This window comes from Phascolarctos cinereus, unplaced genomic scaffold (assembly GCF_003287225.1).
Source record: "Phascolarctos cinereus isolate Bilbo 61053 unplaced genomic scaffold, phaCin_HiC Scaffold_4;HRSCAF=312, whole genome shotgun sequence".
Lineage (NCBI taxonomy): Eukaryota > Metazoa > Chordata > Mammalia > Diprotodontia > Phascolarctidae > Phascolarctos > Phascolarctos cinereus.
In genome coordinates, this window is record NW_027555847.1 from 665,375,700 (window position 1) to 665,518,211 (window position 142,512).

The 142,512-nt window shown below is 43.3% G+C and overlaps 4 protein-coding genes across 17 annotated transcripts; 2 read left to right on the top strand and 2 right to left on the bottom strand.

Moving 5' to 3' along the window:
- Positions 1 to 1,876: 1,876 nt before the first annotated feature.
- On the top strand, positions 1,877 to 87,710 carry SH3GL1 (SH3 domain containing GRB2 like 1, endophilin A2). 3 transcript variants are annotated; one of them, XM_020971316.2, is made up of 10 exons: positions 1,877 to 2,075; positions 69,945 to 70,013; positions 70,116 to 70,188; positions 71,130 to 71,273; positions 74,684 to 74,817; positions 75,366 to 75,524; positions 76,644 to 76,747; positions 81,346 to 81,470; positions 81,837 to 81,896; positions 84,544 to 87,710. In XM_020971316.2, exons 1-10 carry the CDS (start codon positions 2,031 to 2,033, stop codon positions 84,738 to 84,740), a joined length of 1,110 nt encoding a protein of 369 aa, XP_020826975.1. In that variant the 5' UTR covers positions 1,877 to 2,030; the 3' UTR covers positions 84,741 to 87,710. The 3 variants fall into 3 exon arrangements, with proteins under 3 accessions (XP_020826975.1, XP_020826976.1, XP_020826977.1); XM_020971317.2 differs by having other exon boundaries at positions 81,840 to 81,896; XM_020971318.2 differs by lacking the exon at positions 81,837 to 81,896.
- Positions 87,711 to 90,556: 2,846 nt separating this feature from the next.
- On the bottom strand, positions 90,557 to 100,662 carry MPND (MPN domain containing). The gene is given in 14 exon segments (XM_078154003.1): positions 90,557 to 91,102; positions 92,225 to 92,317; positions 92,557 to 92,646; positions 94,285 to 94,355; positions 94,593 to 94,761; positions 95,417 to 95,493; positions 95,602 to 95,674; positions 96,386 to 96,482; positions 96,683 to 96,767; positions 97,246 to 97,417; positions 99,091 to 99,324; positions 99,704 to 99,854; positions 99,856 to 99,973; positions 100,402 to 100,662. Coding segments are annotated over 14 exon segments (1,524 nt in total). The 5' UTR covers positions 100,409 to 100,662; the 3' UTR covers positions 90,557 to 91,015.
- On the top strand, positions 99,643 to 113,764 carry STAP2 (signal transducing adaptor family member 2). Of its 11 annotated transcripts, none has more exons than XM_078154007.1 (15): positions 105,479 to 105,561; positions 106,239 to 106,336; positions 107,112 to 107,183; positions 107,635 to 107,717; positions 107,784 to 107,853; positions 108,320 to 108,420; positions 109,346 to 109,480; positions 109,701 to 109,770; positions 110,134 to 110,236; positions 110,451 to 110,525; positions 112,274 to 112,417; positions 112,540 to 112,572; positions 113,108 to 113,200; positions 113,310 to 113,393; positions 113,496 to 113,764. In XM_078154007.1, exons 2-15 carry the CDS (start codon positions 106,307 to 106,309, stop codon positions 113,552 to 113,554), a joined length of 1,152 nt encoding a protein of 383 aa, XP_078010133.1. In that variant the 5' UTR covers positions 105,479 to 105,561; positions 106,239 to 106,306; the 3' UTR covers positions 113,555 to 113,764. The 11 variants fall into 11 exon arrangements, with proteins under 11 accessions (XP_078010134.1, XP_020826935.1, XP_020826933.1 ...); XM_078154005.1 differs by having other exon boundaries at positions 105,480 to 105,561; positions 106,239 to 106,351; positions 107,592 to 107,717; positions 107,797 to 107,853; XM_078154006.1 differs by having other exon boundaries at positions 105,480 to 105,561; positions 106,239 to 106,351.
- A 625-nt stretch (positions 113,765 to 114,389) lies between these two features.
- Positions 114,390 to 134,874, bottom strand: FSD1 (fibronectin type III and SPRY domain containing 1). Of its 2 annotated transcripts, XM_020971283.2 has the most exons (14): positions 134,694 to 134,873; positions 133,894 to 133,989; positions 133,286 to 133,417; positions 130,022 to 130,123; positions 127,374 to 127,396; positions 126,802 to 126,923; positions 126,429 to 126,633; positions 125,194 to 125,198; positions 123,632 to 123,730; positions 122,212 to 122,371; positions 116,036 to 116,115; positions 115,475 to 115,726; positions 115,221 to 115,309; positions 114,390 to 114,895 (listed from the first exon to the last, which is right to left on the bottom strand). In XM_020971283.2, exons 1-14 carry the CDS (start codon positions 134,706 to 134,708, stop codon positions 114,785 to 114,787), a joined length of 1,491 nt encoding a protein of 496 aa, XP_020826942.1. In that variant the 5' UTR covers positions 134,709 to 134,873; the 3' UTR covers positions 114,390 to 114,784. The 2 variants fall into 2 exon arrangements, with proteins under 2 accessions (XP_020826942.1, XP_078010136.1); XM_078154010.1 differs by lacking the exon at positions 115,221 to 115,309 and having other exon boundaries at positions 134,694 to 134,874.
- Positions 134,875 to 142,512: the final 7,638 nt, after the last annotated feature.

The following is a 142,512-nucleotide window of genomic DNA, read 5'->3' on the forward strand; positions in this document are numbered from 1 at the left end:
ATATTTTTTAAAAGATAAGAATAATAATTTTTTTGACTGGACCTATGATTTCATTGGTGTGTGAAACTTCCTCCAATATAGATCAGAAACTGTTGCTCTGCATCAGTAACTACAGCTTATAGTCTTAGAGAATTGGCTGGAGCACTGAGAGGATAAGTGATTTGTCCAGTGTAACATCCAGCTAGTATGTGATGGAACCAGGGCTTGAATTCAGGTCTTCCTGACTCTGAGGCCATGCTGCTTCTTTTAGTAATAATGACCTTCCATTTACATAGTATGATAGGGTTTGTAAAATCAAATTCAACATGATGTGACTATGACATGGCACCCACAAAAGTTTATGTGATCTTAGAAACATATGTGACCATGGGATGAATGATGCCCAGAATGAGAAAGGTGATTGTTTCACGGCACCTTGCCCTGATCAGATATGGTATCTGTGGTATCCATTTCAGCTTGGAGATCTGTCTTTTAAGAATGACATTATGGGGCAGTTAGGTGACTCAGTGGATAGAGCACCGGCCCTGAAGTCAGGAGGACCACAGTTCAAATTTGGCCTTGGACCAAACACTTGACACTTACTAGCTGTGTGACCCCGGGCAAGTCACTTAACCCCAATTGCCTTTAAAAAACAAAAAGAATGACATCAACACATTGAAAACAGTTCAGAGGAGGATGCCTGGATGGTAAAGGGACTGAGAACTGTGACATTCGAGGACTAGCTGAAAGAAGTGGGATGTTTAATCTGGAGAGAACTTTTGAGGGGAGCATGATAACTGAAGGGTTGTCAGAAGGGGAGAAGGGTCAGACTTATTCTGTTTGACCCTAGCTGGTAGAACTGGAAGCAAAACTAGAAGCAATTGTGTGGAAGATTCAGAGGCAAGATATTAGCCACCATGTGAGGAGTGAAATCTTAACCTGGAGAGCCAAAAGTAAAATGCCTCCTTATTTAGTGCATTCGCCGTTACTGGAGGTCTTCAAGCACTGGAAGTATGGAGTCTCTTGCACAGGTAGAGGTTGAACTAGAGTGTCAGAGTGGATGAAGTGCTAGATGGGGACTTTGGAAGATCTGAGTTCAAATCTTGTCTCTGACATTTGCCAGCTGTGTGGCTATGAGCAAGTTGTTTAACCTCTCTGGGCCTCAGTTCTTTGGCCTGTAAAAAATGGGGCTCACCTACTCTCCAGGGTTGTAAGTGAGGTTCAAATAAGGTAAGGTCTGTCAAGCACTTTGAAAACTAATTTAAAGTGCTATATTGGTGTTGTTAGCTGTTGGTTATTAGATGATTTCTGAAGTCCCTTTCGACCCTGAGATCTTGTGATGCTGTGATGAAACCTGACCCCATTCCAGCTCACTACAAAATTTAACTCTTTTGGTTTATAAACTGCAGTTACTTAATGGACTTGGGGATGTGCTGGGGGGGGTGGGGAGAAGGGAGAAGGAGGGGGTTTTGTAACGCTTTACCTGCAGGGGGCACTGTCAGATCAAGGCTCCCCTCTAGGCCACCTTCTCCATTTTCTATGGTGGTGTCGGGTGTCTGTCGGACTCCCCCCTCCCTACACCTAGCCCCATCCCCTCCCTCCCTGGGCTCGGTGCTGCCTACGCCCACACCCGCCAGCAGGGGGAGCGCGCGGGCTTCGAGGTTCCGACACACTTCTTGCTCTTGGGAGTTGAAAATTCCTCCCCCCCCGCGCGAGGTGGGGAGAGCTAAGCAGAGGGAAGAGGAAGAGGAAGAAGGGAGGGGGAGAGGGAAAGGGAGGGGAGGAGGAGTCAGGGGCGCGAGCAGGGGCCGGGACCGGAAGTGTGCGGTTGCCATGTAATATCCTGAGAGCAAGCGCGAGCCAGCGGGAGAGCGAGCGGGCGGGCGGGCGCTGAGGCGGTGCCGAGGACGGGCAGAGGCGGTTGAGGCGGGGGCAGCGGCGGGCGGGCCCGGCCGGTGTCAGCGTTAGGAACTGTCTGGCTGCCAGTCTGTTTGTCTGTCTGTCGCTAGCTGGGTCGGGGCCGGCCGGGAGGTCTGGCTGCGGGAGGCGGCATGTCGGTGGCCGGGCTCAAGAAGCAGTTCTACAAGGCGAGCCAGGTGAGCGGCGTGGGGGGCGGAGGGACCACCGACCGACCGACGGACCGGCTGATGCTCGCACGCTCCAGGCGGGGCCCGCCGTCCCTGTCCCTCGCCCCTGGAGCGGGGAGCCGGCCCGCAGGGGTGGGGAGGGGGGCCGGAGTCACTAGTCTGGAGAGGCCCCCGCCCCCCAGGATGGATGGAGCCCCTGGGGGTGGGAGTGGGAGTGGGACTGACGTCGCCCCAGAGGTTGTGCAGAGAGGCCGGCCCTGGCCCCCACCCCAGGAGGATGGATGGAGCTCCAGGGGGAGGGGGAGGGGGAGGGTGACATCACTCCAGATGTTGTGGGGGAGGCCACCTCTGTTGCCTGCCGTAGGAAGATGAGTAGACTCTTCTGGGGGAAGTGACACTGGTACAGAGATTGTCCAGAAAGGCCAGTCCTGTCCTGAGATCGTAGAATCAGGATGGGTAGAGCCTGTGGTAAGAGGTAATTTTCGTCTAGAGGCTGCTCAGGGAGGCCTGCGCTGGCTATATCCTTAGAGGATGGATGGAGCTCCCGGGGGGAAGTGACATTAGTCTACAAGTTGTCTCTGGAGGCCAGCACTATTGGGAACACGGGTAAAACCTCTGGAATAAAATGAAATTGGGTCATAGATTGTCCAGGGAGGCTCTTGAGAGGGTGGATAGAACACATGAGGAGAAGTGACATTGATCTAGAGATTGTCCAGAGAGGCCAGCACTATTCTTTCCCTTGGGAGGATGGATAGAGTCTATGCAATAGAGAAAAATGGGCCAGTGACTACCCATTGGCACATAGACATTGCCCACTGCCCCAGAAGGATTAGGAGAGCCTCTTGAAGGAGAGAAATGAGGTCTAATAGGTTATTCAGATATATTGGCACATGGTCATCTTCCCTGGAAGGTTGGGTAGAACTTGTGGGGGAAAGAGAAATCAATTCAGAGGTTGTTCTGGGATGTGAGTCATAGGCACTGCCTCTTGCTTTGGGAGGATGGAGGAAGTCTGTGGGGGCACAGTGGCCAAGAAGCATCTATCTGTTCAAGAAGGGATAGGTAGGCTTATGCTTATTCTTTACATGGCAGGAGTATCCTGAAATGCCAGCAAGAGGTATGGGGATACTCCTTTCTTTTACAGAAGGAATAGCCAGCATAGGTTTTGGGAGAAGGGACATAATAACTCTCTGAGTTAAGGTTTCTACTTAAGGTGCCTCTTCCACGGATACCCTTTGGGTCTCTCAGGTTAGCAGACAAGACATTTTATTTTAAAGAGTCTACATTCACAATTCCGGCCTTGAGAGAATTCCAACTGCATTGTTTAGAATCCAGTATCCATAGACCTTATTTGGTGTACTTTGAAGCATTGCCCTGAAAATTTACTTAGTTTATGTATAAATTTGTCTCTTCTATTATTTTTGAAGCCTACTACTATATTTCCTTGATAACTTGTTTGTGTTATTTGTATGTTTTTCTCATTCTAACCATTAACATCTTCTTATCCCCCTCCACACTACCAGAGGAGATGGAACTATTTCCCAGGAGAGGCTCCTTCCTGTGTACTTTTGAAGCAGAATTTTGAACTTGGAGACTTATTTCAATATTTTTAAATTGGAAAAAAGAGATGCTGAGTGAATTTGGAAGAGTTTAAAATTGCATATTAAAAAACAAAACACCAAAAACTGGGTTGGTGAACTAAGGCTTTGATTTACTTAAAAGTTGGTTTTGCTGCTAACCAACTCAAGCAAATTTCCACACTAATTTATCTATTCAAACCTTTCAGGTTATGTTAAAAATGTATTTAAGCTTTGGTGTGTTTGCCCCTACTGGAGAGTTTACAAGGAGTTTCAGCTTTCTGTAATGTAAACTGTCTTTCTCCTGGAATGCCATTACAGGCTAAAGGAGCGAAACTTCTTTAGAGCTACTCTGAGACGAAGAAGAGTACTATGGAGAGGAAAAGCAGTAAAATAACTAGCCATCTGTCTGATCACCATCCATTTTACTCCCCTCTGTTCTGCGTAACACCTACCCACCCTTTTTGCTCCCCTTACCATCTGTCTGACCTCTTTTATTTGTAGCACCTCTAGAATTGAAAGGAGGTCTTTATTTGTGCATTTTGAGGGCAAGGGGGAACAGAGCGTCCTGCACTGGTGAGATACTAAAATGTAGTTTTGATACTGAGTGCAGGTATAGGTATGTGTTTTTATGAAGTTATTCCCGGGCCTAAATAGCAAGTCTAAGTGACTTGCTGATAATTCTTGTGGTTTTTTACCACAACGGAGATTTGAGTTAGTACCTAAGGCTCCAACGGGTGATCAGTGGGAATGCAGTGCCCACCATTATTGCTTGAAAGGAGGGAACGAATGTTCAAAGTAGAAGATTTGTTCAGTCTGAAAAAGGAGAAGTGACTCTTGCTGTGACCTTTGCCTTTGAAACTTCTTGTATATTCGTTAGGCTCTGTTTTGGGTTCCCGGCAGTCGGGAAGGAATCCTTAGGGGAGGGCTGAGGAGAAAACAGGGAGGTACTACAAGGTACAGAGGGATATTTTATACCTAACCTATTAGATGTCAGAAATGGTATGAGATAGGTCTTCTAAAATACCAGTCTTGTTCCAAGAGTGGAGCACTTTGCTAATGCTCATTACTGTGGCCTTACTCAAATTTTGTTTGTGTTTTAAACCCAGTTTTGGGATAAAGTTTTGATATTCTATTGAAATATTGGGTTTTATAAATAAGAAACCATCTGACATCATAAAACAGACTTTAGGCATCAGAACATTTATCCTTTTTGCCGTAGTACCAGTGGAATGTTAGGGCTGATGCTTTAGAAATACGAAATGATACAAAAGACCAGGAGCACAGCCTAGAGCTGGGGTCCTTAACTTTTTCTGTGTCGCAGACTCATTTGTAAACTTGTAAACTTTTCTCAGAATAATGTTTTTAAATGTATAAAATAACATACATAGGATTACAAGGGAAACCAATTCTATTAAAATATTTATAAAAATATTTTACAAACAAAGTCACAGACTCCTAGGCCTAGAAAGGAAGTCTGCTTGTAGGTACTTAACAGCATGTCAGTAGAGGGTTGTCGTGTCTTTTAGTATGGACCCTCTTCCTTTAAAGAAGCTGGCATTGGAAGTTGGAAAGGATTTTGCAACTGAGATACTTATGTAGAATGGAATTAATTCAGGGTTAATGTTGTATGTGTGTGCTGTGCAGGAAGCTATGATGCCTGGATTCTGATAAACTAGCAAGTTTACTGACAGTTGTAATATAAGTACTTGTCCTAGCAGTAACTTTAGGTTTAGATGTTCCTGTTGGGAACTGAGTAACTACTGAATGATCAGGAACTGATAGTTCATTAAGTATTTTGCAATTAATTGCAATATGCCTTAATTAGCCAGTAGGTTTGTATTTTAGGCACCTATTATATTCTTACTATTGCAAAGTTCCCTAAGGAGTGCAAAAGCAAGATTAAGACAGTCCGTACACACCAGAAGCTTAGAGAGTCTAATTGAATCACTGAGCCACTCTAGTGCCTCTTTGACCTATTAGTAAAAAAAAAAAAAAGGTTGAACTTAACCTTCTTCACAAAACTATAAATGGATATGACACTTGGTAAATATGAAATACTTTGCAATTTATTGTTATAATTAAGGACTTTTGTGTTGTGATCTTAGACCTCAAATGTTGCTTTGTAAATAAGGTAAAAGTTGAAAGTTCATTTCTAAGAACCTATATATTTAGTAAAGACTTCAGGTTGCACTGTCTTATCTAATCACTGTTCTTAGCTCTGGTTACTTTTTTTTTTAACCCTAAAGATACCAAAGCACTTTTATTATAAAGGCTCATAGCTTCCTTTGATTGCTATGCCATGGCAGCTCTTTTTTCCGTTTGAGAAATAGAGTTACAAAATGTTTTTGAGGGACCTGTATACCTCTGGCATAATCCGTGAATTAGCCACTTTGTCTTCCAAACTGCAATTTATGTTTTCTTCTCCTAACAGAAAAAACTATGTACATTCAACCTTAAAATTGCTTCTTCAATTTGACTGTTCAGGCTTTGTATGGTTTATAATAGAGACATGAGGATACAATGTGCCCTAAGTCTCATCTTGGCCCTTCTCTTACTCCGGCTCATGCCAACATTTTGAAACTGATCTAATCTGGAGAAACTTCATTTTAATTCAAGGCTTTTAGCCAACTTGCATGATATGATTTAAGAAATGAACTGCACATTTTGGCATTGCAGGGTAGTCGGGGGAGTGGGGAGATGGTGGTAAAATTGTCTCCTGGTATTTCTTATTTTCAAGATGAGTGTAATTGTTTCTTTGCTTTAGTAGTGTTTTATTGTAAATAATCAAGGGCTTCGAAACAATCTGGTACTGGCTAAGAAATAGAGTAGTGGATCAGTGGAGTAGATTAGGTTCACATTACATTAAATGACCATAGTAATCTAGTATATGATAAACCCAAAGATCCAAATTTTGGGGACAAAAACTCATTATTTGACAAAAACTGCTTTGAAAACTAGAAAGCAGTATGGCAGAAACTAGGTATAGATCAACATCTCACACCATATACTAAGATAAGATCAAAATGGCACGTGATTTACATATACCATAAGCAAATTAAGAGAGCATGGAATAGTTTGTCTGTCAGATTTATGGAGAAGGGAAGAATTTAGGACCAAAGAAGATATAGGGAACATTACAAAATGTAAAATAGAGAATTTTGAGTATATAAAATTAAAGTTTTTGTAAAAGCAAAACCAGTGTAACCAATATTATAAGGAAAGTAGAAAACTGGGGGAAAATTTTTGCAACCGGTATCTCTGATAAAGGCGTGTATCTCAAATATATAGAGAACAGAGTCAAATTTGTAAAAATACAAGTCATTCCCCAATTGATAAATGATCAAATAATATGAACAGGCAGTTTTCAGACAAAGAAATCAAAGCTATCTATGGTCATATGAAAAAATGCCCTAAATCACTGTTGATCAGAAAAAAGCAAATTAAAACAACTCTGAGATACCACCTCATACCTATCAGAGTGGCTAATATGACAAAAAAGGAAAATGTTAAATGTTGGAGGGGATGTTGGAAAACTGAGACACTAATGCGTTGTTGATGGAGTTGTGAACTGATGGAACCATTCTGGAGAGCATTTTGGAGCTATGCCCAAAGGGCTGTAAAACTGTATACTAGTTGATCCAGCAGTACTGCTGCTAGATCTGTATACCAAAGACATTCAAAAAATAGGAGGAAAGGACCTATTTGTACAAAAATGTTTATAGCAGTTCTTTTTGTGGTGGCTGAGAATTGGAAATCAGAGGATGCCCATCGATTGGGGAATGGCTAAAGAAGCTCTGGTTTATGATTGTAATGGAATATTGTTGTGCTGTAAGAAATGACAAGCAGGATGATTTCAGAAAAACCTGGAAAGACTTACATGGACTGATGCAGTGAAGTGAACAGAACCCGGAGAACGTTGTACACAGTAACTGCAGTTTTGTTTGATGAAGAACTGCGAATTACTTAGCTATTCTCAGCAATAACAATGATCCAGGACAATCCCAAAGGACTAATGATGAAGCATACTATCTGCCCCCAGAGAAATAACGATACTGATTGAATACATACTGAAGCATGCTATTTTTCACTTTCTTTCATTTTTTGTTCTCTATTATTCAAATCTTGTACAAATGACTAATATGGAAATATTTTACATAATTGCACGTGTATAACCTATATCTGATTGCTTACCCTGTCAGGGAGGGGTGAGGGGAAGAGAGGGAGGGATAGAATTTGGAACTCAAAACTTTAAATAAAAATGTTAAAAAAAAATTTTTTTAAATAGTAAAGCCTGAAAAAAACCCCCGCAAGGGCTTAAAAAAAAAATAAAAGGCTTCAGGCCTTTTTATTTGAGGTCAGGAGTCCAGCAGGCCCGTTGAGACTGTCCCCCACCCTCCTCCACCCCAAACATCCACATACTCTAAAGATTATTTAATGTTCACTAGTAAAATACTTGGGCCTGTACTTTTCATTATTTTGCAGAGTTGTCCCTGAAATTGGGTGGGGGAATGTGTCAAACTCTGTCTGCAGCTGGTTCCTTTCTATCTCGGGGGCCCTTCCTATTCATGAATTTGGCAAACACTTTTCCTGAGCTTTGCAATTTGGTCACATTTTTGCTCCTTTCCTGTTGAGCTGGGAATCAGTGTTTGAAGAACTTTGGCTTCCAGGAGGAGTTCTTGATCTTCCTTTTCTGTTCTACTCCTGGGAGGGCTAGCTTGCTTCCTGGACCTTTGTCCATGACAAAGTGGCTCCAATTCTAGCAGAAAAATATAGGTAAAATTTGGGTAAAATTTCCTGGAAATAAACTTATTTACTTAACATGATTCCACTTCAAGCTTTGGAGGAAGTGCCACATTCATTTCAAGTATTTAACATTTACAAGTTGCATTGCATTGTAATAAGTGTTTGGAGTGATACAAAAGAAATGTTACACAATTTCTGCTCTCAAGGAACTCAGTCTTTTTAGGGAGACAAATTCACCCATGAAATAGCAGTATAAGATGATAAGTGCCATATGAGGGATACAGAATATTAATACTGTGGAAGTTTTAAAGAGGTAAAGAGTACTTTGGGCTAGAATTATTAAAATCTCTTATTTGAGACAGGGAGCCTAAAGTAGAGAGTACTTTTATTTGTGTTGTATCTTTCCCATTAAAATATAAACTTTCTGAATAAGGATTGTTTTATCCTTTGAATTTATATCCCCAGTGCTTAGCACAATGCCTGGGATTAATAATGTTGTGCCTCTGGCACTTAACTTGGCTTTGTGACCCTGGTGCAAATCACTTAACCTTTTGGTGCTCAGGGCAATGTTGTAGGTACCAGCCTGCCTTGGTAGAGGGAGTCTCCTTTTCTACGAATTCCCTATGCAAATGAAACCATGGGCCCATTCCCTACCATTAGAGATCTTTAAGCAAAGGCTGTATATCTCCTTGGCAAGTGTGTTATACTAGGGACTGTTTTTTGAGGACTGGGTTGGATTGAACGCTGCTGAGGACCTCTCGTGTTCTGTAGTGCTGTGGAGGCTTCACAGAGGATGTGGGATTTGACTTGGATCTTTTCATGACCAAGAAGAGGCAAGTTTGTTGAAATCTGGAGGGGTACCATATCTGTGACATAGACACAGGGGAGGCCGCTATGCGCCAGGGGAAAAAAAGTTTGACTTGGAAAGTTCTGGATTCAGGTTCTTGCTCTGCTGCTTAACTGATTTTTGGAAAGTCATTTAACCCCTCTTAGCCTTAATTTTTCCATCTTTGCATTTCTACAGACCTCAGGGTTGTTGTGTAGAAAAAATTATTTGAGAATTAACATGGAATACTTTGTAAACACTGAAGCAATTCAGTTGTGATATTGAAAAATATATAACTTCTGGGTAATTAGTCATTTTATTAATAATGCTATCATTTTTAATAAAAGGGTAGTGACCACTCTTGAATGCCAAAGACCCCTCATGATGGTAGGCTCAATTTATATGCCCTTGGAAGAGTTGGTGTTCCTTGATTGGTTAACAAGTAATGAGAGAATGAATATTACAAAGAGAGGCAGACCTACTCCAATGAGGGGCTGAGACATCATGTCAACATTGGACAAAGAGACTATCTCTACACCTAGACCCCCCACCCCTTTTGGCAATCCAGTCAAATAATTTATCCCCACCCAAACCTGAATAGAACACAATGGGCTTCCCAACTTTAGATTAAATTCCTTATAAGGTTGGTTGGGGTCTGACCAAGATTTCAGAGAGTTAATTCAGTCTCATTATCAGTTATGCCCTTTAAGAGACTGAACTTTGAAATGAGGACTTTAGAAAAAGGGGAGAACTCTGGATCTCCCCAAATCATTGGTTATTAATAATCATTTCTCACAATTAAGCATTTGTTAATGTATATTACATGCATAACACTTGACTAGATGCTGGGACTATAATGATAAAAAAAGAAACCTCTGGCCTCTAGGAATTTCCATTCTACTTTGGGGAAAGGGACACAACATATATACAGATAAGGAAATACAAAATATACGTGAAGGAACACAAAAGTTCTTTCAAGAGGGAGTCAATACCAGCAACGGTTAAGGGAGAAGTTTAATGGAGTAGATAGCCTTTGGCCTGTTCTTTGAAGGACATCAGGATTCTGAGAGGCAGAGGTGAGGAGGACACGCATCCAGATATGGGGGAGAGCCTGTGCAAAGGCAGGGAGGTAGGAAGTGGCCTCCATATACAGGGAACAGCTAACAGGTCAGGTAGACTGAAATGGAGAGCATGTCAAAGGGAATGATAGTTGTAGAGCTGCAAGGGTAGGTGGGAAAGTATATTGTGGAACGCTCTAAGTGCCAGGTTGAGAATTTTCTATTTACTTTTAGAAGAAATAGGGCTGCCTATTGCCTCTAGAATCAAATATGAACTCCTCTGTTTGGCTTTCAAAGCCCTTTAAAACCTAACCCCAACTTGTAGTTTTATCATATATTATTCCCCTTTCTGCACTCTGTGGTCTAGGCAGACTAGCCTTCTTGCTCTTCCTCTTGTTCACAATTCTTGGAATGTTCTTTCTTTTTACCTATGCATAGTATAATTCCTTGTTTCCATCAAAACTCAGCTCAAGTGCTGCCTTCTACATTAAGCCTTATCTGATCTCCCAGCTACTAGTACCTTCTCCCCCCTCCCCCTATTACCTAGTATTTATTTTGTAGCTATGCATATATGTGTGTCTTTTCCCTCCCTATAGAATGTAAGCTCCCCAAGGGCAGGGACTGTTTCAATTTTGTCCATGCATCACTCACTAGTGCTTTGCACAGTTCCTGTAGGAACTTAATATTAAGTTCATAGGGACTTAGTAAATGCTCATTGATGGATATGGTCAGATCTGTGTTTTAAGAATTTCATTTGGCAACTGTGTGGAGGGAGGAAATCCTGGAAGCAGTGAGATCATTTAGGGGGTTATTGCAACAGTCTGGACAACCTGGTGATGAGGGGCCTTTGAACTAGAATAGAGATTATTGCAGTGGGTATAAGGATGTAGAGTGAACAAAACTTGGAATGTGATTCAATCTAGTGGGAGAGATAGAGGGAAGAGTCAAGCATGACTTGTTTGTGAACCTTGATGACTAGAAGGATGGGAGTGCTCTTTATGTTAGGTACTATTTAGGTTGAGGTTTAGAGTTAGAGAGCTGGTTCAGGTGTGAAAGAATTCACTTAGACCTTCTCTGTAGCCATTGGTGATGTTGGAGTGCTACCTGAAATGATGAGAAATAGATGTGCAGGTCCTAGTGTCCTGAAAGAATTGGACAGTCTCCAAGTTAAAGAAAGGCAGTTATTGAGGTGATGTACCCAAACAGGCCTGCTTCGAGGGAGGCAGAGCTCCAGTGGACTCTACTCCACGTGGGAGGCAGAGCACAGGCCACAGGCCCTGCGTCCCGCAGGAGGCAAAGGCCATCACAGGTCGGTCAAAGTATGGTTTAAATACAATTTTATGGAATTGGGGGAAGAGGACAAGAGAATGGGAGGAGTGAGCTTGGCTCCAAAATGCCTGGGATATCATGACTGGAGGTGATAAGCAAAGGGCACAGAAAAGGGGAGGGGAAGAATTATTCTGGAATTGCGGGTGCTTTGTGAAAGCACACAGGTAAGTCCACTGTGGGGCATTCAATGCATGGTCTTCTTTGATCACTTATCTGGCAGGTCACATCCTGCATCTTATCTCCTTGCTTTCTCCACCTGCCCAAGCACTCTTTTCTACCTCATTGTTATTATGAAAGTGGGAAGGAAAAGGTGGATGACAGACCCTGCAAGAGGAAGTGGTGGGATCCTTCCACTGAAGGAATGGTGGAAAAAATAGAAATTGGAACCCTAGTAGCAAAGAGACTCTGGACTTTTCTCTGTTATGCCTTAGCTCTTCATCCTGAAACCTTACTCTAGCTCTAGAGTTCACATATTCTAAATACAGTCGGCCACTTCAGCCTTACCCTCTGATTTGATGGCTTCTCTAAGAACTTCCATGTAAGAGGAGTTCCCAAGGGCAGCCACATCTTTTCTAGGCTGCATTTTAGACTAACTACTTCCCCCAACCCCTCAGTCCCTTCAGCCTGCTTTTAGAATGTAAGGTCCTTAAGGGCAGTCTGTCTTTCTATTTGTGTATATTCTCAGTGTTTAGCAAAGTGTTTGGCATTTAGTAAGCATTTAAAAAAGTGCTAGTTGGTTGAGAGTCTATGCCTTGGAGTCTCTATGTCTCTCTATTACCATGAAGGTCAAACTTCTTGACCTCAGGACCCCTTTACACTTAAAAATTATTATAGTCCCCCCAAAGAGCTTTTGCTTATGTGGATTATGTCAGTATTTAGCATATTTGAAATTAAAATGTGTTATTAAGAAAAATTTTGACCTTGTAAATTCTCAGAAAGGGTCTCTGGGACTCCCATTATCACTGGACCACACCTTGAGAACTGCTGCTGTAGGAGAACACAAGGAAAAGGGCACTATCTCTTTGCATAGGATAATTGAGACAGTTTGGCGCATTCCCTATGTATGGTGACTTATTGATATGTAGATACCTAGATGTAGGTACCACCCACCATGATGCTGCAATTGTACCAAATTATGTTTCAGTGTACTCATTACAAATGGCCTGTGTAAAATACCATGTAAACTAGACCTGTCACTGATCTACTTAGTTCTGGAACAGCCAATGACTGGGCTGTTGTAGTGGATTGGGACTTAGAATACTGGGACAGGATCATGGATCTAGGAAATTTCATGTATTGCCAGTGGTCTTGGAATCTATTTTCCTCTTTTCTTGTGTGGGTATGATTGTAACTCCTTGAGATTTCCTTTCATAGGTTTCAGAACTCAAGGAATTTGTCCTGTATGTTTGTCTTAGGAGGGTCACAAGTGGGGGAATAGGGATACCAGTGGCAGGGACTTGTTTTGTTTCATCTGTCTGTGGATTGTTGTCTTCACAGATTACGGAGAAAACAGCTTGTGATGTGAAATCACATCAGGCTCTGCTAACAAGGACATGATTAAGTGTCTGGTTGAAACTTTCCGTTTTCAGTGGTGTACAAACTTTTTTTTTTCTTTGCTGATGGAACAATAGTTTTTAAGGTCTTGAGCATATAGAATATTTAAGTTGGCAGCACTACAGGAAAGGCAGAAGGCCTATGTATATGCATTTTTCCTTCAATTAAAAGCAAGCATTTTTGGTGGAGTTGTTTTTTTTTTTAATTCAAGATCTGTTGTGTTTTGAGGTTAGTACATATATGTAAGAGGTGAGTTTTATTTGTGAATATGTATGGTACCATCCTATGTATTCTGGGGATGTAAAATTTATATTGTACAAGATTGTTCCTACTTTCTTTTATCTATAACTGGCTGTTACTATAAGAGGCAGTATTAATCTGTTCATTGGGGTTAAGTGACTTGCCCACACAGCTGGTAAATGTCAAAGTGTTTGATCTGAGTTCGGATTTGAACTCAGGTCCTCCTGACTTCAGGGCTGGCACTCCATCCGCTGTGCCACCTAGCTGCCCCAGAAATACATTTTTTTTTTTTGGTGAGGCAGTTGGAGTTAAGTGACTTGTCCAGGGTCACATAGCTAGGGAGTATCGTGTGTCTGAGGCCAGATTTGAACTCAGCTCCTCCTGACTCCAGGGCCAGTGCTCTATCCACTCTGATAAGATGGGATAGCTTTGAAAAATCGGGATTCTTTGAATCAGAAAGGAAAGTGAAGAAGATAAACTGGAGACTGCTCATCTTGGCATTCAAGGCTCCATACAGTTTGGTATCAACTCACTTTTTTCATTCTTATCTTTTTAGTGCTCACCACCTTGGCCACTAACTTGATCTCTACACTATCCCCCAAACAGATCAGTTTATTCCTGCCTTCATACTCTGCTTCCCCTAGTAGAATTTAAGTTCTTGGAGGACAGAGATTATCTTGGTCTTGTCTTTATGTTTTTTGTGCCTTGTGCAATACTTGGCAGGTAGTAGGAACTTAATAAAAATATTGGTTGAATTGACATGCCTGGACCACTTTCCTTAAACTCCTCCCTCTACCTGCCTTTCCTTCAAGGCTCTGCATAAATTCCCACCTCTTCCCTAGGGAATCTATCCCTAGACACTTTGGCCAGAAGCAACTTTCTGCTCCTGGGGACTCTCCTAGCCCAGTGATGTCAAACTCAAAGTAGAAGTGTGGGCCTTTAAACCATAAAGGATCCTTCTGGGCCACATATTGAAATAGTTTTAAAATGCAATGTTATTTATTTTTTAATTATTTTGACACCTATTTCCCAGTCGTGTTTTAATCTGGTCTCAGCAATACTCAGGAGTGTAGGCCAGTGGGGCCTCCTGTTTGACACCTTTGCTCTAGCTGATAACACTCACTGTTTGTACATTTCTGTGACATTTATTTTCTGCAGAGTTATTTGTGTATGCCTCCTTTCTCCATCTAGATTATAAGTTCTTGGAAGGCTGGCACTGTGTTTTCTGCTTTTTTTTCTGTGTGCCTAAAACCAAATAGGCACTCAGCTCTTTGCCTGAATAATAAAAAGGAATGAGTAATGCATCTTTCTATTTAGTATTTTAAGACAGAAGTGGCCAGCTCATTTGGCTGCATATGGGGCAATGTTGTTGGCTTTCCAAAGGGGATATAGCCAAAGGCCTAGTCATCTTTGAGAAGGGGAGCTTGTGGCAAAATATTCTTAAGGCAATACAGTTCACAAGACATTTTGAGATCTGGATCTGGAATAGGGCCTGCTGGCTTAAAAGTTAATTTTTTTTGTATAAGCATAAAAATGTTTTCTTTTGGCTTCTAATATTCCTTTTACAATATTAGGAGCTGCCTACAGAAAATGCAAGACCCTTAGTCGTTACTTTACTTGGAACCTTAAGGAGATGATTCTTGACTTAGGACACAGACTTTAGCTGAAACAAACAGTGGAGTAGTCAGTGCCAGCCAGGCCCTGGTGGTACAGAGACATAAAACAGTTCCTGCTCTAAAGGAGTTTACATTCTTTTTCTTTCGTGGAGCTCTTTTGTCCTTTTTTTCCTTTTTTCTTCCCAGAAAGTCATTCCCAGTTTCAGTACCCTAGTTTCTGTCACATAGACACATTGGGGAAAGAGTCTTTTAGATAAAGGTAGATTCAGTAACAGATGTGACTCTTACTCTTCTGGGATTATTTTGGAGAATTTACATCTGTATAAGCCTCATTTTGACCAGTAATTTCCATTTATTCTACCAGCAAACATTATTTACCTTTTGAACTGTGTTAGACTTAACAAGTGTGTTTCTTCATCTTTATTTTCCTTTAAGCCTGAAGAGGAAGTAAGATAAGCAATAACAGTACCTACCTCAAGGTTGTTGTTAGGATAAAATTGCAAAGTGCTTTGCAAGCCTTAAAAGTGTTATAGAAATGCTAACTAGGAATAAAAAGGTAAGATACTAAGGCCTTGGATAATCATAGTATCATAGTTAAAGTAGGATGCAACCTGAGAGGTTGTTTAGCTCAAAACGCCTCATTTTAAAGATGCAGGAAACTGACTCCCAAAGAGAGGTTAAGTGACTTGCTCATGGTAATTCACCCAGCAAGTAAATAGCAGAGCAGGGGTTTGAAAATAGGGCCTTTGGCTTTCCAATCCAGCATTTTTTCCCCCACACCACTACTGCTACAGCTGGATTTGTACTTCATCCTTTCCCCTCCAGCAGAATAGAGGAGCAGACTACAGGCCTGGGCTGGCTCTGTGTTACACATAGTTGTGAATGCTCTTCATCACAGGGCTGGGTGAATACAATATTTTTCCCTTGTTAGTCCACAGACTGGTTAATAGAGGACTGTTTTTTTTAAATAACTAATTCCATGAGAGCAGTGTAATATTTGGGTTCCTTGAGAGCCAGAGGAGTCCTGCACCTTCTATTCTCTGACACCACTCCTTCCTCAAAGGTTCAGTCTCACGCCAGTGACCAAGTGTGTGCATCTATTAACTTGACAGCAGCAGCTCATCAAAGTGCTGATTGTTTGAGAGACAAATGAGCCCTGGTCCTTCCAGTCCAGCCGTTGTGGCTCAGAGAAGATAGAATTTCTCCTCCTCCCTGATTCTAACCTGACCCTCTTACTGCAACCTTTCCTCCTCAGTTCTGGCCTGAGATTTTTGTTCATGGCCTCTCCTTTCAGCCTTAGATTTTTTGAGCTTACGTTTCCCTTGACATTCAAATGCCATTTTCCTTCACTTTGGTAAATATAGCATGAGTTAGTGTCTTGCCTTGTTGCTCTTTCTCTGGTCATTTTCAGTCTTCAAGTCAGCTTAATGTCAGTGTACATCCTTTGATTTGCTGAAGGAAACCAAGTGAGGGTGCATTATGCATAAACCTTCATGGCCTAGTACCTGGGCCTCAGGAAAAGAGCTGAAGAAAAGGCAGGTATAGCTTGTGATCGTGATGATGATGATGATGATGATGAAAGATAATGATAATAATGTGATAGCTGATAGTTTCTGTTTCTGTAGTGGATAGAGAACTACCTTTGAAGTCAGAAAGACTTGGGTTCAAGACCTATCTCTGTTACCTGGTGGGCAAGCCATGGGTCCTTTCTGGGCCCTAGGCAACATACCTGCATTGGTAGAGGGAGTTTCCTCACCTGAGACTTAACCGATGAAATCACAGGTGCCATTTCTGGCCTTAACCCTTTAAAATTTACCAGGTGCCTTCTTCACAGCAACTCTTCACAACAGTATGAGTATTAACTCCATTTTACAAATGAGGAAACTAAGGCTCAGTTGAAATGACCAGCCCAGAGTCAAACAGCTACTATTTGTTAGAACTAGGACTTGAATCCCCAGGTCTTCTGACTTCAAAGATAGTTTATTTCTTTAGTGAAGCAGTAGGTGTTTACTGGAAAGGTGGACCTGGAAATTTAAAGGAATGCTATTTGTAAGTTCTTTGGAGAGTGAAGCACCATCTTCCAGTTTATCTGTTTTGCAAATTCGTATTCTCAGTTACACAGTAAACATTTGTTGATTTGTCTTATAATGGGTTTTCATAAAACAAAGAGTACCCATACATGATAAAACTTAAAGACCAGTTGGATATTTTCTTTCAATTGTTTATTTCTGTCTCATTTTTATTTCACCCTTCAAAAGACTTAAGCATATTTTTTCCAGAATCTTTGGGAAATTTCTAATCATTATTCCCATTTTTCTAGGCAAGATTGATTACCAGTCAAGCATTCTATCAGTCAGATCAAATTTCTTTTGATGAGAATTAATACTTAACTCTGAAAAAAGGCCTTTAACACAGGCATTAGCAAGTCCCTTTTTGTACACTTAAACTCCTTCTAATATAGGAAACCTTAAAAGTAGTTAATCTAGTATTCCTGGTCTTCACTGTTAGTTGTGTAGCATTCCAGCCCAGACTTCTCCTGCCCCTAGCTCTCTGGTGCCCCCACCTTCTCTCTTCCTCAGTACCATTTCTAACTCTTCTCCCACCTCTGGCCATTTATTTGCTCATGGAATTTCTAGAGATGGAAGGAAATTTGTAAATCATCTTGTTTAATTCCCCTCCCTCATTTGACAGAAAAACTGAGACTCTGCTCTTTCCGGGACAAGCAATGACCTTCCCTCCTCCCTTTTACAGTGGAGATAGCAGGTTTAGCTAGAGACACAAACTGCAAGGTGTTAGAGAAAGATTAGCTCTTACACTAGGGAAAAAATCCTCAATTAATAAAAAGAAAGTAGAGCATTAAAAAGTAAGAGGCTTTGGACGGCTGTCTTATGAGAAAGTCAGAATCTTTGCTGGAAGGGATCTCAGGTCAGTTAGTCCAAAGTCTACCCAACTAGCAGTTTTTTCTAAAGAAAATATCCTTGTTTGTTTTTTGTTTTTCACAAATGGAGAAGATCGCCTTCTGTAGGGTAACAGGGATCACTGACTTAAAGTTAGAGGCCATCTAGTCCAACCCCTTCATTTTACAAATGAGGAAACTGAGGCCCAGAGAGTCAGTCAATTAGCATTTCTTAAACACCTGGGCTAAACTACTGAGAGGTAAAGTAATTGGCCCAGGGACACAGCAATAGTAATTCAGAACTGGCATTTGAATCTCTGACCTGTAGTCCCTCTCAACAGCCCCATGATACTTCTCTGTAATAACATTAAAAATTATTTTATCAGGGGGCAGCTAGGTTGTGCAGTGGATAGAGCACCAGCCCTGAAGTCAGGAGGACCAGAGTTCAAATCCAGCCTCAGACCAAACACTTGACACTTACTAGCTGTGTGACCCTGGGCAAGTCACTTAACCCCAATTGCCTAAAAATAAAAAAAAGAATTAAAACAAATTATTTTATCACCTTTTTTCTCAAAAGTTTAAACCACTTTTTATATATTGTCTTATTTCTGAAAATCCATGCTAGTTAGAAGTAGGGGGGAAACAATGTTATCAACCCTTTTACTGGTAGGGAAACATAAACCGAGAGAGGTTTAGTGACTCCTCAGGGGTCACAGAGCAATTCATTGGCTGACCTAAAAGCTAGAATCCAATTTTTGATATAGTGAGTTATTCAGAATTCAGTAAAAATGTATTAAGTACCTACTATGTGGAAAACAGAATTTTTTAGGTAAAAGGAACCCATAGTAAATTGTTACCATGTTGTAGAATGGTGGTTGAGTAAGTGCTGTTGACTGACCTCAGATCAGCTAGCCTCATGCCTAATAGAAATTTCATTTGCTCCTAGCGTTATTTATTTTAAACTATTCCTGAAAGATTCCTACTTTGGCCCTGTTCAGACTGTCGATCAGAGATTATTTTGTAGCATTTGGTGGTATGTTGAAATGGAAACCCTTTGGTTATCTTAGTCTTACACAAGGAAAATGGTCTTCTAACTCTCAAAAGGGAGACCAGATTTAATGACAAGTTGACATTTTGAAGGGTGTTCATTCATTCATTCCATCCATATTTTTTTAGCACCTACTATGAGCACAGCAGTGTGTTTGGTACCGTGGAGATTACAGTCTAACTTGTCTCAGAGCTCTTATGGTCATAAGTAAGGGCTGCAAATTAACTTGTGGGAATATCTTATACTTCCCTTGGCCCAAATCTCCACTTAAAAACCTATACAAGTAAATTCTATTGGTCAGCATGGTGCTTCCTCACTTTAAAGTAAAAGTAGAAGCCCAAATCAGGTGGGGGCTCCTTGTTTGCATGTAGCTTAGTACTGCTCTTAACTGCTGTGTGCTACCCTCTCATAGTCAATTTACCAGTACAGCTTTAGAGCTCAAGGACTTGCTGCTCCAGTTACCATTTCTTTTATCACCTCATTAGAAATGAGCCCTATCACACTCGGTACAGAGGCCCACTGGGAGCTGTCTTGTAGTAAGTATCTCTTCCAAGAGTGACACATCCCTGTGCTCTAGATCTCCCTTTAGTCTTTCTTATTTTCTCTGACCTATCTAGGGTAACTTGAGCCCTGTCATTCTAATACAAAGGACCATTTTTTGAGCACCTACTGTGTGCTAGTCTTTGTGAGACAGGGTAACAGAGAGAGCTCTGGAGTTGGAATCAGGAAAGACTGGGGTTTGAATCCAACCTCTGCTCCCTACTTGCTCTGTGACTCTGAACTTGTGACTCAGGTGCTCTCAGCTTCTGTTTCCTCTTCTGTAAAATGAGGATAATAATTGTACTTCCTCACAGTGTTGCTGGGAGGTTCAGATGAGGTAATGTATGTAAAGTGCTTGTCACTATGTAAATGTTATTGTGAAGGACATAGGAGATGTATTCCCTAAGGAATGTTGTAATGGAGAGTGGGAGGTTACTAATTCACCCCAGCATACTACATGTACGTACTACATGTATGCTTCATGCAGAGTAAACTCTCATGATGAAACAAAGATCTTCTGACAGCCACAATAGGATATGTGGAAAAGTATAATATTTGATATGTACTTATGGAAAGATAACTAATAGCATAATAGATGAAAAACTCTAATTTATACATAAAGCTCCATATACATACCGGTGACTACTACAATGTTATTATTCTAGAGGCAGTGTGGTATAATGGATAGAATAACCTGGTAGTAGGGAAGAGTTGGGTTCAAGTTTCACCTCTGATACCTACTGACTGTGTGATCCTGGGCAAGTCACTTAACTTTTTTTTTTGAGTTATCAACAATCACTTCCATAAGGTTTTGAGTTTTAAATTTTTTCCCCCTCCCTCCCCACCTCCCTTCCCAAGACAGCGTGAAATCTGATATAGGCTATCCATATGCATTTCTATTAAACATATTTTCACATTAGTCATGTTGTAAGGAAGAATTGGAACCAATAGGAAAAACCACAAGAACAAAACAGAAGAAAAAAAAGCAAATAGTGTGCTTTGATCTACATTCCAACTCCACAGTTCTTTCTTTGGATGTGGGTAGCATTTTCCATCATGAGACTTTTGAGGGGTTTTTTTTTTTAGGCAGTTGGGGTTAAGTGACTTGCCCAAGGTCACACAGCTAGTAAGTGTCAAGTGTTTGGTCTGAGGCCAGATTTGAACTCAGGTCCTCCTGACTTCAGGGCCGGTGCTATCCACTGCACCACCTAGCTGCCCCCATCATGAGACTTTTGGAGATGTCTTAGATCATTGCATTGCTGAGAAGGAAGTCACTTAACTTTTTAGGGCACCAGGCAAATTTCAGAGACTTAAGTTACAGAGAAGGTACCAGTCTACACTAGTAAAAGAAGTTGCTCACCAGAAGCTCCCTACACAGGTGAAGGGAAAACCCAAACTAATGATGACATCCTAAGGCTTTTGTGATTAATTGCCACCAGTGATACAGATTCTAGTCTGGTGAGTTCCTAGGAAAGAGTAGATCACTGTAGATGTGAGTGATCAAGAAAGCACCTTTGTAGGAAGTGGGACTTGAGAGGTGAGTGGTAGGTAGGACTTGGAAAAGAGATTATAAATCCCTGTAGTAGACTGAGTTTCCTGGACTTGGAGGTAGGAAGAATTGGGTTCAGATCCTTTCCTGAGTGTAGCTTTGTAACCATAGGCAAGTTGCCTTAACTTGTCTGGGCCTCATTTTCTTCATCTGTAAAATGAGTTTAATAACATTTGTGATGTCCACTTTGCAGAGTTGTTATGCAGCTCAGATGAGATAACATAGATAAGGTATGTTGTGAATTATAAAGCACTATATAAATAGTTGTTTTCAAGGACAAGAATTGTGTATTATCAGGTCCCTTAAGGAAGAGACTTAGGCTCATAGGATCATTTGAATCCAGTGCCCCAGTTTCAAAAATGAGGAAGCAGAAGCCCAAGGCAATGGAATCGATTTGCCCAGTCACAGAGCAAGTTAGCAGCAGAACTTAAGACTTGAAGCATTTCCCCTGAACCCCTCCCCACTAATGCTTCTGTCCTATGACACAGGGCCTCACCAGGTCAATTAGGGAATATTTGTTGAATGACAAATTAATGAGTTCCAGTTAAGCAGACCAGTGTGAGCAAAGGTGTAGAAAGGAGCAGGTGTGAGTGTGGTATGTTGGGCATCAGTAAAAAGGTGACTGCCTGGGGTGAAGATCATTGATGGTAGCTCACAAGTAGAGGCCTCTGTTTAGGAAGGGTAGATATCTTACAGAATCTTCTCCTACAGAAATATTTTCATGACTGTTTTGTTGCCATTTGCATTGCAGACCTCCTAAACATGCTCATATATGTTTGACAGCATGTTAATATGCATGATATACCTGGAAAAGCAGGAAAGCCACAGTGGACATCAGTAAGGGATTGAGGTTTAAAAATGGCTTCTGCCTAAAGAAGAGGAAGGTTCTTTTTCTTCAGTTTTTGGCTGTCGTTTTGGAATCCAGAAGCCTTGAGAGTATCAGAAAAGCCTAGAGGAAAGTTGACAGTCTTCCCAGAATGAACCCCTACTAAACTAGGTTAGAATATGTTTCCTAGACATACAAGCTGTTTAATGACAGTTGTAAGTATGCAATGTTCATATCTTTATTTTTTTTCTTTAAACACATAATAGAACAAAGATCTTCCAACAGCCACAATAGGATATCTTGTTTCTTTGTAGAAGTACCTCATTTTAGAATGCAAAATTACAAGTTTGGGGAAAAAAAAGAATTTAATTCATTTCAATTCAGTAAACATTAAGAACCTTGTACATGACACTGCTAGACCCTGAAGATCATAAAGAATACAAACTTCTGTCCCCAAGGAGTTTCGAATCTGGCAGGACACTCATTATTAAATGCCTACTGTATGCTAAATACTGTTGTTAATAAAAATAGCTGTGGCAGTAAGTCATGCTCCCAAGGAGCTTACAATCTCATAGGGTTGAAAGACAAGCACAGAAGTAGCTGTGGGGGCAGTTAGGTGGTGCCGTGGATAGAACTCTGTTCTTGGAGTCAGGAGGATCGGAATTCAAAATCTGTCTTCAGGTGCTTGACCTTTACTAGTTGTGTGACCCTGAGCAAGTCACTTACCCCCAATTGCCTCACTAAAAAAAAAAAAAAAAGAAAAGAAAAGAAAATAGCTTTGGTACAAGGGAGAGTGGGGACCAAAAATTGGTCAGGCAAAAGTCTAGGAGAAATTAAACGAGAGACCACGTTATAGAAATAAGATACCTTATAACTGCAAAGTGTTAGAAAATAATTAAATGTATAGTAAAGATTAAACAGTGTATGGAGAATTGGATGGAAGGAGGGGTCTCTAAGGTGTCACAGAATATGTGGCACTGGTGCTGAACCTTGGAGGAAGGACTAGGAGGCTTAATACATAACTAATGGCTCAGTGGAGAGAGCATTGAGCCTGGAGTCAGGAAGACCTGAATTCAAATTCATCCTCAGACATTTAGTAGCTGTGTGACCTTGAGCTGCCTCCTATGACCCCATAACTGCCTCAGTTTCCTCAACTAGAAAATAGGGATAGCAACCTACTTCCCAGGGTTGTTGTGAGGGTTAAATGAAATAATATTTCTCAAACTGCTTAGCCCAGTGCCTGGCACATAATAGGTGCTATCTAAATGCTTATTCTCTCCCATACCTAATAGGTGGAAATAGCTGAGAAGGGAGGTGTGGGGGACAATGTGCAGAAAGGGAGGATAAGGTCAGGAAATCAGTGAGTTATCTAGTTTGGCTGGAATATTTGAAGGGGAATATCATTGAATAGTTTGTAATCAATCAACAAGTATTTATTAAGCATCTATTAAATGCTAGGCTTACAAAAAATGCTAGGGGGTACAAAGATAAATCAAATAGTTCCTGCCCTGAAGGAGCTTACATTTTTCTGTGATAACCAACTTATAGATGTATATAAATGTAAATATAAGCTGTTTTCTGGGTGGATGGGAGGCACTGACACCTGGGAGGGAGCAGGAAATGCCTGTTATCGGAGGTAGTACTTTCCTAAGCTTTGAAGAAATTTAGGCATTCTGAGAAGTGGAGGTGAGGCTTGGAGATGAGAGATGGAATGTTGTGTGTGAGGAACTGACACACAGTTCCTTAATAAATATTTGTTGATTGATCGAGGAAGTGCAAGAGGGCCAGTTTGACTAGACTGAAGAGTACATGAAGAAGGGGTGTGTCTTATAATAAGGCTGGAAGATGAAGAAATATAAATGCCAAAAAGAGTAGTTTGTTATTTGATTCTAGAAGTAATAGGCAGCCATTAGAATTTATTGAAAAGGGGAGTGACGGTTAGATTTATGCTTCCAGAATACCACTTTGGCAGGTGTGGAGGATGGATTGGAGAGGGGAGAGACTGGAGATAGGGAAGACCAATTAGGGTTATTGAAATGATCTAGACAAGAGTTAATGAGGGCTTGAGCTAGGGTGGTATCTTTGTGATTTGAGAGATGGCAGAGAATGGAATAGATGTAGAGGTAGAATTAAGAAGACCTGACAATTTGTTGGATATATGGGATGAGAGAGGATAAAGAATTGAAGATGACCCCAAGATTGCAAACCTGAGTGGTTGGAAAGCTTGTGGTGCCCTTAATAGAAATAGGGAAGTCTAGAAAAGGGGTGGTTTTGGAGGAAAAGATAGTTTTATTTTGATCATGTTGAGCTGGAAAAATGTCTAGTAGGCAGATAGTTGGTGATGCAGGAGAGAGAATAGGGCTGGGATATATGGATGGATCTGGGAGGCATCTGCTTGGCAGCATTATCTGATTTGAGCCTCACAACAACCATATCGGGTAGATACCATAGAGGTCTTATTACCCCCATTTCACAGATTAGGAAACTGAAACTCAGGTTAATCACAGATAGGTTGTTGAGGGTCTTGATTGACAGAGTAAGGTGTTTGTATTTTATTTGATGATGGATAACCATTGAATGGTTTAGGGTAGGGGAGACCCAGTCAGGTCCTTGCACTGAGAAGATTATTTTGGCAGAGTTGGAAAGGATAGGTTGGAGAAGGGGGAAAATATAGAGAGGGAGATCAATTAGGAATTTATTAAAATAGACTCTTCTGGAAGGGATAATGATTTTTAACTGCAGTAGCGTAAATGGAAAAGAGGGATAATTGTGCAGGCTTTTTTGATAGGGCTTAGAAATTAATTAGATATGGAGAGGCAGCTTGACATAGTGGATAAAGATACACCTAAGAAGCCAGGAAGATTTGGGTTCTGACCGTCTGACCACACTTAATGATGGTGGGACCCTGGACATGTGACCTAATCTCCCAGTGCTCTAGGCAACTTTTTTTTTTTAATTTTTAAAATTTTTTAATTTTTTGGCTAGGCAGTGGGGTTAAGTGACTTGCCCAGGGTTGCACAGCTAGTAAGTGTTAATGTGTCTGAGGTCGCATTTGAACTCAAGTCCTGAATCCAGGGCTGGTAGCTCTATCCACTTCGCCACCTAGCTGCCCCTCTAGTCAACTTTTTAAAGATATGAACTGCAGGAAAAGTTCTGCCTTGCATTAATATAAGAGAGTTCCCTATACTGATGAAATCACAGGTCCTGGGTCCCTATTCCTATTCTGTAGAGAATGAGGGGTGAAATTTTGAGCAGATGGTGTGGAGAGTGTGATGGAGAGCTAGAAGGGATTTTAGAGGTCATCTAGTCTAATCCTCTAATTTTACAGATGGAGCAACTGAAGAAGTGGCAGCTCCTTGAAAAGCATCTATGACAGCATAGTTCCATTAGATATTGTAAATGTCCAGATGAATTGGATCACAGTTTGGAGAAGATGAGTATAGAACCAGGAGTATAGATCAGGAGATAAGGGCAAAATTCTTTTTGGGGAGAAAGAGAAAGCTAACTAGACAGAGGTGGTCCACAGAGTGCTGTCCATTACTGCTATAGATAATAATAGCTAACATTGATGTAGTATTTTATAATTTAGCAAGCATTTTCTTTTTTCTCCTTTATTTAAAAACGAAATTGAATTGAACAAATGACAAAAAGAACAATTCCATATACAAAGTAGAATAGAAAATGAATCTATTCTATTCAGCCTGAATTTTTAAAAGCATATAATATATAAAGAACCCTTTTATGCAAATGAGCTTAGTCAAAGAAAATGGTCATGTCCACAAAAAGTATATTTTCTTCTGCACTGTGAGTCCATCAGCTTTTTGTTAGGAGATAGGTGAAGTATGTCTTAGGAGATGTGGTTGGCCTTTGCTCAGTGTTCGGAGTTGTTTTTCTTTACAGTGTTCTTATTATAGAAATTGTGCTATTCTTGTAATGGTTTCTTTTGTCATTTTTTTATAGCATGATAATTAATTAATTCATATTCCGTAATTTAGTCAACCATTCCCTGCTTGACAGGCAGCTCTTTACTACCGTATCTTTTCTGAATTTTTCTTTTTATTCTCTCTCTTCAGGATCAGGGAGATTGTTTTGTTTGTGACTATTCCCTCTCTGGTATTTGATATCTCTTCCGTACCCCTCTTTCTTCATGTTCGTGTACTTTTATTCTCATGCAGCCCAGTTATGAGAAATACTAAATTCCACATCCTTCTTCCTTCGCTAGTGTATTCCGTTTGCCCTTGATCTTAGAATCCTCAAAAGAGAATCGATTTACCCCCAAGAGTTCTATTTTTCTTATTTAACTTTCTCAATACCCTTTGAAAACATTAAGTTTCTGAAGGGACACTTGTTTCTTCTCCCTTAATTAATGAGTTAGCACTTTATCATCTTATAGCTCCTTCCAGTTTGTCAAATGATGTCACCTTTTAGGTTTCTCTAGACCCTTGTGTTTATATTTCAGGACTGGTCTCTGGTCTTTTCATCAGGAATGCTTGAAAGTTCTTTGTTCTTTTAAACGTTCATTTTTTTCCCCTGTAGAATTATACTGAGCTTTTCAGGGTAAGTTATTGGTTTTCAGTCTATATCCTTTGTCTTTTGGAATGTTGTATTCCAAGATCTTCTCCCTTTTGGGTCTTATGTAGTCCTAACTGTGGACCTTTGGTACTTGTATTCTTTGTTTCTGGCGGGCTCAAAGAGTTTTCCTTGTTGAGGATGTTCTGAATTTTTACTATGATAATCCTAAGACTTTTATAGTTTCTTTTCAGGAGGTCATTAGTGGATTTTTTCTGTTTTTATTTTGCCCACTAGTTTTAATGGATCTAATAAGTTTTTATTTATGTTTCTTGAAATATAGGGTCCACATTTTATTAAAATCATGGTTTTCAGAGAAGCCAGTGATTCCTAAATTATTTCTTCTTGACCTGTTTTCCAGGTCAGTTGTTTTTGATAATCAGCTATCTTATATTTTCTTTTATTTTTTCAGTCTTAATTTTATTTTAATATTTCGTGCTATCTTATGGTGTCACTGATTTCTGTTTGGCCTATTCCTGTTTTCAGGGACTCTTACTATTTTAAACTATTTATTTTCCTTCCATTTCTTTTCTATAGATCATTTATTTCATTTTTTATCTCTTGCTTCAATGATAGAACACTGGCTTTAGAGTCAGGAAGACTGGGTTTGAATCCTGCCTTCCTATTTTCCTGACCCTGGGTAAGTCACTTACTCTCTCAGCATTAATTTACTTATCTAAAAAATGGGAATAATAATAGCACCAAAATTACAGGGTTATCATGAGGACCAAATGAGGTAATATTTGTAACTCATTTAACAAACTTTAAAGGGCCATAGCGCTTATCATTATTTCTGGGTGGCAGTCATGTCCCTGTGGGAAATCCGTTTTTTCCCTTTGAGCCTTTGCAGTTGTTAGGGAGTTACTCTCCCCTTGCAGGTTAGATTTTGAGGTATCTTTGGATCTATTATAATTTTTATATAGTAGTCTGTATCATCTTGTGTTCATTCATCTCCCTAGCCTTAGTTCCTGAATTGTGGCTTTGTGCCTGGGCCGAGCTCTGCCTCCTACTGCACTTTTGGGCAAGATGGTTGGCCTTGCTTGATCTTGACCAGAGTTCCTCTACTTTCCCCCATTTCTGCAGGTTAGGTGCCTCTAGATCTTTGAGTTCAGAGCACTGATTCTTCAGGGCCTTCTGTTGTATCAGGGCAGGGTGCTAGGCGCTAACCTGTGTGCCAGGGCTGTGGTCTTAGCGCTCCTGTGAGTTCAGGCATACCTCACTGAAGCCATTCCCAGTAGATTGGTTTTTTGACCACCCTGGAGCTTCTCAAGGGAGCCTTTTATTCTTGCTGCCCTGGGATACATAGCCTCACACTGGCCACTCTGTTTTGGTTGGATTGGGAGGCTTCTTCCTTCTTTGCCTATTCTGATGCTGGCTTTGCTGGCATGGACCTCTTTCCTATAACCAGTGGGTTTTTGGCTGATTTTATGCAGTTTCGAAGTGGAAGAAGTTGCTTGAATTTTTTAATTGGTATTTCGTCTAGTGCTATTTTTTTTTTGACTGGAGGTGGGGTATGGGAGTTGGGTTGCCTCTTTTCAGGCAACCATCTTGGCCAGAACTCCATTTTGGTAGTGAGCCTTTTCACATATACTATTTCATTGAAGTCTTACAAATCACTATGCAACAGAAATAGCATGGATATTATTATTCCCCTTATAAAGTTGGAGAAACTGAGACTTATAGAGGTGGAGTAACTTGCCCATGACCAGCCCTGCTGACAATTGTAGTTGTTCTTTGCTGAAAATAAAAGGCCTTTGCAAAATAATTAGACAGGGTAGTCAGTGCTACAAGCAGTAGTCCCTTTAATTTGACGTATTGAAGGGAAGGTCATGTGGCATATATAATTGGAGACACTTGAGGGAGTGGGCAGCAGGAACAACAAGGGCAGGGTAGGACGGCAGCCCAGTGAACCTCTTATCACGGCGGCCAGAACTGACTTCAAAAGCAGGGTAGCCCATCATCTTTCTTACTCTGAAACTAAATTGATACCTTTAAATTAGAGTAACCCACTGGCTACCCCTCCAGTCTCTCCCTCATCTCTCTCTCTCTCTCTCTCTCTCTCTCTCTCTCTCTCTCTCTCTCTCTCTCACATGTACGTACACACACACACATACACGCACATGTACATGAAGGCTAATAGTTTCAAAGTAGGGCTGAGAAGGGAGGGGAAAGAGATACAACCAATATGTTAGGCATGGTGGACGCAGCAGTTTTCAGGCCGTCCTACAAAGTAGGAGTCCACGGTGGTCTAGGATTTGAGTGTATGCCTCAGGGCAAATCAGACAGTTCCAGGGTTAGAGCAGCTAGCCCTGAGATTGTGGCCACTTCTAGATCCAAGCTGTTCAGATTGTTTTTAAGAAGGGGGAAGAGACCCATTCACTCAGGTCCAAACCCTGAGGTAACAAGCAGAGAGACATCAGTTAGCTAGGAAATTAGAAGTTTCTAGCCTGGAAATTTCCAGCCATAGAAGTTCCAGATATGGGAGGGGGATAGTTCTAGAAAGAGGGCAGGGCAGGAGTAAGGGAGTGCCAGAAAGGAGGGAGGAGGGGATGTATTGAGGGAGTAGACAGTGTGTTGGACAGAAAGAAAATAGGCGAGGAAAAAAACAGGTTTTTCCAGACTGCAACAGTGACAGCCAGGACCTGAAGCCATGGCTCTCACCTCTAAGCCCAGTGCATTTTCTGTTACATACACAACATATCACTTCAAAAGCATGGGCAATATTTGATTATAAATCAGTTCTAGAAAGAGAAATATGTTCATCTGATGTTGATGCCCTGAGAAAGCTAGGACTAGGTTCCATCAGATGCAGAATAGGCAAGAGTAATGAGCAGAAGTGAACTGTGGTTAAGTGATAGAAATAGGAAAGCAGGAGAGGAAATGAAAAGTTCTTCAGTGTAACAAGAGGATATCCTGTCCCCATTGCCTTCCTCTGTTCAGACTCCCAGCCAGACAGGTGACAAGAGATTCACAAGTTGGCAAGGTGGTCTTTGGATACTTGCCAGCCCCCTATCATTTCCTCGTCCAGAGCACAAGAGCCAAGATGCTTTCTTGCTGTGTGGTTAGTGCCAGCATATTTGAGAAGTGCCCATATATGATGCCAAGGGGCAGAGCGTAGAGCAAGAAGACCTTGGGAATCTCATTTATAATGGTCAGCTGGGTATAGAGGTATAAATATTCCAATGATTTTTAGCCTGGGAAGAGGCTAAATCATTGAGTGCAAAATGATCCCTTCCTCCTGGGGGAAAAAAAAGGAAGAAGAAGAAAAGACCAAGGATAGGACACAATGGATAAAGAAGGCTAATTTTCTACCCTTAAAAGAGGCCACATGGTGAAGATATTGAGATTTAACACTTAGAAGTAATTTTACTGAAGGGCAAAAATTTTCTACCTTGTATGTTCTATTGCATGCTGGCACTCAACCTGTTTTTTTCTAGTCTTATTCTGAATCACTTCACTTCATACACCATTTGTTTTATTCACATGGCCTTCTTACTATTCCTCATACATGACACTCCATCTTCCATTTCTGTGTCTTTGCACTGGTGCTATGCCATGCCTGGAATGCACCCCCTGTTCACCTCCACCTAGTTTCCTTCAAAGTTCAGCTCAATTCCAAGCTTACATAAAGGCTTTCCTTATCTCTTTCCCCCTACCAGCCTCCCCCCCCCATCAGTGACTTATCTATTTTGCGTATATTTATGCAGTCCCGTGACACTGACTTCCTTGCTGTTCCCTCACAAGACCCTCCCAGCTGTCTAGAGCTGTTTCCCAGGCCTAGAACTCTTTCTCCTCTCATTTCTGCTACCTTAAAATCTCAGCTAAAGTTCCACCTTCTGCAAGAAACCTTCCTTTCCTGCAAGAAAGCCTTCCTTCTGAGATTATCTCCAATTTATCTTCTAGATATCTTGTTTGTACATAATTGTTTGCATGTTGTCGCCCCATTAGACTGGCTTCTTGAGAGCAGGGACAGCTTTTTGTTGTTGTTTTACATTGTCTTTGTATCCTCAGTGCTTAAACACAGCACCTGGCACACAGTAGGTGCTTAATACATGCTTATTGATTTGATGCCCATGTTGTTTCTTCCAAAGAATATAAAGCTCCTAGAAAGCCCAGACTGTATCATTTTCCCAAAATAATAAAGTGCAATCATATTAAAATATTTTAAAAATATTATGATAACATTTCTAGTGAAAACTAAATGTTTAATATTTATCTCGTGACTTAATTTCTCCCTTGGTTTGTATTATATGATCATAAGATAAATTGGTACAGTTGTATATATGTCATATATGTAATGCTTAAACATGTATTAGGGGTGCTAAAAGTTTGTTATTGATAAGGGTGTGCAATCAAAAAATTTTAGAGACAACTATCTTAATAACTATACCATAATCTTCCTTATGGAAAGAACTGGTTAAGACACTACTCTACAAAAAATCTACCTTGCCAGATTTGTCTTATATTACTCCTGTGCTCTTAGGTGGCACAGTGGATAGAGCGCTGAGCCGGAAGTCAGGAAGGGTCATCTTCCTGAGTTCAAATCCAACCTCAGACATTTGCTAGCTATGTGACCCTGGACAAGTCACTTAACCTTGTTTGCTTCAGTTCTCTGATTTCTAAAATGAGCAGGAGAAGAAAATGGCAAACCTCTCTAGGATCTTTGCAAAGAAAACTCCAAATAGGGTCATGAAGAGTTGGACACAACTGAAATGACTGAACAACCACAAAATAAATACTGCTAATGACAATATACCATTTTATGTTTCTATAGAGCTAAACAATTTTCAAAATACTTTTGTATAAATTATCTCATTTGATGCTTGTAACAGTCCTGCAAGGTCAACTAGATAGGTATACCTATTTTATAGGTAGGAAAGCGACTTGCCTCAAATCACATAGTTCTTAATTAAAAAGTGGCAAAGCTAGAACTAGAAACTGCGTCTTTCTGATTCCTTTCTGAAATGTCTACTTTGTGACGTTTCTTATTGTTAGTAATTTTCAATTTTTATATAGCTTTCCTGCTAACCTATAAACTCCTGGAGGGCAAGGAATTTGTAGTATGATTCTTCATAGCTCCGCTGTACCTAGTAGAGCTTGCCCTTAATAAATAAATAATGAATGAATGAATGTGATTATCTGCATCTTCTTAAAGGATGAGCAGAAATAGCCATTCTAGGGGTTGGGAGCAGCTGAAATTAAAGCTCAGAGGGAGGAAAACTCAATACTAGAACTGCATGATGGAAGGCTTAGAAGGAGCATTGCTTCTGAAATCTGTGGTTTTATTATCTTAGATAAGTGTTCCAGAACATTTAACAAAACGAGAAAGATCAACCATTTGGAAAGTTTAGAAGGCTGAGCCATGTGTGACACTACTGTATAGTAGGAGTCACGAGCATCCTGCATGTGTAATGAGGAGTTCCAAGCCCATGTGGTGGTATTCTCCAGCAATGATTAATACCACCACTTAGGGTAGAGTTGTCAGGAGTGTAGAAGCTAATGACATGTTACCTTTGTTCCCATTCCAGTCTATGCCTCCTCCCTAGTTATTACCTGCCCAGTTGCATTTTTATTAACCACATCAGAGGAATCTGGTCCTGATTACAATGTACCATGTTTTTCAGCTGTTGGTGGTGAGTCAGCCTAACAAAGTATATTTTCATAGGCATCATGTGATAGATAAGGGATGGTAAGATTTGGAGAAAAGGCACATTTCCAAGCTAGTGTTCCCCAGTTTCCCCCTTGAAGTTGTTTTGTAGAAGTAGCTCTTCTCCCCATCTTCTCTTCTGCGCCAACTTCTGCTGACTTCCACCTTCTCATCTCCAGACATCTCAAACTGGATGTCAGTCCCCCCACCACCTTCCTTATTACTTTGTGTATGTGTGTGTGTGTGTGTGTGTGTGTGTGTGTGTGTGTGTGTGGCAATTGGGGTTAAGTGACTTGCCCAGACTCATACAGCCAGTAAGTGTTATATGTCTGAGGCCAAATTTGAACTAGGTCCTCTTTCATATGTGTGTGTGTGTATATTTTTTTTGTGTGTGTGTGAGGCAATTTGGGGTTAAGTGACTTGCCCAGAGTCACATAGCTAGTGAGTTTTTATGTGTCTGAGGCCGGATTTGGACTCATGTCCTCATGACTTCAGGGCTGGTGCTCTATCCTCTGCACCATCTAGCTGCCTGTCAGGTACTCTTAACTCCAAGTCTGGAGCTCTGTGCACTGTGCCACCTACGTGCCCCTTTCCCTATTACTTTTGAGGGTAACTTCATCTTCCTAGTCCCCCAGGCTCACAACCTAGGTGTCATCTTTAACTCTTCTCTCTCACTCCATATCCAATTGTTTGCCAAGGCCTGTTGATTTCACCTTTACAATATCTCTTGAATATGCCTCCTTCTCTCTTGTGATACTGCTGCCACTCTGCTTCAGGCCCTCATTATCTCACCCTTCAGCTACTGCTGGTGGGTCTGCCTCCTCAAGTCTCTCCCCACTCCAATCTATTCTTTATTCAGCCACCAAAGTGACTTTCCTAAAGTGCAAGTCTGACTATGTCATTCCCCTACTCAATAAACTCCACTGGTTCCCTGTTGCTTTCAGGAGCAAATACAAAATGCTCTGTTTAGCATTCAAAGCCCTTCATAACCTATCCCCCTCCTACCTTTCTAGTGTTCTTTCACCTTATTCCTCCACCATGTACTCTTAATTTTTGGTGCTTTCCCTTTCTTAAATATTTCCTACTTATCCTGTATATAGCTTGTTTGTGTATATTTGTTTGCTTCTTGTCTCCCCAGATTGTGATCACCTTGAGGGCAGGGACTGTCTTTTGCCTCTTTATGTCCTCTGTTCTTAGCGCAGTGCCTGGCACATAGTAGGAACTTAATAAACATTTATTGACTGATTGACTCTTCTTATCTGTAGAACCATTGCTTTCATAGAGAATTCTTATTGACAAGAAACCATCAAACTGCAGAAGCAGAGAAGAAATGGCTTCTCTTAGATTGATTTTCATTTAATAATTTTGTTTTGGCTGAGTTTCCAGGGATCCACATTTCTTTGTTAGAGAAATTAATAATAATAAAACTTTCTGACATTTGCATAACCCATTGCCCAGAATTTCACCTGGGTTTACATGAATATTGAGGCTTCACGACCTGCCACTGCCATTGTATCTGGTTTGTCTGTCTCCCGGCTTGGCCCAGTAACTCCTTGTCTTTGGGTCTTTAGAGCCATGTGTTTTCTTCTCATGGTGCCTTGTGGATCCTTGGAGTGAACATACAAGTTTCTCTCCAGGAGTCTGCATGTGTGCTGCTAGTTTTTCTCTACCTATCTCAACTCTACTCTTCTAATTGCCTCTTTTAAAAGTATAGTCCAAAGATTTAGCTCAAGTTCTCTGAAATGGAATTGGTCATCCTTGATGTGGTATCCTTAAATGAAGGGAGTTCAGAATTCTTCTGGGAATATCATCAACCCCAGAACAGATTTTCAAATGAGGTGTGGATGGAGATGTTTACACCTTTGATAGGGAGACAGCTTCCTCCCCACTCCAACAACACTCAACAAATATTTCTTAAATTCCTGCTATATTCAAAGTGCCATGTGGATACACATAGGTCTTGCCCTCAAAAATCTTGCTGTCTGTCAAAGGAGGTGAAATGTACGATGTATCACTATTCGATGGTGTAGAAGGCAATAGATGTCCTAAGAGAGGGACAAAGTACAATAGAGATCCAAAGGAAGGAAAAGTCTGTTGTTGTTGAAGGGAATTAGGAGGGGGAAAAGACTATGGAAGAGGCAGAATTTGAGCTGAGACTAGTCAGTCAACAAACATTTAAATGCCTGCTGTGCCAGGCACTGAGCTAAGCTCTGGGGATAGAAAAAAAGGCAAAAAACAAAACCAGTCTCTGCTCTCAAGGAACTCACAGTCTAATGGAGGAGACAAGATGTAAACAAAAATATATACAGGATAAATTGGAGCAAATCTTAGAAGGAAAGCATTAACATTCAGGGGGATTTGGGAAAGGTTTTTTGCAGAAGATAGAATTTTAGCTAAGACCTGAATGAAGCTAGGAAAACCAGGAGGAAGAAATAAGTAGGGAGAAAATTCCAAGTACAGGGGACAGCCAGGGAAAATGCCTAGAGTTGGGAGGAGTGTTGTATGAGAACAGCAAAGAGAGGCCAGTGTTACTGGATCTCAGAGTACGTGGAAGGGAATAAGGTATAAGATTAGAAATATGGGGGAAAGCCAGGTTATAAGGGATTCTAAAAGTTAAACAGGAGATTTTATGTTGATCCTAGACGTAATAGTGTGCCACTGGAGTTGATTGTGTGACTTGCTCAGACCTATGTTTTAGGAAAATCACTTTGACAGCTAATTGGAGAATGGACTGGAGTGAGGAGAGACTTGAGGCAGGGAGACCAGCTAGCAGACTGTTGTAATAGTCTAGAGATGAAGTAATGAGGACTTGGCACCAGGGTGGTGACGGTGTCAGAGGAGAGAAGGGGCTGGAGTGTACAAGAGATGACGGGAAGGTAGAATAGATATGACTTTACAACAAATTAGAAGTGGTGAGGTTGGAAGAAGTGAAGAGTCAAGGACTCTTGCAGCGTAGGTTGCAAAGTTAGAAGGATGGGTAGGATTTTAAAGTGCTTTACATATATTAATTTAATTCTCACAACTTCCTCTTTAGTTGAGTATAAAAATAGTATCTCTAGTCTACAGATGAAGAAAAGGTTAAGTGACTTGTTGAGGGTTACAGAGTTACTGTCAGAGGTGGGATTCAGACGCAGCTCTTTCTTGACTCCAAGTCCAGTGCTCTTCCTATATGAGATAAAGGCATGCAGACTGCAAAACATACTTGGTGTGTTCAAGGAACAGGGCGTATCAAAGGAGAGGAACTGCTGGCCCTGTGAACATGTGAAGAACTTGACAAAATCTTCCAAACTAAGTCAAGCCATACTTTGGTGTTTTCTGACTTAATTATGAAAGGGGGCACAAAGAAGGGTGATGAAAACTGTGTTAGAAAATATGGTTTGAGATGAAGAAATGAGAGACCAAAGCCTTATAAACTGCTAAGAAACCTTTACAGCCATATACTACGGATACTTTTTTCAAGAAGAGAATAAAAAGGCACTAATCAGCAGGGAGGAAATATCGGCTTCAGACATTGCTATTTCACAATCAGATGTCTGTGTGCAGTAAGATCATTGTCTGGAACAAAGGGCTAAATAGGAAAAAAAGTACAAAAATAAGAATACAGTATATGCAGTTATTACATTTCTATTCAGATTTGTTCAAATAAGCTGCTGATATTCTGAAAAAGGGGAAGAAATGAACCATATTACACCTATGATATTACCATTTGCTAGAAAAGTTTAAACTACACAAAATAATTATTACGGTGAGGCTACCCAAAGCCTAGAAACCATGTTCAAAGTAGCCAGCAAATAGCTAATTTCTTTCCTGTTATGTGGAGAGGCATAGGAGTCCAAAAAAGGTCATTTTAGATTACAAGCTCAAGTACAAGTGTTTATAAGCCAAAGTAGAAGAGGCTTCGGAAAGCTCCAAGCAGTGTCATCTCACAAGACAGCAAAAGGCAGCTGATAGAATGGGGTTATAGAGAGCTTGGTGTAAGATCCAATAGTGCCACATCATAGCAAGATTAAACCAAAAGGAAGACAGCAAGTACGTATGAAAAGGAACGGTTCTTTTAGCATGCTTTTGGGGATTTCTTCTCATCAATAATAGTGAGACCACCACTTTGTACTCTACCACCACTGTACCTTATCTAGCACAAGAAGTGGGCATGGCACTTAGTATGAAATCAGGAAGAGTGGCTGAACTCAACCAAATGGAAATCGAGGAAGTCTATGCTGGAGGGGGCACAGTTTCAAAAGCACTTCAGGATCAGTTTTCAAGCTATTTCAAAGAGGAAATTCCAAAGGATATAAAAAAAAAAGGTAGTGTTTTCACTAAAATAAGGCAACCAGAAATACATTAGAAACTACTGACCTATGTTTGTTTTCTTTGGGTGATTGGAATGGTGATTGCCCTTAATAGGAAAGTTAGGAAAAGGGGTAGATTCAGAGGGAAAGATACACAGAGTTTGAGATACTATGGGACATTTAGGTAGGGATGACCTGAAGGCCATTGTTGATAAAAGGACTGGAGCTCAGAAGCAAGAACGAAGGCTGGATATGTAAATTTGGGAATCATCTATGTAGAAATAATAAAATCCATGGGAGATGATGAGAGCATAGAGAGAAAACAAGAGAAAGCAGACATAAGACAGGGTTGTCTGGGATATATATACCTATGCATATGGGACATGGGAGAGAATATAGATGATAACCCAGCAAAGTAGGCTCGGTAGCAGTCAGATAGGAAGAAAATAGAAGGGGTAGTGTCATGGAGGAGAGGGTATCCAGACATCAGAGAAGGTAGTCAATAATATCAAATTATCAGGGGCAGCTAGCTGGCTCAGTGGATAGAGTACCGACCCTGAAGTCAGGAGGACTTGAGTTCAAATCTGGCCTCAGACCAAATACTTGACACTTACTAGCTGTGTGACCTCGGACAAGTCACTTAACCCCAATTGCCTAAAAAAACAAAAACAACAACAACAAAAAATATCAAATATTGCAGAGAAGTTGGAAGGGGTAAGGACTAAGAGAGTGTTGGAGGAAGGGGGGCTTAATTAATAGTTATTTAATAACAGAAAAGTCAGCAATGATTAAGCTTTAGAGAAGACCATTGGATTTAATGCGATAACTAGTTGGAGAGACCTGATTCAGTCTAGTGGTAGTGTCAGAACTGGATTTCAGGGGGTTTGAGGAATGAGGTTAAGAAGTGAGTGGGAGGTGGGGAAGTAGATACAACTAATGTTGGCTTTTTCTAGGAGTTTGGCTGTGAAAACCAAGAGAGAAGAAGATAGATTGAGAGAATGGAAGGTCAAATAAAGGGTTTTTTAAAGAATGTGGAATAGATTTAGGCATGTTTGTAAGCAGTAAGGAAAAAGATAGTGTTTACAGAGGGATCAAAAATTAGAGAGATGGTAATTGAAAAAGCAAACTCTCAGACAAGATGGCATAAGATGAAGGGCACAAATAGAGGGCTTGGCCTTGCCAAGAAAGAAAGACCATCTTTTTCTTGGAGATTTGAGCAAACGTGGTGGGGATGGAAGATGATGTTGAGGCATTTTGAGAGGTAGAATTGAGGGGAAGAGGATGCTTATAATGGATGGCCTTTATTGCAGCGAATTACATATATATATATATCTATACACACACACACATATACATATATATGTGTATATATATATATGTGTGTGTATATATGTATCTATAATATCTATATATCTATATACATATCTATATATATCATGTAAAGGCCTTTTGTTTAGAGAGAGAAGTGGGAAATATGAGACTTGAAAGAGGGTTTATGACAGACATTGATTTTTGATAGTGTTGGAGGATAGTTTAAGATCAGATACTGTAAATTTGTAGTGGATTTTCTCCAATGGTGTTTAGCAGCATGTAAGTGGGAGTGGAGAATGTGCATGGTGAGGGGAATCAAGAATTTGTGTTTAGAAAGGGATGAGTAGCTTTAGAACAAGGGGACAAGAGAATTGAGGGTAGAGGACACCCAAAGCATTAAAGTTTTAAATGAAAGAAAGTGAAGATAAGAAAGGGGTTATGGACTGAAGTTTATGGTGAAGATGAAGACTAGATTTAGCACAGGCGTGGCACAGGGAGAGATGGAAGGGGTTTAAAATTCCAAAGTTTGGATTGTGGAGGGTAGAACACTTGTGGGTCATGCTGAAATCAAGAGTTTTATAATCTCTGTGTGAAAATCATCTTTGATTCTTCTTCCATCATTTACAGTATCCAATCATTTGGCAAGTCTTACTGATTCTACTTTTACAACAGCTCTTGTAACTTTCCCTGTCTCTCCACTTACATGACCACCACCCTAGTTCATCAGTCCTCACCAACCTCTTACCTGGACTATTATAATAACCTCCCATTGGCCTTCCTGCCTTAAGTCTTTCTTCATTTTAATCCATCTCGAACATAGCTGCCAGATTGATAGTCCTAAAACACAGATCTGATCATGACTGATAATCTGTCATGGTATAGTGGAAAAATGGTACTAGTGCTGGAGTAGAGAATCTGGGTTCAGATCCTACCTTTGACACTTAATACACGTATGACTTTGGGCAAGTCACTTAACTTCCCTGGGCCTTAGTTTCTTCAAATTTAAAATGAACGGGTTGGATTTGTTGTCCTCTGAAGTCCCTCCTGGTTCGGAGCTATGATCCTGTTATCACTGTCCTGCTTAAAGTTTTAATGCGGCCCTATTGCCTCTAGGATAAACTACAACAGGCATTTAAAGCCCTTCATTGTTTGGTCCCATTCTATCCTGATTAGTTTCTCTTTATTCTCCCTCATGTGCTCTTCAGTTCAATGAAATGGGCTGCCCTCCAATCCTAAGATGCCCTCCCTTCTCACTGCCACCAACTCCTAGGGTCGGTTCCAGTGCCACTTTCTACCTGAGGTTTTTCTTGCTTTTCACTCCTGTCTCCCAGCCAAAATTAATTTGGATTGTCTTGTCTCTATAACTTATCTGCATACATGTTGACATTTTCTGATCACGCAGCTGAATAGAAAGTATATAAAATAAAATTTTCTGCTGTGCTGTGTTTATTGTTTAATGATTTTGAGAAAACATTTGATATAAATAAAAATATAGGCTTAACTAGACCATCAGTCTCCCTATATCAGTCATTAAAAAATATAATAGATGCAAATACAGATAAGACATTTACTAAGCATTTTCTGTGTGTCAGGCATAATGTTTAACTGTAAGATAATTTTGTTCATTGATCTGCTTGAAGTGAGTTATAAAATTAGGAAATAATGTGTTCATCAGAGTCACAGAATCTGGCCTTATGTGACCTCTGTGAAGGAGGCTTTGTTGATGATGAGGTTTGATGACATTATGTAATTGCATCTAGTCCTAGCTGCATTACAAAGCCCCCTTAGTGAAATCTACAACAGTGTAGGAAAAAAAATTATAATTATCCACATTGGGAAAACAGAGAGATGAAAATGACTATTTATGACATGTAACTAGAAGAAGGCATTTTGTATATCTTGGATACAGTGCAGGTGTGTGGTGATTAGGACCAGAACTGAGTAGGCAAGGGAGATTGGGCTGATTTGAATTAGGGGAATCGTACAATGCAGTGATTGTGAAATCTGCATTGCTTTGAATATCCTGCTGATTCTTTATGGTTTCAAGTTATGAAATGCCATGGTCTTTAAGGAATTAAGAATACAAATAATTAACCCCAAAGGAAACGAAAAGACATATGATGAACATAAACAGCATGTAATCAGTGACAACTTGTGTCAAAGTAGGTGTAAAACACATTATTGAAGACATATGAGTGGGAAAGAAAAGTAGGCCACTGATGTAGCAAGAAAGACAACAGATGGACAGCCTGGGTCATCAGACTCAGACGTCAACTCCCTTAAGATACTGAAAGAACGGGCAGCTAGGTGGTACAGTGGATAGAGCACTGGCCCTGAAGTCAGGAGGACCTGAGTTCAAATCTGACTTCAGACCAAACACTTGACACTTACTAGCTGTGTGACCCCGGGCAAGTCACTTAACCCCAATTGCCTAAAAAAAAATAAATTAAAAAAAAAAGATACTGAAAAAACCAGAAGAAGGCTGCCAGTGTCTTGATTGAATTTTTTGTGGAGAAATCTTTAAAGAAAGAGTGTGTGTGGAGGGGAATCCTCAGAAGATGAGATGGGCCTACAGGAGTTCCAGTCATTGTCAGTGGAGCAAGTACCTTGCTAAGGAAATCACAGTTCTACCAAATACCAAAGCAACTGCAGCTTACCCTGAAATTGTTCTCCTTGTGGTTAGTTATGCTAAATTGAGATGGTATTTCCTTTTTAATCAGACTCTGGGGATTTATTAACTCATTTGTTTGTGGGTTGGGATTTTTCTTCTGAAATTGGTGTTACCAGTTGTCAGCTGACATAGACTACCTCCTTTCCCCTGCAAAGAAAACAGATTTAAAATCTGTTACAATTTGTGATTTGTAGCTTAAGCCATAACTGGCATGTTTTTTTTAATATTTTATTTTTTCTAATTATATATAAAGGCAATTTTTAACATTCATTTTTAATAAGATTTTGAGTTCCAAATTTTTCTCTCTCCTTCCTTTCTAAGATGATAAACCATTTGATATAGGTTATATATGTGCAATCATGTAAAACTTATTTCCATATTACTCATGTTGTGAAAGAAAAAACAGAACATAAGGAAAACCTACAAAAAAAAATAAAGTGAAAATAGCTTCAATCTGCATTCACACTCCATCAGTTCCTTCTTTGGATGTGGATAGCATTTTCCATCATTAGTCTTTTGGAATTGTCTTAGATCAATCCCTGTATTGCTGAGAAGAGCTAAGTCAGTCATAGTTGATTATGGTACAATGTTGCTATTACTGTGTCATGTTAGTTTTTAATAAAACTTTCTGTCCTGCTTTTCCAGGGCCATTGAGAATGATCTTAACGTGCTTTTTTCAGATCTTTGTGTCATTGCTCCTGTGGGAGAGCAAGAAAATGACTGCATAACTGTTCTCATCTTCCAAGTGGAAAAACAGTAGAATTGTTTCCATTAGTGGAATGTAGTGTTTGTTTCCAGTCCAGATGCCCAGACTTCTTCAATCTTTTGCTGCTTTCTTGCAAGTTCCTCTGATTAAGCCAATGCAGTCTACCTTACTCTATCAGTCTAAGCTCCGACTAGAGAGCTCTAACTGCTTGGGTTGCCTAGAAAGTGGTGTGAATGATTTCATTTCTTACAGGTCTGGGTCATATCATGAATCCTGGAATCATGTAGCAGAAAGAGATCTTAGAAATGGAATCTAACACCCTCATCTCAGAGAAAAGGAAACAGGCCCGGAGATATGAACTGACTTGCCTAAGGTCACCCAGCAGTAGTTGTCGTAGCAGCAGCAGTAACAGCAAGAGCAGCAAGTTTTTTATGTTGCTTTAAGTGCTTTCCATATATTACATATATGTGATATATCACATATATAATATACAGCATATATTTACATATATTACATATAAAGTACTTTACATATATTATCTCATTTGATCCTCATCACCTTGAAGTAGGTCAGTGGTAGTACTGGGTTTAGTGATTGTCTCATTATACTATGCCATATATGTGATTTTATTTGGTCCTTTTTATAGACTCCATGTTACACAAATGTCTTATTGTTGTTATCTGTAATAAGCCAAAGTATTTTAAATGGAGGAACTTAATGTAATAATAATTATACTCTGGGGATTAAAAAGTAGGATACAACATGTATTCTGGACTAAAGGCACTTGGAGTCTAGGTAGAGGAGATAAGACATAAAGACATAAAAGCTAAATAATGGAAGATACTTCAGGAGATATCTCATGCTGTAGTGTATGGCTAGGTGCTAAATGAATAATTTTCTTCATTTGTACAGCGAAGTGACCTGACTGATCTGATCATGAGGACCTTTCTGGTTCTAAATACTGTTACAATACTTTTGATGGTAACATGGCATGGTGTAGCAAAGATAACACTCTATTGAAAGTCACAAGACCTAGGTTCGGATGCCAGTAATCCTAGCTTATTATTTGTTAACTATAAAAAAGCATTTGAATAAGTTTTTTTTTAATTTTTAGGCAATTAGGGTTAAGTGACTTGCCCAGGGTCACACAGCTAGTAAATGTCAAGTGTTTGGTCTGAGGCCAGATTTGAACTCAGGTCCTGACCCAGACTTTAGGGCTGGTACTCTATCCACTGCGCCACCTGGCTGCCCCTAAAAAAAAAAACACATTTGAAATAGAGTGAAATTGGTAAATAGGCCCTCCTCCAATAAGATGTCTCCCATTCATATGTCAGAATCATAAAATTTTTTGAAAGATGTAACAGAATAGTTAATAACATTAGCTGACCCTCTGATTTTATATATGTAAATATATGCATATAAATGTGTATGTGTATACACATACACACACACACACACACACACACACACACACACACACACACACGTAAAATCAAGCAAGTAACAGACATGTTCAACTACCATCAGGGAGGGTGTTCAATACAAAATCCAAATGGAAGAGGGATTCTCTATAGATGATCAGGTCCTCCATATACTTCTGTTTGTGTATGATACTGCTGATTGTATCAAGCCCTGGAACATTTTACAACTGGCTCAATAAGATTTATAGTCCTGCAAGAGTTTGGCCTAACTGTCCACACAGAAAGAACCAAGTAGATGAAGAATACCTGTTGTTCAGTGATGTCCAGTTAGCTGAGTATTCCACAGAGCTGATCCATCAGTACACCTCTCTAGGATGTACACTCTGGATGGATAATGAATTGGGCTCACAGTTGCATAGGAGGCAAATAGACTAGCTTATGTTGGGGAAATGATATGTTAGGGATAGGGACTAGACTTGTGATTTCATTTATAATATTGGGTAAGAAAACTCCCTTTTCCAATGGATATTGTTCAGTCAACAAGAATTTATTAAGTGCTTACTTTGTGCCAGTCTCTGTGCTAAATCACTTTGTCTAAAGAAAGAAAAAAGCAGCCCCTGACTTCAATGAGTGTAATGTGAGGGGCAGCATATAAATAACTAGGTATATACAACATATATACAGAATAGAAAAATATAATCTCTGCAGTTTAAAGTCTTAGTTGCCTAAAACACTGAGAGTTTAAGTGACCTGACCAGGGTCACACAGCTAGTATGTGCCAGATGGAATTATACAGTGCTTTCTCCAATCTCCCCTCCTCTTCCCACCCCTACCCCTATTAAAAACTTTCTTGCAATATTTTGTCTTTAGATTACTTTCATTTTAAAATATTTCCTTTTCCTTTCCACACCCAAAGGGCCATCCCTTATATTAAAAAATAAAGGAAAAAGGGGCAGCTAGGTGGTATAGTGGCCCTGGAATCCGGAGGACCTGAGTTCAAATCTGGCCTCAGACACATAACACTCACTAGTTGTGTGACTCTGGGCAGGTCACTTAACCCCAATTGCCTTACCAAAAAAAAAAAAAAAGGTATAGGGCAACAGTAAAGGAAAAAAACAGGTAAACAAAATTGGCCCTATCAATTTTATCTGACAGTATATTCAAAATTAGTCTCCCACTTTTGCAAGGCATATAGGAAGGTACCTTTTAAAAATGTCTTCTTCATGACCAAATTTGAGCATTATAATTACATGATGTTTAGGAATTTTGTTGTTGTTGTTTCCATTTGCAATGCTGTAGGGTCATTTATATTGATTTCCTGATTCTACTTACCTCATTTTGCATAAATTCATTTAAACTTTCCTTTTCTCTAGATTCTTCACATTAATTACTTTTTATTTTGCAGTAGTATTCTATTCACGTACCACTGTTTGTTTAGCCATTGCCTAGTTGATGGACATCTGCTTTGTTTCCAGTTCTTTACCTACTACAAAAAGTGCTGCTAGAAATATTGGCTGTATAGGAGACCTTTCTCTCTGTTTCTCTCTCTCTCTCTTTTTTAAACTGCCCCCTTTGGATAAATCCCTAGCATCAAAACCTGTAGGTTGAAGAGTATGGGTATTTTAATCAGGTTTTATTTAGAATAATTCTCAGTTGTTTTCCAGTATAGTTAGGCCAAGTTACAGCTCCACCAAGAGTGTATTAGTGTGCCTGTCTCTCCACAACCTTTCTAATATTGACTCTTCCCCCCACCAAATGTAAAATTTTCTTTTTAATTTTTAAAGCCTTTCATAACCCAGTTCCTTCCCATCTTTGCAGTTTTCTTATATCTTGTTGCACCCCTTCTCCTCCAAGTATAATAAATTATACTTGTTCTCTTTGGTTCCAGAGGGCAGAACTTGGAGCAATGGATGGGATTCACAGAGAAGCCAACTTAGGAAAACCTTCCTCACAATTGGAGCTTTCCACAAATGAAATAGACTGCCTTGGGAGCTAGTGGTTTTCATAGCATTGGCTACCTTCAAGCAGAGGCTTGAAGCAGATGAACACCAGGCATGGAAGTTTTATAGAGGTGGTTATTTTGGAGGTGTGGATTCGACTAGATGGCCAGGGAAGTCTCTCCCAGCTCGGATATTCTGTGAGACTATCAATGATAGCTCACATGTAGTGCTTGGAGATTTGCAAATTGTTGCTTTCCTTTTATATTATATAAGTTGAGCCACATAGCAATCCTGTGAATTATGTCCTACAGGTCTTATTATTCCCATTTTACAGATAAAAAAACTGAGTTTTAGAGAGGTCAAGTGACTGAACCATAGTCATATAGCCAGTAAGGGAGGTTTAATTTAAATCCAAGCCTTTGGCAAATCACTTTAACTCTGGTTTTAGTTTTCCAACCTGTAAAATGAGGGAGATGTTCTAAAATGACAATATTCTCTGAGGTAAAATTTCTAATTTTTATGAATTCCATGATAGGGCGAAGGGAGAACAGGATGGTGCAGTGAAAAAAGTAGTGGGTTTGAATCTTGACTTCATCACTTACTTCCTGTGTCACCTTAGGTAAGCCTCTTTGCCTCTTCAGGCCTCAGCTGCTTTATCTGTGAAATGAAAGAGTTGGATGTGATAAACTCTGAGATGCCTTCAGCCTCTGAATACCTGATCTTTTAATAAGGATTATAGACATTAAATGTTACAAATTGAGGAGAGTGGTACATGGCCTTGTGGCGGAGGTGAGAGCGTAAAACCGGCCTGAGAAGCTCGGTAGGGAGGAGTTGTTCTGTGCTGTGCTGTGGCTGTTAATTATATTCCTTCCTCTTATTTTTCCTTTTCTGGTTTGTTTCTAAACTGCTTAGTACCACTAGAGCACATTAGAAGTCTATAAGTTCCATTTCTTTTGAATCATTCCTTTGATTTTCTCTTTTTCCTGCTGTTCCTTTCCCAGTCCTGATATAGTACCTGCACAGGTCATTTGCTGTCAGGCATATGATTCTTCTCTGGGGCTTTAAAGAAATGGAAGGGTGAAAAACAAATGTGGGAAGGATTTTAATCTATTTTAGCAGCTATTCCCTTTATTCCCTGACCTATTTAAGATACTCATGTGAGACAGAATGGATACAAGTACAGATTGAAACATACTTTTCAAGCTTTATTTTCTTGTATTTTGTGTGTGTGTGTGTTTGTTGTCTTTTGCAACATGGCTAATATGGAAATATGTTTTGCATGATTTCACATGTATAATTGATATCCTATTGCTTGCCTTCTCAAGGCGTGGGGGACAGGAGAAGGAGAAAATTTGGAATTCAAAATTTAAAAAAATGAATGTCAAAATGTTTTTACGTGTAATTGGGAAATAAGGAAATAAATTTAAAAAATTTTTTTCAGAAGATAGAGAATAGCTGTCATTTGCTTTATGGTACCGTGATTAAGGCTTGACTGATGGTTTTGCAATGTCCTAGATTGTTTCTGTTGGCTTCTGTTCTGGGGCACATATTTTTCAGGCCAATTGAGTATGGTAGGAGAGGTAAGTTGGTTGATCTACATTTACCTTTAATTTCAAGCCCTTTCTTTCCCGAGGGCTTTATAACCATTAATCAGTTAATCCACTGAACATGCTGATGAGGCAACATTACATCCACCTTGGACATATTGCCATATAGTGTATGACTGCCCCCTTTTCTCACACTTGAGGTAGCATCCCTTGAACCAAGCTTTTAGGACCATCCTCTTCATACTCCTCCCTTCAGCTTTGAAAGTATTGATCCACTCAGCTTTGGAACTGTGCCCTGGGCTGAGAGTGAATGCAAGGTCACTTATCCCCCTTTATGTGAGACAATACTTCTATTCCATCTGCCCCTGGAGATCTTGCCTTTGCTGTACCTGCTCCAACCACCATCAATAATCAGATCAATTCCTCTTGGAAGTCTATGACAGTCAAAAGCCTTTTGGTTATACTGCTTTATATCCCTTTGACTGTCCAGTCCAAAAGTCACTTTCCTGGCCACCAATCCCCTCCCTCTATGGATTGTCTTCCCTTATTAGAATGGAAGGTCTTTGAGGACAAGCACTGCCTAATTTTTGTATTTGTATCCCTAGCACCTACAGTGTTTGGTAGAACAGAAACTTAATAAATGCTTTTTTCATTAATTTACTCATTCATGACCCAGTAGAACACTGGTCTTAGAGAACAGAGCCAGGTTGGGCTTCATTAAGTCATGCACTGACATTTAATGCATCTCCTTGGCAAATCTCTTAGAGCTTCAGTTTTCTTATCTATAAATGGAGGCGATATTTGTACTACCTTCCTCACAGAGCTGTTTTGAGAAAAACATTGTGTAAACCCTAACGTGCTACAGAGACTTATTAATAACAGTAGTAGTACTATGCTGGTATGTGACCCTCAGTTTACAAATGAGAAAACAGACTTAGAGAAACAGAGCCTACACAAGACTGAGTAGGGCTGTGTTTATAAATAGGAATAATTTGAGGGACTCTGAGAATGGCCTTCCTGCTAAGAGGTGTCTCTTCAACTATATGTCAAAGTTCCTAAAATTCCATTAGCCGGGTTGTCGGTATCTAGTGGAAAGAATGTTACAGTAGGAAATGGGAGGCCTGAGTATTCGTCTCTCTTCCATAACTCACTGTCTTTGTCAACTTTAAAGTGCTATGGAAATGTTAGCTTGTTAATAGTATGGACATCGTTATTATTTGTTCTCATTTTATATATGATAGATTTCAAATATATAAGGTATTAGGAAAAGTCATAATTCTGTTTGGTTTTTTTTAATGTGTAATATGTGCCAGACTACTGCACATGTGGATGAAATAATTGCTTTTTGTTTGGACTAAACCATGAATGTGGAACTTTGTCAAAAGCTTTGCAATAAAAATGAATAAAGTTGGTGTAAACTTTAAAGCATATTCACATGGCTTGTTCAGTAATCACCAATTCAATAATGAGTTGCTCATTATGCCCCTGGAATTTTTTGATAACACCCTTTTTGCTTCTTAGCCAATACCTATTTTTTTGCGTGTGTTTACATGTTTTTGAGCTGTAAATCATATTATAAAAGCTGTAAGCTCTTTGTTTAAAGTAAATCAACAGGTCTGCATACATGATCTGTAATTGAGGAGGTCATAAGTATTCTCATCTTTTGATAGACAAATCAGTAATCATTTAGTAAGCACAGGAGATGCAAAGAAAGGCCCAAAATAGCCCTTGCCCTCAAGGAGTCTACATTCTAATGGGAGAGACATGTAAATACCTAGGTAATTACAAAATATAAAAAGAGTAGATGGGGGAAAAGCATTAACAGCTGAGGGAACTGGAAAAGGCCTCCTACAGAAGGTAGGATTTAAGCTGAATCAGTCTTGAAGGAAGCCAGGTAAGCTAAGAGATAGCATTGAGGGGGCATAGTTTTCCAGGCATAGTGGGCAGCCAGAGCAAACTGGTTTGTCCACCGTGGAAACAGGAAGTGTATGTCATGATTGAAGAACTTCAAGTTGGCCAGTGTAGCTAAAGTTGATAGAGGGGAGTAAGGTATAAGAAGTCTGGAAAAGTAGGAGATGTCAAGGTTATGAAGAAATTTAAATGCAAAGCAGAGAGGAAGGGAGAGAGGGAGAGAGAGACGATATGTAACATGATCGAATCTCTACTTTAGAAAAAAATCTTAGAAACTGAATGGAAAATAGATTGGAGCAGGGAGAGACTTGAGGGACAGAGACCACTTAGAAGGCTGTTTTCAGTACTTAAGGCAAGAGATAATGAAGGCCTGACTAGGGTGGTGGATATGTGAATGGAGAGGAGGGAGATGAATATACACACACACACACACACACACACACACACACACACATGCACGCACACGATGTTGCAAAGGAAAAACAAGATTTGGCAATGGATTGGATATGTGGGTGAGTGAGTGAAGAGTTAAGGATGCCAGCAAGGTTATAGGCCTGGGTAAAAGGATGATGGTGCCCTCCATAGTAACAGTGGAGGTGAACAGTTTTAGGAGATAAGACGAGTTCTCTTCTGGACATGTTGGGTTTGAGATATCTATGGAGCATCCCAAGAGGAGATATGTGAAAGTAGTTCACCTAGGAGACTAAGGTTGGTTATATAGATTTGGCAACCATCTGCATGGCAACTGGTGGGATTGCCATTTGGTATATAGTATAGAGCCTTAAGGGGAATACTCATGATTAGTGGCCATGGCATGGATGAAGATGCAGCAAAAGAAATGGAAGAATGAAGGAGAACCAAGAGAGATCAGTGTTATGAAAACCTTGAGAGAAGAAAGTGTGCAGAGGGGGATGATAGTTTCAGATGCTGCTGAGAAGTCAAGGAGTATCAGAATTAAGAAGAGGACATTAAGTTTATCAATTAAGAAATCATTGCTAACTTTGGAGAGGGCTCTTTTAGGTGAATGATGAAGCTAAAAGTAGAGCTTTGCATTATGCTCAAATTGTTCTCTGATAGAGCAATTGTGTTTTCAAAATAAGTGTTATTTCAGAACTGACTGCATTATTTATCTCTCTACCTCTCCTGTGGTCCTTACATGGCAAAGATTTAGTATGCAAGTCCTGAAATGTTTTACACTCTGCCGGTTATTTTCAGAAGATGCACATGAACAAGATATTCCATCTCTTAGCTTCAGGCATTCTCTGGCTGTCCCCCATGCCTAGAATGTTCTCCCTCCTCCACTCTGGCTACTGACCTCGCTGTCTCAACTAAAATCCCACCTTCTACAGGAAGCCTTATCCAACCCCTCTTAATCCCAGTGCCTTTCCTCTTTTAAATATTTCCTGTTTATGCTGTATGTAACTCACTTTGGTTGTGTTTGTTTGCATGCTGTTTTCCCCATTAAATTGTAAGCCACTTGAGGGCTATGTCCCCAGTGCTTGGTATAATACCTGGCACATAGTAAGTGTTTAATAAATGTTTATTGATTGATACAGTAACTTTTTTGAATTACTGTTTGCCTTTTATGTGGGTTGATGTACCACCAAAATTTAAAAAAGAAAGATTTTTCAGAATTCCATTCTAAGTATATCTGACTCTTGTTCAAAATCACTTGAGTCATTGGCATTATTTTTGCCATTAATTTCATTCTTATGTAGCACTTATGTAGTTTTTCAGTGCCTTTGGGATCTATAGCTTTCTCTCTTCAGATTTAAATTACTTCTCAGTTTCTGCTCATATTTAATATGATCTCAGATTTTGGAATGAAGTTATTTTTTACATTTGCCCTGCATTTATCTGCAGTATGTTGCTATGTAATTTGGAGTTAAATCTATTATTGATTAAAAAAAAACAGCCTGAAGCCCTGGCCTGTGCCTGGTAAGACTGGCTTCCAATTTAGTCATGATGTAGTGCTGGCAGATAAGAAAAGTATTCCTATCTCCAGTCCTTTTCATGTGTACTAACTTGGTTTGCTCACTTTAGTGGGCAGCAGTATTTTCAAAGGGCATGGTTAGCTAAGCGTGGTATTTCTGATTGGTTCCAGTGTGTCTTGCCTTCTTGTGGTACTAAAACACAGAGGAATGCCACTTGCTTCACTATCCTCCATGTTAAGCTAATTATCAAAATAATTCCAAGTAAGGCCATTATACAACCTTAGTCCTTCCTGGCTGTTTGTTAAGTTTGTAGAAGCAGTTACTTCACACTGGCCAGGGTGTTAATGCAATCAGTGATGTAACCAGAGCCCATAGCTACTGTAGCAGTTTCAAGGTAAATGAAATCTTTGTATCTCTTCCTGGCTGCCCTTCCCTTCTCTGTCATTCTGTCACCATTCTCACCCCCTCATCACATGGGCAGTAGTTTGGGCTTTAAGGAAGTTGTTATTTTTTGTTATTTATTATCTTCATCAATCAACAAGTATTTATTAAGCTCCTCCTATGTGCCAGGAATTATGCTAGGCTCTGGTGATAATAAAGACAAAAATGAAACAGTCATTGCTCTCAAGGCAGTTGCTTTTTATTGGGAAAGACAACATATGCATATATAAATATATACAGAAGAAATACATACAAGGTAGCTCAAAGAAGGGCTAGCTGTTAGGGAAGATCAGGACAGGCTTCATCAGGTAGTGCTTCGATTGAGTCTTGAAGGAAGTAAGAGATTATGCTGAGTGGAAGTGAGGACAGAGTTAAGTCACAGGGATGGGGCCTGGCCAGTACAGAGGTATGTAGACAGGAATGGAGTGTGATGTATGAGGAATAGCCATTCCATAATACTGTAAATATTAATTATCATTATAATCATTATTATTAAGTAACCTTGGTAAGTCAGTAGTAAGTAATTGGTAGTAGCAAAAATTAAGTAATAGTAGTAAAGTTCAAAATAATTTACACAATTCTCCATGATTTGACCTAATCTGTCTTTCCAGCCTAGTTATCTTCTAATTCTTAGTTTTACATATCCCAGGGCATAGCCAAACCGAACTTTTCTAAACATGTCTTCGGTATTCCAGCATCTCTGCATTTTTACACACTCTTCAGTCCATCCAGAACAGGCGTTATTAACCTTTATTGAGTCTTAGACCCGTTTGGTAATCTGATGAAGCCAATGGACTCCTTTTCAGAAGAATGTTTTAAAATGTATAAAATAAAAGGCAGAGGATTATGAAGGAAACCAAATATATTGAAATAGTTATCAAAATATTTTTTAAAAACAAGTTTATAGACCTCACTTTTAAGAATCAGTGATCTAAAGTAATTTTCTTTCCCCATATCCCCCATCCAACTTCTGTCTACCCACCTCCCCTTCCTTAAAGACCAGAGTCAAATGCCACTTCTTGCATGAAGCATTTCCTTTTCTTCTCAGCCAGAAATAATATCTCTCTGTTTAGAACCCCTCTGGCACTTTCCTTGTACCTCTCTTCATACATTTTCACTTCTACTTTGTTATTTGTGTACATATATTATCTTTGCTGCTCAACTGTAACCCAGTAAGGAGAGGAGCTTTAAATATTTGTTGAATAAATAAATGGACAAGTGTATCTCATAGGTTAAGAACTGCTTCCTGTTGTCAGCTTGCACAGCCATAGCACACATTAAAAATAGTATTGTTAAGCTACACACCGGGGAAGCTTCAATGCTTGACCTGCCCTCTACCCTTTCACTGCCATCACACAAGCTGTGTGTATTACATGATTTACTTGTCATCACTTTCCTTGAAGAATGCTGACCAGGAGCTGAGAAAAGCACTTCCTCTTCCACTGAAGTGACTCGGACAATGCCCCTTAAACCCTCACCCCAAGTTGGGTTCATGGTTGGTGATAAGGTGACAAAAAGGAAGAGATATGAGTCACCCATAACCTTCAGGAATTGATCATTTCTGGTTTATCCAGGCCACACTCATTCTTTTTCCCTAAGAGTTTTTTTCCCCCTTCCTCTTTAGCTGAAGAGGTTCCTTCCCCCCCCCCAACTTCACATATGGTATCCTTCTCCTATCCCTGCTGAATCACAGGCACCAGTGTTTTGGTTTATCTCCACTCTGAGAGAAGGGGAAAGATAATCCAGGCAGAGATAGCATTTGGTCTGGGTGGAGCTCTGTTTGTTATACAGTTTCAAAACTTTAAAGGTAATAAGTGATTGTAAAGGATCCATCAGAGTTTAAGAGCAAGAGAATCATAGAGTATTGAAGTTTTATTTAACAGTAACGAAAGTGAGGCACCCAAAGGGGTAGTCAGTTAGCCAAGTTTGAACAAACAGCAGCAGGTGGATAAGCTGGGACTTGAACTAAGTCTTTTGATTTCAGTTCCATTGCACTGTATTTGCTTTGCTGTATTTCTTCTTTCAGACAAGCACAATAGATGATAGGTGTCTGTAGGAAGGAGGCTGGAGGGAGATACACACAGCATCTTTACGTGTTAGATGATGAGATGGTGAAAAGAAACAAATCAACTCTGATTTTAACATTCTGTTTTTAGTCAACTGGCAACATATTGAAGTACTTTTTAAAATTATCCATAATGATGGGATTTCTGGCCCCCAGGAGTTAATACTCCATGAATTGTGTATTCACAGGAAGTTGTATTCATGTCTTTAAGACAAAGCCTGTGCTCCCCTTCTTTCTTAATTTGAGTGCAATAAATCTTCCAATTCTTCAGTCTGCTTACTAAGCAGTCTTTTCAGTTTATCATCTCTGGTTTTTCTCTAAAGTAATTTCTTTCTGATGGTCCATTTCCACCTTGATTCCGTTTGTCCTGCTGTGTCAATCTGGAAGCATTTGGATTCATCTGGACAAGTGATTATTTGGAAGGGATTCGGTGAGGAGCTTTTTGTTGCACATTTGAAGAGTAGCCAAGGGAAAGGAGTGACAGCTGTGATTTCAGATGACATTTATTCAGCTCAGCACTTTCCAGACACCAAATGACATCTTCTTATGCTAACTCAGGAATTCTCTCTTCAGACTAAAAATGCTAGGAGCCCAGAAGTCCTGAAATGCATTTGTATGTAGAGCCAGAAATCTAGTAGTCTGAGAAGTAACACAAATGGTTGGCACTGAAGGTGCTCATAGACTTTTGTATAATAACACTTTGGGATTCTCTGCAAGTGGAATTGTAGGCCAGATTTATTTCAGGTTACCAGAGTCTAGCTCTACCCTAGTGGTCCCCTGATCCATCTTTCATAAATGTCTTCTCAACATATTTCAGGTTTAAAGATTTTCTTTGGTCCCTACAATCCCCTGTACCTTGAAGGAGCTGGAACATTCTAAAAGGCTGAATTGACCTTACTGGTATCAAAACCAGTAATCTTACTGATCACTTCTCTATTTAAAACATAATATTTCTCTCTCACTGGATTCATCCCCGTGGCAGTGGGGGGTTAAGTGACTTGCCTAGGGTCACACAGCGAAGTGTCAAGTGTCTGAGGCCAGATTTGAATTCAGGTCTTCCTGATTCCAGGGCTGGTGCGCTATCCACTGTGCCACCTAGCTGCCCCCTATTTTAGCATTCTTAATGCAGTTATTCTGTCAGTAACTGAGTCAGATTTTTGAACAAACTGCAAGGAATATTTTTAGCCCCTCAAATTTCTCTTGGAAATGATCTAAAGTTTCATGTTTTTGCTTCAAGATCTGTGAAAGTTTTTCCTGATTTATTACTTTCTTTGCATTAAGTATTTGTGATAAAAATCTAAGAATCAAAATTCATCAACACATCTATAAAATTAAGATCCTGTTCTAATAAGTGAGCAGATTATATGAATAATTCAGAAGAAAAAGCATAGATTTTTCAGCAATATGAAAAATTGTTAAAAATCAGTAGTTCTCATTCCACAAGCATATTAAGTGCTTACTCTGTGCGCTTATTGTACAAGGCGCAGGGAAGCCAAAGACAGAAGCAGACTCATCTGGGCTTGGAGGCAGCAAGCCCTGCCTTCAGATCCTGCTTTAGATGCTTATTAGCTGTGCGACCTTGGCCGAGTTATTTAACCTCTCTCAGCCTCAATTTCCTCATCTGTGAAATGGGGGCAATAATTGTACTTACTTCACAAGGTTGTTGTGAGGATCAAATGAGTTAACATATGTAAAGTACTTTGCAAACCTTACAGTCCCGTTAAATGGTGGCTGTTATTATTTTCATTATTGTTGTTGTTGGGGGAAAGCACATATGTACACACAGAAAGTTAAATGTAAATATATACAAAGTGATCCAGGAGAGGGCAGTTGGAGGAATCAGGATAGACTTCCTATTCTCACATTTCTAAATTCATAGGACTTTTAAAAAGGGGATATGGGTAGCTTTGATTAATAAGAGAAGGGAAGGGAGTATGTCCTTGTTTATTATCTCAGGTCGTAAGAGTACTTGCAGGGAAAAGATCCAGCATTTCCCAGAATTATAGAGGATGTGCACAAAATTTATTTCACTATGATTCGCAGTCAAAAGAGCACTTGCTGTGGTGTTAGAACCTGGCTTTAGAGCTTCCCTCTTAGGCTTACTACCTGTGTGACCTGAGGCAGGTCATTTAATCTTCCCATGCCTCAGTTTTCACATCTGTAAAGTGGAGTTGGATTAGATGGTATCGAAGATCCTAGATAGCTCTAAATTTGTGATCTATGATTTTAAAATGTGTGATGATGTTTCATTCAGCCAATACTGCTAATTGAAGCACACTATATGAAAAGTCTCTGCCCTACTGATTGACATAGCCTTTAGTCAGCAGGTTAAGCTAGCTTTCTAAGATTAAGGAAGTTAATTTCATTCCTTCTTGATTCATCAAGGTTTGAAAGTTCAACAGTCATTTGATTTTCAGGTTCTTTTTTGTAGAAATATATTTCTAATACTGGTATTGTTGGTGATGATGGAGTGAACAGTACAAGACTTGTCTCATCACCTTAATTCCCTTCCAAGCCTCATTTTTTACTCTCCTTAAAAATCTCTTAATCCATCAAAGCAAATTGTCAACTCAGGTCATTTAGCCAGCAGGTTGGTCCATCTGTTTTCTGTGTTGTATTGATTAGGTTTCTTGTTGAGATGATTAAATTACACATTCTTCTGTTGAAGGCCTCTCATTCTGTAGGTTAAGGGATTGTTTTGTTTCGCCTTTGTAAAATGGCTCACACTAATACCTGTGCTCGTCATCTCTAAGGTGCTCTATCTGGCCACTCTTATCCTATCAATCCAAATGCTCTGTGGGAAAATGTTTTGCCTCTTTTTTTTTCCCTTTTCTTTTTCTAAAGAATCTGTGGAATAAGATGGATAGGAGTACCAAAATGAGAAGGCATGGATGAATTATGATCTGTTCTGTTGATGAGATCATAAATCCACTGAAGTATTGAAATATGATAGAGGCCTGAGGGCTTTGGCTGTATAACATGAAAATGGTCTAAGAACCAGTGACTGAATGAATAGAGTGAAAAAGCATTATTAGGGCAGATTCTGTGTCAAGCACTACTCTAGGTACTTGAGGTACAGCTACAGCTCCTTCTGATGAGAGGGCTCCTCCTAGAACCTCCAGTTAAGGTTTGTGCCCAGGCCAGCCATCACTTCTTATCCCACCAGGCTGCACTCCGAGACTCCGGGACTTCTCTATCATGTCTCTCTGCCGTCCAGCCCCGCGTGCCCCCCCCTTCCCATCTCCCAGCTTCTTTTTCTCTGTTGTCTTCCTCATTGGAATGCAAGCTCTTTGAGGGCAGATACTTTGTTTCTTTTTGCTTATATTTGTATTCCCAAAGTTTAGCACAATGCCTGGCACATATAAGCACTTAACAAATGATTGTTGACTAACTACAAAAGCAAAGACAAGCCCCGATTGGTGTCATGACTGTGGAAGATTAATGTTGAAGCATTCTTACCACCTCTCACAAGAGAGATGATGGACTTGAGGTAAAGAAGAAGCAAATTTTTAGATATGGCCAATGGGTGAATTTCTTTGTTTGACTCTTCCTTATTTGTTACTAAGAGAGCTTTTTTTGAGGGGGTGGGGAGAAGCAGATAAAATTGTGGAAAGGTGGGGTGGTGCAAAAAAAAAAAAAGCCTTTCAATGAAAAATTAAAATTATACCAAAAGGAACAGAAGGAAGTTTAGAAGATGACAAGCAGGGTAGTATTGGTTCTAGCTGCTTTTTTTTTTTTTGCTTTTTGACTAGGCAGTGGGGTTAAGTGACTTGCCCAGGGTCACACAGCTATTAAGCATCAAGTGTCTGAGGCCATATTTGAACTCAGGTTGGTTCTCTTTTTAAATATAATATGTAAGTCTTTAGGAATATGTATTGTTAAGGCAGTGTGGTAGTGGATAGAGACCTAGTCTGAAAGCCAGGAAGATCTGGTCAAGTCCTAATTTCTTCCAAATACCGTGTGAGCCTGGGTGTCACACTCAAATGGAAACACAAATTAACATTGTCTATGTCGTATTGTATTTTTACTTATATATTGCCCAATTACATTTTAATGTACTTCCTTAGCACTCCTCCAGAGTTTTATAGACCTTAATGAGTTTGACACTCCTGCTCAGGGCAACTCTCTGAGGCTATAAGTTGCAGAAAAGGTGCCAGTTTGCACTGGTAAACTCTCACCTAAGAGTTCCCTATATCAGTAATTGCAGATCCAGTCATTATCCCTTTAAAAAAAAATCCAGGTTGTATGTAATAGAAAATCACAGTTTCACATACAAATCTTTTTTCTTTTCTTTGTATGTGGAAATGTTCATGATTGTTAATTTCATGATAGGGATAGGGATTAAGTTCATAATTTACTTTTTTTTTTAAAGAAAGAATGGCAAGGATGCCCTGGAATATTGTGGGTTTGTTTTTGGGTTTTTTTTTAAAGAGTCCTACACTAGGAGTCAGAGGTCCTGTTATGAGCTGTTTGGGTGACCTCAAAGAGTACTGGATTTAGGGATAGAGTTCCACTAGTAGTTCTTATGTTCGTTAGTTGTATGACCTTGTGTGAGGCACTTCACTTCTCTGAGCCTTAGTTTCCTCATCTTTAAAGGTTGGCTTAGATAACTTCACCTCTATGGTCCCTTCCACCTCCGAATCTGTGATCATCCCAAGGGTCTTCACAAGTCTTTGGAATTTTACATTTGGGAAAAATAATTCCTTTTTCTGTTGCATGCAGAATAGAAATATAACTCTTACATTATCATGTAGTTTTAAGGAAAGCCCTTTGCAAACCTTAAAGCACGATATAAATGTAAGTTGTTATCTTACAAAGTGATACCATATAGTTGTAATGGCCAAGTATAGAATGATAGGGAAACCTAAAATGACCATTAACTGATGGCAGGGATTTATGTCTAGATAACTGTCGTGGACCTTGGTCAAGTGCTGTTAAATGAAAACTAGCCCCTCAGTCCAAGCACAAATCAAGGTCGGTAGGCTCTTCAGTCACAAGATCATAGAATCACTATTAAACATTAATAAAATCTACCCACTAGAAGCAAAATTTGCATGCCCCTTTTTTAAATTAAAATTTTATTTTATTTTCCTGAAGGTATGCCTTTGTTCCCTCCCATCTTCCTTTCCTTCTCACCCTCTACAATCACTCTATTGAGAAAGTATGAAAATTCCCTCACTGGCCATGTCCAGAAATATATGTCTTCATCAGCATGCTGAATCCACTGCTTTCTATGAGAATGTGGGTAGCACATTTCATCATGAGTTCTTTAGAATTGTGGTTGCTTATTGTGTTGATCCGAGTTCTTAAGTTTACCAGAGTACCAAAAAAATTTGTCGTTACAGTATTGTCATTATTGTATATAAATTGTCTCTGGTTCTTCTTGCTTCACTCAGCATCATTCATTCAGATCTTCCCAAGTTTCTCTGAAACCATCCTTTTCATCATTTCTTACAACATAATAGTATTCCATTACACTCATATACTGTAACTTGTTCATCCATTCCACAGTTGATGGTCATTCTCTCAGTTTCTAGTTCTGCAGCATGCCTTTTTTTTTTTTTGGTGAGGCAATCAGGGTTAAGTGACTTGCTCAGGGTCACACAGTTAGCAAGTGCCCCAAGTCTGAGGTCGAATTTGAACTCAAGTGCTCCTGATTCCCAGGCCTGGAGCTCTATCCACTATGCCACCTAGCTGCCCCTCCAGCATGCGTTTTAAAGAGACAGGACATTGGTTTCTGACAAATTAATATCATGACTTCAATGAATTCTGAGTGTTTCTTATCAGTTCTTTCCTCTAAAATGATTCTTGCATACACTTCTTTATACATTACCATCCTAGTTCAGGCTTATCAAGATATGATGAAAATCTGGATTAATGTAGTGACCATGGAAATGGGAAAAGAAGGGAGATGTTTGTGTGTCATATTGTGAAGTAAAAATCAATGAGATTTGGTGCTTGGTCCACTAAAAATAGAAATTCAGCGAAAGAAGTAACGATCAGTGTAACATGAGGGATCCAGAAGTCCCCATTCTGTGGCAGACATGTTTTACCATCTTTGTGCTTTGTTTTTGGAAAATGACAAGGAGCTAAGTAGCATCATCATCTTCTTTTTCATCTTCATGATCAGCAAATGTGTATTGGGCAGCAAGGCGTTGTGCTGGGCACGGTTGAAGACAATAACTAGACTTTCCAGCCCTAACATTCAGAGTTTTATTTTAAGTTCATGGATTTGGAGCTAGAAGAGACCTAAATATTGTCTATTCTATCTAGTCCTCTCATTTCATAGAGGAGGAAATTGAGATTAAATGAAGCTTTTTTCAACCTCTCTTAATTCTGGTGCCTTCCCTTTCTTATTATTTATCCTGTATATAGCTTGTTCGTACGTATTGTTTCCTTGTCATCTCCTCTGTTAGACTGTAAGCTCCTTGAGGGCAGGGACTGGCTTCTGCCTCTTCTCGTATCCCCAGCACTTAGTACAGTACCTTGCACATAGTGGATGCTAAATAAATGTTTATTGGTTGATTGATAGTTAACTGGCATTCCATTTTAGCTTGCCAGCCTCACATGTAGTTCTTTTCCAGTAGAATGTTATCATTTGCCTGAAGTATCTGGGATCCAAAAAGCATTTGCTTTTGCCCACCTACCTTCCACAATTGCCTCCTTTGCACAGTTGGAAAACCCCAGTAAGCTATCAGTGTCACCTAGAGCTCCTTTTTCTTGACAAGCCCCTGAGTCACTTTAGTATCAGTTCTCTACTTGCCCTGCCTTCATGCATCCAGGGAGGAAAGGAGATGAGGGAGGGGTGTTCCATCCACCTCATGCCTTCTAACCTCTTCTCAGAACTGAAATGAAAACTTGTTTGAGCCAGGAGAGGGGATTCTTTGCTCATGTAGGCATTCTGAGTTCTATTAACCAACAAGTATTTACCAAGCAGCAACATAGTAGGCAAAGTTTTGGATTATACCTCTTACAGAAGGTCGTTATTTAAAGACCTTACTTAGGATCTGGTAGAGGAGATAGGCCATATGTATGGAAAATTAATAATGCAAAGGAACATAGATTAGTTTCTAATTATGTGCTACTGCAGAGAGCATGTATTATGGGAATTTAATTCAATATTTATTAAGCATCTACTATTTACAGTGAGACATTGGAGGAAACAAAGTTTGAAATATCATCCTTACTCACGAAGCTCAAGGTCTAGTTGGGTGATAACAATGTGTGCACACACCTTACTATAATTACTGACATTTTTGAAGTGCATTAAAATTTGTGAAGTGCTTTGCTTATACTTTGTCTCATTTGAACTTTAAACCAACCCTGTGTGGTAGGTGCTACAAAGATTATTACTCCATTTAATGCATGTGGAAACTGTGAGGCTTAGAAAGGTTAAAGGGCTTGCCCATAGTCACACAGTAAGTAGATGTGAGAGGAAGGATTTAAAGCCGCATCTTTCTGACTCTGCGGCTAGTCACCTGTCCACCACTATGCCATAATGTATAAATAATGTATGCAGTACATTAGTGCAATGGATTAAATTTAATAAAACTTATTAAGCACTTATGTTTCCTCAGTTTTTCTTACTTTATTCAACTATGAAATGAGGATCATAATAGCACCTACCTCAAGGATTGTTGTGAAGATCCAGTACGAAAATATATGTAACTTAGCACAGTGCCTGACACAGAACAAGCATTTAATAAATTGCTTGTTTGCTTGACTTAGAGTTCATGAGTAAGGAAGTGACATGGTCAGACCTGCATTTAGGAATGTGACTGGCATCCTCTTTGGAGGATGGATTGGTATGGGGAAAGAGACAGGGAGACAAATTAGGAGTTTTTTCAATAGTCCAGTCAAGAGGTGATGAGAGCCTGAACTAGGGTGGCAGTTGTATGAGTCGAGAGAAGAGGATGGATGGGAAAGATGTTGTAGAGGAGGAGATGACAAAATTTGGCAACTGATTAGATGTGTCAGTGAGAGAGAGTAAGGTGTCAGGGGTAATAGTCTAGTCGTGTTGGGTGACTGGAAGGGTAGCTGTGCCCTTGACAGAGAAAGGAAAGTTCAGAAGAGCGATGGATTTTTGAAGGAAAAATTTGTTCTTTTCTCATTCAGTCAGTTACTGACCTCTGTCAATTATAATTCTGTAATACTTAGTACATCTGCACACTTCATCTGTATTCCCACTGATGAGGATGCTTCATTTATTTTTCTTTAAGTAGACCTTCATCTGCCTTGCCATCTTGATGGGTTTCTTGTTATGGTAGGTATTGATCTAGGGAACTGGCAAACTGAACTTCCATATCCTGCCAGTCTTCTGATTTGCTCTGTCCTTCTCCCCTCTACTTGCAGAACAGGGATTATTGCTTCTCCTAGCAGAAGGTAGGCTGTAGCCTGAAATCAACTCATAAACATAGTACCACAGCTTAAGCTACCATTTCTGTGTTGGTGCCTTACCTCAGCCACATTCTTGTACTTCATATACAGTGGCTTGTAGCTTCATAAGAAGTAGAATTAGCATTTCTTTGAGAACAAAGCTGTTTCACATTGTATTTTTTTTCTTCCTCCCCCATTCCTTTCTCTTACATCATCCCATGCCTACAGCAAGAGTTTCTCTTTATTTTGAACCCCCCTTAAGGCAAAGGGATGACATTTTTGAAAGATCTTGACTTCTTCCTCTAGAACCCCTCTTTCTCTGGACAATCTAAATAGAACTTAAAACTATAAATCCATTACATGAGGCTCAGTAATTAAGGAAGATAATTTTCTGCAGTCCAGGAGCCCTTATAGGATTCCTTAATAGCATTTTGGGATAAGAAATTCTGTTTAAATCTTTCTGTTCAAATGTTATTCAAATCCTTGCCTGACATATTAGATCTAGGCCAGTGTGTTTACTGACTGACAGGAAATTTATAGAGAGAGATTGCTGTTCCCTACTCAGTTATGGGTCGTACTGTACTGATGCTTGAGGTCCCTCCCAGATATGATGTTGTGTGATTCTTTGGACTTTGTAGTTCTCTATTAGAAAATATCCAACTCAGTGCCTTGCACATAGGTTTAATACAGGGGTTTATTGAATTAGAGTAGAAAGATGTTACATTCTATTGTTTGGCAATTAGTGGGATCTTTCATCCAGGAGCATAATGGTCAAAATCCAGTTCAACAAACATGTTAAGCATTATGTGCAGGTTGTTGTTTAGTTGTTTTTCAGTCATGTCTGACTCTTCATGACCCTATTTGGAGTTTTCTTGGCAAAGCTACTGGAGTGGTTTGTTATTTCCTTCTCCAGTGTGTCCCCATTTTACAGATGGGGAAACTGAGGCAAATAGGGTTAAGTTACTTGCTCACAGTTAGTCACACAGGTACTAAGAGTCTGAGGGCAGATTTGAACTCTGGTCTTCCTGACTCCAGGCCAGGTGCTCTTATCTACTGCGCCACCTAGCTACTCACACACTGGTAGACACTGGGGAATAAAAAGATGAAAAATAGCAATCCCTGTAATCAAAAAGCTTACACTGTGTTAGGGAGAACATGACATGTATAATATAAAGTTGTTTCTGGAAGGGTAAAAGGGAGAGTTCAACAGGCATTTATTCAATTAGTGAGTTGCTATTAAGAGCCTCATCTGTGACAGGCACTGAGCTAGGCACTGGGGATACAAATACAAAGAGTACATCAATTCCTACTCTCAGGCGGCTTATGTATGTAAGAATAGGTAGAATAAATATAAAGTAAATAAATACAAGGTAGTTAGGGAGTGAGTATTAGGGAGTGAGGGTACTGGCAGTTGGAAAGATCAGGAAGGGCTTCATGGAGAAGGTGGAGCTTGAGCTGTTTCTTGAAGGAAAGGAGGGATTCTATGAGGTTAGGGTGAGGAGGGAGTACATTCCAAGCATGGGAGACAGCTTGGATTGAGATGAGAGGTGGAGCATGGTGTTTGAGGCACACACACACACACACACACACACACACACACACACACACACACACTCTCTCTCTCTCTCTCTCTCTCTCTCTCTCTCTCTCTCTCTCTCTCTCTGTGTCAAATGCAGAGCATTCACAAGGTAACTTTGTGGGGGTGGAGGGAGGGAAGTAGTTTGAAATGTCCAGTAAGCAATTAGTGATGTGGAACTAGAGCTCAGATGAGATAACAGGGCTGGAGATATAAATCTGGAAGTCATATGGATAGAGATAATTATTGAATCCTTGGGAGTTGATGAGGTTACAGGTGAAAGGGGAGAGAGGGCGAGAGAATCCATAGTTAGGAGTGTGGTGTGGATAATGAACCAGCAAAGGGGATTGAGTAGTGGTCAGATAGGAGATAGAATCAAGAGAGAGGCAATATGATGAAAAAAGCCAGAGAGGATCTAGGAGGAGAGGGTAGTCAACAGTGTCATATTGTCAGATGCTTTGGAGAGGTCAAGAAGGATGAAGGTTGAGAAAAGTCCATTAGATTGGACAATTTAAAGATCATAGGTATTTTGAAGAGAGTAGTTTCAGTTAAATGATGAAGTCAGTTTGCAGAGGTTTGAGAAGTTAGTGGGGAGAAAAGGTAGAGGCAATAAGTATAGATAACTTTTTCAAAGACTTGCAAAAAAGAAAAATAATATGATATAATGCTTCTAGGGGTAAGGATTTTTTGATTTTTTTCTTTTTTTTCTTTTAAATAGTATTTTATTTTTTCCAATTACATGTGAAGACAGATTTTAACATTCATCTAAAAACATTTTTTGAGTTCCAAATTTTCTCCCTTCCCCCCAAAAAGACAGTAAGCAATTTGATATGAGTTGTATATGTGCAGTCATATAAAGCATATTTCCATATTAATCATGTTGTGAAAGAAGACTCAGAACAAAAGGAAAAAAACAGAAAAAATAAAGTGAAAATGATTTGCTTTGATCTGCATTCAGACTTCATCAGTTCTTTGTCTGGATATAGATAACATTTTCCATCAAGAGTCTCATGACCATATGTACAGTGTGAGGTGCCTTGGATCATTGTGTTGCTGAGAAGAACTAAGTCAATCATAGTGGATAATCATGGAGTGTTGCTGGTCTGTATTTTTTTAAATTTGGTTAGGGAGTGGGGTTAAGTGACTTGTCCAGGGTCACACAGCTAGTAAATGTTATGTGTCTGAGGTTGAATTTGAACTCAGGTCCTCCTGAATCCAGTGCCACCTAGCTACCCCTCAGTGTTGCTGTTACTGTGTACAATGTTCTCCTGGTTCTGCCCACTTTACTCAGCATCTATTCAGGTTTTTCTGAAATCTGCCTGCTCATAATTTCTTATGGAATATTAGTATTCCATTACATTCATATACCACAACTTGTTCAGCTGTTCTCCAGTTGATAGGTTTCCCTTCAATTTCCAGTTCTTTGCCACTACAGAAAGAACTGCTATAAATATTTTTGCACATGTAGGTCTTTTCCCCTTTTTTATGATCTCTTTGTGGTACAGATCTAGTAGTGGTATTGCTGGATCAAAGGGTATGCACAGTTTGATTGTTCTTTAGGCATAGTTCCAAATTGCTCTTCAGAATGGTAGGGCCGGTTCACAATTCCACTGACAGTGCATTAGTCTCCCAGTTTTCCCACATCTTCTCCAACATTTATCATTTTCCTTTTTTGTCATATTAGCCAATCTGATAGGTGTGAAGTGGTACTTTAGAGATATTTGGGTGAGGATTTTTTATTGATGGAGACTTTGGGTATGTTTGCAGGCAACTAAGAAGTAGACAAGAACTTTGAAAATTAGGAAACTGGGATAATGATAGGTACAGTTTACTGGAGAAAGCCAGAAGGTGTGGGATCAAAGGCACATATAGAGGGTTTGACCTTAGTGAAAAGTGGCACCATGAGGCCACGAGAAACTGGAATAAAGGAAGAGTTGATGAGAAGTGATGTCACTGGGTTTTAAGATGAGAAGAAAGAATGACCTCAATTTTCTCAGTAAAGCATGAGTCAAGATCCCCAGCTGAGAAGGATAGGCATTGTAGTAGACTTGAGAAAAGAAGAGACTGCTTAGAACAGCCTCTGGTGAAGTGGATGGATCAAGTTAGGAAATAGCTTTGTTGAGATAACCCAGTAGAGATTAGATAACATCAATTTGTAGTGGACCCAGTTATCACTGGTTATAGGGGATGAGGAAAAATAAGGGGTCCAAGGCTATATAGCCTTGAGGTTGCAGAGTAGGATGACTTGGAAGGATGGTAGTGTCCTTAGGAAAAATAGTGAAGCTAAAATAAGTATTTTTGGAAAGAAAGATAATGAGTTCTGTTTCAGATATGTTAAGATTAAGATGCCTATGGGACATCCTTTTTTTTTTTTTTGCCTAGGCAATGGGGTTAAGTGACTTGCCCAGATAGTAAGTGTTAATATAATCCAGGGCTGGTGCTCTATCCACTGCACCACCTGGCTGCCTCTGGGACACCCATTTTTAAATGACCAATAGGTAACCAGAGATGCATGATTATAGTTAAAGAGACTAGGGCTAGAGTTCAGATGCAGATAAAAGCGCTAGAATAATTTCTAGAAAGAAATGAAAAAAAACTTTCTGCAGTAGCATTTTGATGTCCCCAGATGTTGTCCCCAAACTTAGATCTGGGGTCAAGGAAGGATACATATATGCAATGGCATCAGAACTGAATCTTAAAGAAAAAATAAGTCTGTTTAAGGTGTGGAGAAAGATAGCTTTCAAGAATCAGTGGAGGCAGAGGATTGCATATCATATTTGGGCAATAGCAGATAGTTCCATTTGACAGTAATGGAGAGGGTAGGAAGAGGAATATTATGAAATAATACTGAAACCAGGTTGTGGCAGGCCTCCAGTGCTAGACTGAAAACTTGTGTCTTATAGGCAACAGGGTACTACAAAGTGGCTTTTTTTTTTTAGCCAAAGAATAAGTTGTAGGGCAATTTGGGGATCCTGGGCCTCATTTCCCTCACCTGTAAGATTAAATTATCGAATAAGGTGATTTCTAGGAACCTTTCAATAGGTCTGCATATTTTAGGACTCTTAAATAGATGACTATATCCTTCAGGGGTTTACTACTAAAGAATCTGCTTCAGTTTTTATTCCTGGGCTGGGGAGAGGTGGGTGGCTGATGCTTTTTCAGATGTATTTACATTTCAGTTCATTTCACAATGGCTGCCATTATTCTGGCTACTGATGACTCATGTGGAGCTGGGCTCCACACAGGGCCTACAGCTGTGTTCCCCTGCCTTGGTTAGATTTGGGGGCATGAGGGAATGAATGTTTTCTAGCATGGTACTTGTCATGGGTCTGCAGGATAATAGATTTGTAGTTACTCATCTGACTTACCTTTATTCTGGATGAATCTTGACTGAGGTTATTATTACTTCCTCATGTAATTTGATGAATGGGTTGAATCAGGTGGTGATGAGAGTTGTATAAGATTCATTCAGCAAAGAAAAAGTCATCTTACTTTGTTAATAATAAGAATAGTCTGGGTCTATGTTTGGATAAGTGTCTGATGACCCTTAGGAAAGGTATTAACACAAGTGCAGAATGTACTTCATAAGATTCTGGAGTTTAGAGCTAGAGGGGCCATTGACATTATTTAGGGAAGCCCTCATTTTATGAAGGGGAAAACTGAAGCCCAGAGCTGGTAAGTGATTTACCTAAGCTCACATGGCCAGTGAAAGGGCAAAGCTGGCATCTGGATGTCAGACTTCAAACTCCAGATTCAATACTCTTTCCTTTATACCTAAATTTGGCAGATACAGCAGAACAAACTCTTTATAAAGGAGTTGTTCTTAAACAGCATACCCACCACTCAGGTGAAGCCTTCAGAAAGGGAGATGACCTTGTTTCACCAGCTGCCACTTAGACAGGGATTAGGAAGACAGGACTTTTGAACATTGTCTCCCTCCCAGAGTGTCAAAAGATTACTACTGCCTTTCAGGTGCTAAATGAGTCTCAACAAGTCCACATGGGAATTCCTGTTTTATCATAGCCAAAAGAAGTGAAACTATAGAATTAAATCAGAGGGTAATTCCAGGTTCTCTACAAAGAGAATCCTCCTCACAAGTTCATTTGATTTATTTGACAGAAAGTTAGCAGTAATTTTTAAAAGGATCACTTCCCTGTTTTCTCTGCCTCTTAGCTCTGTTTCATCAAGTTTGTATGGACCTGGGGAAGACTGTCAAGCTAGCTTAACTGCATTCTACATTGGGGCTAATGTTTTTTTGCTGGGAGGGTACAAGTCTGACAGCTAGTAAAACAGCTAGTAAGGAGCAGTCTCAGTGGAGAAAGCATCTTGGAGCTCTGTTATCTCTGGGTAGATCACTTCACCTCTGAGCTTTGGTATTCCTCTCTGTAAAGTGAAGATAATAATTCATGCAATTCGGTTCAGTTAGATAAATGTTAAGGGCCTACCTTGTATTAGGCACATTGGAAGTCCGAAGACAAAAGCAAAATTGTTGCTACCATCAAGACATAATCTCTTCATTCACAGGGGCCTGATAATGAAATTCAGTATAACTGGGTACCCTAACTAAGGTTTCCTGTTCCTCATTCCTGCTTCTCTGTTTCTCTTATGCTTTTGCTCACAACCTCCCATCCTTTCTGCCTAATTCTTTCCCATCTTTTAAGAGATAGCTCATCTGACCTTCTGGAAAGCATTCTCTGACCACCACAGTATGATTTCATTCTCCTTCAAATTCCTACAACATCTGTCAAGTTTCCTTCATTGGAAGATACATTTGCCTTTTATTTAGTCAGGAAGACCTTAGTTCAAATCCTTCCTCTGCAGCTCATTAGCTGTGTGAGCCTAAACAAGTCACTACCTTCTTTTCAGCCCCCATTACCTTATCGGTAAAATGAAGATAACAACTCCTACCTCAGAGAGTTATTATTAGGATCAAATGAGATAATGTACAGAAAGGGGTTTGCAAAAAATTATTTAAATGTTAGCTGTTAAACATTATTTAAATGTTAAATTAAATATTTAAAACATTATGTAAATGTTAGCTGTTTATATTATACCATGCTGCATCTTTAGCTAGTTTATAAACAGTGGGAACCAAGACTGTCTCTTTTTTTTTTATCTCTGATCCTCCATGTTCCCTAGCACAGAACCAGGATAAATAGTAGCTCGTGTTTCTGTAGGGCAGTGAGGTTCAGAAGTTACTTCAAAACTCTGAGAAAGGACAACTGGCCAACCATTAGAGGTATCCCGTTTAGGCAGAAGGTATGTTGACTCCACTGTTGGCCCACCCAGGGACACAATTAATTGGTAGGTAAAGAGGGACACCTCTTTATCCTTTATTCTAGGATATCTCACCCTAACACCCCAAAATTAAACAGTCTGCAAATGATCCCTTCACACTTCTGGAGCAGTTGTTCCCAAATGGTCTACATGCCTCAGATTTGGGATCTTCTGTTTTTTCAAAAGCGCCTTCCTTATGTCACAAAAGAGTAGATAATAATGGCGTTTTTGCATAAAACATAAATCTACTCCTTCCTTGACTTTCTACTCAGAATTAGAAGGAGGTGTTTTGTTGGTTTTCTTTTTAAATACTTCCCCGCACATTTGTATTTAAGACGAAATTAAGTGGTTGATTTTGAATAGGGCACAGAGTAGGTTAGGAGTGGCAGTAGGGCTGTTGTTTTTCACTAGTTAGCCACCTGGTTGTAAATTCAATAAAAGTTTGGTTCTCCCTAACATGGTAAGTAGTATCTATCTAAAACCAGCAGCAAGCATTATCTGTAATGGGGATAAGCTAGAAGTCTTCCCAGTACAATCAGAGGGTGAAGCAAGGATGTCCATTATCACCGCTCTTATTCGATATTGTACTGAAAATGTTAGTTATGGCAGTAAGGGAAGAAAAAAAGGTAATGAGTAAACAAAACCCTCTTTCCAGATGATATGATGGTATACTTGGAGAATCCTAAAGAATCGACTAAAACTACTTGAAATAATTAACAACTTTAGCAAAGTTTCAGGATATAAAATAAACCCACATAAATTGCCAGCATTTCTATTATATTACCAACAAAGCCCAGGAGCAAGAGATAGAAAGAGAAATTCTATTTAAAATAACTGTAAACAATATAATATACTTGGGGGTCTGCCTGCCAAGACAAACCCAGGAACTATATGACACAATTACAAAACGCTTCTCACATGAATAAAGTGAGATCTAAATAATATCAGGAAAACTATCAGTTGCTCATGGGTAGACCAAGCCAATATAGAGTAGTGACCCAGGAGGGTATTTTGATTATAAGGATAGTGAGTGGAGTCATTAACACACACTGAACAGTAGCAATGGAAATATTGGTTTGATTATGGTTACAAAATAGAAGGTGGGGGTATTGGGAGAAATATTTGTCAGCTAGCTATCCGAGTTGCTGCAGAATAAAATGAAGCTTGCCTGGAGCCCTTCTAAATATAGTAGGCTATGTGAGATACTTAACTTTGGGGAGAAAGAGGGGGCTTGAAAGGCAAAATTTCCAGAGCCAAAAAGGGTTAAGTCGTCCTAAGTTCTCTAGAACAAGCAGAGAAGTTGTTATAAAGAGGGAGTCTTAGGTTGGGATTAGATGTCTTTTAAGGTCCCTTCCCTTCTTAAATTCTTTGATATAAAGAAAATGACAATTGCATCTAAAACCTAACATATTTCACTTAAAAATACCTGCAGAGCAGAGTTTACAGAATTGTGTAACTACAGGAGCTGCATATATAGAGTCACATGATTTTTGGAGCTTAAGTGCTCTTAAAAATCATCTCATTCAACTCCCTTATTTTACAAGTGGGAAAACTGGGGCCAAGGTTGTAGCGCTGTCCAGTATAGAACTATGTTGGAGCTGGTCCTAGAGCCAAGGTTTCCTGTTTCTCTTTAAGTATAGAAATGATAGTGATCTTTTAAGTTATTGTGTGAAAGTTTTTTTTTCTGAGTTCTTTTCTCTTTAGTCTCCAAATTATATTCATCCCCCCCCCGCCCCGTTTTTATTAAGCGTATGTGAGTACAGATACACCCAGATGTAGCTATAGGTATTTTGAGAAATATTCTTTGATTCAAAAATTTTGAAAACTTTTAGTATTCCCAGTGGCTGGGAATGTTCTTTAGCCCTGTACTATTTAACCCTATCCCCTGTCACAAGCTTTTTAATGTTGTCCCCAGTGCAGTTAAGGCCCATACAGGAGCCTGACCTCACAGGTCACCATTGGTTTCACTTTTGCTTTGAGTGGTGTTTTATTCTTTCCTTGATTTGTGCGGCAGTGCCCTACTTCAACAGGTGCAGCAGGATCCCATTGTCGTTGAACCCTTTCACGTGGTCAGCCACACAAAGCCAAACTGCATTATGTGTGGTTTCAGTGTCAGGAAAAAGTAGTCACCCTCCAAGATCATTGTCTTCAGCTTTATCTTACCATCTATCATTATCTGTTCTGTCTCTACAAGGTATAATTGGGTTCACTTCATATGTCTTATCCAAAGTCAGTTACCCCCTTTTCTTTCACTTAAAGTTGAGCTGCCTTTAAGGTTATAGCAAGGAATATGTGAGGCTGTACCACTTTTTGCATCTGATTTTTTCCTACATTTTCTTCAAGCTATTCCTGGTTCTAATTGCTAACTCCGTTCTCTTTCATTCCCTCCCTCCAGCTGGTCAGTGAAAAGGTTGGAGGAGCTGAAGGGACCAAGCTTGATGATGACTTCAAAGAAATGGAGAAGGTAAAGGAAGCAGTGGGAAGAACTATACTGGGGGATTGTTGTCCCCTAATGATTTGTGATGGAGATGGATTTTAAGCACTCATGTATTTATTCTCTTTATAGAAAGTGGACGTTACCAGCAAGGCTGTGGCAGAGGTGTTGGCTAGAACCATTGAGTACCTTCAGCCCAACCCAGGTATAAGACTGTAGTTATTCATGAAAGAATTTGTTATGGATTCCTTTAGTTCCCAGATCCAATATTTGTTTTATGGTACTAAGATATAGGCTTTTCCAGCCTCTACTAGAAACAGATGAAAATTTGCAAGTGGGAAGTTGTTTAAAACCCTCATTTTAAATTCTAAGATCATACTTTGGCCTGTTCCCCAGTAAGATTTTTCCCAATCTGATAATTGTTCCCAAATACTCTCTTACTCTTTTAGCAGTGAAAAGAAAGACATATATGACTGCATTTCTGTTGAATTCTCATTCTGAGAATTCCCAAGAGGCACTGGGATAGTCTGAGAAGTTGTGCGACATGCCTTCCAGAATAGATTAGTAATTCATTCTTACAGCCCAAATACTTTTCCTGTCTGCCACTAGTTCTCTATATTGAGTTGCTAGCTTTATGGGCAACAGAGACAGTGCCTGGAATAGGGCAAGAAAAAATCCATTTGGGCCTTGCTATCCAGATCAGATTGAATGCCATTCAGATCTTTTTATAGCCAGTGCAATTTGCAAGCAAACCAATCAATAGATTTCCCTGACTGTGAGAAACTATTAAAATAAATGGTAGGTAAGGAAGTGAGGACAGCTCAGTGGCATGGTAGATAGAATGCCAGTCCTGGAGTCAGGAAGACTCATCTTCTGAGTTCAAATCTGGCCTCATACACTTCCTAGCCGTGTGACCCTGGGCAAGTCACTTAACTCTGTTTGCCTCAGTTCTCTCATCTATAAAATGAGCTGGAGAAGGAAATGTCAAACCACTCCAATATCTTCACCAAGAAAGCACCAAATGGGGTCACAAAAAATTGGGTATGACTGAAAAAAGGGTAGGGAAGTAGTATGCTGGCAGCTCCCTACTCTCATTCCCAGAGAGGCCAACTCAAGTGTCCATGTGTCTGGACTTTCCCTTTGCAGCCTCCCGAGCCAAGCTCACAATGCTCAACACTGTGTCGAAGATCAGAGGGCAGGTGAAGAATCCTGGCTATCCACAGTCAGAAGGGCTCTTAGGCGAGTGCATGATTCGCTATGGAAAGGAGCTAGGAGATGAGTCCAACTTTGGTAAGTAGAGTATCTGTGGGTACCAGCCATTGTCTTAAAAGGTTAGGACGACATTCTTTCTTCATTGCAGAATTGGGGAACTATGGATGTGAAATATTGCGTATATGGTCAGCCAGGGTTAATGTGTTGGTTAGTTTTATTTGCTTTTTCCACCTCTTTGTTTTTTAATCTTTTTTTACAAGGAGTGGTTTCACTGAATAGGAGGTGGGAGAGAGTTCTATTCAGAAACTGTAATATAAAAACAAATTACATAAGATAAAATTTTCCAAAAGGGGATTCAGGGGTTTCATTCAATCAAGTATTTGTTGAGTGTTACTAGAATTTTAGAATCCTAGAATATTTGAGCTTAAAGGTTAGGTCAAACACCATTTTTTTTTTTACAGGTAAGGGAACTGAGGCCTAGAGAAGGGAAATAATTTCATCAAAGTCACAGTGAGTTAATAGCAGAGCCAGAGAGAGAGAGGAACCTAGGTCCCCTGAATTATGTGCTCCAAATTATGCTGGATATTAAGAGGGCTTCACAGGTAATATAAGAGAAGCTCCTTGCCCTCAAGGTTGCAGTCTAATTGGGAAAGTGAGATTAATATAAACGAAGTAACTATGAAACAGTTATGTATTAAATTGGATGGTATTTCTGGGAGACATTACTGGTGATCAGAAAAGGGAAAAATGAATGGTCAGAATGCTAGAAGATGGTAGGACTTGATTGGTTCTTGAAGGATAGATAGGCTTTAAATAGATGGAGTTGGAGAAGGAGAGTAATGTAGACTCCGGAAACAGTATGAACAGGGGGCACAGAGGTGAGAATGAGCTGGTGAGTATAGAAAACCAAGAAGCAATGAATCTTCCTGAAGGAAAAGGTATGTGTTTGGGAGCAATGGGAATGGGAGGGTCAGGGATCCCAGGAAGCTGAACAGCTGTGGTAACACTGCTACGGAAATCAGGAACAATGAGATTAACCATTGCCCAGGGAAGAATCTTACTCAAAGTGCTCTAACTTGTACTTTCTCACTAGGAAATTGGGATCCATTAAAATAATTCTTTTAATTCAGAAGGATATAATGTATTCTAACAGTTCAAATGTCATCTCAAAGAGTTGTAGACTTTTAGAATTGCAAGGGATGTTACAAATTGCCTAGTTTTAGGATCATTGTATCATAAAATTAGAAGGAATCTCAAGAGCTCATCTCATCTAACCCTCTCATTGAGGCTGGGAAAGGCCTTAGTAACTTAACCAAAGGCACCCAAGTAGTTGGTGGCAGAGCCAGTACTTGAACCCTCTTTTTCTGATTCTCTTGTACCACAAAACATACCAACCCCCACATTTTACAGATAAGGAAACAGAAGTCTGGAAAAGGAAAGTGACTTTCCCAGGGTGACACAGTAAGTGGCAGAGTTCTATGTTCAGACCACAAATCCATGTTCTTTTACTGCCTTAGGACCGTGTTGTTCATTTTTGAGAGAAGCCCAAGCACTTGCCTGGCTAAGTAGACCCAAAGCTCAGGAATCTAGACCCTTAGGCCACCATTCTTTCTGTTACTCAATGCTATAGGCTTCTCTTCTCATGTAACATCACTCCTCTTTCTACTGATTTTGGACCCTGAAAAGTCATCCAGCCGGGGCCATGGGCCCAATTTGTGGAGGTGGAGATGGAGGAAGTAGAAAGAGTTCACAAGACTTCCTTCTACACTCAGCACCATCTGCATTGTGAGCTGAGAGCGTCCTGTCTAGAGAGGTTTGTGGAGGAGATAGTTTCACCTTCCCAAGAATAATTTCGAAGGGGTTGGAGCTGAGATATGTCTTCTGGTTGGTAACTTCCAAGAAATATCTGTCCTTGATTTGGAAGAAAATGTCTGCCTAGGACCCAAGGACACAGAACACAGGGCATAGGGGGTGTTTGGGATGACAGAAATATTAGGGCAGCTAGGTGACGCAGTGGATAGAGCACCGGCCCTGGAGTCAGGAGGACCTGAGTTCAAATCTGGCCTGAGACACTTGACACTTACTAGCCATGTGACCCTGGGCAAGTCACTTAACCCTAATTGCCTTGCCAAAAAAAGGGAACTGAACTTACTTAAACAGTATCTCCTTCTAGCCTAAACTGTGCCTGTTTTAGCTGCTAAATTATTTCATAGTGTGGGTCAGAGGAGCCTGCAGTGGCTTCCTTCACATTAGCTTCCTTCAGCTAGGAAATCAAGCTTTCTTGAACCCATCTCCATTCCCACTCCCCATACAATCTGCCATAAGGTATGTCTTGTCTAGGCTGGTGACCTTCGCATTCAGAGCTATTGAATTCTGAAGCTAACTTACTTTCTGGAAAACATAAACTCATTTGTGACTTGCCTCTAGAAAACCCGTTGTTCATTTAGAGTCTGTCTACTAAAGTTCTATAATACAGAATACTACGTCATTTACTATGAATATAATGTAGCCTACATTAGGCTACATTAATATAATATGATACAATATAATACATGAATATAATGTAGCCTACATGTAGGCTACACAAATTCATCCCTCTCACCTCAGGCCTACAAATCCTTTGGCAGATACCTCCATATATTAGAGAGTGAGATGAAGCTAACATCATCTTCCAGGCTTCCTCATTCTTCGTTAGAAGCCTTTAAAATCCCAATCCAATTCAAAAGCATTTTTTAAAGTACCTACTCTGTGCTGAAGTCAGTGTATTAGGCATGCAAAGGCAAATCAAAATAATAAGTGCTTAATTCTGCTGGGAGGAGATATATAAACTGATAAGAATATATGTGATCATTTGAGGAGAGAGTGAGCACCGTTATCCAGGGGAATCAACAAAGGCTTTCCATAAGGGTGCTGATGAACTGAGCCTTAAAGGAAGGCAGAGACAAGGAAAGAATGCAGTGCAGGCATTGAATGCTGGCTCAAAAACCCGGAGGAGAGAAGCATAACCTGGTGCTGAGAAGAGCACTAGATTGGAGTCAGAGAGTGTGGGTTCAAAGCACAGCACTGTCACAGATTGCCCCGTGTGTGACACGGGAGCATCGTGTCCTCTCCTTCAGCCTCGCTTCCTTCTCTGTAAAATGAGGGAGTTTGGCCTTGATGGTCTCTGAGGTCCTGTCCGGCTCTAAAGTTTGAAGTGGGAAAGGTTCATTGCTTACTGAATATGTTGGGGAAGACTGAAACATAGAGTACGTGAAGGGGAACTGTTTGAAACAAGCTTGGGAAAGTGTGTGGAAGCCAGGTGTCACCTGGCTTTGGACGCTGAGCTGAGGAAACTGTGCGTTGCATTCTACATCCAGGAGGGAGCTCACTGGCTTGTGGAGCAGGGGGGTGGCATGGCCAGGCGGGAACTTTAGGAAGGCGGTTTTGGCAGTGGTCCTGTGAAAGGCTCACGTCACCTCAGCCCTCCTAATGGCCCTCCTTCTTTGAAGGGGATGCCCTCTTGGATGCTGGTGAATCAATGAAGCGATTAGCAGAAGTGAAAGATTCTCTGGACATCGAAGTCAAACAGAACTTTGTGGACCCCCTCCAGAACCTCTGTGATAAAGACCTAAAGGAGATCCAGGTATCTGCCCTACCTAATGTTCCTCTGACCCAGCATTCCAGGCTGCAAGAACCAGGCCATTTGTTGGGTATGATATGGTCCAGAGAGGTACGCGTGGCCCCCAAGGTGGGGGGGGTGAGTGGGTGGAAGGAGCAAAAGCAGACCCAATTAGTGACCATTTATAGAGGAACATAATAGGACTTTGTGTTTACCTGAAAATTTCACAACCCAGCGTCATGCCTCTCTTTGTTCTCATTAGCCATCAGAGAATACCTCTTATACCCTTGGCAGGGGATGGATAATGACATAAGTCCCCCTTCCCTTCCACCCCTCCAGTGAATCAGTTGAAACAGTATTATAATAATAATTCCCCGTGTTGCAGCATTGTAAAGTTTACAGAGGGATTAATATACTGGGTACCTAGCACCCTGCAGCCTTTTTTCCTCCATATAAAACTGCTGGAGCCATTGTTTAAAGGAACTCCCAAAGGGTTCTAGTGATCTGTTATCACAGAGTCCTCATTGTTCATGGAGCCTTTTCCTCCCCCCCCCCCACCTCCCACCCCCCAGCATCATCTGAAAAAGCTCGAGGGCAGACGTCTGGATTTCGACTATAAGAAGAAGCGTCAGGGAAAGATACCAGATGAGGAGCTTCGTCAAGCGATGGAGAAATTTGAGGAGTCCAAGGAAGTGGCAGAGACCAGCATGCACAACCTCTTGGAGACTGATGTAAGTGCTTTCTCTGTAGGGGCTTGTTCAGCTGCTTCGATGTTATGAGGATCGGGGGGGGGGGGTGTGAATAGCATAGCTGTTTGTCAGTTCTGTTCCATATTAAAAGGCAGCCTGGTATGGTAGAAAAATACTGGATTTGAAGTCTGAGGCCCGACTCCTTACTGTATCTTTGTGACCTTGGGCAAGTCACTGAACTTAGCCTCAGTTTCCTCCTCTACAACATGAGGGAGTTGAATTAGATGATCTCTAAGGTCCCACCTAGCTGTTAATCCTATAAAACCCAAGTCCTGTTCAGCTCCCTCCCTCACTTGGACTTGCTCTGGCCTTGACATGATTCTTGCAGTTTTGCCTGGAATGCTGCTGTTTTACTTACTCCCCAGTATCAGTGCTCAGCTGCAATTCTGCTGTTTTCTTATAAATCTGAGCTTCAGGTCAGTGTAGGCTGGAGTAGTGAGGAAGTGGAAATACAGCCCAATTTTTAAGTGTAACAGTAATAATCTCATATTTCTGTAGGGTTTTATGCCCAACCGCCTTATGATGTTATACAGGAATCTCTATCCCCATTTTACAGGTGAGGAGGCTGAGACCCAGAAAGTGATTTTGCCCAGGGTTACACAGCTGAATGGGCAGCTAGGTGGGTCAGTGGATAAATTGCCAGACCTGGAGTCAGGAAAACCCATCTTTATGGGTTCAAATCTGGCCACAGACACTTATTAGCTGGGTGATCCTAGGCAAGTCACTTAACCTTGTTTGCCCCAGTTTCCTCATCTGTAGAGTGAGCTGGTGAAGGAAATAGCAAACCACTCAGTATCTTTGCCAAGAAAACCTCAAATGGAGTCACAAACAACAACGCAGCTTAATAAGTAGGGGAGCTAGAGTTCAAACTTAGGTCTTCTGACTAGCCAGTTCTTTCTGTTCCATCAGACTGCCTAAATATGCTTTAGCTAGGTGGAGAGGTAGGAAGGCACTTCTGTATATAACAACAGAATCTCATGAGGGATTCTTGGTTGTTGAGGGAAAAGTTGAGCAGTCAGTTCTGTAGCTCCTGGCCTTCAGCTCTGCTAGAACAGCCTCCGTAGGAGAGATGGCAGCCTCAAACTACTGTGTTTCTTGCAGATTGAGCAGGTGAGCCAGCTCTCAGCCCTGGTGGATGCCCAGCTGGATTACCACAGGCAAGCAGTACAGATTCTGGATGAGCTGGCGGACAAGCTGAAGCGCAGGTGAGCTTTCTCAGGGAGGCAGACGAAGAGAGAGGATATTGGCCTCTTGCCCATTCTCCCTCTGCGTTGGCTTTCTCTGTACTTTGCCAAGCACACAGCAGGAGACAGGCTGCCAGAGAGCTCATTCTGAATGGGCAATTGGGATACGGGCCCTCGATTGGGTTTGGCTCTCTAGATCCTCTCAGGGATAGTTAATTTTTTTCTCCTGAGAACTCAGCCCTGGTCTTTTCCCCTCAGTCTTGGAAGAGCCTGGTTTTCACAATTGCCTAGGAAGCCTAGAGCCTACACCAAAAGAACATTCTTCCCTGACTAATTTAAGAGGCCCTGTTTTTTCCATATGATCAGCCTAGCTCTGAAGGGAGATGGGAAAAGCATTTCTTGTTGCAGTCTGAGCCACAGCAGTAGTGACCTCTGCTGTTAGGAAAATAAAAATGTACTTTCTTCGATCAGATCCATAGCCTGGCTAGGGATTATCTTTAACTATAAAAATAGCAATGCATCAAGGTTTATAAAATCATTTTACCACGTTTAGTTCAATTCAATAAATTAGGAGGATCAGGAAAGGCTGAGTTGTGGTGGAAGAAGTGAAGGATTCTAGTAAGTGGAGCCTAGGATCCCAGATTTAGAGCTGGAAGGGACCTTAGAGGCCACTGGTCCCACCCCCTCCCATGCAGGTGAGGGGCCTGACGCTTATCCATCGAGATGAAGTCTCTTGCCCACAGTCGTACAGGCAGTACGTGGCAGGAGCAGTCTTTGACTCTAGAGCCAGAGTATGCTTCTTTCCACTGTACCACAAAATAAATTAGAACATGGTTAAGTATATAGTAAAGGTGGAAGAGAAAAGCATGAGTCCTGTTTTATAGAATGTCAGTAGTACATAGGATTCTATAAAATATCTAGTGTCTGAGGGGCCTTAGAGATGATCTCCAGTCCCTTCATTTTACAGATGGAGAAACAGAAAATGAAACCAAGGAAGTGCAAATAACTTATCTAAGGTCATATACCTTAGTAAGGGTCAGTCAGTACAGAAGCCCAGGTCTCCTGCCTCAGTTCCAGTGACCCTTCTGTAATACCATACTGCTCCTCAAAAAAAAAATTACTTCAACACCACTAACATCTGTGGCATCTACTTTGTGTTGAGAACTGTGCTAGACACTGGGCGATCAATGTAAAGGCAAACTATGACATGGTTCCCACCCAAGGGGTGGGGGGTCGGGGGCTCACAGTCTAGTAGGGATATAAGACACAAACACAGATGACTAGAATGCAAATCCATGTGTGGTGTGTGAGAAGTAGGAGAGAAGACATACGGAATGGTATAGCCAGAGGTGCAGCAGAGCTGCCAAAGTTTGGCCTGTGTGGGGAGGCGTGACAAGGAACCAGATTTGGATGGGGCATGATGTATAGAGAAGGGAGTCATGGGAGATGCACCTAGGGAAAGTAGTGCAGAACCTTTTTCACAGTACTAAGGAGTTTGAGTTTTACTTTGCAGGTGACTGGTTGTCATCGAAAGGTTATGGGCAGAGAGGTGACTTGATCAGATCTGTGTATAAGTTATGCCAAGTTGTGTGAAGGATGAATTGCCAGGGACAGAGAAGAGAGGTAGAAGGCGGTTGCTGGAATAGCGTAGACAGGTGAGGTCCCTTTCTGTGTTGGTAGCAATAGAAACAGAGACAAGGGGATGGACGTGAGGAATGTCATGGAGCTAGAATTCGCAGGACTTGGTTATTGACTTAATAGAGCTGAAACTGACAGGACAGTGAAGTAGTTGTTGGCACAGTGGTTACAGCACTGGGCCTGAAGTCACAAAGACCTGAGTTCAAATGTAACCTCAGGCACTTAATAGCTATGGGACCCTGGGCAAGTCACTTAACTCCTGTTTCCTTAACTGTAAAATGGGGATAATAATATCACTTACTTTACAGGGTTGTTGTGAGGATAAAAATGAGAATATTTATAAGTCACTTTGTAAAACTTAGAGCACTGTGTAAATGCTACTGTTGTTATTATATGAGAGAGGAGAAAGGAGAGGCAGGTCATATTACACTAAGGTTACTAACATCAGGTGGACAGTAAGTACCGTTGGCAGAAATGGGCGGGGGGGTGTCAGAAAAAAGCAGATATAGAGGAAGAAGTAAGTTTTGTCTGTGTTGAGTTTGGGGGATCTGATAGGATATTCAGGTAGAGGTGTCCTGGAGGTCCTAGAACTGGAGAGAGAGATCAGAGCTGGAATAAAGCTTTGCAAGTCATTTTTGAGATAAATGACTTAACCTGCCTGAGTGCGTGCCTCAGTTTCTTCATCTGGAAAACGTTGGATTGGCTGGCCTCTGAAGTCTCTTCCAGGCCAAGCTCTAAAATCTGTGGAAGTTCTTGAAATTTTCAGGGAAAAGAAAATAAAAATGAGAGAAGAGGTCCGAGGATTGAGCCTTGGGGAATATATCTGTAAGAGATGCAACATGTGGACAAGGAACTATCAAAGAAGACAGAAGATTGATTTTCCAAACTCAGCATTCCTTTTTTTTTTTTGCCTTCAAGCCTTTATACAGGCTGTCCACACCTCCCTCACCCCTCCTAGAACATAGTCCCTCTTTACCTTTGCCTCTTAAAATCCTTAATTTCCTTCAAAGTTCAACTCAAATTCCAGCTCTTAAAGGAAGACATTCCTGGTCCCACTGGTGTCTCGTGCTCCTCAAATTAGTATCAATTTATCTATTTAAATGTTTTATCTTCTTAGTAGAATGTAAACTCTAGGGGCAGCTAGGTGGCACAGTGGATAGAGCACCGGCCCTGAAATCAGAAGGACCTGAGTTCAAATCTGGCCACAGACCAAACACTTGACACTTACTAGCTGTGTGACCCCAGGCAAGTCACTTAACCCCAGTTGCCTTTAAAAAAAAAAAAAGAATGTAAACTCTGATCTAGTAAGAGTTTGGGCTAGTCTCTATTACCTTGACTTATCCAAATTCTTTTTTATGTGTAACAGACCTTATGGCTTCTACAGTAGGAAATAAGCAAGACACCAGCCAGGGCTTGTGAATCTTTCAGATTATGTAGCCTTTTGTCTGAATAACTTTTCCTGGCTGTGTGTTCAGTGCACCCAACAGGAAGGAGCTTTCCTCTCTAGTGCTGACTCAGAGCCAGTCCTTCTCTTCTTAATCCCAGACAAAATTACCTAAATGTCTCAGATGGGGACATCTCCAAAACACTGGCCCCAGGGAGGCATAGCCAGGGAAGAACCTCTTAGTCACAAAGTGCTGAAAGGATGAAGGTTTCCACCAGATCCCCAGGGTAGGGGTAGTTCCTGCTAGGAAAGGGCACCAGGAGCAGATAAGCAAATCTCTGAGTTGGACTGCTTATCCTGTTCACAGGATTGAGAGCTGGAGGGCCCTTAGAGGTCTTATGCAAAACTCGCATTTTACACTTGAGGAAACCAAGGCCTAGAGAGGGCAAGAGCTTTCCCTGGGATCATATAGCAAGTTACTGGCAAAGCCAGAATTGTAAACAAGGTCCTGTGACTCCAAATGCAGTGGACCTCACTTCTGAGGATGGGAGGCAGATGCTGTGTGAGAAAGAGACACCTGGATTCAGTTCCTACCTCTGAAACTGAACTTGACATAGTACTGTAGGCAAATTACTTACTCTCTGTGAGCCACGGCTCCCTTCTCTCTAAATTGAGGAAGAAATTTAGAATACTTACTTCACAGGATTGTTGTGAAGGTCAAATGAGATACAGATATAAAGTGATTTGTGAACTTCAAAGCCATTTCGAAAATATCAGTTATTATCCACCTGTGTCTCTTCTCTTCATTCATCCTTTTGAGGACTTGCTATGAGGAAATCAGTTTATCAAAAAACACTTAAGATAGCTTTGCTCTGACATAATCACTTAGGACAGGATTAATCAGAAGAAGTCAGGGACTTTAAATAGGGAGATCTGTTTTCCTTTACTAAAGCCCCTTCATAAAAGTGACCCTGTGCTTTCAAGGTTATCAAAGTGCAAGCTGGAAAGGTTTTGAATACACAGCTGACAACATGTACTGGGCTAGACTGGTCCTTGGGTGGTGGAGACTCATCACCAAATTGATTAACATGTGACAATTTCCTTTTTTTTTTTTAAACACAGAAACCATGAAATTTAAATCTACTAAAGTATTGAACTGAGTCAGAGATATACACAGGAACTTAGGAAGTACAGAAGCGTACAGGGATATTCAGGATAACCTAGGAAGAGCCACTCACTTTCTGAATTTCAGCTTCCCTGATTTCAAAGGTTAAATGATTTGCATAGCTTTGAAATAGTCACATAAAGGGGTTTTCTGATTTCAAAAGACTAGGAATCCCAAAGTCATCAAAAACATTGGAAAAACCGTATGGAACAGTCATAACACTGTGGAGAGAGAAGGAGGCAGAGAAGAGAGTGAGAGAGAGGAGGTTGTGCTGACTTTACCTGTTAGAATGTTAGTAGTAATGAGGATACAAACCAAAAATGTGGGTGACTCAAGCATCTGTGCTTGAGTTACTAGCCCATATAATTCTTGGAACGATACTTAGGTGCACTACCTAGCCTGGTGCTCACAGATTATTTTTCACATATGTAGGATGCGGGAAGCCTCTTCCCGTCCAAAGCGGGAATACAAGCCAAAGCCTAGAGATTCCTATGACTTTGGAGAGCCTGACCAGTCCAATGGAGGTTTCCCTTGTGCCCCAGCTCCCAAGATCACAGGTAATTATGAACCGAGGCAACAGAAAAGGTAAGGGAGGTTCCAAGATGGGGCAGCTTGGGCAAGAAGGAGATTCATGGGCCTGTGTTCTGGCGAGTGTGTTTTCCTGAGGTGGTGTTGTCTTTCAGACTCTAAGAAAGAGTCACCCTTCTCTCATAGGTCCTTGGATGCCACTTCAAATCCCTACCACTATCCCTATTCTTATCTTCCCTAGCCTACCTCCTGCCCTGTGGGAAGAAAACACATCAGTTTCCCTGGTCCATATTCCCAAAAGCCTCTGATCACAAGAGGCAAGGTACCTTTGGGGATCTGAAATTATGGTCACATATAGCCTGGTTGTAAGCTTATCTTTTTGTTTGATTTGGAAGCAGCTTCTTCCTCTTTCCGATCCTCTGACAAGCCCATCCGGACCCCCGTCAGGAGTATGCGTGAGTGTGCCCTCAGCTGCATGCATCCTGTCACTTCTGGCTAGTGGATTATTTCTTTTCCATCTTCCCCTCTTCCTGTTTCTTGCTCTTGCTTTTTTGCTTGCCTTCTGTTTACTAATGCCCTTGCTTTCCTTCCTTTTCTGGGTGGAACACTAACGTATTGTCCCTAAGAGGACTCTCTTTCCATAGCAGTTGATGATTTTAGGGTTCTTTAATCTCATGATCTACATGTGAATGAGCTCCACTTGACCTAAAAACATGATGATGTTTCTTCAGCAATGTTAGGATCAGGCTGTGAATGGAAATGGATGAGGGAAGTTAATTATAAACCATAAAAATTATAAACCATAAAAAAAACCATTCATTTGCTAACTCATCACACATTGTGTTTAATGTGTGAGCCTCTGGGGACAATATAGAATACAGTTAAAACTTGATTCCTGTCCTCATGGAGCTCACAGTCTAGTTAGGGGATAAGCTACAAACTAGAGACTTATAATGTATGATCTAGTACATGACATAGTATGGCCAAGGCACAGAGCAGTATGCTGCTACCTTAGGGGAGGTGGGGGTGGGGCAGCGCTTGAGTAGGATTTTAGCAAATAGGGTAAGAATACATTCTAGGCGTCAGGAACAGTGTAAACAAAGACACAGAGGTGGGAGATTCAATGTCATTCATTTCAGCATGCATTTATTAAGTGCCTATCACTGTATTCTAGGCTCTCTGCCAGGAAAGTACAATATACAAAGTACAACAGAGTTGCCCATTTTGGGTAGATGTGCAAGGGGTGTGTGTGACATAAAGCTGCCAGGGGTCCTGGCTCTTTTTAGGGTCAGGAGCTCTCAGGGCTTCTGTAACTGAGAGCCCCAGGAGTAATACCTGGAAAATTCTAGAGTCCCTAAGTCAAAGCTCTTGATGGGGGAACAAATCATTCCCACTTATATAGAGAAATTTTTTAAACCCCAGCCACCACCAGTGTGGGAAGGCTGCATCATTTCCTGGGCCACCTGTGGGAAGCTTTTGAGATCCAGCATGTGGAGTACATGCCTGTCACCACCATCTTGGGGAACAAGGGTGCCATTTGGGTCTGGCCTCTGGACTGGTTCCTATAACACCTCTAGTAAACCTCACAGTGTCTCCTTTCACATGCAAGACTGAAAATGGGCAAAAATGTTTCAGGAAGCACTTCATCTCATATAACTGAAGACAAGAAATGGGGTATATAGTGTAGACATGGAGCTGGGAGTGAGCAAGGTGTTGAAACCCCTCACTGGTGGCACTAACTTTGTGACTGGGGGCAGGTCCTTTAACTGCTCTGAGTAGCAGTTTCCTTCTTCATCTCTCAACCAGCATTAATTAGGGTTAATAATACCCTACTGTGGGAATGAGAGATTAATTATGGAGGGGCTGTGAATCTCTCATTATAGCAAGGGTTCAAATGGGGCAATATGAGAGTCTAGTGGTGCAGATGCTCTGTTGCCCAACATAGCAGCCATTTCAAGACTTGTTTTTCTGAGTGCTGCAACAAACTTGTGCTAAAATCACACCTCCAGTATTATTTAAGGGCCTACTTTATGTTCCCAGTACCAGAGGAGAATAAGAAATGGTCTCTATTACCAAGTTAGCATATGCAGTTAGAGAACAGTTAAATGCCAAGAGATGTGATACTGAGTCTCTGAGTTTAGAGCAGAAATTGGTGTGGACTGGGATGCTGGGGAAAGGATTCCTAGAGGAGTTGGAACATGACTTGGTCCTCGAAGGATAAATAGGATTTAGTTAGGCAGATGGAATAGGGTGGGAAATGAAGGAGAGAACATTCCAGGCCAGAAGGATGGCATGAGCAAATGCTTATTTAAAGAGTAGAATGTGCTGAGGACAGACTGCCTGCCTAGAGGAGTAGTGAGAAATGGGATAGGGTAAATGGATTCAAAAGGGCAGCTAGGTGGCACATGGATAGAATGCCAGTCCTGTGGTCAGGACTTTATGAGTTCAAATGTGGCCTCAGATATATACTAGCTGGGTGACCCTGGGCAAGGCACTTAACCCCGTTTGCCTCAGTTTCCTCATCTGTAAAATGAGCTGGAGAAGGAAATGGCAAACCACTTCAGTACCTTTAAGAAAATCCCAGATGGGGTCACCGAGAGTCAGACACGACTTGAACAACAAAAAGATAGATTTCATGGATTTCTGCTGGATTTTTCCTCCAGGGCTTCATTGTGGTATGATGGGTATTCAAAAGCAGGAACTAACAAGTTGGGAGGATTTAAGTAAAAAAGGTCTAGTGACTTTGTGGAGACACATTTGTCCAAAGGTGGAGAGACTCTTCACTAGAAACTTCCCCACAGAAGAAATCATTATTATATGTGAGTGTGGGGAGTGGGCAATGAAAGACAGACTGGAGAATCTTGAAAGCCAGAGAAGTTTCATAGGGTTGGAGGATTGTAGGTTCTCAGGCAAAGACAATGACAGAAGCATAGGCTCTTTATAGAGTTGGAAGGAATCTCCAGGCTCATATGATGAATGATACATTCATTAGGAAATAAGGTACTAACCCAGGTGGGCTAAGGCTTGCCAGTCGCCATGTGTTCTGTTCCATACCCCAGGGAGACCTCTCATCACTCACCTCTCTGTGTCTGTCTTCCCCAGCACCTCTGGACCAGCCCAGCTGCAAGGCCCTATATGACTTTGAGCCCGAGAACGATGGGGAATTGGGCTTCCGGGAGGGTGACATCATCACACTGACTAACCAGATTGATGAGAACTGGTACGAAGGCATGATCAACGGCCAGTCGGGCTTCTTCCCCCTCAACTACGTGGAGGTGCTGGTCCCACTACCTCAGTGAAATGGCTGTTGTCCACATCTCCCTCCCTGCCCTCCCTTCCTCCTCCTTTCTCCTGTTCCTCCCCCTAATGAGGAAGGCCAGGCCTGATCTCCTGCATTCCATTTTGTTCTTGGTGACACCAGTCTCTCACTGGAAGACAAATGGGATAGTATTAACCCTGCCCATGCCAGAAGGGTGTCAGATTATCTGGACTGGATGTCCCCTCAACTCCATCCTTCCCAAGGCTTTGGTACTTCCTGAGAGACCTCAAGGAGCTTGCTGCCTCCCCCCCCCCCAGTCCCTTTGGCAAAGGTTCAGGCAGCAGAGCCCCTGAGTCCTGACACCTGTGGTCAGGCTCAGCCTGCCCTGGGAAGACCAAGCAGTGGATGTACCTAGTTGAGTTACAAGTTGAGTATAGGCAAAGAAGGATGAGCCAGGAAGTTTTAATCAGTGTAGGGGGGGTTTGTGGTGTTTATGGTGATGGAAGTGGAGAAACACAGTTTGTTTAAATCACCTAGGTTTACGTAAGACACTAGTGACCGCCCAAACTTTTTTTTGGTGGGGAGGGGAGCATCCTCCCTCCTTCCACCTTTTACCCCCATCTTCCATCTCTAGACTTTGTCCCTTCTTCACTCCCCTTCCACTTGCTGCTTCTGAGGGGCTTGGGTGGACAGGACTCATTTACTCAACTGACTCCACTAGCCATGCTCCCCCTCTCAGCCAGTCCCTAGACTCTCATTTGGGACTGGACTTGGCTGTGAGGCTCCCATGCAAAGGGGTAACACTAAGGTGCTCTTGAAACACTAAGCTTCCTCTCTAAATGCTTCCTTCCTTGCCTGAGCAGCCGTTGGTACGCTGCTCTGGCCCCCTACCAAGGAACTTTCAGAGGCTGTCCCTCAGTCTTTTGAGTGTGGCCTGGTTCCTTGGTCCACAGCCATAGAAATTCTCAACCTCTCACCCCCACTCAAGGCCCTAGCTATCACTTGTTCTCATTCCCTGAGACCCTCAAGTTGACTTGGAAGATTCTGCCCCCTTCTCTGAACCAGACTGGGAAAAGACCTGCAGAGCTAACTAAAGCAGTACCAAGTGTTAGACCTGGGGCCACAATCAAGCATCTCCTAAGAAATGTTCTGTGTGGTCTTCAGGGAATGGAGGAATACTATGGAAACAACCCCATCTGCTCGGTTCTTCCCCTGCTGGTCTGAGTAGCTCTCTTTGCTGGCTGTGACCAAAGGTTGGCAGCTGAGTCATTAGGCCACAGGATCTCAGAGGAGCGAAGCACAGGAAAGCCAACTCCCTTACCCTATGGGGCTGTCCCTAGCGTGCCTTGCTGCTTGCAGCCTCCTTCTTGGAGGTTGGATGTTATGACTTGAGCTGGAGTTGGGGACTATTCCTGTAGGCATCAGCCAGGTCCCTGTTGAGGTCATGGCCCTCTTGCCTGAGGTTCTGATGCCTTAACTGGCTGAAATAAGAAATTTGGTATATTCTCTCTCTCTCTCTCTCTCTCTCTCTCTCTCTCTCTCTCTCTCTCTCTCTCTTCCCCCCCCTCCCCTCCCTTCTCCTTTGCTTTGCTTTCTCCCTCTCTTCTTTCTCTCTTTTTTTCTTGGCAGGAGCTAATGTTAGGTATAGCAATGTGGGAGACTTACTTATACTATGGTGGTTTTGAGGTGTAAGAGGCAATTTGTTCCATGGCCTGGCTTTTACATTCTCCTCAGATTTGCATCCTTGTAATTCCAGGAGCCCCAGGCTAGCCACAGCCCATTGCAGGCAATGGGTCCTAGATCCCTTTAGCATTGTCCCCTTGTGGCTTCTCTGACCAAAAAGCAAAAGTTTTGCATAGACAGCATCTCCTTGAGAGCCTGAAGATCAGCCAGGGCCCAGCAGACTGCCCCGACACCCACAGGCCAGCTGTGAGAGGGGGAGGGGAGGAATGGTATGGCAGCTGAGGGCTGAGCCCTAAGGAACAGCCCCAGCTACATACAACCCACACACAAAGAAGAGCATTGCCCTGCGAACCCCAGCCCCGCCCCCTCCTCCAGCAGCACTCCTGCCCTGTGTTGTCTCCTCCACTTCATACTCTTCTAAACACAAGAGTTATTGCCTCCTTTGCAGACACTGCCCCCCTCTTTGCTCCTCTTAGCTGGCAGTGTGACAGATACAGAAAGCAATGTATCCTTTTAACTTTTCTTTTAACTGAGCATGTTGATGGATGTTTGTTACCCATATGGCAGCTGCTGTTACATTGGCACTGCTAGGGTCCTCCTTCCCCACAAAACAAAACATGGGACCACAGGAGCCAGAGAGGCTACTGCCTCTCTGGGTTGCCAAGCCCCCAACAAACTAACCTCCTCCTTTGACAGGTTAAGCACAAAGAGTTTGATGAACTGAACCCTCCCTGAGAAACCTACCAGACTTCGCTGTGGCACCTCTTCCCTATCCCCTCTCCTTTATGATTTGTCTCTCATCACCTTCTGCTCCCTGATGCATCTCCCTCTTCTCTGTGTCAGTTCTCCTGCCTCCCCCCCCAGTCACCTGGTGCTGAGCTGTGTCAGAGTTGGGACCCAGCTGCTGGCCCATCTCCACTCATCTCAGTGGTCCTGTACCAATTTGGGGCAGGTACCTAGGGTCCTGAAGCCTCCTGGGCCAGCCCCAGGAGCAGCAATGTGAAATGGCTTCACAGGACCCAGTAATGCTAGAATCCCTGTAGTCCCAGCCTGGAGTCTAGTGGTGCCACCCACTAGAAGCCTTTTGGCTTCTATCCATTCAGTTCTAGACCAGTATGGAAAGGAGAGGATGGAGGTATAGATTAGCCATGTCATCATCATTCCCATAGGCCAGCAGGAGCCACCATTGTATTCAGTTGGGGGGAGGTAGGGGAGAAGGGTGTCTTCAGATGATCAATATAACTTTTGTTACAGTTTCTCCTTTGTCTAGGGCAAATCGAATTGTAATCTTGATTAAAAAAAAGTATTAAATGTTTTCTCTTTCTAAGAGCCTCTCCTTTACTTTTTATTGTCTCTCTGGTAGGAAATATTTCAGAATTTTTTCCCTAAGCAAGCTATTCTGGGAACCCTTTGCCAGAGGAGAGTTAGCTGGCAGCTTGTGAGGTTGTCATAGGATTTAGAAGTAGAAAAACTTCTAAACTGGAGATGCCCGAGGCCCGGAAAGATTAAATGTCTGCCCAAGGTTGCACGTTTGGGATTTGGAGCCAGTGCTCCTGCTGCATCACACTGTCAAACACCAACAGTCAGTCAGTAAGTGTGAAGGGCCTACTGTGTACTAGGCATAAGCTGTGGATGTGAAGAGATGCAAAAGACAGTCACCGCTCTCAATGCAAAGTCAACTCTGCACAAAACAAGCTATAAATAGGAAATAATCCTATTTAGAGGCAAGGCCCTAGAATTAGGAAGGGTTGGGAAAGGCTTCCTGTAGCAAGTGAGATTCTAGCTGAGACTTAAGGGAAGCCAGCAGATGAAAGAGCATCCCAGGCATGGGGACAGTCAGTAAAAATGCCTGGAACAAAGAGCTAAAATGGCTTGTCCGTGGAATAGCCAGGAAGGCAGCATCCCTGAACTGAAGAGGCCACGGTGGACTGAGGTAGAAGAAAACTAGAAAATAGGGAGGGGAGGGGTTACGAAGGGCTTTGAAGACCAGAGTATGTTATATTTCATCTTGGAGGTGATAGGGAGCCAGTGGAGTTTACTGAGTAGGGGGATGACAAAGTCAGAGGTGCTCCTTTGGAAGATCATTTTGACAGCTGAATGGAAGCTAGGAATGAGGAGATATGAGGTTGACGGACCCACTGGCAGGCTATTGGAATAATCCTGGCACGAGATGAACATCTGATATGAGGGTGACAGGCAGAGTCAGAGGAGAGAATGGGGCATACCTGAGAGATGTTGTGAAGGTGAAATTGACAGGCCAGGCAATGGATTGGATAGGGGGGAAGCGGTCAGAGGTAGCGAGTAGTCAAGGATGATCTCTAGCTTTTGGGCCTGGGAAAATGGGAGTGGTGGCCTTAGCAGCAAATAGGGAGGGTTTGGTGGGACATAATAAATTGTTTTGGACATACCGAGCTTAAAATGTTGGCAGGACATCCATCTAGTTTGAGATATCCAATAAGCAGTTGGAAATAGAAGACGAGAGGTTAGGTGAGTTTGAGAATCATTGGCATAGAGATGATAATTTAATCTATAGGAGCTGATGAGATGGCCAAATGAAGTAACGGAAGGAGGAGAGGAAAAAAGCCCAGGACGGTTAGTGGGCATGACCTGGATGAGGATCCACCAAAGGGGCAGTCAGGAGGACCAGGACGGTGTTGCCCCAAAAGCCTAGAGAGAAGAGCATCAAGGAGAGGGTGATCACCAGTGGTAAAAGACTGCAGAGAGGCAAAGACGAATGAGGACTGAGAAAAGGCCATTAGACTTGCGCCAATTAATTGGTAACATAATTGGTAACCTTGGAGAGAGCAGCTTCGGTTGAATGGTGTTGGAAGCCAGATTATAGGGAATTGAGAGGGAGGAGGAGGAAGCACCTATTATGGATAGCCTCCTCAAGGAGTTTACTCACAAAAGGCAGCAAAGAAGGGACAGTGGTTGGTGGGGTTGGCTGGATCCAGTGAGAAAGAAGGAGACATAGGAATGTCTGTAGGCAGCAGAGGAGCAGCCAGATGGGGAGATGCTGAAGAGAGTGGGGATGATAGAGGCGGCAAACTCCTGGAAGGATGAAAAGTGATGTGATCGTTTGTGCAGGGAAGGGTTGGCCTTGGCAAGAAGGGCAACCTCATTATGTAGGATGGGGGCTGAGGAGGAGACAGTGGCAGGAGGCATCTGGGCGAGTCATAGGAGATGAACAGGGAAGGGGGAACTCTCAGTGAACAGCCTCAATTTTTAACTGCCAGCACTAACACTGCATGTTCCTGGACTCAGCCCACTTTTAGAACAGCGCCTTGATGTGTGGTACTGTGCTTTGCACTTTCAAGAGCCCTGGACTTCATGAAATCCATTATTTCATTTTAGCCTCACACCATCACCACCTGTGAAGCAGACATGTAGGCTTGTTGCAGAGTCACAGCCATTGAAATTCAAAAGTGAGAAAGTAGTACTAACAATTCCCATTTTTATGGCAATTTAAAGTTCACAGAGCACTTTTCTGGTAACATGCTTGTTTTACAAATGGGGAAACAGGCCTAAAGAGGGGAGATGCTGCATCCTGTATCACCCACAGCTGGTAAACATCAGGCAGCATGATGTAGTGATTAGAGGCTTGGAGCAGGAAGACCAGTCTTGGGCAGTTGCTAGCGCTGGAACCCTCAGCAAATCACACCCTCCCAGCCTCAGTTTCCTCATCTGTAAAATAGGGATGAGCACCTATTTCTCAAGAGTTGTGGGGGATAAAATATAATGTATGTAAAGCATTTGTAGACCGTAAAGGATTATATAAGAGGTGAGAACAGGATTCAAACCCAGATCTTCTGACTCCAGAGCCAGCCCTCCTTCCACTGTGCTGTGGCCATCAGGGGCTAACCTGGAAACCACCGCTGCCTCCCTGTGCTCAAACTTTGTGGTTCTGCAGCTGCCTTGGTTGGCATACCTGTTACACCCGCACCAGCTGTGTGTCCAGCCAGCCACACAGCTCGAGGAGGCCCAGCAGCTTTGCTGAAGTTTGCCCATTGAGGGCAAAAGGATGTGAAATAGGTCGAATCCTTCTAAGTACTCAATTATTCATCCACTCTCTAGGCTCCATTATAATCAAACCATAGGAACTACAAGGAGTCTCTTCAGCCCTGGGCCTGATTGCCCTCCGAGAGTCAGAAAATATTAACCAAGAACGTGATGTGACTTTTTTTTTCCACTTTATTGACTGAACACTACCATTGCACAAATAAGTTACACCTGAATGAACTTGCACAGTAACAACTGTGCCCCCCACCCCCCAAACCAGCTTACATCCTACAGCCCAGGCCCAATAGGGCAGGGGGAACACAGACACCTTGACATGCAACACAGCAAAGAACTGGAGAAACACAGAGAAGCCTGGTCTGGCTCCTCCAGGCTTGGCATTCCCCCAACCCCCCATCCCTAGAGCCAGACACTTAGTAGCCACTTTCCCACCTTGAGGGCAATGGTCAGTAGTACAAAGTAGCTGGTCACCCCCATTAACAACCAGCTCCTGCCTCAGAAGTTCACATGGTACAGGGTGATGCCAGCCCTGCCAGGGGCTGGCCACCCTGGGCTGTGGGGCATCAGCTCTCCCCTGCCACCCTTAATACATCAGAATCCAGAAGCTATCTGGCCTCAGCTGCTGTTCTTAAGGAGACAGTAGACCTGTTCCAAGACATGGCACAGACCTTGGTCCTTTGGTGTCCTGCTGGCCAAGGAGACCTGAAATCAAAGTCCAGCAGTTACGGGATCAGGCCCTGAAAAGTTCCTGAAAAGGCTTTCTGGCCCATTCCTACCTCCAAATTTGTACAGAAACATCTCCAAACCTGAGTGAGAAGTGAGAAATAAATTGGTAACTTATTTTTCTACTCAGAAAATAGGCTTGAGAAAGTTGTGACTTGCCTATGGTCACAAACAGAGCTACCCTAATTCTCAGCAAAATCATGAAACTAGTGTAACAGTACAGTTCCTGACACATGGTGAGAACTTTAAAAAACGTTTTTCATTCGTTAACATCTGTTCTGGGAGCCGATCATCTCATTCCTACTAAGGGGTAAGCAAGGACTCGGAGCACTACCTCTGCCTGGAGGTGCTCATAGTGTAGAAGAAGGCTGTAGGAAAAGCACCATGTCAGCTGTCAGGAAGGGATCTACTGGGGAGGCGAGAGGAGCACACTTAATGGCTCCTCCCCCGTAGGAAGAAGAGCGTTTATATGGCACTTGCAATTTTGCTGTGCTTTACGTATCTTATGTCATTTGGAGGGCCTCCCAACAACCCTGTAAGGTGGGTGCTGGTATCATCCCAATTTTATGGAGGAGGAAATGGAGGCTGAATGAGGTTAAGAGACTTGCCCAGAGTCACACAGCTAGTAAGTATCTGAGGCTGGATTTGGGTTTTCCTGACTCGGGTCCAGCACCAGCTAGCTATCCAGTTTCCAGAGTAATGGGAAAAACAACTTGCAAATGCATGCCCTAGGTTTTGGTGTAAACCACAAGTTATATATATATGTATGTGTACATATCTATATCTATATATCTCTCTATATATCTATATCTATATATATCTTAGGAGTTTAGCTCCCAGATGTGGGGAGAAATACTTAAATAATTCAGACATACCTGGGTCACAATCAAGTCCTTACATAAACATGCAGTTATCCTTGGGAAAGGAAGACTAAAGAGAACATTAATTCAGGAATCTGCCAATTGCTTGCCTGCCACTGGAACTCTGGCCTCCAAATCAAGTCGGCAGGTACTATGTGCAAGATGCCATAGTAGAGGCTGAGGGAGCACCACAGAGGTAGCACTGCATGCTGGGCATGCTGGACTTGGGATTCCTTCTCACCTTCAGCTTGTCCAGATAGGTCTGCTCTTGGTTCCACAGGTCTTGAAACTTGACCACATCTGGGGCTCCTTTGTAAAAGTCCACCAGCAACATCTACATCAGGGCCAGAGTGAGGCAGGAAAATCGCCCAATGTTAGCGCCAGTCAGCTCCAGGCCTGGGAAGGGCCCAACCTTCCCAGGAACTGTGAGCTCCAGAGCCAGACTGGGATTCTGGGACAAGGTAGACTCTTTCCCTTCACAACCTCCTCCCATTCCTCCTCTTCCCACACACGTCAGACCCTGGGTTTCCAGGTGGTGCCTTTCATCCGATCTCCCAGAGCCTGTGGTCTCACCATTTCATGGAGGATGTCATTGGTCAGGAACCCATCCTGCACGTAAGTCATCTCTACTTCCATGGGGATCCCATAGTCATTGGGCCTTTGCTGTAGAAAAGGGTAGCGTGGGTCATCCCCCCACCATCCTCCACCCAGACCTCTTTCTGAAGAAGCCCAGTAGAAGGCTGGACAGTAAAATAGAGCAGGGAAGTAAGAATCAGTGTGTCTGAGTTTGAATCTCAGCCCTACTACCTATTTATTAGTACATACTGTGTGTCCCATTAGACCGTAAGCTCCTTGAGGGCAGAAACAAACTGTTTTTGCCTTTTTTTTGTATTGCTAGTACTCAACACATAGTCAGCTATCAATAGACATTTATTAGACTAACTGAATTGCAGGATTGTAGCTTTTTAAGATGGTCTCTTAAAACAAATCATTAAGTCCAACACTCTTATTTTCTAAATGAGCAAACTGGAGTCTGTAAAGGGAAAATCACTTGCCTGAAGTTTTACAGGTAGGAAGGAGCAGGGCCAGGATTCAAATCCAAGCCTGCTGTGAACCCAGTGCCCTCACTGGCTATGTGACCTTGGGCAAGTCACCTGTTTTTATGGCTTCAGTTTCCTTCCTTGTAAAACAAGATGGGGCCAAATGACCTCTGTGGCCCCTCTCAATTCTAACATTCGGCGAGTGTGGAGACTGGCTGTGGCTGTTGTTGCTGCCATTCCATCTCAGGGCAGTGACCTTGGGGGATCAGTCAAACAAGGACCATCCGCTGCACTGAAGATGTCCCTGTCCCCTTCCAGAGTCAAATTTCCATTTCAAGCACCCCCCAGCATTCTCAAGGTGTTACATGGTGACTTCCTATTGGGTGGAGCTCTACACTACAATCATCCATCATGGTTACAGTGTTCTGTTTAATTCAGAAGGATAGGGTCACCAGTATAGGTAGAGGCTGTAGGCCCGAGAGGGAGGCAGCACCACCAGCTGTGAGAAAAGTACTGGTTCTGGCATCAGAGATGTGTGGCTTTAGAGAGAAGTTACCACCTCCCTCTCCAAGCCTCGGTTCCTGCTCCGCACAATGAGGGCACTGGACCAGACGGGCTTGGAGGCCCTTTCAGCTTGAACACTGCTCTTATAAAAACAGCTCCCATTCCTCCAGGGATGTGCCTTCCACACCACAACCCTCCTCCAGCCATACCAGCAGTACTGTCCCCATCAGACAGGTGAAGGGGAGAGTCAAAGGAGGTAGATGACTTGCCCATGGTCAGAGCCGAGGGTCAAGCCCAGCTCTCCTGACTCCCACGTCCAGTGATCCTGGGATCAAGTACATCCTGAAGCCAAGAGAACTAGGTTCAAATCCTGGTTCCAATACCTGTGTCTCTGAGCACATCATCTGACCTGTCTGAGCCTCCACGTCCTTATCCGTGAAGTGGAGGTAAAAATACTTATCCGTTCTCCTTCACTGATGGGTGACTGAAGACAGCATTTTGGGAGCCTCTGGCTGCACTACAGAATTGTAAGGAGTTGTAATGCTGGTGTTCTGGTCCACTGATGCATACCACACATGCTGTAGATGGGCCACTAATTTTCAAATTATTTCTACTTAATAGAATCGAATGTGCTTTGGAGAATTCAGAAGGCCCTTCCGATGATTCTTCTCCTTTTGCCCACTGTTCACCCCCCCCCCAGTCCCTCTCCTAATGTAAGGTGCCAATCTTCTGCTGTGGATTAGCAACTATTACCTACCTCTGGTGGTGGCATCACCCAAAATGGAGAAATCTTGGACTCAGGGCCCTGGTTTCCAGAGTAATAAGGGGCTGAGAAAAGAAGGGAAAGTGCCAAAGTCAGGAAGAAATTGGGAAGGAGATAGGCTTGGCAGTCACTCCCTTCTCTGCTACTTGGGTTGCTGATTTCTCATGCCAAGCTCAATTATTAAACCAGGCCTGGTGGTATTCTTGTCTGTGTTAGTCTCTCCAGAACTCACATAGCCCCTTCTCTTTCCTCCCTCCTCCCCAGCCTGGGCCTCCTGGGCACAAGCCTCAAGCTGAGCTCACCGCACACCAGGGCAAGGCAGGGCTGGAAGCTGTTGCCACTGCCCTGCAGCTTGAGCTGATAGTCCATCTGGGCATCGATGTCCTGCAGGGAGGGCAGAGCTGGGCTGTAGGGGTGACTGTGGTACCAGCCCACCAGGGATAGGCCACGAAGAAACAGGCTCTGGCAGATCTGAGAAGGGGGAGGGGCAGGGGACAAAGCGGAAGACAGGTAAGACACACATGCACACCCTACTCAAGAGGCACACGTGAATCCACATGGGTGCTTGCACACACACACCTCTACCCAAAAGAGACACATGGACACACACGGCATAATGAAAAGAACTCAGCTTGAATCCCACAAGGTGTAGGACCATGGGTGAATCACTTAACCTCTGCTAGCCTCTGTATCTCCGTGTCTAAAATGGAAATACTGATATTGGGATTACTGATCTCACAGTGGGAGTATAAAGAACATGCACTGGGAAAATGCCCGATGGAAGCGCTGGAGTCGGGAGAGACCCAGGTTTGAATTCAGGACCTGCCACTTTCCATGTGACTTGCGGCAAGTTGCCTCTTGTCTGAGTCTCAGTTTGCTGATGTCTCTGACAAAAATAATGCTTGTAACGCCTTCCTCACAGGACTATTGTGAGAAAAACGCTTTGTAAGCCTTAAAATTCTATACAACTGAGTTGTTACTGCCACCAACACACATGCATACCCAAACTACAACATACCCCCATCAACCCCCCTTCTTCCCATCGCCATATGCCACCAATAGATGTCAAAGAAGCTGAAGACACATTGGGCACATCGCCCCGCCCCCCGCTCTACATCAGGCCCACCTCCTCCTCAATGGCGGCCGCTGTGTCAGCATCGCCCAGACGGCTCCTGCAGGGGAAGGCTCTCAGCACCGTCAGCACTGCCCAACCGGGGAAAAGAAGGTATCAGAGTGGCTGCCAAGGGCTGCTGGTCTTCTCCAATCCTCCACGCCCTCCCCAACCCTTCCCCTGGCTCAGCAGGTACCCACACTGGCTGTTGGTGTCCCAGCGACCTCCGAGATAGCCCACGACCTCACTCCTCGTCAAGTGGCTGTGGAAGTCCTGAGACCAGAGGATGGGCACAGGCTCAGAGGAGCAGCCAAGCCTTGCACCACCACCACAGCCAGTTCATCACAGATGCCTAGCAGTCAAATCATCATGCCCCCAATTCTTCCCCCTCCCCCCTCTGCTCTGGCAAATCCCTGGGCAAACTTTAAGGAAGCCATGGCCACCACCTTTAACTAGAGTTAAAAACCAGAGAAGGGCCAGGCCCCACCTCCCCTGAGTGAGTCTGTCTTTGGGGATTTCTCTGACCTTCTAGGGCTTTACCAGAAGCCATAACAGCACTGGGGAGAGGGGGAGAATCACACTCATCACAACTGTGCCCTTACAGGTCATGGAATTTCAAAAAACCTGATCTGGCTAATATATAGCCCAAGCTCTAGCTTCCCGAGTCTGGGGGACACATCCTGGCTACTCACTCCCGCCCCTTCAGGGATTTGCACCCATGTCGGCTTACATATGTCTATTCACTGGGAACATAAGAAGGAAGGAGGAAGGTCCAGAAAAAGGAAAGAGAGGGGAGGAAGTCCGAGGGAACAGAGGAAGTCAAAAGGCTACGGGGCTAAGAAAGAAGACGAGGCAGCTCCAATGGGACAGAGGAAAGAGGCCCAGGGGAACAGAGAAGAAAAGGAGGAGAGGCTCAGGAATACAGAGGAAGGAGAGAAGCAGGGGGCCCAAGAGTGTGGAGGGCAGACTAGGGGGGCCACACACCAGCAGAAGCAGCACGTTGCTAGACACGGACACGTTGAAAGGCTGGAACTTGTTGAGGGCTGTGAAGGACGTCACCTCTACGAGGGTATGCGGATTCCTGCAGGCCCAGGAGCCCCCATGACCTCAGGCACGGACTCCTCCCTCCAACAGGGTACAGCCCCAGGGAAAAAAGCCCCCACCCCATTCCCCAGCTCAAAGCCCTTTGGTCTCTTCCCAGGAGCCAGAAGGGGTGCCCATGCTGAGAGTTTTGGACTGATGGTTTCCTTGCCAGGACTAGAGCAGGGTAGTAGGGCTAACCTGGCCAAGTCCCGGCTACCCAGGGTGCAGTATCGGACTGGCACCCGGCCCTTGTTCTCTGACCGCTTCCCAGGGGGTCCAGCCTCTGTGAAGGCAGAGGAGAGAAGAATCAACCTTTGCCACGCCCCTATTCTTAAACCCAGCTCACTGGGAAATGAACTGGGCCAAGGCTAGAGAACCAGATAAGGAAAATCAGGCTGGGGAGGAAAAGAAATCAGGTCATGAGGCGTGGGGAAAATCAGTGCAAATTTTACATACCACATAAAGACAATTTATAAAAATTACTTCACTGGGTAAGTGGGGATGAACGCCTCATTTCTACACAAGAACACTGCCTATGTCCCAGCCAAAGGCCTTTCCAGTCAGTCTTTCCTTTGACCCTTACAATCCCACACTAGCGGAGGAAGGATGGGTATTATTACATATGAGGAAACTGAGGCTCTACGATGAGATGAGATTTGCCTAAGGTCACAGCGAGTCAGGAGCAAACTAAGACTCCCACACCAGACTTCATAACTCCCAGCTCAGGGATCTTGCCACTGCTCAGCAGGGCCCAGACATACCTGGGTTGGGAGACTCTGTCAGGACTTTTCCCAGCTGCTTCCGGCCCTTCTCTTCCACGAGGACGGGGGTTGAGGTCGAGGCTGGGGTCAGCATCTTCCCTTCCCGAGCCACTGCTGCTTCCTCCTCTTCTTCCTCTAACAGTTCTTCCTCCTCACCCTCACTGACCAGGCTCTACGTAGACAGAGACAAGCAAAGCCTGGTCACTTAGGCAGTCCGGGGCCAGCCCTGGAGGCCTCGTGGAAAGAACAGTGGATCGGCAGTCAGCAAATAAGAGTCTGAAATCCCGGCTCTGCTCTTTACTACCTATGTGGCCTTGGGAAAGGTCCTCAGTCTTTCCGGGCCTCTTTCCCCATCTGCAAAATGAGATAGTTGGCCTAAATCAGAGGTTCTTAACCTGGGGTCTGTGACCTTGTTTTTAAAAAATATTTTGTAACGGTTTTTATTTTTTTGTTTTTAGTTTTCAACACTCACTTTGATAAGATTTTGAGTTCTAAATTTTTTCACCCTCCACAAGACGGCATGCAATCTGATACAGGCTATGGATGCACAATCATGTAACTTTTCTAATGTAATTTGTTTCCTTTGTGATCCTGTGTATTTTATTTTATGCACTTAAAAATATTATTCCGAGAAGGGTCCATCCATAGGTTACACCAGACTGCAAAAGGGATACAAGACACAAAAAAAGTTAAAAAAAAAACAAACCCTTTCCTTTGACTCAATGATAGAAAGGTCCTTCCGACCCGAAATTCTATTTGCCTAGTGCCCCCTACTGGCTACAATAAGCAATGACCACCAAGGGGGCTAAACCAGTGGTCTTTGAAGCAGTGCTATTTCTCCTCCTCCTGTGCTCAGGCTCTATCCCTGGAGTCCTGGCTCTGGCCTGGGCTTCTGTCCCTCCTACCCAGACTCTGACCCTCTGGTCTTTCCTGCCTAGGTCTGCAGAATGATCTTCCCGAAGAGTCCTAACCCACCATGTTTCTATGGCCCTCCAAGGTTTCCACAGCACTTTTCCTCACAACCCTGAGGTCAGTAGTTCAAGAACGATTTTATAGATAAGAACATCATTTTCCAGAGGAGGAAACCAAGGCTTATAGAGGTTAAGTGTCTTGCCCAGTAAGTGTCCCGCTGACATATGAACTCAGTTCCAGTGTGAACCTCCTCCTCTCAAGGCCAATTCTGGTCACATTTCTCACCCATTCATATATCTATGGCTTCCACTGCCCCCAAAATCTCCACTCTTCAGTGTTAGAAGACTTTGATTATCTGGACCCAGCCTCCTTCTGCAACTTCTTCTCCCTCCCCTATCCTGTAGCCCCCTTAAGTCTTTTCCCTAACTCCTTATAAATATTAAATTTGATTACATCTCTCTGCCTTTAACCAGGCCCTTCTTTCACTTCCCATCTCCATCCTTCAGGCTCGTCTTCAAGAGGTCTGCCTTGACCACCCCCAGACCCAGGAATCTCTCCCACCTCTGACACAGTCAATATGCTACTATTTAGATCTCTCTGGGCTGAACCACATTGGGGGAATTAGGGAAACTAGGTTGGAGAAAGCCCAGCAAAGTCTTGACTGATTGGAATGGAAGTGTTAATTGGTGATTAAGTGGTAAGAGTACCTAGGTTTGAATACCAACTTCATCTTTTACTGCCTTCTCTGAGCCTCAGTTTACTACTTTGTAAGTTGGGGGTAATAATCCTTGCACTCTAACCTCAGACAGTTGTGGCAAATCTGTAAATTTGCCATAGAAATGTAAGAGATTATTGACAGAGATGGAAGTGAATCAGGAAAAGAATGGAGCAGTTTCACCCAGCCCCCTCACTGCACCCCTAGTTCAACCTCACCTCCTCTGCAGCAGAAGGAGCATTGGGCTGGTGCCGTTTCAGCCAAGTGGCCTTGTACTGGTCCAATTTCTGACCCTTGTATTTGACTGAGGCCCAACCACAGCCTGACTTCTTGGCGGGGTTCACCAGCTTCTTGCAATAGGTGGCCCAAGCACTGGGTGAATTGAAGACCTGGCCAGTCTCTTGCCAGGTGATCTTCCCATCTGGCAGCAGATCCCCAATGAATTTCTTCCCCTGGAATGGGAAAGGAAGGGAAGAGGGGCAGAAAAAAGGGAGAGGCCTAGAATAAGAGCAGTGCCTTCCTGGACAATCTCCCCAAACCCAACTGCAGAATTCCTCCACAGACAGGAAAACAGGTTCAGGTTGAAGATTTTTAAGTAGTGTCAGGCCAAACAACTGGGGGCGGGGGTGGGGAGGTGGGGGCGGTGCTTAGAACCCAGAGGATGGACAGTCCGAGGTGGGAGGGCCGTGGAACTGGAACATCTAACCGCCCTGCCCTGCTCATCCCACCGACCCTCATTTTATGGACAGGGAAACTGAATCCTGGAGAGGGGTGGTGGGGTCGGCACAGCGCTCGGGTCCCCCAACCTCCCGCTCCTGCCCGGGCTCTCACCAGGTAGTAGATGGAGAGGACGCCAGACCCGGGCTCAATGAGGGCATCTTTGAGAAGTACCCGCAGCGTGATTCCTCGCCGGGTCAGCACGCAGCCGCGCCCGCCCCCTCCCATCCCACCGGCCCCACCGCCCAGACCGTAGCCTGGGGCTGCCTTCTCCGAGTCCTCGGGGTTCTCGGGGGCCTGGCTCCGGCTCGGGCTCCTCCTCTTCCTCCTCCAGCGCCTCCTCCCCGGCGAGGCCGGCCCCAGCAGGGGACTGGGGATCTAGGGCTGAGGACACGGGAAGGCAGGAGGAAGCAAAGTGGGCATGGGCAGAGGCCCGGGGGCAGGCTGGGCGTGGGAGACAGGGCACACTGGCGAGGGGCGGGGACGCTCCGGGAGGGCTGGGGGGCGGGTCTGGGGGCGGGACCGAGGCATTCGAAGAAGCTGCCTGGGGTGGGGATGGGGTGGGGATGGCGGACCCGGAACGCTCGGGAGGTCAAGAGCCAGGCCTGCGGGGAGGGGCTCAGGATCCCGGGATAGGATAGACCACGGGTCGAGGGGATCCAGGCGAGGCCCAGACGAGCAGGCGGGAATGGGAAAGGGGAGGCCGAGCCAGACCCCCGGGGGCTGGTGGGGCGCGCGGGACGGGGGCGTCCATGGGTCGGCCTGCCCCCGCCCCCGCGTTCGCACGCCCCTCCTGCCCCCGGCCTGAGTACCTGCCATGGCCCGGCCCGACCCGGCCCGGCCTCTCCGCTCCGCCTCCGCTCGCCCGGCTCCAGCTCCGCGCCGGCTCCGGCTGCTTCCTTCCCAGCACGTGACGCTGTTCCGTGTGTCCCCGCCCCGGACCCCGCGGCCGGCCGGAGCGAGGAGGCGGAGAGGAGGGCTCAGGGTGGCGGGCGCCCGCCCTCCCCCTCTTCCCACCACCCACGCGCCTGGGCGAGTGGGTAGACTGAGGCACAGCCCAAGCCCAGCAAGGGTAGGGACCCGAAAGAGAAGAGGGAGCTTGGAGCCAGGCCCCTCCCCCCCCAAGTACCCTACACACACGCTGTCCCCACGACTCTAACTGGGTACGACCTCAAAGCCTGCGTTAGGGAAACGCGCTGCGCCGGCGAGAGCTGCCAGGGGTCCTCCCCGCCTCCCACACCAGAGCCCATCCACCCGGAGCCCCCACATTCCCCCGCTCTGATTGGTCCCGAAGCCGCGGCCATCTGCCAATCGTGGCAGAAAGCCCTCAGGTATGGCCCGATCACTGACTAGAAAGCGTCTCCCTTCTCGACCAATCAGCAGCATCCATAGACCTCGAGTAGCCAAACAACAACAGCTTCTGGAAGGGCTTAGCCAATCAGCAGTCACTCCACCTCCTGACCCCGCCAATCGGGGCGCGAGGTAGGACCCACTTGCTGAGGGTTTGACACCTTCCCGGCTCACGTGGCACCTTCTGCTTGCTCAGCTGGGGTCCTGCGCCTGGTCACTTCCAGATCTATGGATGGCCTGGACTTTTATCTTTTGTGCTGCTCAGGTCTCCAGCCAAGATCAAATTCCTCATTTCCCACACTTCTCCCCTCAAAATCCGGTCCTGGACGCTTCTGCTAATTCTTCTTGTGGTTTAAGGGTGGAGAGTGTTCCATCCTTGGCCTGGGCATATAACGTGCCCCATTTTTGAGCCTGCTAAAAGTCCATTGCTACTCCCACCTTTCCTGGCTAGACTCAAGCTACCCATGAGAGGCATCCTACTATGGAGTCAGAAGGCATGGGTTCGTGGAGAAGGCATTGAAAGTGAACCTGAAGCACTATATGAATTTGAATCCTGACCCGGAATGCCTGGGGACTGTAGCACCCGAGAGCCAGGAGTCCTGCATCTTATTCTAGCTCTCTGTGTGACTTTTGAAAGAGTCATTTCCCTCTCTTTCAGTCTCAGTCTCCCCCTCTGTCAAATGAGAAGGTTTTCTAGAAAGTACCTTTCAATTCTGACTTGTTCCAGCCCCAGGGTCTGTCGAAGTTAGCCTCCCTCTGCTCCGAGGGGATGGGACTGGATAGTTTTCTAAGTCCTAAGAAACCGTACTGAAAAATTCTGAATCAAGGTTCTCCTCGCTGTGTTACTGTCCCCTGGAAGTGTGGAAACAGATTAGGATTCTTTTCCCATCTCTACTATCTCACATTGGAACTTCTCAGAGTCGTTTTTAAAAACAGGTTTCATTCTGTGTAGCAGAAAGAGCCTTGAAATGGGGGGACCTGGGTTCTTGTCCCAGCTCTGTTACTATTGGGGTTACTTCTTTGGGCCTTAATTTCCTCATTTGTTCAGATGGGGAATATGATCCCTGACCAGCTGACCGTAATCTGGCCCTCCTCAAATTTCTCATAGTATTTTCCTTTGACTCATTTAAAAATTCTTTTGAGTCTGGGTTGCTATTACAGCTTTTTAAAATGAAGTTTAGGTTATCATCCTGGTCAAAGTACCATAATAATTTCCAAAAGGAAGTGATACTGGAGATTTCTGCAGAAGGATTATAGCTTCTTTGTTCTAGATTTTAAGCACTTTTCATTCTCTCTTGTATCATAATTATTTTCATGTATGTCTTGATTCCCATTAGAATGTAAACTCCTTGAGAACAGCCCCTATGTCATAGGGCTGTTTGTACCCACAGGGCTGAGCTTAAGGCCTTCCAAAGATAGGTAGGTAGGTTGGTAGGTAGAGTATTTACTCTGTACCAGGTGCACTAAATGTACTAAGCACCAGGATACAAGTACAAACATGCAAGATAATCCCTGTCCTCAAGGACTTGACATAAAGGGGTATTAGAAAAGGCTGGAGAGGATTCCCAGCAGCACTGTGAGCGTGAGACGCCTGGGTCAGACGAGGCAAAGCCCACCTTTTGAGCCAAGGGGTGCCATAAAGTAAGAATTGAGAGTATCAGATTCCAACTTGATTGATCTCTACCAGGAGAACTTTAGGTGGCCTAGCCTCAGATGACTCATCAAATGTTCAGATGACTTAAAGGTAGGGCAGCTAGCACAGCTGACAATCCTGGGATCCAAAAAAAAAAAAAAAACCCAAAACAAACCCAAAACAAACCAAGAGAAAACAAAGCAAAACCTCCTCACATGCTAGAGAAATGTGCTAAATCTAATACAAAATTCAGTAGGAATAAATGTAAAGGCCTATATTTGGGTTCAAAAAATCAATTGCACAAACACGATGGGGGAGACATGGCTAGACAACAGCTTATGTGAACAGGGGCTGAGGTTTTTAGTGGACTAAAAGCACATCGTGAATCAACAGTTTTGCACAATTGCCAAAAAAGGTAATATAATATCACTCATAGAAGCATAAAATCCTGATCAGAGGAGGCTATAGTTCTGCCACCCTGCCTTAGCCAGACCACATGTGGAGTACTGCCTTCATTTTAGGGTGCCACATTTTAAGAAAAGACAGGATATTGAAGAAACTATGGTTTATTCAGAGGAGGGTGGTAGGACTCTAGACCATAACATGTGAGAACCAGTGGAAGGAGTTGCAGATTTTTAAACTACAAAGAAAAAAAAAAGAAGACAAAGGGGCCATGATAGATGTATTCAAGAATTTGAAGGGCTATTGAGGGGAAGAAAGATGGGAAACATATCCTTCTTGGCCCCAGAGGACAGAACTGGAAGCAATGAGGGGAATAAAAACAACTCACATTTATATAATTCTTTTATAAAGTGCTATATTGTGGAAAGAAAGATTTTGGCTCAATGTTAGGAAAAATTTCCTAACACTTAGAGCAATCCAAAAGTGAAATGGACTGCCTTATGATGGACGGAGTTCCTATCCCTTAAGGTCTTCAAGCAGAGGCCAGATAACCACTAAACTTTGATGTTGTCATGGGGACTCTTACTCATACAGGGGCTGGCCTGGATGCCTCCTGAGGTCTCTTCCAAATCAATGATTTGGACGGTCTAGTCAAGGAGCATTTATTAAGCCCTCTACTCACTATGTGGTAGGCGCTGTGCTAAGGCATGGGGATATGGAGAAAGGCAAAAACAGCCCCTGCCCTCAAGGAGCTCTCAGTCTAACAGAGGAGACAACACACACACAGATACATTCAAACAAGCTCTCCCTCCTTTCTTCCCTTCCTCCCAGGATAAATTGGAGATAATCAACAGAGGGAAGGCACTAGAATTAAGGGGAACCAGGAAAGCACTCCTGTAGAAGGCAAAATTTTAGTTGAGACTTGAAAAAAGCAGGAGAATAGAGGAGATGGAGATTTAGAAGGAGAAAATTCAAGATATAGGGAAATAGCCAGAGAAAAATGCCCTAAATTATTGGGAGATAAAGTGTCTTATCCAAGGGGCAGCTAGATGGAGCAGTGGATAGAGCATTGGCCCGGAAGTCAGCAGGACCTGAGTTCAAATCTGACCTGAGACCAAACACTTGACAGTTGCTAGCTCTGTGACCCTGGACAAGTCACTTAACCCCAATTGCCTAAAAAAAAAAATCTTATTCAAGGAACGGCAAGGAGGCCAGTGTCACTAGATCATAGAAGACATGGAGGGGGGCAGCTAGGTGGCACAGTGGATAGAGTACCACCAGAATTCAGGAGGACCTGAGTTCAAATCTGGCCTCAGATACATAACACTTACTAGCTGTGTGACCCTGGGCAAGTCACTTAACCCCCACTGCCCAACCCCCCCCCCAAAAGACATGGAGAGGAATAGGGTGTAAGAAGGCAGGAGGGGATCGAATTTTGAAGGGCTTTTAAGGCCAAATGGAGGGTTTTATATCTTATCCTGGAAGTAACAGGGAGCCTCCAAAGTTTATTGAATGGTGGTGGTGGTACAGAATATAGTCTTGCACTTTAGGAAGATCACTTTGACAAATGACTTAAGGATGGACTGGAGTGGGGAGAGACTTTAGGCATGGAGAGCAAACTGAAGGCTATTGCAATCATCCAGGCACGAGGTGGTGTGAGCCTGCATCAGGGTGGTGGGAGTATCAGAGAAGACAAGGCATATACAAGAGACATAGAAGTGACAGAACTTGCAAGAGATTGGCTATGAGGAGGAGGGTGAAAGAGTGAGAAGCTGAGGATGACACCATGGCTGCAAAGCCCGGCTGACAAGGAGGATGTCTGTCCCCTGGACAATTATAAGAAGTCAGGAAGAGCAGGAGAGGAGAGATAACGAGTTCAGTTTTGCACATAATTGAGTTTAAGATTTCTACACAACATTAAGACTTCTAACAGGCAGTTGGAGAAGGATAATGGAAGCAGGGAGAGTGATTAGGGGTAAATAAACAGCCCTGAGAATTATCTGCATAAAGATGATCCCTGGAGCTGATGAGAGCAGCACCAAATGAAATAGTATAGAGGGAGAAGAGGGCCCAAGACAGACACTTGGGTGATACCCACAGTCAGTGGGTGTGACATGAATGAAGAGGCAGCCCTTTAAAAGGGAGTGGTCAGACAGGTAAGAGGAGGGAACTAAGAGAGAGCAGCATTAAGAAAACCTAGAGAGAAGAGAGTATCAGAGATAAGGACAGCTTTGACGTTTTCTGGTCTAAGGTCTCTTTTAGTACTGTGATTCCAAGTACAGAGAGCTGGAAAAGCAGAGGTTTACTGCTCATCCCTGGTACCTGCACTTCCACACCCAATCAGGAAGGGAGGGCCCAGGGTCACCAGGGGCAGAGGGAGAGGAAATTCCCTTTCAAACCTGTTCCTCTGCTTCCTGCTCCTGTTGTCTGTGAGCTGCCCGGCTCCCTGGACTCCGGGATCTCTGGCCCCTTCCTTCCCAAAGCCATGGCCACTGCCCCAGGACTACTCAGGGCCCCGAAGTCCAAGCCTCCCCTCCCCTCCCACTACTATGAGGGTTTTCTGGAGAAGAAGGGACCGAAAGACAGGGTAAGGATAAGAGGGTGGGAGTCAAGGGAGAGGAGACTGGGAACTGTTCCATGGAGTAAAGAGCCTTAGGTTCTAGTCTCTCACTGTCACTGTCACTGATTCTCTGTGTGACCCTTCTGTCTGAGACTTAGTTCCCTCCTCTATCAAACGAAGACTGAACTAGAAAATCTCTAATGCTCCTCCTAAAACATTCTCTGTTCTAAGGACCCTTTTAGCTCTGACAGACCCATTCAGGGGTGTGGGATTATGGAGCTCAATGTAGTCAAGCTCCAGAGCAATGGATTGGTGCCAGGGAAGTCTTATCCATGACAGTCTCTTTCTCTGTCTCTCTCTTCCCTTCTTTCTCTCTCTGTGACTATCTGTCTCTCCCTCCTTCTCTCTCTGTGCCTGTCTCTCTTCCTCCTTCTCTCTCTCTTTCTGTCTCTATCTCTCTCTCCTCTCTGTCTCTGTCTTTCCTTCCTTCTGTCTCTCTTTCCCTTCTCTCTATGTCTCTCTGTCTCTGTCTCTCCCTCCTTTTCTCTCTCTCTCCCTTCTCTCTCTGTCTCTTCCTCCTTCTCTCTGTCTCTGTTTCTCTTTCCCTCCTCCTCCTCTTCTTTCTCCTTCTCTGTCTCTCTCTCTCTCTCTCTCTCTGTCTCTGTATCTCTCTCTCTCTCTCTCTCTCTCTCTCTCTCCTGCAGATGGAAAAGGGAAGTTGTTGAAAACAGATGGGAAGCCCTGCTCTCCTGAGCACTACTTGGAAAAAAGGATGGAAGGATACCAGGATCCCAAGGCTGTTGTGAGGATGTGCGGGGTGTGTGTGCGCGTGCGTGCGTGTGTGTGTGTGTGTGTGCGTGTATGTGCGCGTGCGCACGCGCCCAGGGCCAAAGTGTGGTTCTAAGCATCACCTAGAACGACCATATGGTCATGCAAATACAGATATGTGTGCTTAAGGAGAGGAGATCAGGAACTCTGTTGACAGAGTTAGGAGCCTTCGAATCTACTTCCCAGTTCTGTCCCTGATGCTTTGTGTGACCCTTCTCCTGTCTGAGCCTTAGGATCCTCCTCTAGCAAACAGAGGAATTGAACTCAGTAATCTCTAGAGTCCCCCCTAGAACATTCTCTGTTCTAAGGACCCTTTTAGCTCTGACAGACCCATTCAGGGCAATAAGGTCATAGAGCTCAATGTAGCCTGGCTCTGGAGTAAATCTATGATCTTAACATGTTCCTTAGCATATCAGCTGGTGAAGCTGCACTAATGACCACTTTGGGGATTGAGTAAAGCAGTGCCTTTAACATGGTCTCCATATAATCTCGTGGAGCCATGACCTCCAAATGTGGCTCCAGTGGGAAATCAATAAGCTTATGACATTAGCATTTGCCGGCAAACATATGACTTCAACATAAAAGCTCTAGAGGGGCCCTCTGTGAGTGGCTTGAGAGGCCAAGAGCAAGAATAGGCCACTAGGGCAGCCTGAAGCCTATTGAGGCTGAAGTGAGAGGGGTCCTTCTAGGGGTCACCTTACCTCCCTAACTCATGTTTGTCCCTCTTTCTCTCCCCCTTTGATCCCCAGGATTATAAGAAGTTCTGGGCTGGCCTCCAGGGCCTCACTATCTATTTCTACACCAGAAACCGAGTCCCTCAGGTAAGGAAGAAGGGGCAAAACATCCCAAACCTCTCTCAAACACACACTCTGGTTCCTTACACACCCTCCATCCCCTATATATCCACAGCTGGGTTGGGCAAGACCTTTCCCTAACTCTATGGCTTGGTGGAAAGATCCCTAGGTTTGACACTAGAAATCCTGGGGTCTAGCCTTAGCTCTTCCACTTACTAGCAGTGTGTCTTTAGGTATGTCCCTTCCCTGGGCCTCAGTTTCCCTCTTTGTAAAATGGGAATGGACCTCCCTCTCTATAATTCTGAGATTCAATCCAGGGGTATAGAGCATTTCAGGAAGTGTGATCTGTGTAGCTATGGGAGGAGGGTGGGCTCCCAGAAATCTAGCCCATTCTCCCATGGAAAGAGAGGATTAAGACCCTGGCATTCCCTACAGTATGTGGAAAAGGTGGACCTGAGCAACTTTTTGGCACTGACAGATGATGTCCCAAGGGGCAGCAGCACCATGGACCCAGGCACTCATTTCTGCCTGTCATTGGAAGGTCAGGAGATCAGATTCAAGGTAAAGGCTTCCCTGGGGCTGGAACTGGGAAGGGGACACAGCCCCTAGCCACCAGCCCCCTCCTAGTCCTTGTTTGCAGGTGGACAGTCTGGAGTCTCGGGAGATGTGGAAGGGCTTCATCATGACAGTGGTGGAGGTAAGACTCCCCCTCTTCTCTTCCACCATCCCCCTTTTCCTCCCTTCCTGGATTGGAAAGGTTCAGCTCCAGCCTCTTCCTCTGCCTCCCTCAAGAAGACAATTCCCACCTAGGACTCAGGTGCCAGGGCCCATGCTGTCCTGCTTTGCTCCCATACAAAATCTACCCTGGAACGAAAGGCTCTCTGCCCTCTGAATCCAACTTCTTTTTTTCTGGACTCCAACTTCTTAGTCCAGCCCCTTCTCCTTTGAAGATCTCAGGGCTGGGCTCCTCCAGGAACACAGCCTTATCTGTCCCTGTTTCCCTGAGAGCCAACCTGCTCATCTTGTGTTTCTTCCAGACAGTGAGCTAGCTCCCTTTTCTTGCCTTTCGAGGCCCCCCCTTGCAGAACCCCGTAGTGTGGCCCAGCTAGGATACAGAGAGTTAGGAGAATGGCCCAGTAAGCCTACGTTGAATTGAATTGCAGCTGAAGGTCCCATCCAACCTGACCCTGCTGCCGGGACACAAATACATGATGGCTGAGGCCCTGACCAAGGAAAAAGATCGCCGGGCCCAGGAGAAGCCCTCGTGAGTCTCCTGCCTACAGCCTCCTTGCCTGGGGGGCAGCCAGGGTCTAGGTTAGAAAGTGCTGGGCAACCAAAGGGAGGTGAAAGCCAGAAGTAGCAAGAGTTAATGCCCCATGGAGGACGGACTTAGTCCTCCTGGGCCCAGGGCCCCTCCTGTCCAGGAGTTGAGCCCACAAGGATGGGAATGTGATTAGCACCTGGAGGGAGGGCCACTGAATCTATAAGGTCTGGGCAAATCCTTCACTTCTGAGGTAGTTTTCCCATCTGTAAAATGAGGGGTTGAATTTTTTGAGGCTGTGAGGAATGGAGGGAGCCTTTCTCAGTATAAAACTCCTGGGAATCTAGAATAATGGGGAATTTGGCATGCTGGGGAGGAGCACAGCTGGGCTGGGACAGGGCTGAACATTGCTAGGGGGAGGGCTCAGACAGGGATCAGGGGTAGGACAACTGGTGAACCAGAGATCTGGTAAGGGGCTGGGGGCAAGGCTCAGAGCTGAACTAGGGGTATGGGGCTTACTCTGCTAGGACGAGTGATATCAGATGCTTCAAGCTCAGAGGCCATCTCATTTTATAGATGAGGAATTGAGGCCCTGAACTAGGTGACAGAGTGAAGCCCCACGAATACCTGAGTTCCTATCCAGCCTCAGACACTTATTAGCTCTGAGACCCTGGGGAATCACTTAATTGCCTCAGTTTCCTCATGTGTAAAATGGGGATAACAATAGAACTCACCTCCTGGAGTTGGGTTTCAAATGAAATACTACATGTAAAGTGTTTTGCAAATCTTAAATCATTATCTAAATGTTATGTAAACATTAGCTATATTATTATTAAATTACTTGCCTAAGATCACCCAGGTGGGGTGGAGCTTTAGAGGGACTGGGGGGAAGGTGACTGGCTCTCCTTCTCCCTATCACCCCAAAAAGCTGCTTCCTGAATGTGAGCCGGGTGGAGGCACAGCTGCTCCTGGAGAGGTACCCGGACTGCGGGAACATGCTACTGCGGCCCGGGAGCGACCGCTCGGGAGGCTACTCCATCACTACACGCCAGACGCTCAATGGGTAAATTGGGGCAGGGGGCGGGGCCAAGCCCTCAAGTCGCAAATGAGAACAGGGGGCGGAGCTGGAGGTCGAGGGCGTGGCCAGACCGGTCGTACTGGTTCACCGCGTCGGGGTCGGAGCCAGAAGCCGCCAGTCACCGCGCCCCTCCCCCCCATAGGGGGTCGGAGGAAGGAAGGGGGCAGGCTCAATGAGGCGGGGACACGTGCTGCTGCTCTTGCAGGGCCGAGGTGGTGAGGCACTACAAGGTGAAGCGCGAGGGTCATGGTTACGTCATCGACGTGGAGGAGCCGGTGAGCAGGGAGCCATGTCTGGGGGCGGAGCCTGGGGAAACGGAGAAACACTGGCCATAATGAGAAGGGCCGGGTGGGCCGGGCTTAGCAGGGAAGGGGCGGAGCCCGGAGCAGCTTCCACTGCGGGGGCGGGGCTTGGGACCCAACCCTGGTGGGCGGAGCCTGGGGAAACGGGGAAACGCGGCCATACTGAGAAGGGCCGGGTGGGCGGGGCCCGGAGCGGCTTCCACTGCTCGGGGGCGGGGTCTTAGGTTCTTTCTCCGCGAAACTCTCTGGGTGTCCCATCTTCTTCAGGGTCCAGGGTAATCCCATGGAAGGAGCGGGGCGGGGGGATGCTGCCCCTAACTCCCTCTCTTCTCCCAGGTCTCCTGCTCTTCTCTCCATGACGTAGTGAACTACTTTGTCTCCAACACCAAGGGGACTTTGGTCCCCTTCTACCCAGATGAAGACTATGAGAAGGTCTTAGGTAGGTCTGGGGGTCACGAGGAGCAGGCGGGTTAGGGCCCGCAGCTCCTGGGTCCGGGCCTGGTTATGAATCCCAAAACTCTCAGTTGTTAAAAGGATAGCTAGATGTCCACCCCCTGCCTCCAGGGCTGCCCCTATCTTTTGTGCAGTGAGTGGGCTCTGACATGGCTTCCTGCGCTTCCTCGCGGCTCTCCTGGGCCCTCTCTCTATTCTAGGGTTTGTGGAGGCCAACCAGGAGAATGGAGAGAGCACATGGACAGTCCCCAAGCCTCCAGCCCCCCGGGTGCCAGGTGATAGCCCTCCCCCTCCTCCCCTGCAAAAGACAGGGATATGGATACATATGTGCAGGCCAGTCATACCCAGCAACTGTCATAATCCTTTCCATTTAGTGCCTCCTGCTTCCCAAAACACCTTCCCAACCTTTGTCTCATTTGACTCTCTCAATGACCCCGGCCCACACGGTGGGATCATTATTATCTCTGCTGTATAAGTGGGTGGAATAAAGCCCAGAGAGAAGAAGGACCTTGTACAAAGACACAAAGGCAGAGGTGGGACCAGAGTCCAGGTCTCCATGACCTCAGAGAATCAAAGACTCAGAAATAGTCCGAAATGGAATCCCTTTCCAAAGAGATTCCTGTCCTGACCAGCGCTCCCCCCTCCCCTTTCACCAGTCTATAGTGAGAAGCCAGGAGCTGTAGTGGAAACAGCTCGGAAGTGAAAGTCAAGCAGGCTCTGTGCCACTTCCTTCCTGTGTGACCTTGGACCCTCTCTCGGGGACAGTTTTCTCTACTGAAACAGGAAGAGGTTGCACAAGATGATCTTTGTGGGCTGTTCCTGTTCTAACATTTTATGATTCCATGTACAAAACACACATGATATTGACACACATACGGATACAAGCATTCGTTCTTTCATTTAAATACATTTGTTCACACTTACTAAATGCAGATCCTTGGGGTGGGCTACAGTCACTATGACAATAAGCCTCAAGCTGTGCCCTCCAGGAGCCGAGCCTCGGAATGAGAGTAGGGAAAGGGATTGGGGAATAAGACTGAGACACAATTACAATGGAAAGCACAATATGAGAAGACAGTGAAAAGAATTCCAGACACATTTTCGAAGCAGGACCCAGAATAGGGAGATGTCACCATTTCTGGGGGTTGGAGGAAGATCTTGAAAGAGGCAGTTAGGAACCCCATATACTTGAGTCAGTTCTTGGACTCAGGAGACCCAAGTTCCAATCCCACCTTACTAGGTGGGTGACCAGAGGCAAATTGTTTCCTCCTTGGTAAAATACAGCCAATGAGTGATACCTAGGTCTACCTGGCTCCTAGGGTTTTGACAAAAGTGCTCTGTAAACCTTGAAACACTATAGAAATGGGAGCTGCTTTTATTATCTCTAAACACACATCCATATAATGTACTTACATATAAATGTGAACATACATACATGCATGTACACATAGACACATAAGTGTGTGTTAGAAGCAGCTCAGTATAGCAGAAAGAGCCTTGAATTAGGAATCAGAAGGCTTAGGTTTGAGTCTTAACTCCAGTTTAAGAGCTGTGACTCTGGGTACCAACATTCCCTCCCTAATCCTCTATTTCCTTATCTGTAGAAGGGGGATAATGGTTTCTGCCCTGACTCTTTTAAAGGGTTATTGAGAATAAAGCGCTTTGGAAGTAGTACAGTTACTATTATAGTGAACTATGGTTAAATATGGAAGGATACACAGGTACTTACACATGGGTACACACATGAACGTAGGCACATACATAAAGACTCATGGGAGTGTGGGGTAGTAGAAAAAAGAAACTGACAGAATCAAAGATTCTAGCCTTGCATTCAAACCCTGGCCCTGACACTAGTCATTTTTCCTAGGGGTCTCAGTTTCCTCCTTGTAAGATGAGAGAGTAGGCGATTTCCATGGGCCCTTCTAGCTTGACCTTTCTGAGATTTTCTATGTGTCTAGAAAAACACTTGCCCCTTCTCTCAATTTAGGTACATCTCATCCCCGGGGTTCTTCTCTCTCTTTAGGAGATGCCAAACAGAGCCAGCTGCTGCCTGGCCCAGGCAAGCCCCCCTGGGCACCCACACCCCTGCCACCTGTGCCAGATCAGGATGAGAACTACATTATCCCCATCAGTGATGAGCCTACAACCCAATATGTGAATGAAGATGGTGAGGGGCCCCTGGGCCAGGGGGGCGGGGTAGGGAAGGGGAACAACTCTGGGGAGCCCTCACCTAATACAGACCTCTCCCTCCGTACCACGGTCCTGATCATCCATGTCACACTCCCACAGAAGTGGCCCAGTTCTGCCACCTGAAGGCTCCTGGTGAGAAGGAACAGCTGCCCTGGGCAGGGCTGGGGGAGGGGGACAAGGAAAACGGTTGGGAACCAGGGCTATCTCCCCTCCCCCATCCCTGTCATCCAGCTGTGCTGGATGGCCACAAGCACTGGGTTGGAGTCCGACGTGTGCCACTGAGCTAGGTGGCCTTGGACAAGCTACCTCTTCTCTCAGCCTTAGATTTCGATAAAATGAGGATAATTAGGCTTTCTGTCTCCCTCACATAGCTGTCATGATGAAAGCTCAATGAGTTTGTGAGGTTTATATCATCATCATCATCATTATCAGTTATTATAGAACTTGTCACATGGTACAGTTGAAAGAGCCCTGAATGGAGGGTCAAGGAACATGGGTTTGAATCCCAGCTTGGCAGCTTACTGCCATTATGACCTTCGACAAGTCCCCTTCCCCTCTCTGGGCCTCAGTTTCCTCATCTGTCAGAAGAGGAGATTAGACTGGGTAGTCTCTAAGGTCTGTTCTTGGTCTACGTAATATGACTGCCTTCGTTCTCCCTCCCTCCCAGCACTGCCCGTACGCCTGCTGCCTGGCCCCAAGCCCAAGAAACAAGGGAAGCCACTGCCCAAAGTGCCACCTGTGCCCAACAAGGCCAAGCCAGGTAGGGCTGTGCTGCCTGAGCCTTTCCCCCTTCTCCCACTGGGTGATTCCCAGCAAGCTGGGCCCACAGAACCTCAACTGCCTCTTCTTCCTCCCCCTGTCCTTCCCAGAGCCCAAAGGCCTGGCTGGCCCCAAGAAAGTCACCCCAGGCTCTTCCCAGCCCAAGGTTCCTTTTGGCATGTCCATCTGCACAGGTGAGGGATATGGTGGGCAAGGGTACAGAGGTGGGAGAGGGGACAAACTTGGGGGGGAGGGGAAAGATGCCAACTGTACCCTCTTTTCCTCCGGCCGCGCAGATATTACTGAGGAGCTGGAAAGGAAGCTGCAGCAGAGGAGAGCCAACCTAGAGAAGTGATGCTGACCAGTTACGTGGACAAGGCCTAAGGATCAGTGGGGCCAGGCCCTCCTTTGGGCCCTGACCTCAGGGATACTGCTCGTGACGTCTCTCCCTCTTTCTGCTCCCCTACTTTTAACCCTTTAGTGGGTGGGGCACATCTTGAGCCCCACCTCCACTAGGGACACCCCATCCCCCTATTCTGGATATTAAAGCTGAAGAAGCACAGTGGTCCTGGCAGTGAGGCTTGGTCATTATACAAGGCCTCCTGCAAGGGGGGCATCTGCATACAAACCTGGATGTCTGGCGGGGCGGGGAACAGGCCCCTAAAAGAGCCAGCAAAGAGTGCTGAGTCAAGAGGGGCCTGAGAACAGGTGGAAGGGTCCTTAGAAAACAGGCAGCAGAGCTGCAAGGGCCCTTAAAACACCCAGTATAGACTATTAGGGCAGTAAGTGCCTGAGAACCCAGACTATCACAGCTGGAAGAGCCCTTAGAACAAAGAACACGGAATGTCAGAGCTAGAAGGGAGCTATGGGTTCACCTGGTCCAAAGCCTTTCTTTTTAAACCAATTTTACCAATCAGGAAACTGAGGCACAGAGGGGGAGAGTGACTTGCCTAGGATTATACAGTGGGTCAGGAGTAGAGCTTTTCATTTTCTGTCTCAGTGCAGTGGGAGAAGAACCATGGGCTGAAAAATCAAGAGGCCTGGGTTCTGGCCTCCAACATCTGTCTGATTCTTTCGGCCAGGGCTCCAGTTTTCTTCCCACTCACGCAGCTTTGGGGAGACAGGAGTTTGGACCCCTAAGGCCCTGAGTCCTCAACCCGGGCCTGAAATGACCACCACGTGGGCCCAGCCAGGTGTGTTTCTTTTTAATTGGGGGATGAGAGTAGGAGGGAAGAGAAGCAGAATGAATCCAGCCCTAGCCTGCTCTCCCAAGCCCTAGTTCTGGACTCCCAGTCTAGTGTTAAGGCCCAAAGCAGCATTTGTTGTGAGAAGAGGTAACTGAAGGGAGGGGACTGCCAGAGCCACCCTGGGGACTGCCCCTTCCAGGGCTCAGAGGCTGCTGTGGGCTTCACATCACCTTCAGATGGGGATTGGGGGGAGGGGCCGGGGAGAGCAGAGCAGCCAGCAAGTCCACTCTCTGAGGTCATAGCCCAACAGACACCCTGAGGCTCAGGGCAGAGGTCAGCCCTTTTCAAGCCCGAGGTGGTCATGGACGGGCAGGAGCAGCAGCCTGGGGTAGGACAGGCTAGGTAAGGCTGGCATTGGAGCTACTGGTGGCACTGTTCCGCTTCTGCAGGCACCGCACCGCGCTGGGCACCTGAAGGCCGGAGGACACCTGGAAGCTTCCACACCACACCTGAAGGGGTCGCAGGGAGAGAATGAGAGAGGAGCCCAGGGCGGAGCTGCAGAGGGAGCCAGGGTGGTGTCAGAGAAAGAGAGGGACTGAGTGGGAGGAGAAGCTTAGAGGGGGGACAGGGCTCAAAGTAATCAGAAAGGGATCTAACTAATCACAGGGGATGTGGGGATAAGAGATCACGGGGCAGGGACACAGCAAGAGAGCTCGAGGGATGATGGGGCAGATGGAGCTCAGGAGGGGAAATGGAAAAAGTCCAAAGGGGATCAGGGGTCAGACAGACATGCCGAGCATAGACTGCACAGGTTGGGAACCCTATTCCCCTCACCATGAAGGCCGGCAACAGTGGCTGGCTGAATTTGGCCTTGAAAGTGTGAAGCAGCTGCTTGGTTCGGGCATTGTAGAAGGACAGGACCCCTGCAGGCAGACAGACAGATGGATCAGACAGAAGGAGAGGTGGACGGCAGGACAGGGAGGCCAACAGGGAAGGGGACTGAGGAAGAAGGACCACATTTTGGGGGAGGAGGAAGGAGGTGGACGACAGACCCGGCAGAAGGGGGATGGACCAGGAAGGCCCCCCACCTTTGTGGAAGTCGCAGTGGACCCCAATGCAGTCCGGCAGGGGCACATCCAACGTCCGGGCCTTGTTATTATGCTTGGCTGTAAAGCTGACCTGCAGCCAGTTGTTCAGGTGCAGGCACCAGGAGGCTGGCGTCTTGCCCAGCTGGTCAAATCGGCCCAGGCTGCGGTAGGCAACACCTACTGCAAAGGCCTTGCTGTCTCGGTCATAGCGTACCTCCCAGTAATGCTCACCACCATCGATGAGGGTGTCTCCTAAGAACAATGGAGGGAGAACAGGATGAGCTAGTCCAGAGCCTCCCTCAGCCCCACGTGCAAGCCTCTGGAGTCCTGCCCAACACTACCCTCCCACACACTTCTCTCCCACCCATAACGTCCCAAGCCCCCATCTCACTCCCTCCAGGACCCACATGAGAGCCTTAGAGAGGAGGCAGAAAGACCAACTCCTGGGTCTTGGGTGCTGTTCCCAGAACCTGCCCCACTAAGTAGTCCCTCAGTTTCCCTGGTCATATACTCCTCTCCCTCTGCCCCCATCCCTCTAGCCCCACATCACCTCCATCTTACCCAGCACGGTGTAGGACTCGGCCGTGAATCGGTCCCGGCCTCCCCTCCCAGACGGCATCCTCTTGGGAGACTGGGCACATCTGTGAGCATTAGGCAGGCTCTGGTGAAGGGGCAGCTCTTCCTCCCCCACCTCCAGAAACTGCCCACCCTCCAGGAAGCCTTCTGTGACCAACCCCTCCATTCATCTCTAGTCCAACTGAGCATCCACCTAGATATAGCAGCTTACAACCACCTTTGTTAATAATACCATCCTCTATAAAGGTCAAGCATGACTCAAATTAAGAAATATGGGAAGACGTCCCCAACCCACCACTTCATGGAAGTGGGAGGTGCACAGGTGTTGCCCAACGAATATGATTTTGGACTTTTTCAAATGCAATCATCAGTTGTGCTGTTTTTTTCCTCTTCTTTTTATCACCCTCCCCCTTTTTTTTTTTGGCCTGTAAAATATTATTAATTATATGGGATAGCTCTCTGAGAGAGGAGGGAGGGGATACTGGGGAAAACTATGATGATGTAAAACATGAAAGACATCAATAAAAACTTACTTTTAAAATGCTACCCTATAACATTGAGTAATACTCACACTACTAACAATGCTGCTGAATACTGCTAATCCTCAACATTTCAGTGGACCTGTGACCTCAGTTAGGTGGGTCCTCATCCCTCCAGTGGTACAGATTGATCACAATCCATTCATACCTTCTTAGGCCTTGTCCGTTATCTTCCATAAATTCTCCACAAGGAAGGGGTCCACTTAACATGCTGGGGCCCCATTCAGATTTCATGAGATAATGTGGGTACCACAGGCCACTGCTGTGTTATGCCTCACTCTCACTCCACGACTGGCCCACCTCCTTTTCTGACCATAAAGGTCTTTGATGACATCTTTTGTGCCATGACCAGTTGTTCATCAGGAATATGCTCTGGTCTATTTATGCCCACTGTATGCTCTCGTTGGCCTTTGTGGGAATGGCAACTTTAATTCTTAAGACTGTGTTAGTCTATGAACTTGAAGCCAAGGAGCATCAATGGAAGAACCTTAGTGTTAAAAAAACAGATGGGCCTTTGCTTCAGGGAGAAGCTTGGGGTCATTATAAATCCTGTGCAATTTCTTGAAGCAGTACAATCCACACTCCAATTCTGGGTCCAGTTATTTGTCCTTCTGCAATGTCTGTCCAAGACAAAAGGCCCAACTCCATGGGTAATCCATTCAAAAGCACGTGCTAGATTGGACAACAGGTATTCATCCACTTGGTTTTTCCTGTATGGACAGTTAGACCAGACTCTTAAAGGGGAGGGGAGCAAGTATTAAGTGCCAAGTGTGTACCAAGCACTATGCTAAGCACTTTACATAGATATCATTTGATACACAATCGCCCTTGAGTGACTGTCTATCTCCTACAGGAGCTCTGCAGTGTTTTAGGATTTAATGCAGTCAGCACAGCATCATTCACAAACAGAAGAGGACCTCACCACCGGTAGGGAATCCCTTTTCCATCTGGACTCTGTTGGACATCTTAAACGATGGTAGTAAACACCTCTGCTGAGCAGATAGATGTTTGGGCTTTATATGACAGTAATAATCAGAGGATCGATTATCTTTGTTATGATTTTTAGGGACTCTTGCATGATTTTGACATATACAGAGGAGACACCTTGTTGGAGGGCAGCATTGAAGATGTAACTTCCTTGAAGCCAGGGACCATTCAAGTGTTTGTCTTTGCATCCCCAGCACAATAGGTTGGCATAATAGGACGCACTTAAATTCTTGGTGAACTGAGTTGAAGGTGCCATTCTGTGCTATTCAATCACATTTTTAAAACAGGCAATACACAATAAACATAGCAGGATCTTGTAGTCTCTGTATCTTTCAGCTGATTTCATGACTATAAAGATGGAGTGTGCTGTGAAGTTATCATTTATGAAAGCTTGCCTGTTCCCTTCATCAAAGACGCCTTGATGGATGCACGTGTAGTTTATTTTCATTAGGACCTCACAGACATGGGAAAATAAGCTGATGGGTTAGCAGCTAGAATACTTTCTTGATGGCCTTTTTTGAAAAATAGCAATAATGCTATAAGAAATGATGAACAGAAGGACTTCAGAAAAACCTGGAAAGACTTGTATGCATTGATGCTGGGTGAAGTGAACAGAGCCAGCAGAACCATTGTACACAGTAATAGCCAAGCTCTGCAATGACTAACTTTGATAGACTTAACCCTTCTCAGCAACGCAAGGATTCAAGACATCTCCAAAAGTCTCATGATGGAAAATGCTATCCACATTCAGAGAAAGAACTATGGAGTCTGAATGCAGATCGAAGCAGACCATTTGCTCTTTTTTTTCTTCTGTTTTGTTTTGTTTCCTCTTTCTTGCGGTTCCTTCTATTGGTTCTAATTCTTCCTTACAACATGACTAATGTGAAAATATGTTTAATAGGAATGTATATGTACAGCCTATATCAGATTGCTCACCATCTTGGAGAGGGAGATGGGAAAAGAGGGGGAGAAAAATTTAAAACTCAAAAGCTTGTGGAAGTGATTGTTGATAAATCAAAATAAATTAATAAAAAAATAAAAATTTAAAAAATAGTAATAATTGCTGTGATTTTTTCCTAAGCATTTATTTATCCTTCCTGTGAATCAAATGACCAATGACTCTAAAATCGAGTCATCTCTGGAACAGATCTCTTTTACTTCTGAGATAGAAGCTACATCTTTGACTTTTACTACCATTTCTACTTATTCATACAGCACATGGTCTATAATAATAGGGGCCAAATGTGGTGGTGATTCTACCGTCACTGATGAAGGAAATAGTTTCTTACAGAAATCTTTACAGGTTTTTAAATTTTTTTTTTGTTTCTTATCCTCTTTCCAGTCTTGTCATTAAATGATCTAGGGGTTATCTGATTTATTTGGGTCTCTTGCCAAACTTTCTGTAAACTTGCTTGTTCTTCCACTGCTGCTCACTGTTTTGAAGTAATTCTGTTCAATCTTCCATCACAACCTGTATAATTTCACATATATTCTAATCCATTCTTGTCCTTGACTCTCACCTCTCTCCACTTGACCGGGAGATAAAGTGCTAGCTGACCAAGGCAGTTTTAGGTTCTTTTGGTTTTTTTGTTGTGGCAGTTGGCATCAGCTCAACTTCCTAAGGCCTGGTGACAATCTGGGACAATGTCAGTCCTTTTACCCAGTAATCTTGTTTTCAAGCCTGGAGAATTTTGCATAAGACTCTCCAAACAGGCAGGTAAAATGGTTACTAGATGCTGCGTGCCTGTATGAAGGGAGGCATTTGTGAAGAGTTCTGAAGAGGAGAGAAATTCTTTATTTCTTTGAGAGAGGCTATATGGCACTCTTCTGGGGTCCAACTCGCCATGTAGAGAGGCAGAATTTGGAAGGCGGGTATGGAGGGGAAAGCTGTCTCCTCAACATGTCTCTGATTTCCAGCTTGCCTCCTTAGAGCCTTGGGGAATTTCCCCTTGGGTGAAATAGGGCTCTCCTCGGCTGCACCAGATCTCACTTTTCTCTCATCTGAAAAGCTGCTCATTCGCTTCTGTGTATTTTCTGATATAGTCTAATCTACAGAATCCAATTTCCATGTGCTACGTGTTGGGTGACTTTACTTGCTACTTCTTCACTATTTGTGAAGGTCTTTTTGAGTCATTAGCATTTAGGGGGAGAAGTTAAGCTTTTGGGCATAAGCCTATGATTTTGTTGTTCAGCTGTTTTGTAAGCATGTCCACCTCTTCATTACCCTATTTGGGGTTTTCTTGGCAAAGATATTAGAATGGTTTGCCATTTCCTTCTCCAGCTCATTTTGTAGTTGAGGAAACTGAGCTAAACAGGGTTAAGTGACTTGCCCAGGGTCTCACAGCTGGTGTCTCAGGCCAGATTTGAATCCGCGAAGATGAGTCTTCCTGACTCCAGGCGCAGTACGCTAGCCACGGTGCCACCTAACCACCCCAAGCCTGGGGTACCCTCCCCTATAAGAAGTACTGATTTGAACCTAAAAATTATTCCCTTAGACCAGTAATGCTTAGTAAGACAGATATAATTCTAGATGAGTACCCCCACTAAGAAGAGAACAGAGAGGTCAGCCTCATAGTCCCTCATCTTCCAACCTCATCTTCTCCTCCAGGTAAGAATCAGTCTTCCTGTGAGGAGAGTGGGAAATATTTCAGTGATATCCATCCATACCTCCCCACTGAATTAGACAACTGACATGAACATATATACATGGCAACACAACATTCTAGCATCCATTTCCCGGTTTTGGGTATGAATAGCTTATTTAAATAACTCAGGTTCAGACTGTTTTAATTACATGCCACATTCCATGTTTAGACTTTCTTCTAATTTAGTATATATTTTGACCTTTGAAGCTAGGTGGCACAGCAGATAGAGCACTAGGCCTGGAATTGGGAAGACTTGAGTTCAAATTTGGCCTCAGATATTTACTAACTGTGTGACCCTGGGCAAGTCACTTAACTCTCTCTGCTTCAGTTTCCTCATCTGTAAAATGAGGAATATCTGTACAATTTATTTTATTTTTTTTGGCTAGGCAATGGGGTTAAGTGTTATATGTCTAAGGCTGGATTTGAACTCAGGTCCTCCTGAGTCCAGGGCCAGTGCTCTATCCACTGCGCCACCTAGCTGCCCCTGTACAATTTATTTTAAAAAAGGAATAGCATTTACCTCCAAAGGTTGTCGTGAGGGTCAAAATGAGATAATAGTTGTAAAGCATTTAGCGCAATGCCTGGCACATGGCAAACGCTATATAAACGTTAGCTATTATTAACAAGTCGATTGTCCATAGCTATCTGATTTGGAAATGACTCCCACATGGTAATCAATTGTTTCCTCTCAGTTAAGATTGAGTTGATTTCATTCTGGGTAAAAATTTCCAGTGCTCTCCATGATTAATGCCTCTAGAACGTCATCTTGAAGAAATTATGTATACTAGAGATATATGAGGCTCCAATGTGGTCCATAAGCCTTTGGTCTCTTTTGTGTATTTAATCTTCAGCCATATTTCCCAGCATGGTTTTCACCATCTTCCCTTATACCCACTTCTGCACTGAGGCCACCAAGTATTAAAACACACATTGTTTTAATTTGGAAGATCTCATCAAGTTTGGCGGTTTTTGGTAGAATTTCTCTACCTCCCTGTTCTTTTCAGACATTGAAATTATTCTGATGGTGGTCTTTTTGCAAATGCTTAACATAAGCACCATAATACAAGATGATCAAGTGTCCTGTGAAATGATGCTTCTTGCTAACTTTGGAATCACAATAATACTAACTCTTTTGCTTCTTCAGGTGGTGAGGTGGAACAAGGGATAGTGTGCTGCGCTTGGAGTCAAGAAGACCTGGGTTTTAATCCTGACTCAGACACTTATGAGCTTTGTGATCCTGGGCAAATCATTTAACCTCTCTCTTTCTCAGTTTCCCCATCTGTAAATGGGAATAATAACTTACTTCACAGGGTTGTTAAGGATAAATTGTCGAGGATAAATTGAGATAGGACATGCAAAATGCTTTGTAAACCTTTAAGCGCTATTATTATTGCTTCAAGGATAACCTTGGGAGATACCCTTCAATTTGTCTTCAACTTCCTTTTTTCCTTATGGTTTGGTTTATAGTGAAGATATCAACTTGACATAACTAATTTCCTCCAGTGGTAATGTCAACTCACCCTGGACAAGGATCTCAAATTCAGAATGTCAATAATTAATGTTTGTAGACTCTTCACATCCTGTTCCACCTATTTCTGTCACTGTCTCTGTGGAAGCACAAGGGAGCAGTAGAGGACCAAAGGTCATAAGGAAAATCTTAGTTGGATTGACTTGGCCAACCCAGGCCTTGGTCAGCCTACGGGTGGTGAGCTTCTCGGTTGCTGAGTGAGACTGGCCCTTAGAAAGCAGACTCAGTCTGACACCAGAACCCTACCTAAAGTCTTTCCAGTTTGGTAGAACCTGTTGGAGTTTACACTTTCCTACCACAGTCTTCAAAAACCCAGGGTCACCTTCATGCAACAATGAGGTTTGTTGCAAGTTTTCCAGGCATTCACCTTACATTCTGCCCCTTCCAAACTGGAAGCTTCCCAAAGGTAGGGCTGTGTCAGTCCCTTAGACCTTGGGACTCTGGGGAGAGGGGAGGGATTACCTGGCTGGAGAGTTGACAGGAGAGGCAGTTCGACCTTTGCTGTCTTTCTCTCGAGCCTTGATGTCCTGAACTTTCCCTCCCATGGCGTCCCATTCCACCGATAATTCTTCCACCCGCAAGTTCTGGTGGCATGTCATGGCATCCAACCGGAACATGAAAGCTGTCAAAAGGCAAAGCCAGGTCATCCTGGGGCAGTCTCAACCCCCTACCTGGAGCTCCATAATAACCCAGAGCCAGAGACACTACCCCCTTTAGCCAAAGAGCAGCAGGCCAGCAATGGTGCTGAGAACTCATGATCTTCAAGTCACTGAAGAGGAGAGGAGGGTGAGCACAGGAAGGACAGATGGAGCCTGTTGGCTCATCTGTTAAATGGATCAGTAATATCTGCACTAAAACATTACAGAAATATGTTATTATACTATATACCAAGGATCACTAGAGGGAATGGACTTAAGCTACAGTGGGAAGCAGTGAAGTTAGACCCCTTCGTGGGGAGCTGGCTGGCCACTGGTCACTGCCCCCTCATTGTGAAACCTATTTCTTTTTTTAAAATTAATTTATTTTTAGTTTTCAACAATCACTTCCATAAGCTTCCGAGTTTGAATTTTCTCCCCCTTCCTCCCCAAGATGGCATACAATCTGATATAGATTCTACATATACATTCCTATTAAACATATTTTCATATTAGTCATGTTGTAAAGAAGAATTTGAACCAATAGGAGGAACCACAAGAAAGAAGAAACAAAACAAAACAGAAGAAAAAAGAGAGCAAATAGTATGCTTCAATCTGCATTCAAACTCCATAGTTCTTTCTCTGGATGTGGATAGCATTTTCCATCATGAGACTTTTGGAGATGTCTAAGATCCTTGCATTGCTGAGAAGAGCGAAGTCTATCAAAGTTAGTCATCACACAACATGGCTGTTACTATGTGCAGTGTTCTCCTGGTGCTGCTCACTTCACTCAGCATCAATCCATACACATTTTTCCAGGTTTTTCTGAAGTCAGCCTGCTCATCATTTCTCATAGCAAAATAGTATTCCATTACATTCATATACTATAACTTGTTCAGCCATTCCCCAATTGATGGGCATCCCCTCAATTTCCAATTCTTTGGCACTACAAAAAGAGCTGCTACAAATATTTTTGTACATGTGGGTCCTTTTCCCACTTGTCTGATCTCTTTGGGATACAGCCCTAGAAGTGCTATTGCTGGGTCAAAGGGCATGCACATTTTTATAGCCCTTTGGGCACAGAAACCTGTCTATTTCTAAAGGCAGGCAGTGACCCTCCTTGGTGCAAGTCTTCCCAGGAAGATGGAACTGATTGATTCCAAGGCTGCCCTTAGAACTAGGAGTCTAGAGCTCTTAAGGAAGGTTCAAAGGAGGGGAAAGAGAAGAACAGGAAGGGAGTCACTCACCTGTGGTTTCTAGTGTGACAGGTTCTGAGAACTCTCCAGCCACTGCCTTGTTGCATGCTCTTACTCGAAAGTTCATGTATTTCATGTCAAACTTCAGACCTAAAAGGAAGCCACAGATACCTCACAATAATGATTACACTTTTCTGGTGGGAAACAAAATTGCATTACCCTGAGGTATATACTCATTTTCTAAGTAACAATATTAATACCGGGTAAAACTACAACTACTAATAGTACTGCTGCTCTTCACACTGAGTAACACCCAAAGTGCTAAGAATACTGAGTTGTTTTCCTTCCTTCCTTTTTCTTCTTTCTTTTCCTTCTTTTTCTCTTCCTTCCTTTTCCTTTCTTCTTTCTCTTCCTTTTCTCTTCCTTTTTCTTCCTTCCCTTTTCCTTCCTTCCTTTTCCCTTCTCCTTCTTCCTTCCTTCCTCTTCTTTTTCTTTCTCTCCTTCTCTCTTTCCCTTCCTTCCTTCCTTTCTTATCTTCCTTCTGCTGCTGCTGCTCCTACTAACCCTAAAGCTGAGTAACACTGAGGCCAGTAGATGTTATATAATGGAAAGGCCACTGGAAGTGGCATCAGATGACCTGATTTTGTATCTAAGCTCTTGACCAATTATTAGACTTTGGGCAAATCATTGAACTTCTCCACATCTCAGTTTTTTTCATCTGCCAAATGAAGGTGCTGGACTAGATCAGTGGTTCCCAAAGTTTTTTTTTTCCCATTAACCCCTTTCAACAACAATAACAAAGTGTTGTGAACTCCCAGGGTAACTGCATATACTACTTACAAGATTTTTTTATTTATTAAGTGATTATAATAACTAGAAAGGTAACTTTCGTCCAAAAAAGTTCCAAATTAAAACTTATCTTATATCATTATAAAATATAAAATTTCATTCTACCTATGGTTATGAAAATTCTAAAAGATATAAAAGTATAAAACTCTACAAAATAATCATGGATATGTTATGTGTGACATTCTTTCAGAATTAAAAGAATTATTTCTCCAGCAAGACCTCATAAGCTTACTATCATCTGCATGTAGTAACATGATTGGACAGTTATTTTCTGCTTAAATTGTCATGAAATATTTTGAGTGGGAACAACACAACTAGACAGTCTCTGAGTTACCTTCCAACTCTAAAATGTTGCGATCTTACAAACAATGAGGACCCTTAATACTAAATAACCCTAAAATTATTAACAATACTTCCAAGCACTGACACTGGATAACTCTAAAATAACAATCCTAACCCTGGTAGAACGGCATCATTACTTCCCTTAGCACGAAGTCACACTAAAACAACTAACACTATGAAGTGGCCCCTTATGGAGTATCAATGATGTTGTACTACTAAAAACTAGGCCTGGACCAATGAGAGGACCCTCCCAGTGAGGAAGCTCCCTTCCTGATGCAGGCCAGCACCTTCTCCAAAATTTATGAACTTAGAGGGTTGTCCAAACCCCTGAGAAATAAAATGACTTGGCCAGCCTCACAGAGTCAGTGTGTCAGAGGTGGAATGACCCCAGCCCTTCCTGGCTGTAAGGCCAGGCTGGCAACCAGTTCTTACCGTGGCCAACTCTGCTGCTTATTCAAGTGATCCCATTCCATCATGTCTCCTCCAAAAGACTGGCCCTTGTGCTATCCCCATGATATCACTTATTTTCCTTTAAGTTCCAATGAACATCCCACCTTCTACAGGAAACCTTCCCCAAACCCTCTTAATTCCAATGTTTCCTCCCATTAAATATCTCCTATTTATCCTGCATAGAGTGCCAGGCCTACAATCAGGAAGACCCGAGTTCAATTCCAGCCTCAGACATTTACCGTGTGACTCTGGGCAAGTCATTTAACCCTGTTTGCCTCAGTTTCCTCATCTGTAAAATGAGCTGGAGAAGGAAATGGCAAACCACTCCAGTATCTTTGTCAAGAAAACCTCCAATGGGGTCACAAATAGTCAGAGTCAACTGAAATGACTGAACAAATTTACCCTGTGCATAGTTTGCATTGTATTTACTTATTTACATGTTGTCTCCCCAATTAGATTGTAAGCTCCTTGAGGGTAGGGACTGTTTTTTTCTCTTCTTTTGTATCTCCAGTGCTCAGCACAGTGATGAGCACATAGTAAGTGCTTAATAAATGTACACCGATTGATTATGTCATACAACCTTAACACTATCAAGTACTGTTACCACATCGAGGTAGGACAGTAGATAGAGCACGGAAACTGAGTGGTGAAGATCCGAGTTCAAATCCAGCCTCACTTACTAGCTGTGTAACCTTGGGCAAATTGCTTACCCTCTGTTTGCCTCAGTTTCCTCATATGTAAAATGGGGATAATAATAGCAACTACCTCCCAGGGTAGTTGTGAGATTAAAATGAGGTATCTGTCAAATGTTTGCAAACTTAAAAGCGCCGTAAATGTTATTATTATGATTACTTCTACTAATTTTGTACTACTCAGTATTATTATTATTACCACTACTACTGCAAATATTAAGTATTATCTCTGCTTAAAATAATATTACCATTAATTAGTATTTCCAGAAAGTAATAATACTTAGTATGAACGGTTCTAGAGTTCAAAGAATGTCAGAGCCAGAAGAGTCTTTGGTGATCAGTTAGTCCAATGCTCTTATTTTGCAGATGGGAAAACTGAGGCCCAGAGAGAGGAAAAGATTTGTAGCAAGTAAACGGCGGAGTCCCCTGACCTCCATCCCAGCGGCACAGGTCCAGCAGACAGACAGAACTAGATTCTGTTCTGCCCTCTGGCAGAAGATCATCCACTCACCGACAGAGTGTATTCAGTCTGCCTGATGCCCTCAATCACCATCCAGGGCTGGTCTTCCTTGAGCCGAGGCGGGCCCTCAAAGTTGGTGCGCCGATATTCTAGCACGTAGTGGTCAATCTTGCTGTCCTCATCTGGCATCCGCCACACCAGCGTCACACAGTTATCTGCCACCAGGGACTCTCCGAGGTCAATCTCTGGGGCACTAGGCACTGGAGAGGAGAAGGGGTGTCAGGGGTCAACCTCCCCATAGAATTTGTAGCCTGGCTCCTGCCAGCCGAGAAGTTTGGCCTTCTCCGGTTTCTACCATTTACTCCAGTCCTCCCCCCTGCCTCCCATAGACCCCAGGCTATATGCCAGTCCCCAGTACCACATCTCACCTGGTAGGAACTTTAGGGCCTGCAAGATGCGCCGCTCCTGGGCAAAGTCCACCATGAGGTGGCTCATGTTGTCGCTGACCTTCGCTTTCAGGGAGAGCCGGAATGCTGGGGCCATGGTCACACTGCAGGGGGGTAGGGCAGAGGGTCTGGGATCATCTGGAGGGTCTGGCACCCCAGGACCCACCAGGAACCATGGGTAGGGGAATTGGAGTGTTCTTTCTTCTTCCTCCAGGGAATCCTGTCCTCCTTTGGAGTTGGAAACCTTGAATTTTAGTCAGAGGACCTAACTAGAGTCTGAGCCTGTTTGCTGACTTTTGGTGTGATTTTGAGCAAGTCAATTAACCTAACAGTGATTCTGTTTTCTTCACTGTAAAATGAAGGCCTTTCAATAAGGGATGCTCAGGTGCCTTCCAAATTCTAAATCCTTTGGGTCCCACTAAACTCCCACCTCTCCTTTAGACTGAGACTGGCCTGGAGGTTGCAGGGTGAGGGGCCTTTCTTGAGATACCCAGTTGCAGAGTAGGTTGAACATCTTCCAATGGGCAGATCTACTAAGAATAGGGCAAGCTTACCTGTCCTTTATCTGTTTGGCAGCCTGGAAAAAGGAAGGAGAGGATAAGAGTCACACTTCAGAGATCACCTCATCCATCCATCCAACCCCTCATTTTATAGAGGGGAAACTGAGGCCCAGAAAGAAGATGGAATTTACCCAATGTGACCCAGTAAGTTAGACCAGAAGAATCTTTAGTAGGAAAGCTGTTGAAGCCTCAAACCCAGGCTTCCTGTTTCCCTGCCCAGGGCGCTTTCCACTAGAAAGGTGGGGAGGGAGAAAAGGAGAGAAGAGGGAAGAGACGAAGGAAATTCATAGGCTTTAAAGCTGAAAGCAAAGTCAGAGATCATCAGGTACAACTTGTTTCTTTTACAAATAAGGAAACTGAGGCCCAGAGGAGCTATGTGACTTGCCCAAAGTCACCCAGCTAGTAAGTAGCAGAGTCAGGATTCAAACCCAAGACTTCTGGTTTCAAATTCAGCCCTCTTTGCCCTACTCTAAAAATACATGGTATTTTATACCCTTTACCTATTAATACACAAATAAGACCCTTTAACTTTTATGTGAATTAATTATGTCTATGTCTTATCCCTCCAATCCAGATTGGTAAGGTCTTGAGGTCATAAGCTGCTCCTTTAAGGCCCAGCTCAGGCCTAGTCGTCTTCTTCTTCTTCAGAGGCTTTCCCTGACTTCCCCTCCCCCTCCCTGGGGTCCCCAGGCCTGGGCTTGACCTCTCTTGGGACTATGCCACATGGCTGTGAATGACGTTACACTACAGTCTCCAAAGACGTAAAAGAAATAATGCACAAAGGCAGGGGACAGGTGCATTGTGAGGGAGAGCAGGTGGTGATGATTAAGGAAATTAGAAGAAGAATCAGGACGAACAGAGAAATAATGTAGGAACAAGGAAATAGAGACAGGCGCTTCAGTAATAGCTAGAGGTGAGAGGCTCCACGTGCATCTTTACAATCTCAAGAGAATCAGGGAAGGCTCCCAGCACCATTAGGAGGACCCCTTCTACTGAGCCTATGGGAGACCATGAACAATAATGGCACAGGATGGAGAGGTATACACGGGCTGTGATCTGTACTGGTAGACGCTAATCAGATCCCAGATCCATGTGAGTAGGAACTAAATCATGTTATCATTTGTATCACAGGGAGGGGGGTGAGAGAGGGTGTGTGTGTGTGTGTGTGTGTGTGTGTGGTGTGTGTGTGTGTGTGTGTCTGTCTGTCTGTCTGTCTTTGACTAGCAGTTCCTTAAGGGTCTAGGCCTTGTTTTTCATCTATGTATCCATAGCACTGGGTACAGGGCCCTGCACACAGCAGACACTTTAAAAATGTTTGACTCAATCCAACAAGCATTTATTAAGTGCCTACTGTATACAGCACACGTTGTTAGGTGCTAAGAGATACAAAAATGTATAAAACTCCCTCATGGAGATCACAAGGGAGCATAGAAGGAAGAAATAATTTTCTTTGCGTTATTTTTTGTTTGCTTATTCATGTTCCTGTTGTATCCTCCAGTAGAATTTGCACCCTTGGAGGACAGGAGATGATTTTGCCTTTCTCTTGCTGGCATCTGGTGAACAGTAAGAGCTGATTAAGTGCTTGTTGGAGGAATCGAAGAAAACCACAATTCCCATGTCTATGTGTTTTATAAAGAGCTTTCCTCAGAATAGTGCTGTGGGGACAGTAGATACTGTTACTCCCATTTTACAGATGAGGAAATGGAGGGGAAGTGATTTACTCAAAGTCACCCCGGTAGGAAGTTCCAGTACCAGGCCTCAAATCCAGGCCTTCCAACTCCAGGGTCCCTTTCCCTAACTCATGCTGACAAAGGGAACAGGGTCTGGTAGGAGGTTCTGTACAGCTTCAATCCCTGGACTGAAGTCACAGATATAGAGCCGAAAGGGATCTCAGAGGCCTTCTAGATCAACACCATCATTTTACAGTCCTCTCCCAATTCTCCCAGGGTCTCCAAATCTGCCTCCTGGAGCCACCAACCCAGAGATTACTTCTATTCAATAAATTTGTATGTTTTATGAATGCTGGGAGGCCTGGGTGTGAATCCTAGCTCAGATAGTCTGGTTGTGTGAACTTGGCTTAGCCACTTCCCCCGTTTCAGCCTCAGTTTCTTTACCTCTAAATTGGGAACAGTAACTTATACACCCTATGTCTGGGATTGAGAGGAAAGCGTTTAAAATGCCAAGGAAAGGCTATGATTAAATACTTGCCCATGTATACAGGGCAGCTAGGTGGTGCATTGGATAGAGAGCTGGGCCTGGAGTCAGGAAAACTCATCTTCATGAATTCAAATCTAGCCTTGCATCCTTACTAACGATGTGACCCTGGGCAAGTCACTTAACTCTGTTTGCCCCAGTTTCCTCATCTGCAAAATGAACCAGAGAAGCAAACAGCAAACCACTCCAGTATCTCTGCCAAGAAAACCCCAAATGGGTTCACAGAGAGTCAGACCAGCCTGAAATGACTCAACAATCGTGGATGTACAGCCCTTTGCAAACCTGAAAGCACTTTCTTAATGTCAGCTGCTGATGCTATTGTTTCCATCATTGTTACTGCCTGTACAAGGCTTGGTCCCTAGCCTTCTCATCGGGCAGCCCCACCCACCAACACTCTCCCCATCTAACTGCAATCACTGGTCCCAAACCTGCAGGAAATCCTGGTTGTCTGCTCCCTGCAGCGTCTGGTTGGCTGTTTCCAGAAGTTCCTCAGAGCTCTCCAGAGCCTTGGTGCAGGCTGCCAGCTGGTTCTGAGGGGAAGAGATGAGGGAGGAGAGGCAATGTCAGTCAGGCAAACCCTGCCGTGTCCCCGTGCTCACGGCCAGCTCTGTGCTGCGGCCGAGGAGACACAGAGATGGAGAAGGGGCCAAGCAAAGGGACCTCACAGCTTTGGGGTCCACTGAGCAGGACAGCCAGGAAGAGAGGGGAGCAGAGGAAGCTTTTCTTTAAGGTTTTGCTCAAGGGTGCAAAGGTAGCCCTTTCTGAACCCCCCAGCTACGAACGCCTTGCTCCCCAAATTCTCTCATATCCCTTTTTTTTTGCATTTCTTTACACATATATTATATCCCCACCCTGACAAGCCTGTATACTCTGCAAAGGCAAGAATGATTCCACTTTCTTCTTTGTATGCCCAGTACTTGGCATGTAGTAGGTATTTAATAAATGTTCACTGATGGAAGGCCTACAGAAATAAAGTGAACCAATTTCTACATTTCACAGATAAGGAAACTGAGGCCTGCAGAGGTTAACTTGCCCAGGTCACACAGTAAGTGGCAGAGTCAAGATTTACAGAATCACAAAATCTCAGTGGTGTATGGAATTTCAGAGGTCCATAGCTGAAAAGAAATCCTGTTCTCAAGGTCTCTAAAAAGTGGTCATCCACAATCTGCTTGAAGACCACCATGAAGGGGGCCTTTTCCCAAGCTAGCACCTTGTACTTGGGACACTTATTATTAAGAAATTTCCTTATATAAAGCTTAACTTTGCCTCTCTGCAACCCGCCCCATGGATCTTTGTTCTGCACCACCACCATTCTCCCCCTTCTCCCCCCCCCAACTCTAGGGCCAAGCAGAATAAATCTAGTCTCTCTTCTAAGTGACACAGCTCCCATACCTGAAGAAAGCTATCCTTTATCTCACCTTCTTTAGGCTAAACATCCCAGGTTCTTTCATCTGATCCTTCCACTGCTTGGGGGGGGGGATTTTAATTCCCCTCACTATCAGAGTCAGCTTCCTCTAAATTCACTCCAGCTTATTAGTGACCCTAGACTAAACATAATTCTCCAAACAGGGCCTGAGGAGAACACAGGACAGTGAGACTATCACCTCCCTTACTCTGGATGCTATGTCTTGTTAATACAACTCAAGATGACACCAAGTTTCTCTGGTTGCCATTGATATTGATCTTGGGGTCCACTAGAACCCTTAAATCTTTTTCAGATAAACTTTTCAAAAGACACCTCCCCTATGTTGTGCTTGTACAGTTGATTTTCTTAACCTAAATGAAAGATTTACATTCATCATTTCAGATTTGGCACATCATTCTGCCCCTTTGAGGTCCTGACCCTGTCATCAACTTGTTAGCTATCTGTCCCACTTTCACAGGTCATCTGCAAATTTGGTAAGCACATCATCCATGCCTATTTATTTGAACTCAAGTCCTCAGACTATGGCCAATGCTATTCATATAACACTGTGCTACTTGAGCTAGACGTTAAAGGATGGGTGGAATTTGGAGATGGGGCCAAGGAAGGACACTTTAGGCAATTAACACATTATAAGGCCACAGAGGAGTAATGGGTGGCTGCTATAGAGAAAGATTTCAGCTCAATATAAGGAAAAACTTCTAACAATTAGAGCATCCCAAGAGAAGAATGGACTCTTTCAGGAGGGTTCAGTTCTAGAAGTCTGTTACTATGGGTCTGAATGCTGTAGAGGTGACTCCTGGTACAGGTCAGATAGGATAATGTCTCAGGTCCCTTCCAGCTAACAGAGCCTTGTGATTGAACTGGGCCTTAAAAGGACAGAGAAGAATTGAAGGCAGCAAAGTCAGTCTTTATAGGATCATAAATTTAAAGCTGGAGGAGACGTTACAGGCCATCTATTTCACTCACACCCATTCTATAGATGAGGAAACTGAGGACCAGAGGGAAGAAGTAATTTTTTCAAGGTCACCCAGGAAGTAAGTGGTAAAGCTGTGATTCAAACCCAGGCCCTTCCTACTCCAAACCCAGCATTCTTTCCATTATAAGTATACTGGCTGTTCTGGGGAAAGAGAAAAAAGGAAAGAGAAAAGCCAGACCAGGATGGAAGGAAAAGGGAGCAAGGGAAAGAGAAGACTAAAAAAGGGAGATGGGGGAAGGGTATAAAGGGCTGCAAATGCCAGGCTGCTGACATTGTACTCCCATTGTCAGCAGGAAGAGCTTCCTGAGCAGGGGGAGAATGTCAGCAGAGCTGCTCATTAGGCAGGCTAATCTAGTAGTCTGACATGGGGTGCTGAGGGAGTTGGGAAAGCTCTATGGAAGAGGTACTGCTTGAGTTCAGATTTAAAGGAAGGGTAGAATTCAGATGGGGAAAGACTAGAGAAGAAATAGATTAGAACACAGCTGAGACTCAAGTCAAGAGAGGTCTGTACTGCAGTCCCACCTCTGCCTTTTGCTGGCTCTGTGAACGTGGGCAAGTCCCTTCATTTCTCCGAGCCTCAGTTTCCTCTTCTGTGAAATAAGATAATAATACCTGTAATCACTTATCTCACATGGTTGTTGTGAGGACCAAATGAGAATGTAGGTAAGGCCAGCTCCAGAGTAGCATAAACAAAGAATCCCCTGAAATGGATGCATTATTCAAATCCACATTGCATATTTCCACTGGGCTTGAGACGGCAACTCAAGAATATGGATTAAATTGATTTCAGGACCACAGGCTGGAATCAGTGACTAATTTTACATTATTATAATTTCAAATAGTACGAATTAGAATAAAGAGGATTCCTCATTTGCATTAATCTGGACCTAGCTAGAAAACACTAACATTCAAATGGTATATAAATGTCAGTTATCACTAGAATACTGGTACAATGGTCCAAGCTAGTGGCAGATGAAGTTTTAGCCTCAGGTGGAATCCTAGGAGCAGAAGTTTAGAGTCGGAAAAGACCTAGTAGGCAGTTAGCCCAACCACCTCATTTTAGAGATGAAGAAACAGGCTCAGAAAGGAAAAGTGACTTGTTTAAGGTCACACACTGCCCCAGAGAAGGAAAAGAGGCTTCTAAGGGGGAGAGACATTTTCAAAGGTCTATTGGAAGGAAAGGACTAGGGTTGGATTAGGGAGCCCAGTAAAGCCTCCTAGAGTCTCTTCAAACCTTGCACCCTCTTCTCTTAGATCTAGGAAGTTTTCTTTCAGAAAGAACAGACTCACCTGGAGTTCATAGATTCGGCTAGCTCGGTCCTGTTTGATCTTCATCAACATGCCCTCCTTCAGCTCATCCAGCAGGGAGAACAGTGACTGGAACTCGATCTCCAAGTCCTCTTGGACCTTGTTGGAGTTGGCCTAACAGAGGAATGTTTAGAAGCTTAGATCAGTAAATATCAGAGCTGAAGGGCCCTTAGAACAAAGACCATAGGATGGATGAATGTTGGAGCTGGAAGGGCCCTTGGAACATAGCAGGGGAGGGGAAACTGTGGCCTTCTAGGTCCTTGGGTGCAGCCTTTTGACTGAGTCCAAGTTTTACAGAACAAATCCTTTTATTAAGGGGATTTGTTCTGTGAAGTTTGGATTCAGTCAAAGAGCTGAACTTGAGGACCTAGAGGGCCACATGTGGCTTTGAGGCTGAAGGCTCCCCACCCCGACATAGACCATAGAATGTTATAGCTGGGAGGACACTTAGAACACAGAATGTCGAGGAGGAACCTTCAAACATACAAAGTGGGATCTGGGAAAGACTTTAGAACATAGAATTTCAACTGCTCCCAGGTGGCTGACCCATACCCCACCTGCCTTTCCCCCCCCATCTCATCTCCTCCTACCTCCACATTCAGCAGCATCTGTTTCAGAGCATAAATGAAGTTCTGTATCTCTTCATTCTTCACTGCCAGAGTTGTGATGATCTTCTTCAGTGCTTCCTGTGCCAACACCCAAGACACAATGTCCCATCCTCACCTGAAGTCTATCTAATCTTTCCCAGACCAAATGGCCCCCAATATCCTCTAGGACCTCCATGTTCCAAGACCCAGGGGTTCAAGGAAGGCACAGGAATTGTGGGAACTGGACTTAGCTGGGAAAGAGCCTGGATGGGGATGCTAACAGGGGTGAAGAGAGGAGCCAGAGGAAGGAACAGCTTAGAAAGGCAACAGACTGGGTGTATGTGAAGGGGGGGGGCGAGTAGGGTGAGGAGAGGAATAGCTGGGGCTAAGTGAGGGTAAGGGAGAAAGGGAGTAGCCCGGGGGCTGACAACCTGTACAAGGGACTAATCCCCAGGCTGAGGGAGCTCCCTCCCCTCCCAGTCCAGCTTCTAGGCTGCAGCAGCAATGCAGGTCCTCAGCATGGTGGGCGGGACTGGGCTGCCCCGACTCTGCTCCAGGCCAGGTGGCGAGGGGACCCGTGGGTCCATTCCTAGAAGGGGCTCCTCCCCACCAGCCTTCGTGAACCGTTGCCGGCTATTGTCGACCCCGCAACCCCACATCCCATGCCGGACTCCAGGCCCGCCTGAGCCAGGGAGGGGCCAGAGAGTAGACTGCTGCAGCACCTGGTGCAGCGCGCGCCCCGCCCCGTCTTCCATCTCCACCCCCACACTCACCCTCACCCTCACCCCGGCATTCGCCCCTACCTTCTGATCCCCCATGGCGCCCGTCCCAGGATGCTTACAGGAGCCCCGGTGCGCCCCGCGCAGCCGCAGCCGCAGCCGCCGCCGCGCGCCCCTAGGCACAAAGGTGCCCAGAACCCATCGCCCAGCCTGGGACTTCGGTCCTCTCCCACCCCCAGTCTCGCCGCTCCATCACCGCCTCTACGGCGCAGGCGTATAGGCCGAGGCATCTTGGGAAATGTAGTCCAGGATTGGGGAGGGGACCCAGGCTCGTGAAAGTGTAAGGGAATTTAGAACCTAGAATATAAAATGTCAGAGCAAGGAGGGGTCCTGGAACCGAATATCAGAGCTGGGAAGGAACTTAGAATATAGGACACAATCTGACTCCAACTTACCTTTCCGGACTTATTTCGTCTTATTCCTCTGCTTTCACGCTACATTCCATCATTCTGGCCTGACTTACTAGATCTTCCCTAAACTAGATGTTCCTTCCTTCTTTCTCTGAAAAGGCTCTCACTTATGCCTGGGATGCACTTCCTACTCAGCTCCACACCTTAGGATCCTTAGCTTCCTTCAAAGCTCACCTCAGATGCCATTTCCTCTGCTAAACCTTACCTGACTTCTCCCACTACCTCCACCATACTCCTTCCAGTTACTACTGCCCTCTCCCTTCTCAGATTACCTCCTATGTAATTATCCTACACGCTGCATTCTCCCAGTAGAATGTAAGTAAGGTTCTTGAGGTCAGGTTCTATTTTGGTTCTGTCTTTATGTCCCCAGCACCTAGAACAGTGCCTTACATATAATATGACCTCAATGGTTTTTTGTTTGTTTTTGTTTTTTAAGTTGAATTCAACAGGTCATAGAATTTCAAACGTGGAAGAACCTAGACATAGGTGATCAAAGCCGGAAGGGACATAGAGCATAGAACCCAGACCATCAGAGTTAGAAGGGTTCTTAGAATGTTGGTGCTGGGAAGAACTTTAAGACATAGAATGGCAGAGCTCAGGGGGTTCTTAGAGATCAAAGGATAGTAGATCATAGATTTAGTGCTGGAAGGGAGTTTAGAGATCATGTAGTCAGGGAGGGGAGATAGTTTTCAAAATGTAGTGGGGATGACTTCCTTTCAGGGCATCTGAGCCGTCAAAGCTATTTTCCTAGTAATACTAAGATGTTTTTATTTCTAAAATGGTAACTATGGATAGCTGTAGCCCACATCAACAATAGCTGTTCGGGGAGGGCATCCTCAAAAATTTTTAAGAGATTTAAAAAGTTTTTAAACTGCTGATCTAGTTCAGCCTCCTTGTTTTGCAGATGGGAGAAATAAGGAGGAAGGCAGAAGACACCCTACCAGCTATTAGGTCTCCAGTGTCCTAGGGAAGGTTATTTTCAATGGTCTTCTTGTTCCTCCTCATACATGACATTATACTCCCCATTTCTTTGCCTTTGCATAGGCATCCTGTCCTTACCACTGCCTGTTCGAATTCCTAGCTTCCTTCAGAACTCAGCTGAAGCTCCACCTTTTTTCCTAGGCCTCCCCAGCAACACTCACTATTGCCTTGTATTTAAGTTGTTTGTTTGTTTGTTTGTTTTGATTTGTTTTGCAGTCATGTCCAACCCTTCATGACCTCAATTGGAGTTTTCTTGCCAAAGATACCGGAGTGGTTTGCCATTTTCTTCTCCAGCTCATTTTACAGATGAAGAAACTGAGGCACACAGGATTAAGTGACTTACCCAGTATCACACAACTAAGGCTGTATTTGAACTCAGGTCTTCATAACTCCAGGCCCTGGGCTGTATCCACTGGGCCACCTAGCTGCCCTGTCTTGTATTTAATTTGTATTTTTCAGTAAGTCAGTCATGTCCAACTTTTCATGACCCTGAAGACCATACCGTTCATAATGTTTTCTTGGCAAAGATACTGGAGAGGTGCAGTGGATTTAGGCAGACAGACGTTAAATGACTTGCTATGTTAAGTCACACAGTTAGTAAGTGTCTAAGGCCTAATGTGAACTCAGGTCTTTCTGGTTCTAGGCCCAGGGATCTATCCACTGAGCAACCTAGCTGCCTCCTATTTAATTTGTATATATTTTGTATATATTTATGTTTGTATTCATATTGTTTCCTCTGATACAATGTACAGACAGAGACTGTTTCTTTTTTATCTTTGTATTCCTAACACAGAGTTCGGTACATAAGTTCTTAATCAATACTTATTGGTTGATTTGACTAATTGATTGATTAAACTATTGAAGGGCAGTTCTGACTTTTCCAAATCTACAACCATTGTTTCTTACACATTGGCTCAAAGCAAGTCACTCACTCCTACCTCAGTTCCCCAATTTATACAAAGAGATAGTTGGATTGGTTGATATTGAAGGGAGTTTTTACTTCTGACCTATATTTAAGGACTCATTTAATTTAAAAAATAGATCTTAAGTGATTTTTATTTTGTTTTTATGTTGCCTAGATTTCCCCCTTCATCTTTCCCACCACCACCACCTCAAGTCATCCCTTATAACAAAGATTTTTTAAAGAGGATGAAGAGAAAGAAAAGTAACAAAGCAACTGAATACATAGAAAAAAAATCTGATGTCATATGCAATGTTCCATACCCAAGGTCCATCCCTCTCTCAAGCTCTTCAAATGAGGAGGAAGGCATCTTTTGATAGTTCTTCTTTGGCGCCAACCTTGTCCTTTATTCTTTCCAAACATTAATCTTTCTATCGTTTATGGTGATTGTTTAATTCATTGACATTTTTATGATTGTTGTTTTCCTTACTCTGCTTACTTCACTTTGCTTCACATAGTCTTTCCATGCTTCTCTGTATACATCATCAATAATAAATCAATAAACTATGGATTTTATTAAGTGATAAAAGACAGACATTTCCTGCCCTCAAGGAGTTTACAATCTAGTGGGGAAAGATAACACAGAAAAAGGAAACTGAAAAGGGTGGAGAGGAGGTAGAAAACTCAGAAAAGTCCATCTAGATAAGAAACAAGATACTCTTAGCTGAGTTCCCTCCTTAAATAGAGGTTTGGGGGTTCATGGCTCTACTCTCTTTAATCAGAGGGAAGGAGAGTGTTGATGAGAGAGTACCGAGGCTGAGGGGATCATGTTTGCTGTTGCCTTTTGTCACCTTTACAAATTTGCGGAGTGTGAGGCTCAGAGTTGTTTTGATTTTCATCAATCTTATTAATGATTTGGAATGTTCTATAATGTGGTATTAAGAGCTCACAATTCTTCCTTTAAAAACTATTCGTATCATACAAATGGGAAAAGGACCCACCTGTACAAAAATATTTATAGCAGCTCTTTTTGTGGTGGCAAAGAATTGGAAATTGAGGGGATGCCCATCAATTGAGGAATGGCTGAACAAATTGTGGTATATGAATGTAGTGGAATACTATTGTGCTATAAGAAATGATGAACAGGCTGACTTCAGAAAAACCTAGTGACCAGAACCAAGAGAATGTTGTACACAGTAATAGCCACATTGCGCAATGACTAATATTGATAAACTTAACCCTTCCCAGCAATACAAGGATCTAAGACATCTCCAAAGACCTCATGATGGAAAATGCTACCCACATCCAAAGAAAGAACTATGGAGTTTGAATGCAGATTGAAGCGTATTATTTGCTACTTTTTTTCTCTTCTGTTGAGTTTTGTTTCCTCTTTCTTGTGATTCCTCCTATTGGTTCTATTTCTTCCTTACAACATGACTAATGTGAAAATATGTTTAATAGGAATGTAAATGTATAGCCTATATCAGATTGTCTTAGAGAGGGTGGTGGGGAGGAAGGGGGAGAAAAATTTTAAACTCAAAAGCGTATGGAAGTGATTGTTGATAAATCAAAATAAATTAATTAAAAAAAACTATTCATACCTCCTGACTACTTCTCTATTGGGGAATAGCTTTTGGTTGTATATATTTCTGGTAGTCATCTGTGTATCTTGGATATCGAACCTTTATCAGAGATATTTGATATAGAGATTTCCACCCCCCCTCCTCATCCACTTTTTCCCTTCTTATCCTAGATGCATTATTTTTGTTTCTATGAAAGCATTTCAATTTCACATAATCAAAATTACCTGTTTTGTATTTTGTTATCACTTCTATACCTGGTTTGGTTAAGAATTCATCTTCTACCCACAGGTGTAAAAGTAAATGAAGTGTTTCTCTTCTAATTGAATTTATAGTGGAATATGGTATAAAATATTAGACTAAGCCTAATTTCTGCCAATCTCATTTCCAGTTTTTGCCATTACCAGATAAGAGTCCTTCTAACTTATAGTGCATTAGAAAGAGACCTGGACATGGAGTCAAAATATCTGAATTTGAATCTGTCAGGATCCCTGTAAGTAAGGTGAATTTCACTATGTGTAAAGTGGATTTTTTGTCATTCTTTCTAAAAGTTTTCTTCCCAGGATCCACAGCCATAACAATTTCTACTTCCCAGGTGTTATATATGAGTTCTCATGATCACAGTTCAAAGCAGTTTCTACCACTCTTGCACGGTAGATATGGGGATGAAGTGATGTAAAATTGTGAGGCTATCACTGGCAATATGCCTTCTTTGTTGCCCTATAAAGCAAGTGGGTACTGGTCAGTGACTGGGGACCCCCATAGGGGTGAATGTACAGGCTGAATGCTGCGCATGCCTTGATGGACCCCCATCAAGGCTTGGGAGGGGGAATCTGTGTGTTTGCCTCAACTGGCCCCCATTGAGGCTTGAGGGAAGATTTAGGGGAATGCACAAGTTCTGCTGGTCTCAACTGATCCCATCGAGAAGAGGGGCAGTTGCTCCCCCCCATTCACACCGGCCCCTTTCAGAAGGGTTGTTAGGGAAGGCTATGGGAGCTGGAGCTCCCATTATCAGCAAATTCCCTTTGAGAAGACTAGACTAGAATAAACTAAGTTTATTTAACCCCTTATTATGACTCCATTCCTGTCTTTACATCTGACCGGATCAAAATCGAACCTGCTAGTGAGAGAGGTGCTAGAAGCCCTTCTGTGTCTGTTTCCTAAGAAATGGTGTAGTCGATGTGTTTACTTGTTCAACAATCCCCATGCCAAGACCACCCCTCTCTTTTTACTATTAGGAGAGACCCTGTTTTCCAGAGTTCAGGCCCAGCAAGCAAACTCTGCCCTGGGTTTGGCATAACAGCAATCCTTTGTTGCACACCCCCCTGGAAGAACTTGGCTGAAGCAAAATCCTAGAATTGTTTCACCTCAGTACCAGGTAGTCTCTGAGCTCAGACAGGTACCTGTAGCACCGATGTTCCGGTCATGAGGCCCTGCTATGAATCAAACTTGCCTCACTGTTGCTGTTACCCCTCATTGTCAGGGCTACAGCTCACTGCGTAGCCACTAGTACGTATATTGAGATTTGCCCACGCTAAAGTGGATCTCTTATTGAGAGAGGGCTCCTAGCACATGAGTCTAGCTCTCCTCCTGCAACTGAATAAAGAAAGCTTTTGTCTTGTGACCACTATTAGCTCTTTGGTTTTAGTTTATTTTTCGGAGTTGACTGTGGTTGAGATCATCTGTTGAGCTCTTTGTTATTTTCAGAGTTAACAGCATTGCATAACCTGTGACTTTGATTATTTGTTTTGTGTTGACAGATCTCTGCTACTTACCGCTTGTACAAACTTGGAGGGTGATTTCTACTCTTTGAATCTTATTTTCCCATACATAATAAGATGGGATTCTTAACCTGAGGCCCATGAACTTTTTTTTTAAACTATGTTGATAATTATATTTCAAGATAATTGGTTTCCTTGGTAATCCTCTGTATTTTATCTTACACATTTAAAAACACGATTCTGAGAAGGGGTCCCATAGGCTTCACTGCACTACCAAATAGGTATAGAACACACACAAAAATTATTAAGAGCTCCAGAGTTAGCTGATCTCTGAGGTTCCTTCCAGGACTGAGATTCTGACTTCCCAGAGGAACAGGGCTAGGGGAAGATGGGCTGTGGGGTAAAGGGGACTTTAAGGCCAAGGGGGTATGGAGGCCTTGGTCTGGAGCAGAATGAAGTGAGGACTGGATTTGGAATCAGGAGGCTTGGCTTTGAATCTCAACTCAGCCACTAATGGGTAAGTTGCTTTTTCTCTTTGGATTTCAGGTGCCCCATCTGCAAAATGAAAGCTGTTTTCTCAGGCAGAGCCCTTCCCAGCTGGGTTGTAAGGCCTCTTGAAACTCTGGTTTGGGGGAGGACCACCTGTTCTTTGAAGCCTCTCAGGAGACAGACCTCACTGCAGCTGGTGCTGCTGCTGCTTCTCATAAGCAGAGATCAGCCTGTGGTTGATGCTTATGAAGCTGGGACTAAGTGTCGTAGCTCTCTGCCTGGAAATCTCCCCACCACTGCTGGTTTACAGGGTCTCATGGTCTACTGTGAAACTCATACTACTAGGCTGACTCGGAGTCAGGAAGACCTAGATTAAAATTTCACCTCTGTTCAAACTCCCAGGGCTGTGGTGAGGATCAAATGAGAAACCTAAATGGTGTTGCGCATCTTAAAAGACTTGCATAGGTTGTCCTAAAAGTCTTAGTGCAGTTTTAAGCTTAAAACTTAAGTTTTAATGTTAGCTATACATTAGATTGAGCTTCTTCAGAGCAGAAACTTTTTTTGGGGGGGGACCTTTCTTTGCATCTCTAGCACTTAGCACAGGGCCTGGAACCTAGTATGGGCTTAATATACGCTTTTGATTGGCTGACTGACCCTTATGAGCAAGCAGTCTGATTATGATCTTTAAACCACTTTAACCTCTCAGATTTCAGCTTACCCAGTCGTAAGACAGAGATAATTATACTGGTAATAAGTACCCCACTCAACACCCCCACTACGTTGGGGTTGTTGTGAGGCTTAGTCAGCCAATAAACATTTATTAAGCCCCTACTATGTGCCAGGCACTGTGCTAAGCACTGGGAATAAAAATGTGAAGAAAAACAAAGACAATCCCTGCTCTCAAGGAATTTATAATCTAATGGGAAAGACAACATACAAAAAGGAAGCTGAAAGCTGGGGGTGGGGGGAAGAGAGGGAAGAACTTGCCCCAAGGGTATGATGTAAAGCAGTGTAATGTTGGGAAATGGGGAGAAGAACTGTGTCAATCCTCCTTTTTAAACAGAGGCCCTGGAGCCCAGGGCCCTGCCCTCCATTCGGAGGGTCCAGTCAGAGCCAGAGAGCACTGATGAGACGTGAAGACCAGGCAGATTCAACCTTGCAATTTAATGTGATTTCCAAGTAATGAGTTTCCTGGGAAAGAAAGACTTGATGGAGAGGCTCAAACAAATCTAAAAGCAATGGGGCCATGTGGGATCAAAAGAGAAAATGTATGGAAAGTGATTTACAAGCATGTCATTTACTGTTATGTTCGATGTGATTCCTGCCCGAAGAGCCTATGATTCTACAAAGTGCTTATGAACCTTCTCCAGGTACCTACGGTGTATCTGTACTGTCTTGCTTATAGCAATGGAAAGACATTTTTCAGATTTCAGTTGAAAGAATTTTTTTAACCATCAGGACAGTCCCATAGTGGAAAAGGCTGCTTTGGTGGCAGTGAGCAACCTGTTTCTGGATATGTCCAAGCAGAGACTGCATGATTTCCCTTCCTACCCCATTCAGGATGCCTGTAGAGGGGATTCCTTCACAGAGTGGCAGATTGAATTAGCACCAAGCCTAGAGTCAGGAGGACCTGAGTTCAAATACAGCCTCAGACATTTACCAGCTGTATGACCCTGGAAAAGTCAAATAACTCTGCCTCAGTTTCTTCATCAGGAAAAATGATTTAAAGAAAGAAATGGCAAACCACTCATGTTGGTTGGT

What these genes read in the sequence shown, in the direction of transcription:
- SH3GL1 (XM_020971316.2), top strand. Translation starts at nt 2,031, where the DNA reads ATGTCGGTGGCCGGGCTCAAGAAGCAGTTCTACAAGGCGAGCCAG. An exon ending in GTACCTTCAGCCCAACCCAG is followed by an intron (nt 70,189 to 71,129) that starts GTATAAGACTGT and finishes TTCCCTTTGCAG; the next exon opens with CCTCCCGAGCCAAGCTCACA. An exon ending in CCCAGCTCCCAAGATCACAG is followed by an intron (nt 81,471 to 81,836) that starts GTAATTATGAAC and finishes TTGATTTGGAAG; the next exon opens with CAGCTTCTTCCTCTTTCCGA.
- STAP2 (XM_020971274.2), top strand. Translation starts at nt 105,460, where the DNA reads ATGGCCACTGCCCCAGGACTACTCAGGGCCCCGAAGTCCAAGCCTCCC. An exon ending in AGAAGGGACCGAAAGACAGG is followed by an intron (nt 105,562 to 107,111) that starts GTAAGGATAAGA and finishes TTTGATCCCCAG; the next exon opens with GATTATAAGAAGTTCTGGGC. An exon ending in GTCAGGAGATCAGATTCAAG is followed by an intron (nt 107,718 to 107,796) that starts GTAAAGGCTTCC and finishes CCTTGTTTGCAG; the next exon opens with GTGGACAGTCTGGAGTCTCG.
- FSD1 (XM_020971283.2), bottom strand. An exon ending in TGTCACACTAGAAACCACAG is followed by an intron (nt 122,372 to 123,631) that starts GTGAGTGACTCC and finishes GCCTTTTGACAG; the next exon opens with CTTTCATGTTCCGGTTGGAT. An exon ending in CGAGTCCTACACCGTGCTGG is followed by an intron (nt 115,727 to 116,035) that starts GTAAGATGGAGG and finishes CATTGTTCTTAG; the next exon opens with GAGACACCCTCATCGATGGT.